The sequence below is a fragment of the Passer montanus genome, unplaced genomic scaffold (assembly GCF_014805655.1).
Source record: "Passer montanus isolate IOZ18808 unplaced genomic scaffold, ASM1480565v1 scaffold4, whole genome shotgun sequence".
NCBI classification, from domain to species: domain Eukaryota; kingdom Metazoa; phylum Chordata; class Aves; order Passeriformes; family Passeridae; genus Passer; species Passer montanus.
In genome coordinates this window covers 12,345,400-12,489,578 of record NW_024368818.1, presented here as the reverse complement: position 1 = coordinate 12,489,578, position 144,179 = coordinate 12,345,400, and the positions used below count along the sequence as shown (strand labels likewise).

General features: G+C 39.8%; 1 protein-coding gene across 2 annotated transcripts; it reads left to right on the top strand.

The window, feature by feature from the left end:
• The first annotated feature begins 99,154 nt into the window (after positions 1 to 99,154).
• MTNR1B (melatonin receptor 1B) lies at positions 99,155 to 121,528 on the top strand. Of its 2 annotated transcripts, none has more exons than XM_039718768.1 (2): positions 99,155 to 99,408; positions 120,519 to 121,528. In XM_039718768.1, the coding sequence occupies exons 1-2, from the start codon at positions 99,192 to 99,194 to the stop codon at positions 121,385 to 121,387; spliced, it is 1,086 nt and encodes a 361-aa protein (XP_039574702.1). In that variant the 5' UTR covers positions 99,155 to 99,191; the 3' UTR covers positions 121,388 to 121,528. The 2 variants fall into 2 exon arrangements, with proteins under 2 accessions (XP_039574702.1, XP_039574703.1); XM_039718769.1 differs by lacking the exon at positions 120,519 to 121,528 and adding an exon at positions 99,594 to 100,020 and having other exon boundaries at positions 99,157 to 99,408.
• The last annotated feature ends 22,651 nt before the right edge of the window (positions 121,529 to 144,179 follow it).

The following is a 144,179-nucleotide window of genomic DNA, read 5'->3' as shown; positions in this document are numbered from 1 at the left end:
TACAGAGCAGCTGAGTGCCTCCCTTTGGCACTCCGGATTTTTGAGAGTGCAATAGCTAAGTTAGGTACCACAGGTATTTAGATCTGGAAACAGCTCCTACTTCCCTTTTACACGTTTCTTATTAACAGAGGGGTCAAGGGGAGAAGAAAAGCATGTGTATTTCCTCCCTATCCACTCCTGAGGGAACAAGTCTGCTCTGTGTTTGTATGAATGCAAGTGTCTGCCAGCAAACCATAATGATGTTTAAGCTATTGCTGAATTTCAGATAAGTTTTTCCATGAAATGCAAAGCTAAACCTGAAATAAATGTTATATACAGACAGCAGTTCTTGATAAATAAGAACAAAATTAACTGCAATCTCACACCTTTGTCTTATATCTCATATATGAGTGCCAAGTGCTAAGTGTCTGTGGTCATTCAACAGAAAAAAAAAAATTTAAACCTGAGGATTTCTTTTATTAAAAAGTGCAGTATTATTTAGGAGGCCAGCTGTCTATAATCTCTCTTCAATTTTTTTCCTAAAAATGTGAATTCAGCACAAACTTCTGATTTCTTTGTTCTTTAGGATAAGAATATTTCTCTGTGAGGCCTCTAAAGTTCCACATTAAGAGCAATAAAAGGACTAAATAAAAGACAAGGGAAAAAAAAGAAATTTTAGACACTGAAACTACCAAATCCAGTCACTGTGCTATTGGTGATGGGTACAAGAAGGCCACTCCTCCGCATTCAAGTAGAGTCTGATTTCAAGCATCTGCTTTGACATTTAAGCAGATGAATCATTAAATGCAACAACTACCTGGAGGCAGGGATGCACTTCATTGTTTTTTTCTCATGGCAGTACACTATATTCTAAAATATAAGGATTCCTAAAGACTTTGCGTCAGTGGATCCTGCTTATTTAAAAACAAAACCAGAATGTTTCTTTTTCAAGTTGGTTTGTGAGAAGTTTATAAAATGAGACCCTTGAGTTACCTCACCATCCTTCTTTGATCAGAAACAGATTCACTTCAGCAATTGCTAATTTTTTTCCAAAGAATATGAACCCTAATTCCAAAATGTTTTACAGAGACAGCTGAAAAACTGAACTGAAGCTGACATTGTTAATATGTGCTTGTACTTCTGCAGTATTCATGAATGGGGAAGGGAAGGGAAGGAAGGGCAAATGTGCAGATATATGTCATTCAGAATTCAAACACAAGTGGCTTACAGCTGATTATTGACTCATATATGTAAAACTAAGAGTTTCACAGTATAGCAGGACATGCTCATGGCTGAACTGAACCACTTACATGATGTTTTGACTCCTCAAAGACTAATGCTGTTACTACCATCAGATAAAATTCTCATTTTTCTCTTAGGTGGTACTTGCGCATCCATCTCATCCCCATTTCTCTCTAAGCAAACTGCTAAGAAGAAACAAAAACTTTACTTTCAGGAAGCACTTAATGGAAGAATGTCGAATACACAGTGAAAGAAGACTCTCTCAACCTAATGTCATAAGCATATTGGGTGGGATGGCAAACAGGGAAGAAGGCAGAAAGGAGTGGGAAAGCATGGAGAGAAAAATAGCTATGCCAGTAAATCAATTTCTATTCTAGATTCAATAAAAATGATGATGACTTGCACCAACTTGAAATAACACTGGGAGTAAGGAGATAACTCCCCAACTACAAAGTTCTAGATGTAAGATTTGTTGCTCTGTTTCATTATGAGGCAAGAGGAAGAGGCAGAAACTTTCAAAGGTTCTTGGACAACATCAGCCAGGCAAAGGTTGAGTTGGACAGCAGGAGGGTACGATTACATACCCACAGCAGAATTAAATTAATTAATTTAATTAAATAACCTGGATTTAGCCTTGCCTCACAGAGGCTCAGGCAGAAGGCTAAGAGGGATGTCTTTTCTTGCAGCTATGGATCACCTGACCCTAATGCCTAAACTATGCTATGGGACAGCTATGTGTAGGACAAATAGAACACAAAAAAGATATCCAAGCACACTGAGAATTTTGGCTCCTCTACAACTGAACTGCTAAGAGACTGCCAAGACTTGTTTGAAAGATACTGTCTAAATATATTGTATCTTAAAAGGTATGAATGACTCAGAGGGGTTTCACCTGCTGCACAGAGTAACCCAACAAATGTGGAAAGCAGTCACTTTTACTAAATAAACTGAATCTGTGACCTGGAAAACATTAAGGCTAAATGCCCTCCACTAACTCAGGATGACTCCAGCAGGGAAAAAAAACAACAAAAAAACAACAAACCTCTTAGAGCCTGATGTTAGAGAAAAATACTGGTAATTCTAGATAAACCAAACAGCTTCTCACCACACACTTTGGCCAACAAGAAAGAGAGAATCAGCAAAACACTGGGATCCAAACCAAAGCAAACCACCACAGTGCAGAAAACCCTCCAGCAAAACTAATGGGGTCTCTGTTTGAGTAAATGGCGTTTCCAGGCTATTGCCCTGAGGGTGACAATAGCAGTTCATCACCTAGGCCTTCCCTGTCCACTGGAAAGCGCCCTGGAAGTAAATCCAAGATGGAATAAATGAAGATAATGCTGTAATTGACTTCAGCACCACACACATACTAATAAGAAGATGAAAAATTCCCATAGGATTTTGTTGATACCCTGACCTGCCATAGCTATCAAGTCTCAGAGAAAAAGAAAACTGTGCCTTATTTTCACAGTAAACTGCACAAACTGCAGCTCCAGTTTGTACACTGATAATCACCCTTGTGAGAATGAGAGGTTACTGGAAGGTATCTAAGGGGCCATTGCAGGGAAAGGAGAAAAATGTTTCAGGAACCTAAGTGTCTTTATATGTGCCATTTTCAGAATAACAATCTCAGGTTTCTTGGAATGAATTTGTGCATTTTCCTTGGAAATGGACACTTAGTTATCACTACTTAGTCATGACCAGATCATGGCCAGTGAAATGGTATATCTGCATTGGGCAGTTACAACTGCTAAAGGTCTGTTAAATACATGGTGGAAAGAAAAAATAAATGTACTACAATGCACTTCTGAACAGAGAAATTTCTCTCCAGAGGCATCCATAACAGACAGGCAGTTTGTTCAAGATAGAACCCTACGTTCAAGTGCATAACCCATGGGGTGCTTGGGTTATGCAAGACAAGAAGATACAGACATACATAGATTAATGCTGTTTGTGATAGACGAGGAAAGGATCTCCCTGAATATCAGTTTAGGCCCTCTGCCAGGATGACATAACTGAAGAAAAAACAAGCATTTTTTTAACTCCTGCATTAAATTCTTATTATTACAGTAAATGACATTTGTCTTTCCTGTTTCTTGGGGGAACATGAAATAATGAGGAATACATTCCCTGCATACGGAAACGGAAAATTATATCACTTTTAACATATTGCCTGTGGTCTGTCCTGACAGCTTGGACTTTATGCTGTGGATGCAATTTTCATACAATGAATAGTCAAATCCTCATTCATATCACAACACAAAGCTGGTTTTATATGTTGCCCAAATGCATTTCTCATTGCAAAAGCAAAAGAGAAACATAGGCATGGAGGACCACCAAGAATGCACAGGCTGAGAGGTCCTAAGCAGGATATGGATGGATCACAGCCACTTAGTGATCCATCTCAGCCAGCAGAAGAAACTAATCCAAGGTGAAGAGCCAAATGCTAAATACTTCTGTTTGTGCTGCCTGTGCTGCCTGTCCTGTGTAAGGACTACAGATCTTTGCTACAGCCTCATGGCATGGCCTATGCATGAAGGACTAGGAAAGAGCAGTCTGTCAACTGCACAGGGACCATGATACTCCTTGATAAAGGAATCCTCAACAGGAAAGAGTAGATAAGCTGATCACTTGGGCCAAGAGAGAGGCCCTGTGGGTCCCTCACAGTAGAAACTTCTTCCTTGTTATTAATTTTTTATGGAAAAAGGCTGTGGTACTTCACTACTTGTGCAGGGCTTCCGTGAATGGCTCCAAGTCAGGCTTCCCAATATGCTGTTTTGAGCAGACCTCTGAAAGCATTACATTTAGGGACAATCTCTGGGCACAAGGAATAAATCCTAGACTTTGTCTTTTCTTTTTTTCTTTTTCCACGTGGGCTTGAGGAGTGGAAAACTGCAGTTAATGTTTAATGTAAAGTCTTAGAAGCCTGTCTTTTTAGATAGACTTCTAGTCCAGTTCATCAGGGAAGTAAGAATTTTATCTTCTAATAGTATGTCTGCCATGGACAGTGCATGGTTTATAGAAGTGCCTTAAGCAATACTGTTGTCAGCAGCTCACAGACTTGTTAGAGCATCAGTTCCTTATCAAATTCTACTTTCCAACAGGAGCCCCTTCTTATGTCATTAAATTAACACTTTAATCTTCTGGTGAAGGCTTTCTTTTGATATAAAAATATATGAAAAAATAGAGGGAAAACCTTCCCCTGGAACATTTCATGAATGGATTCACCATGATTTTCCTAATTCCCTTGTTATAGATATTTTGATCAAATACTCAAATAATATTAAAGGGTTAGCTATAGTTATAAGTAGAAAACTGTGATATAAGTTGTAGAAATATCCGGAGTGCTGTGTAACCACAGAAATCCCACCAAGAAGTTACAGGACCCTTATGTTTCAGACAAGAAACTGTGGAGATGCTCATGTTCACCAGTTATGCTGCTTGGAAACCCAATCCTTTCCTTCCCATCTTGCTTTTAATATCAAGGATTCCAATCAGTAGACCTCGATAGAAATAGCCAATGATTGTTTTAGGATATTGATGAACTTATTTACCATTAGAACCAATCAGTATAAAGATTAAATTTAAGAGTGGGCATAATATGTATAGTACGTTTAAGAACTTATGTAACAATGTTTTAGCAGAAAAAGCATATAAAGGTTTTGTTTGATGAGTGGGACACATTTCAGAGGAGTTATGCCCCCTGTTCCAAATACCCTCGAAAAAGATGTGTCTGCTTATTCACATCAAATTGGTGTTGGATAAGTTTCTTTCATCCCATTTGGTAGCACCCTAGCTAAAGCTCTTTGAAGAGCCAAAATGAGGAAAAAAGGCTGGTAAAGAGGCAGGGCATATGACTAAGGGGATAGAAGTAAAAGTTGATATTGCAGCTGGGATCCTTATCTCCATTTCCCTGTACATTCCTTCTTTTCCCAGGCCTTACTTGTTCTCTTTTCCTTGTGTCTAACACTCTACTTTCTTTACTGGCCTATACTTTTAAACGTGGATTCTGTTGGCCGTCAGTTCTCCTTTGGTGTTCATGACAAAACTGTGGCTGAGACATGAAGGTGTCCCATCAGTGTTGACTCCTGCTAAAAGGGTAGTTGGTGGCCCACCCTGGGGCTCATACAGTCTGTAGCCCATTCCATGGCAAGGGCTTCCCAAAAGCCCTTCTAATATCTAGTCCATTGCATGGCCTGCCTTCTGTGCTCTCTGCTGGAGAGGATGGATGGCATCTGCAAACCAGGTTTCTCTCTCTGTGCTTGATTGTCTCCACCAAGAGCAGTATTTACCAAAATGCTTGCAAGTTTGATGATTTTATCAGCAATGCTCAGCATTCAGCAGCTGCTGCTGTTTCCAGTGCCTAAAAGAAAGCCAATCCAAAGCCTGAGAACCTGCCAGCAGTATCTGCAGGCCATGAACCTGTGACAAAAGAAAGCTGGGGTGTGATGCCTCCTCCTGTACAGACTGCCAGCACCATGGAAGCACTGGGGCTTGGCAATGGGAACAATGTAGACATGGAGGTGTGTTTACCCATAGGGGCTGGGGAGGGGGGCGCTGTTTGTTTTTAATACATATCTACATTGGCGTGCTCTGTCTGAAAAGAATTATCAAGCACATCTGTCAAATCCATGAGTTCCCCTTCTTTTATGTACACATGGATAGAAAGAAACCAGACGTAGCACAGAGTAAAAATACCATATGTGTCACCCTGTGTCCCTCTGGGAAGCACAGCGCTCAGATCTCTTTATCAAAGGTCAAGTCACCTCCTGATCATGTACAAAAACCCGCTCACCTGGAGGAAAAGAGCCAAATGCACACAGCTGTGCTGAATATCATGTGCATGGTTAAAGGAGCTGGGAAAGGCATCTCAGCTGCTGCAAGGGCTTATCAGCTGCTGGGCTTGCCCCCCTCACACACTACACAGGTGTGGGGTGCTGCACTTCCAGGCTGGCTGGGCAGGGAGGGACTACTGGAGGGAGGAAATTGCATTGAACCAAGAGAAGGCAAATGTGGGGATGAGTCATAACAAGTCATGGTTTAAGGATATTTGAATTCAAAATACATCAAACCAGGAAAAAAAAGCCTTTCTACTAATTGCCTTGGTGAATCAGGTTGTGGTTTTTACCTTGGCTACAGTAAGGACTAACAATCAGTTTTCTATCAGGTATCAGCTCCCATTTCTCACTGCAGTCCCATTCTGTCTGTGCTTGCTATAGCAGAGTTGGGTCCTCAAACCATTTTTCTCTTTAACCACCAGCTCCATTTCTTTCTGAACGCTGGGAGTCACGCACAGGTCTCTTCACAGGTTTCTGGGACACAGTTTCAAAAGTTCTGCATTTTTAGGGGTTTACTAAAGTACAGTTCTCCCAAGCCAGAGGACAACTGGGTCTCCTGGTGATGGCACATGAACCTGTATAGAGACCTGCTGGATGCATCACAGGACTGGAACAAACTTCCAGGCAGTATGAGAAGCAGACAGTGGTAGGGAGGGAATGAAGGGATAATAATATGCCTATGACTCCTGCATGCCTAAGAAGGGAAAATGGAGAGAGGCAATATGCTTCCTGGGGATCACAGCCTCTAGAGTACTTCAGTCTCACCTAAGTGCAAAGCTCTGTTGAATCACTGCAGCTTTAGCAAATTAATGTCTCTGCAGCTGAAGGCAGGATGAAAACAGTCCATTATATAAAGGGCTGCCAATTATGGTTCTTTTATTCACACAGAGGAGTAATGGGCTGGTACCTGTGTGCCTAGAGCAGTATTTCTGATCATAATGTCCACATATCTCTGTTTAGATCCCTTCCTAACCCTAAGTACCCCTCTGACTTCTACCACCCTTGCTAGAATGAACAATGTAATAGAGTGTGACCTCTGTGGTAAATGCAAGGAAAGATGAGGAGAAATGTGCTAGACCTGTAAGATGAGGTTAACAGCAGTTTGGAAGCATGGAAAACAGGCTTATCTCCTATGATGCATAATGTCTGGTGGCACATTTTATTTTAGCATAAGTCTACATTAGTATTCCTATTTTATTTTATCACTAACACACAGGGACTAGTGCAGGTATCTTTATTCCTGGCAAGCAGTATATTGCTATGTAAACTACTCCATTATTCTTAACTGTGCAACTTCCAGAATAATATTTTCAATTCATATTTATTGTAAGTAAGAGTATAAAAATTTGGACATGCATAACGATGTGGGTACAAAGAGCTTTTAAAGGTGAGATCTTTCATTTCAATGTTCTGTGTAATACACCTGAAATATTATGACATGTTTAATAACATGCACAAGAAAACAGAACCATTCTCTTAGTGTTAATGACCCTTTTTACATAAAATAGAAAGTGTCTTAAAAAAACAGAACTATAAAAAGACATTAATATTTTCTAATGTTCTTGAATAACAATCTAATAAAATTAATATAACTTTCTATTAGTGGGGCCATTTTCATTCTCAGGCTAAAAAGCAATGAGCCATGTAGGATCTGCAGTGTATGGAACACGGATATACCTTGAACAAAGAGGCTAAATTATTTAAAATATTATAGGGGTTGAAATGTGTATTCCTACTAATTTCAAATCTACTCTCACTCATGGTGAAGTTTTCTGAGCATCTCAATTCCTGTTCCGTCACTGTTGAACCAGCAGTGCTATAAAGAATGAGGAGGCACTGTGGTATGATTTGGTTTGGGATTAAAAAAAAAAAAGACAAGATAAAAAATGCCAAAAAAACCCCCAAACACTTTTACTGGCCACTCTGAAGATATGAAAAACACTTTGGAGCTCTACTGTAAGACTGTAACACATACTTCAAAAGGGGATGATATTGCTGCCCAGACCACTAGAAATTTCAAAGCAGAAATGGCCAAGATCATACAGTGGCTAAAACGAGAGGTGAGGCTGTGCAAGGACTACAAAGGGATAGTCACCATCATATGTGTGAGCTAAGGACAAGCCACATGATGCACCTGATGCAGCAGCTCAGTTTTAGTGAAAGCTTTGCTTTTCTCTCTAACCCTCTTACTGTGTCTCCACCCTATATTCAATCTTCAGATGAGAGTTTTACAGTGTATCCTGCTACACCTAGCAGTTAACTCAGAATAATATATGCTATGAAGGCAAAGGACAGCATCTATTTCATGCTTGAATAGTTACTCCCAAGCAAACATCTTTAAGCAGATAGTTTTTTCCAGAATCGTTATGCCAGAATAGCTACTCCCATGTGACTGCTTAGCCTGGAGCAGTTGTGAATGCACTGCACTTGCACTGATTCACTTTCAGGTAGTTTACCCAAACTGGAATAACTGCTCTGGATTGAATCTCACACTGGAGACAAAGATACACAGGTACAAGTGTCCTTTGATGAACCCCTTTGTAAAAAACACCTTGGTTTCAAAGCAAGTCCAAATATTTAATGAACATTTCAGTCATTGAAAAGACAGGTTTGGTATGAAAGCCTTTCCATTTAAAATGCACTAGGTCTCCCTCAGACACTCCCAAGGCATCCATGTTTTATCCAACACAAAACTTACTTACCGTTTACAATTTAAATATCTTTATCTGAAAACTGTTGGGTTTTATACCCTGAAAAATATGTACAGCAGGTAGGTACCTCCATTGGTGTATTAGAACAAGTAAATGACCCCATAGTCTCAAATTTTGCATTTCTGTTCTCCTTCCTTTCCAGTGAATTATCTTTTATTATCAGGGTTCTGCTTCAAGACCCTACTGAGAGTAAACTTATTTGGACATGATGCTGTGCAGACATACAATAACAATTTTATCATAAACTTCAATGATTTTACATCTTTGCTCTCTTTGCTTTCCTTTTGGAACTGAGCCAAAATGTCCAGATGCTGCTTCCTAAAGACACTGATGGGGAAGTTAGGCTAGCCAGGTCCTTCTCTGGTTAGCATCACTCCATTCTCTCTACCATCTGAGATGGTTAATGTTAAAGAAAATACATAGTACTTTGTTCATGAAAGCAAATATAAATTGCCAGAAAAATTATTGGATTTTTCTCAATAACTGCACTTCCAGTGAGGCCAAACTTTTTTTCTTGTAGAAGATCTAGATAATGTTAGTCTGTCTAAGCATCCAATTTCAATGTTGTTGGGTTTGGTTTTCTTCAGGAAAAACTAATTATTTCTTTAGAGGTTAAATTTTAATTAAATTAAATATTAATAAAATTTTAAATTAGGATTAAAATGTGGGCAAAACCCCCAAGATTATTAAGACTGAAACCAAAATATCTTCATAATTTCTCCCCCCAAAGAAAATGTCATATCTTGAACTATCATTCAAATTTAAAGCTAGTTATTGTTTGCTATATGCTGAGACATTTTTGAGACAGAAACAGCAGCTTCTTAACACTTAGATTATCCCTTCTGTAGAGAATAGATTTATAGACAGTCATATCAAGCAGCAAAGAGATGTCTCCTTACTCTGAGGCTTTTTAGAGAAATAATCCCTAAATAGTTACAAGAAAGGCTCTTGGGAAAGAATAAACTCTTTTCAGGGAACCCCTGAAAATTTTTAGTCAGGTCTCATGTGAACCTTCTTGACTTCCATGCTTGAATGCAATATTAGTAAAAACACAATTTCCTCCTTTAAAATTGCCCTTAATTAAGACCCGACTATAGCCTTAATTATTTTATGAGACAGTTTCTCCTTTTGAATAACAAACTAAAAATGTGAATATCTAATGCTATGTCCAACTTGCACACAACTGTTTCCTGCCCAGAGGGCCTTTTGGGAATGGTCCACAACTTGCTGTGTCTGCCAGGCCCTGCCTGGCCATTGCAGGGCAGAGTGGTTGTTGGGACTGATCCAAACCACAGGCTGGATGGACAGGTTATTTAGATGTATTAAAAATGGGCTGGACTGCCAGAATCAGAGGGCAGTAATCAGTGGCTCAGTGCTCAGTGGGCTACCAGTAATGGATGGAATATGTCAGGGGTTGATTATCTTCATCAGTTACCCAGGCAATGAGGCAGAACAAAGCCTCAGCAAATTTGTGCATTAAGTTAAATTGGAGGCACTTGATATGCAAAGCAGTAGAGATTTAATTCAAGGGGACCTTGGTAAATTCAGGGATGGGACCAATAGAAATTTCAAGAAGTTAAGCAAGAAATAAAATGTGCTCCATCTGGGGCAGAGTAACTCCACTGTTACAAACATTAATACACGTTGGAAACAGACTGCCTCACTGTTGAAAAGGACCCAAGAGTTATGATGGACACAAGGTTCAATATCAACCTAGAGTGTGCTCTCCTCACAATAAGACAAGCTGCAGAGCAGAGTTATACATGGAGGAGCAAGGTCAACAGGAAAAAGGCAAGTTGCCTCATCTCCTTGGCCCTGGTGAAACCACACCTTGCAAAATTCACTCTGGTTTTGGGTCTTCCAGACCAAGTGGGTTGTGAAGAAAGCAGAAAGAGTCCAAAGGATGGCTATACAGATGGCCAGTACTTAAAATTCCAACATGGAGATATTAAGGGATCTGAGATTGTTTGGTACTGTGAAGAGGAGGTTGAACAGAGACCTAACTGCAGTCTGTAGGACTTAGTGGAGAGATAGAAACTTCTTTGAGTAAGAGAATATATAAAAAATAAAAACAGTCACACACCAGGATATGGGAGGTTCAGGTGGGACATTAATTTTTATCAGCACTGGAACAGGTTGTCCAAGAAGTCTGAAAATTATTCATTTTAAGATTTTCAAGTCAGCTAGTAAAGCCACACTGCTTGAATGCTGGTGATCTTGAAGGAGAAGGTTGGAGAAACACCTGCAGAGATCCCTCTAACCAACACCTCTAACCAGCATTAGTCCTGGTTCTTACACAGACTTGCCTAGGGCTTTTGTACAACTTTATGTGAATTTTACTGTGGGGCTGCTGTTGTCTCCAGCTGCCTTTTCAACCTTTCTCCTGGTACTTGCTCAACAACCCAGCCCAGACCCCTGATTCCCCTGCTGCCCCACAGCCATGGCATGAGAACTGAGAACTGAGGCACACAGCCAGTGCCACCCACTCCAATGGGGAAAAAGGTGTTAGAAACCCTCAAAGAATGCAGTAAATCCTGACACCACCACAGCTGTTTGGTAGGCCAGCTTTGCCTGGCAGTCTGGGTGCAGACCCATTTGCAAACAGCTTTTTCAAGCCTTTCACAATGAAGCAGTAGAGCTGATATCCATCCTTCCCACTTGTACACTTCAAAATGCATGGTAAATGAAGGAGACCTCTGTAGAAAGATAGTGTCTGTCTGTATATCTGGAAGTAATAGTCACAAAAATATCTTTGCTGAAAGGATCAGCAGATGATAGGACAATTCTAGTTTTGTACCCAGCACATTCAAATTCATGCAGTACTGGGGACAGTCAGTCACAGAGAAGATAATTGCAAGATTCTTGCTTGGGGTAGAAAAAGAACCATTTTTCCTCAAAAACATGACAAATTACAAAATGGCTGATTCTGCTTTTTATGTGGTAATTCATTATCCCCTGTTACCAGAAACAGATTTATCAATTCATCGATGTAAGGAAAACTCATCTTTTCCAATGATACACAATAAATCCTTGCCTGTCAGCTTTACCCAGAAAAATGCAAAGCACTCTGTAAGAAGCAGCCCCACTATGCCCTCCCAAACACAAAAGCTGTTTTTCTGAAGTGCAAATCTAACCTTCCTAGGAAAAACGACAGTAATTTGGTTGTGATGTTCATCTCATTAACAGAAATGGTATCCCTTGTCTCCATTGTTAGTAAATGTATATTCACACAGAAAATGGCCTGATTAACCCATCACTATTTTTGATATAATATACTATTTTTTTCTCTCAATGGATAAAACCAAGTTTAATGTAATGATTCCCTTAAAATATCTTTGTGTGGGACAGTAAGCTGATAATAGAGAAGACAGGGTGATCAAAACCTTCTGGGCTTCAGTGCTTCTAAAGAACAAACACTGTCATTGAGACCTTCAGTGAGGTTTATCAGACGTCATGTGCTTATCCTTGAGCCAACCACCCTCCCTCAATGTACAAACAGGCAGAGAGGAATGGACAAGTCAAGGAAAAAATTCACTGTGTCCCAGTGCAGACACATAAAATAAGTGAATTTGTTGAATTACAAAAGATTTTCTTCCTCTCCATTTCACAGAAGGGGACCCAATGGGCCAGCTCAGTTGTGGATGTTTGCACTGCAGACACCTCAGGTTAGGTGAGACTATCCCTAATCCTGATGTGGGCTGTTCTCCCCTTAAATAGAATGTCATCTGTTTGCAGAAAGAATTTCAAAGAGTTATGCACCACTGTAAGATCTGAAGTTTACTTCTTTGTTCTAGCAGATACAGTTCTCTCTGCACAACATGCCATGGATTGCAGCCCCAGCTGCCTATTTGTGAGAGCTGCATTTGACCTCAAAGTAGTATCTATGGACTGGAAGCACCTGTACCTTGACCAGCTCTCACAATGATTTTTGATTCTCTAAGTTGACTGGAAATGCTCTTTATGTACATCCCCTTGAAGTCTTTAACTTCAAGGGGATGTACATATAACTGCTTCTCAGAGGCATGGTGACTCTCCTCTAAATAAATTCTCTTTTTTTCCTCATGCAAATATACTCAACTTGTACTTTTAAAATCTTTTCTCAGGATATGTGGTTTTGTTTTTCCTTTTCACAGTCTCTAGGATCTTGCTGATCTTGCAGTCCACTATGCACTATTCTATTTTCCCACTGAACAGTTATTTTTTGCAGCCTGACAAACTCTGATTGCTTTTGCTTAACTTAAAAAAAGGAACTGTAGCATTTCTGCTTCTCCTTTGAGTCCCTGATATCCCATCTGGACTCAGACTGTGCAAACCATCCAAAACTGCATATTCAGCTCTGCAGTTTCAAATATGTTATAAATGATGCAGCAGTCTCTTCCTTTCTTCCAGCTTCTCCTATCAAGTTGATGCCTTTCAAATGCATCATTCTTTTTAGAGCATAGTACTTTTCAGTTGTCTGTGACTGTCTAGCTGCCACACTCTTCTTCATTTAAATATAGCTATTAAACCTAGTGTGTCCAATCGATTAATATTAAAATAAAAATAGCTGCCTTTGATGTGTCTTCCTTTCCAGAAGGTCCATTTTCATTCATGAATACACAAAATCCTTGCCATTGATGTTTCCAGCTGACAGGAATTCTGGAGTGTTTGAGGTGCCTTGGGGTTTCTACCTTCTACTCCAGTTTCTCAAGTCTTCTCTTCCACTTTTCTTTTTCCACTTCCACTACTGCCATGTAGAGTGGCTAATGTGATGACTAACAGAAACCTTGACTCAGAGTGTGCATCTGTGACAAGGCTTCCATGTAACAGAAGATAACAGAAGAAAAATTTTGAGAAAGAGCTTGAAAGAAAAGAAGAAGAAAGGATTTTCATGCTATTTCTTTGTCAGATTGCTCATCAATTAATACTAATAAGCCACAGTTCACAAGCAAGATGAAGCAAACCTCCTAAATGCCCAGTCAGCTCTACAATCCAGAAATTTCCATATCTCTATTACAAAGGCAGAATTTCTTTCTTTCAGGTACTTTCTACCTATTTTCTAAGAGAAAAAAAAAAAAAAAAAAGAGATGTTTGGCAATTATTGCTACTGGATAAGAGTCAGGATATGCTGGGAAATAGAAAGAATTACTTTTAAATACAATAAAGGAAAAGCCTGGAAGAAACGTGTTATGTAAATTTGACTCTCCAGCCAAGAAATTTATCTTTTTCCTGTTTGCTATAATTCAGCAATTTGTTTCTGGAAAAAAGAAATAACAGAACACTCAAAAAAAACCAATTAAAAATAAAACCAAATAACCAAACCAAACCAAAACCACTCAAACCACCCCGCTCCCCAAACAAATAAACAAATACATCAAAATTGTTACTGATATGAGGGCAGAGGGGAAAAGGAAGAATTCATCCTAATGTCATGGAAAAGTGAATGGCTCTGTGGGGCCTAGTTGACAGCTTGGTTTAAACCACAAAAATTATATAATAAGTACAAGGCTGTATTAATTGCATGGATGTGGTTCAATTTTTGTGTATCGAAGACAACCATCCGGATTGCTGAATTTGAGACGAGCTCTCACCTTCCAAATCTTTCACCTGGGGATGCAGTAACTGGCCCAATAAAGGAACCTGCCTGACCTCCTTCTGTGCCGTGGAAATTGTCAGTAAGATGCATTGGCTTGGGGATTAAATCAGCCTGGGTGGTCTTGGCTGACTCAGAAACAAAGCTGATATTTCCAGGAAGGGAATAAAAGAACATTTAGAACTAAGAAGCTTTCTGATCTGGGAAAGAGTTCACAGACATACATTGAAGGTCTTTGGTGCATCAATATCCTTAATCACAGAATTATAGAATATGCTGATTTACAAGGGACCCATTGGGATCATCAGGTCCAGCTCCCTTAGAACCTTTATAATTTCTTTATAACCTGTTAAATTAGCTGCTGATACAAAAATGTCTCCACTGCTCAATCTTACAAGTAAAATAGTGATTTTCTTTAATTTATTTAAAGAGTAGCAGTGGTAACAGTATGAAGTCGTGGTCAATATTTTCTTTTAGGGTGTAGCACTCTGCATTCCTCAAATTAACCTGATGAATTTTTAATTTCTGGAGTCTGAAAACTTTTAATTTCTAATAGGCTAGAACAAAATTCACTGAAATTATTATCACAACAAAGAGACAAAACAATTTCAATGCAAGAGAATAATTCTTATTCAAGAATTGTGTTAACAAAGTAATTTTTAAATGAATGAACACTTTGTTACTTGAAATATTGTAATAGGTATAGTGTTTTCTTCTCCAAGTGTCGCCTAATTGTCCATGAGGATTTGTCCAGACCTGGTACATCTGTGGCAGCTAGCTCTCCCTGCAGCTGTGTTGTCTGGGGCCAGTTGCTTTCCAAACGGATGTGTTGTCACTCTCAGGGAACAAGGTACCCTGTCCTGCACATAGCATGATGGGAGCAGGGCCTTGCTGTTACCAGGCAAGTTTTTGTACCACATCATTGTACCACAGCTTTACTGCCTCAGGTGTTCACCACCTTAGTATCTCTGCAATGCATTCCAGGTCCTAGTGAGGACATGTCCATAGAGAACTTGTCACTACTGTTTATCTCCAGGCAGTGGACTTGAAGGCATGCGGTAAGGTGCCCCCATGACAGACCACAAACCAGTGCTAAGGCATCCAGCAGATGTCCAAGATGATTCAATCCCATCCCTCAAATAAAGCACTAAGGCTCCTCCCTTGTCTCCTCCAAATCATGGACTCACTCTTGTGACTGAGCACAATGTCAGTTTGCTCACTGGAGCGTACTGTCACCCACCTGGCTTGCCAAGATAGCAGAAGAATATCCACCATTTTTACTGAGTGATTAAAAGCTTAAACAACAACAGAAAAGGCTGGCAGAAGATAAGAGAAAAAATGTGCTCCAAGGAGGGAGAACTGGGACTCTTCCTTTTTGGCAGCAATCAGCTGTTATATTTGGTGCAAACAGCTCTGTTCAAAACTCATCCATGAGGATGAAGCAGCTGTAGATGAAAAGAGAGGATAACAATAAACAGGTATAGTTTATAAAACTGTAAGGGAAGTCTCCAACAACAGACTCACAATCCAGACATGTAGGTTTGTTTCCAATAGGGATACAGATCTGAAATGCAATGCTCTAGCAGTCCAGGCCCCTGTTCTTCCAGCAGGTGCAGTCAGACTCACAACCTGTATCATCAGTGCTCCAAAGGAGTGGTTACAAAGCTTTCAGATGTTTGGGGTAAAAGGAATAGAGGCAGATTTTGTGTCAACTTGTGCAGTATGGCATGTAGAGTAGACTTCAAATATGTTTGGGATCAGGAAAGCAAGAGATAAGCTATTTCATAAACATATTCATTTTTATGCAAAAAACAGAGCATAGAAAAAAGGACCTTTGCTGATGGCAATGCTATTGCTGAGACATGAAGAAGAGTGAAAGGTAAAGACTGGAAAAGCATTAGGCCTTTGACCCACACTTTTTCAAAAATGTTACATTTTTTGTGACTTTGCACACATTTTGACAACACCTGAAATAAGCTTTCTTAAGAGTACAATGCAGTACATGTAAAGGGTATGTCTTGATGGGAAAAGGGTTTCTGTGCTGTGCAGGATGCTCAGCACAGTCATGTCTATCCAGAACGTCTCTCACACATTATATGGGTCATGCTTTGCATAGCTGGACCCCTTGGGCTTTCTGAGCAAGGTAGATGTGGCAGAGATGCTCTTCTGAGACTTGTATTAAGGAGGGACTAAAATAATTGGAGATTTTAAAAGGAATTTGAAGGTGTGGGGGAAGCATGGGAGAAGGTGTAAAGCTGAAGACATTCATCATTAGGTTCACATTTCAGATTTCACTGACTTTCAACTTCTATTGATTCTTGGTTCCCTTTCAGCAGCTCCACCTTATTAGGAAGGTAAATTACTGACAAGAACTGAAGAAATTGCTATCACGTACTGCCACAGAAATACTGTGTGATTAGCACAAAGTGAGTCATATGTTTTTCACAGTGTGGGAGAAACCATACCTGCTTGAAAATAATCCCTTCTCATTCCATATAATCCTTTCAGTAGTACACTCTAACACATAAAAGCAGGGTCACAGTGCTCCCGGAAAACTCACATATTTTAGTTGCCTCCTAAAAACACCAACTCCTGGTACTTTTATTCCTTAGTACAGTGCTGGAAGGAGCTGCTTTCTGCAGTGTACCTAACAGAGTCACCACTGACAAAGGAAGAATTACAGATACATTGAACAATTATACCTAAGATATTGTAGGTCAGTTGACTAGAGCTCTATGACATTCATTACATGGTGCATTAAAATAAAAAAAAAAAAGTGTAAATGAAATGCTTACAGCCTCAGGTCATAAAATGTTGTACAAATCTCGTATGGGAGATCTTTTCCAAAAGTGTGGGCTTAGTAAATTCCTTCATCAAACGGATATCCTGCAAAATGAAGCTAGCAGGTTCTGAAAGGCTGTCTGGCATTGTGGATGTCAGTCCACAATTCTTGCATTAGTATTTTGATAGTCTTCCTTTTTCAGCCTGCTGACTATAAAAAATAATGCTTAGTCCTACCTGTTTATAAGTTTTCTTTGACAAAGAAAGAATTACTTAAGTTTTAATTCATTCTTTAATTCAGTTTAAACCTAAAATGTCCTAAAACAACATGGAAAGAATTCTTTAAAAGTTCCATTATGTCATCACCACAAGCTGTGATGATAGAATCCCTACCCTAGATTGGGTACCAGTGCAATATAAATTAACCATAATGACAATGATTGTAAGATGGCTTGAAATGGGTGGCAAAGGGAACAGACACTTGAAACTTCACCTCAGCATTAGACTGTAACATTTAAAAGCTAATGAGCTAAAAAGGAATGAATGAGAAAATTAATAATGCACTGCAGAGTAAAGCATTCAAGAGAAACTTCTCCTCCCGTCCATACCAGGGCTAATTAATGTGATCTATCGTAATAAAAACAACCCTAAGCACTACTTCTTCATTTTTAACAACCTGTATTACAAGTTAGTGCATAAATGCTCTTTGTAAAAGTACAGAATTTGAGTAGCTATGAATCATGACACTTAAAATGACATGTTCAATTGTGAAATAAAATTCAAGGACACTGCTTTTTCAAGTGGTTTGTTGTGTTCATATTGCTATTAAGGAGTCCAGGTGGTTTTTCTATCAAATAACTGCTTTTTTTTTTTTTCTTTTATTGGTACATGTGTTGTATGCTCCCAAAAGACTACAGAAGTTGGAACAATTTTTGCACTAATTAATAGTCCATGCAATCTTACTGAAGTCAAAGGATTTTCCCAGGATGCAACCACTAGCAGTTTCGGCCTTCTGCATTAAAATCCTAGCAGCAGGCAAGAAATTGCTATAATGATCACCATGGAATACAAATTGAGCAACTCCCCTCAAAGGGAACTTTGTCACACTAACAATAAGGAGATGACTTTCAAGTTGACATAAACTTGCAAGACAACTAAAAGGAGTGATGAATTAATGAGTCACACATAACCACTCCCACATTTATAGGCACTGTCCTTTCCTCAGAGGATAAGTAATGCCTCACTGTCTTTTTATTCTGCATGCAGAGAATCATAAAGTCATAGAATCATTTAGGTTGGAAAAGACCTTTAAGATCACTGAATCCTATCATATAGCACTGACAAGTCTACCACTAAACCATGTCCATAAGTATCACATCTACATGTCTTTTAAATACCTCCAAGAATGGTGATTCAACCACTTCCTGAGGCAAGTGCTTTTATCAGCCTCTTCATAAATGCAGATTGTTATGTCCTCCTAGTCTTTCCCATCTTTGCATTGGAATCAAAGAGTTGTAGAATTGTGAAATGGTTTGGGTTAAAAGTAGCCTTAAATATCTCCTAGTTCCACCCATCCTGCCATGGGCAGGGGTATCTGTCACTAGGGCAGGTTGCTTAAAGCCCATCCAACTTCATTGTGAACACTTCCAGTGATGTGGCATTCACAGCTCATGAAAAACTGTTCCAGTGTCACTTCACCCGCATTGTAAAAGCATTTCTTTCTTATGTCCAATCTAACTCCACCCCATTTCAATTTAAAAATGTTGCCCCTTGTCCTGTCACAGCATGCCATGGTGAAAAGCCTCCATCTTTCTCGTAGGTCAACTTTTTGTACTGAAAAGCCACAGTGTATATATGCAAGCACACAGTCTCTGAATGCTTCCTAGGGAATGTTCTGAAAAAGAAGAAAATTGATTAAGAAGTAAATGAAATTCTTTGCCAGCATTCCTCCTTGGGGAAGAACCAGCATTGACAGTTATTTTTAACTTTAGACTTCCTATAATAGAGACTAAAACACCGGGGAAAAAATGAACAGGGACGTGGTAAATTAGCAACTAATATTTTATTTTTTGGGTTTTTTTTCCTTAGTTTGGTGATGTCTCAAGTAAAATAGTACAGGCATACTGCACATGGTTAGTTCTGTACGGGATTTTTTCTGTACATGCAGTTACCATAGGTAAAAATATTTTGAAAATGAGCTGAAAGAAATGTCAATCTGAATGGGGGCTGTGCTACTGCTAGTGACTGGGGAGTATTAATTATGAGGCAATGCCAGATATTGTCATTAACAGCAGTTGTTCCTATGTCAATACGTCTGGCGAACTTCGCACATCTTGACAATATTCATGAATCTCAGGTGACTTTTCAAGGCATGGAACTCACAATTACAGAACTTTATGATTATTATTTTATACTTGCATTAGTTAGAAATTTGGACTGTTAATAAAACTGCAAGTATAACCATTTATTTGGACCTTCTGTTACAGATGCACTTAAATTTTGTGGCTTTATGTACATTTAATTTTTGTACATATAATTTAATGTACATAATTTAATTTATGTACATATAATTTTTGTTATATTTGTATAAGATTTTAAATATGTACATTGGGTGTAACTGTCCCTCTACCCTCCTTCTGGGGCTAGTGGGATAAAGAAAATTGGGGAAATTTTCATCCTGTTGGAGAAGATAGAGGATCCTCTTCAGTTCCACAACTGGAGTGCTGGGGTGAAGGGTTACAGGAAGGATAGGCAGGACAGGCGAGGACAGGCGAGGTAGGAGGGGTGACACTACGTGTAAGGGAGAGGTTTGATTGGCACACTCCTTACAGTTAGTGGTGATGTGGTTGAGTTTCTGGGTAAGGATTAGAGAAAGTGATGGTAGGAGACTGTAATTGACCACAGTGATGACAAAACAGTTGGGTTTAAAATGTTCAGTGAGATAAGAATAAAGGACAGCAAAGTGGCTACCCTGGCCTTCAAAGGAGCAAGCTTTGAGTTATTCAGGGAGACATTTAGCTAAGCATTTTCACTTTTCAAGGCTGGTCAGTCTGTAAGAAACATCTTTTACAAGCTCAGGAGCAGGCAATTCCAGGGTGTCCTAAGTCAAGTAAGCATTGCAGAAGACCTGCCTGGGGTGGGGGGCAGTCCTGCAGACTGGGATCTGGGGGTGCTGGCTGGCAGCAGCTCAGCGTGAGCCAGCAGTGAGCCCTGGCAGCCAAGGGGGCACATCCCATCCTGGGGTCTGTCAGACACAGCATCACCAGCCAGCCAGAACTGTCCTGCTGCATTCAGCAGGGGTGTTCTCTTACCTTGAGAGCTGTGTGCAGTGCTGAGCTGACAGCTCAGGAAGATGTGAAGGTCCTTAAACACACCCAGAGGATGGCAGCAACTACAAGGGGCTGCTAAGAACCTTGGGCTTGTCTAGTCTAGAGGAAAAGAGGCCAAGGGGGAACTTGATTGCTGTCTACAGCTTCTGGAAAAGGGGAAGTGGAGAGAGAGGTGCTTATCTTATCTCTTTCCCCTGGTATCCAGTGATTAGATGCATAGGAATGGTTCAAAACTGCACCAGGGGAGATTTAGGCTGGACATGAGGAAGCATTTCTTTATTAGAGAAATACACTGGAACAGCCTTTCTAGAGAGGTGGTCCATTCCCCAAGCCTGTCAGTGATTAAGAACCATTTGGACATAGTTCTTCAACTGAATAAGTCAGGCACAGGGACTAGAAGATTGTTGTAAGTCCCCTCAACCAAAATTGTCTATTCTATTCTATTCTATTCTATTCTATTCTATTCTATTCTATTCTATTCTATTCTATTCTATTCTATTCTGTTGTATTCCAATTAAATGTTCATTGACAGTTTTGTTTCTCTTTAGGTCTGCAGCAGTGCCTGCACAGTACAATGGTAACCTGTGAAAGTAGCATGTCAGATCAGCATAAGACAAGAGAGGGCTTATCTGTTAGCTGTGTGCTAGGGATTGAATGGATTACTGCACCAAAGGAGAGGGCCTGTGGACAAGATAAATAGTGATGGCTCTGCCCAGGTTTCCTGTGCTCAGTGTTTATGCAGACAAGCTGGAGACAGAAGCAAGGGTAGACATAACTGTAGGGGTGTAAGGCAAAATACTCAGTTATACACTGAGCCCTGCAGTGATACACAGGCCACTGCATTTCACCCAGCTATGCACAGACAAGCCTTGTGCTAAACTAAAGGAAACCTTCCAGACTGACTTCTAGACCAAAAAGGAAGATATCAGGGAACAGAGGTCCCAATCATTCCCTTGCTGGTTTGTTCCTTTCGTCAATTGCTTCCAATAGAAAAAAAAATCTGCCTAATTTCTTATTTGCAAATGGTTGCTTCTATCTTCTGGTATTGATTTTTATTCCTTTCTCTCTAATTCTTTAAATTTCAGTATTCCTCTGTGTCAAGACCAAGTAATGGTCTTGTAGGCTGAAGTAATTTGTAAGGTTTTGTTCTAACAAAGTAAAAACACTAAGCTCATTAATTTGGTCCCAGAGAAGAACTTCCTTCAGCCCTCCAATATTTTTGTGGCTCTCTATTGATCATCTACAGATATTTTTAAGCACTCCTGTAAGGATGCTTTACTCCAGCACTGTGTTTATTAAATATCCCAAATGCACAATAGAAAGAGCAGTCTGATTATGTTTACCAATTATTGCCCTGATTACAGAATCAGCAATACTAGTTCTTTTTACCATCACATCTGTTTGCTTAACACAGTCTGGGAATTGCTTTCACAGCCACTGCTGCTTAGGAGTTACTTTGCCATTCTTTGTATTCTCTATATGCTGTTACCACTTTGCACTAGTCCTTACACGTGTACCTTTGTTGCTGGCTGTATTAAAACACAGCTTGGATGGACTAAGAATACCAAGCAGCCCTGATCAGTCATTCTGTCTGCACACTGCTGTTTGTTGTGGTGACTGTATTGGTCTGTAGTTTGATCTGCAATAAATTGAGAGACTGAATGAAGCAATTTAATGGCTTGAACTTCTAATTGGCTTATACTTGATAGAATCAGTCATTCGCTTTGAGGTGTGATTCATGTGATATTTAACAGTTTTACACAGAGTATGGGATACCCTCCTCTCTAATTCTGAACTGTAATCTGCCTTCCTGTTTGGGTCCATATCAAGGACCGTCATAAAATAAATCTTGGGGCATTTTGCAAGTCCTTCCTGGAGGGGTCCCCCATTCTTTGCTGCCAAGAGGCATGAAGTGGGTAGACAGCTTCCTCTCAGACTGCCTTGAAGCAATGTGGATGCTGGACACCTGGCTCCATGCTCCATGCTCCACACATACTTCATTTTAGAGGCTTTGTGGCTTCACAGTAGCAGCACAGAAGTGGATAAGTGAGTGAAATGTTCTCCAGTAGTTTTAAGTGTGTTGACTCTGAAATGACAGCACATATGTAACCTCACTTACCAAAGGTTTCATCTATTCAGTTCATGTTCTGCAGTATAGTACTGACTTCTAACAGAAACGCCAAAGCAAGTTAAGAAGTTACCAAGTAAGATATGTCACTATCTTTAGCAGTATAATGGAAATCTAGTTTAGAATGGAAATATCCTTGATATTTCCTTCCATACATGTAACCTTCAATCAGTTTTACATTATATCATCTAATAACAGGACTTTGCCATTGCTAGGGGTTCATTACTGCTAGCACTCTTATATTTCACACCTTTCATGTCTTTAGTTTTATGCATAGTTTACATTTTACATGGTTCTTTTTTCCTATTTTCACACTTTTATTTTGCATCATTCATGTCCACTGGCTGACCCTTTTCCTCTGCTGAAGAAGGAACTTGAGCCCAACACTGTGGGATTTTAGTATCCTGATTGCTTAACGGCTCCTGTCTGCTGCACGTGGCAGCACTGTGCAAGAGTAATGTTGACAATTTTTTGTACACAACCACTAAGGCATATTCAGTATGGTGCCCACCACTGAAGAGCATCACACTGCCTAAGCCACCAAGCTGTCATTTTCTATGCCTCATCTTACAGTGTAACTCTAATCTAATACTCTTCTTCCATTTCGTCTGCTTTCTCATGGCCACGCTGTTCTGATAATTTTCCTTAGAATGAAAACTATGTGCCCCACAAAACAGAAAATATGTGTCTTACAGTTGGGACCATCTCTGTCTTTATAAGTTCAGAATAATCGTGTCATTGTTGCAGGTATCCAGGTAGCTTTCATTTAGAAATTTAGCTTTCATTTCAGAAATTATTTCATTTTCTAAATTCAGCATGGTCCTGTAAATCTACAAGGTGAATTTAAGAAAGTCATAACATTTTTTACTTAAAAGAAAAATATCAAGGCAAGTTACTTCTAATTATCTTGCATTGATACTGAGGAAAGTCAGTGCATATATCAATTTTCCCAGCCACTCATGCACCGCCAACTCTTAAGGTATTCTTTAACAATGAGTGAAGAAACCAATGAAGAATTTATGATTTTCAGTCGCTGAAAGTGGCTTTTTTGCACTTCATGGCCATTCATTGCAATGAGGCTTAAACTAATATTTTACCATATTTTTCCCTATCTACAATATTTTAAATGTGTTAAAAAGAATAGAAGTTTATACATGCTCCAAGTTGTTTCATTTTCCTTGGAAATGGGTGGTTGGAGCTCTGCAGAGCATGCTAGGCAACTTCTAACTTCTCTGTTAGGACCTGGAGGCTGCACCCAGCAGCAGTGCTTCTGCACAACTGGACCTGCTATCCAGCCGAGGTACAGCAAATAGAGAGAACTTTGGGAAAATGGATTCCTAAAGGTCTCTGGAGAATGTGGTTTAAACAGAAGGGAGCTTTAGTGGAGCAGATTTGACAAAAAGGAATAAGTCATTAATGCTTTGACTGATTGATTGATTGAGGCATTGAAGCCTTTACAAGCCAGATGTTGGTGAGAGGGACCGGTGTGAACAGGCCTGAATGTGTCATTGCACACCAGATGAGACCAAAAGAAGAGGACTCAGCATCCAATTGACCCCATTTAAAAGGAAGAAAAGTGGGATCTGTGTTACCACACGAACTGGGAGTCAATGCCTAAATAGCAGCTGAGAATGTGTAATGAATGTGTAAATGGAAGGGAGTCCCTGTCTATGAGAGTCAACTGAATCCTGCTATTACTAATAGGCAGAAGATTGTAGTGCCTGGAGTTTCAGCTTTCTTTCCATTTGTACAGCAGTAGCTGGCCTCCACAGGCTCAGCTTGAGGCTTTCAGTCTAGGCTATTTTGTGGATAACAGTTTCTGATTCTCCTCCTCCCTTTTTCTCTCCTTCTTTTATTCATTGTGCTTCAAGTCAAAGCTTGAGGCAGCAGATGGATTTAACAGCATGGGATCAGCAAATTCCTATTATGATGAACTGAGAGAGTGAAAAACCCTAACTTAGCTCTATTCATGCAAAGGGGAATAATTGCTTGTGAGTCAGTGGAGCTAGGATTTCATTCTGTGCATCCAGACTCCTCCTGAGTACTTGAAAGTGGAAGCTCTGGGAGTGTTTGGCACTTTTAAGGGTATTCTTACAGAGAGAGATTATAGAGGATATTAATGAAGTAAAATATTATCAAGAGAGTAATATTTACTTTCCTTGAAAAATCATCTTAACAAGCTGGGTATGATTATACTTATAAAGCTACTTAAATTATAGTAGAGCAAGTTCTGTTTCTGATGCATCTTGACATCCCTAAGGACTATTGGGAATACTTTCTGGTCATTAGGATAAGCCTGCTCTCTTGGACAGCATCCTACACATTAACATGTAGGTGTTGAAAGCAAACAGTAGGTGGCCTCAGAACATTATCATTGCTCTTCCCTGGAACAGCAGCAAAGCGAGGGCACAGCCCCGCTGATCCTGAGCAGCTTGGTACATACAGCTCCTTGCCTAATTGCAAGAAACATGCTGAGATGTGTCCTGCAGCCCAGCGCTGAGGCTTTCTCCTGGAACAAGGCCACGTGTTAAACCCGAATGCAAACTCCTGAGGTCTACCTTTACTTTGCTGTTTTAAACCCATTTTGACCAGTCATGTCTCAGAAGTTATAGGAAAACCAAGTGTTGAACAGAGAAAATGAAGAGATAAGCAATTCTCATTATTTGATGTGGCATACTGGATATATTACCTACCTATGGTAGTGAAGAAGGACTGGAAAATCCACTTGCTGCTTTACTATGAAATATTTTCTACTCATATGCCTTGCATTTCAAATATCCAGTGAATGGCTACGTCTGGTGGTCTGGGAGATGAGGGCTCATTAGCCACCATGGGCTACTTCATTATTTGTCTTGTCTTATTGAGGGAAGTTCTGCAGGCATAAAGAATTCAGCTGAAACCTGTGGGCTTCAGTGTCATGAGAGTCAGTTTTCAGCCTTGGTCAAGGTTTGGTCCATTCAAGTACAATTTGTATCATCAGTATCTAATCCTGGCTCTGAATGCTTGTGCTTCAGAAGAATCCCTGATCTCAGAATCCAGACCCAATACATAGTGGAAGTCCATTTGCAATAACCTAACCTGTTCCATCAGTCCCCTTCCAGACTGCCAGACTGTATCAAGATCAGGGAGAAGGAGAGTCTCTTACTGCATCTACTGTTCAATTTTTTCCATTGTTAACATCTCAGAAAATAAAAGAGAAGCCTTGTGCACTACAATGGTAGACATACTTCCTCTCAACCCAGGCTGCTAGGGCAGAGGTATGTTTTCCATCCCACTTCCTCATGTGTTCTCCATGTTCATACAGATAAAACCACAGGTTACCTTGGGGAGTGCACCCTTTGTCTTGAATGGGGGGGGGCACCTGCTTTTAATAGCAGAGACCCTGGTCTGTACTGGTGGAACATGGAAAATTTCCTCTTTAATTGCCTCTCTAAGTTTCTTGTGGTCCTCTTTCATTTCCTCTTTTAAATTCTGGAAATTTTTGATCAGTCTTTCCAGGGAAGAGATGTAGGCCCTTAACAGGGCAGAGAGTTTCTTTATACATCCAGAGTGTGTCAACCAAAGTTTCCACTTTTTGTTCTCCCTCCTTCAATGACATCACTCCCAATAAGTAGGCTTATGAACCTGGCACATTCCATATGAATTTCTGTCTCATGTTTTCTGTGCCCTGAATGCCACTCCCAATAAGTAGGCTTATGAACCTGGCACATTCCATATGAATTTCTCATGTTTTCTGTGCCCTGAATGTTATCTGGATTATTAGGGAATTGTTAGTTATCAGAAAAGATTATCTCTGGCACAGCTAATTCTCTAAGGTACCAGATACCTTGTGCCATGTTGTTCCAACCTTTGTAGTGCACTAAAAGCTCATCTTTGCATGGGTATCTTTCCCTCACACTTGACAAGAGCTGTCTGCAGAGGTTGAAAGTTTCTGGTCTTCTCCTGATTCGCTGGTCAATACCAGCATCCTGGGAGAGGGATCCCAGTTGTCTGGCTTCATTATCATCTGGTGCCACACCATTGGCCATGATATCCCAGCACTGGAGAAGCCAGGAAAATAGGGGCTGCCCCAGGGACAGGGTGATTATCTCTGGTCCTGTTTCTTCCACTGGTTTTGAAGATCCTGCTTCCACTTATCACTCCCTGCAAGAATTGGTTTGGTCTTGGATTTCTTCCTCTTAACAGGAGCGAATGCTGCTGGCATGGGTTGTCACTCTGGTTCAGCTGCAGTGTCAGTGGCCATGGTGCTTGCTGGTCTGCTTTCCTTCCCCTCCCCTGAAGGTGCTGTACAGTAGCAAACAGTGTGTGGTAGGCAGTAGCCAGGGCTCAGCACAGCTTCATGTCTGTCTGGAACTGCCACAGAAGTTTTCTTTAAAATATTCTGCGATTTTATCAGGGTCCTGTATTTGCTCAGGGGTGAACTTCCAAATCATTGGAGAAGAATACTCCTTCAAAAGCTGGCCCATTTTCTCTCACCTTTCATGCTGCTCAGGACTATCTACCCCTGGGACAGGTCTCTGAACAGCTTCCCTAGAAATGTCTGCCCTATCTCTAAAGACAGTATAGACCATACAGAGAGACATTGCAGATTTAGCAGAAAGGTTATGCTGTCCTCAACATTCAAAGGGAATTCAAAATTCTCAAAATCTGTTGTAGCAGACCTGAAGGAGGATTAAGAGGATGAAGGGCTGGGTAAAGTCATCCTCTCCTGTTCTCCCCACCAGCTGGGTACTATTGTTAATGAACTGCCAAAGGTAGCAGCCAGGGCCAGGACAGCCAAACAATACTGAATTCACACCCCAAATGACCCTCATTGTTCTTCATGTTACCATGTCATAAACTGAGGTGACACAGTACGTCACCAAAGCAATCATAATCCCTCTTCCCACCTTGACAAGTATTATCAGGAGGAGCACATACAGGAACATATACTGGGCTTGGTACCACATCCACACAAACAGATCTAGCACTGTAACCGGGGGGCTCTGTACCCAATACACAAATGCTTCAATCAAAATGTTATTTCAACTTCTCCCTTGAGCCCTACATTGTCCACCAATTAAATGTGCTGGGTTTAGCCCCAGCAGGGGAATTGAACTCCAAATAAGCCACTCCCCTTCCCCTACCACCTTCAGTAAGGAAGGGACAATAAATGAGGGATTATGAGTTGAAATTAAAAATTACTAAAAGAGCAATTACAACTGCAGCATTAATAGCAAAATTACATAACAGAGAAAATGTTTAATGAAGAAGAGGGTATTCACCACTGGGAACAAATAAAAAGTACTTCCTGAATATATTTATGTCTCTGCCAGAGAGAAAAAATCCTGCAGAAAACACACTGGCAAGTCCAGCCTTTGTAGACTCCAAACTAAAAACGTCTGTGGGAATGCTACCACGGGTGTAATGAAACTTTTCCTGACGGATAATTGCTTTATTTTGCGTTCTACATCCATCAGCAGAGCTGCCTCTGAACACCTCATCCATTAGACAAGGTTGAACCAGCATATCGAGGGTTGGCTGACTCTCCCTGCAAAGCCAGGCTCCCAGGAGGGCAGACAGTGTTAGACTGGCCTGTCTGTCCTCAGATACCCCACTGCCCACAGTGTTTCTTGTGATGGGGTCCACCCTTCTCAAAGAGGGGTCTGTTCAGCCTGACCCCTTCCTTTCACAGCTCCTGTGGCTTTCTGCAGGCCTTTACCACCTCTTCTGTATGGTAGCTATCAGATCAAATTATAGCAGCATGGTACACACTGAGTTAGCTCTCAAAGTAACAGCAGCGAGCATGAGATTAGTTATGATTTGACCTGTCTGGAGAGTGAATTAATTAACAGTTTATTGAGGCTGTCTTTCACTCAGATCCCATGTGGAGCAAAGGATGGGCCTGGACAGTTTTGTGCTGCTGTGACAATTGCAGCAATCTGCATTTGGCTCATCAGAAAACAAGATTTGACCTGTCTGAATTTCAGTAAGGCTGGCATTTAGTTGAAAAAAAGAAATCCTCCTGAAATAACCCAGATCTTGTCCTTGCATTTAAGTTCATCTGCTGCTGTTTGCACTTCAGTGCATGGGAATCCCCACTGTCATCAGGACTGGTTAGCCAGCAGTGTGAGGCAGAGGGATAGGATATACAATTTTCCCCCACCATGAAATTATCATTCATGTGTGAGATAAGAACATCCTTCATTTATTCATTAATATGATTTCAAAAGAACCCTGCAATTTCACTTGCCTTGCAGCTGATGCTGACCTAACAATATGAAATGCTGTTTAGTGAGCCATCAGTCCCTACAATTTCAGTCAAAATTTGATTATGTTTTTGTGTTTATTGGACTAGATTTATACTAAATATACTTGCTTAAGGCAACTGACTTAGCTGGTACTATCTCAGTTCAAACTGTTGAGGGTTCTACTCTTGGTTGAGTGGTCACATCACATTTGGATGGGCTGAAAATGTCTTTTAATTTGCAAGAAAAGCTCAGAAAGCACGAAAGTACAGAATCTCAGTTAAAAGTACATCCTGATTCTTCTAAAAATGTGATAATATTTTTCTCCTCATCCCAATAATTTTACTTTTTGAGTATTAGTCATCTTCAGCAGCTTTGGAGCAGAGTAGAGCTGGGTCGAGTAACCTTCATATGGCCTTTCCCTAAAGAGCTGCAATGTTCAGGATATGTAAATCAATACACAAAATCCTGTGCTTTGCTTATATACTCTTGTCTGACTACATCTGCATCACAGAACACATCTGCCTTGCTATATAAAACTGAGGAAGCATCTTGCTGAAAGAGTATCTTGCCATGAAGCCAGGGAGAAAGGCTACACGGCCCTAGGCCCTTGGTCTCTTCCAAGCTCAATGGGATGAGTCCCTTGAAGACCCAAACCCATCATTCTTGCTAAGTTCACCTGGGGCTTTTTCCTTGCTTGTTCAGCTCCATAGTAGATGTGAGGCTGTGGGTCTCAGCCCAGCAGGGAGATGTTTCCGCAGGGGGAAGCCCAGGGTTTGTGTTGCACACCCTGAGAAGGGAGTCTGGGGCACAGCTGGAGCTCTGCAGGGCAGAGGGCAGCAAAGCTGAAGCAGACGTGCTCAGCTGGTCAAACAGGAGGCAGTCAGGCTCCTGTGCTGCTCCTGTGCAGCTCCTGTGCAGCACGCAGCACCAGCCCAAGCTGCAAGCACTCTGGCAATGCAGCACTGGTCCTCTGACTTGGAACACTTTGGCAAGGGAAGCATAACCATTTTTCAGTCTTCTTCCTGCCTTACTGAAACTTGGGAAGTTTCAGTAATGACATGGCAACCAACACTGTGATTCATTTGACCTGACTTCTATTATATAAATACAAGGCTTTGGTCTAAATCAGCATCTCTCTGCACTCAACAGCACATCCAATCCTGAAATTACTTCTGAGCTGAATCTCACTTATAAATGTGGCTCATAAAGAAACAAGGAATGTTTGGGTAAGGATTTAGTCTGTTTGTTGACAAATCTTCAGTAAAACATTGAAGTTCAGTGTCTTTCAGAAAGCAATAATAAACTACCTGTCTCTTAAATGGAGTTCTACAAGACTGCAAACCTTTTTGAGATCCATAGCTAAGAGGTGCTGCTGTAATCAGAAGGTAAAGTAACTGCTTATAACTGTGACATGCTGCCATGATCATTAATGAGAACAAAAATAATATTTATCAGAGGACAAAAAAAAAAAAGGCACAGAGCTTAAACTTGTAAATAAATCTATAATATTATAAATTTTCCCACTTCTCCACTCCAAGTTAAAAGACAGGGTCTGGGTCATGATAAATGTGCTACCTCATTCAGACAATTATAATGCACCAAAGGAATTCAAACACAAAATGTTTTTGGAAAAGACACATAGTAAAGCCTTGAGGGAAGATATGATTTAAGGAAAACCTTGCAGCAGGAGGGAGAGAATAAATGAAACACAGAAGTGGGAGGCTGATGGGAGAAAATGCATAAGAATGGGATAAATTTTGTTTTCAGTTGCACTAGTATAAATGATTTTTACCCCAGTAGTACTTGCCTTTGGAAGGCCTAGATTTTTTTATTGCTTTTCTCTTAAAGACCAAGGACCAACCAGAGCTAGGAAAGGAAAACCATTTAGTGTGGTCAGTATTCTGATGTGGGCTTACAGAATTTTTTGCAAGAAGGATGGATATGTTAATTTTCTCCCTGTGGGAGAGGATATAGATTTTTTTTTTTTCTGAGCAATGGAGTAGCTTCATGTAGTATACAGATTTGAATTAACAAGAAGGGGAAGGAATCAGTTTGATTTTTTATCTTTAGTGGGGTAGCTGACCTGAAAATTATTCTGCCCTTAGACTTCATGCATATGCCTCTACCCTGCAGGTAGAAATATGGCAAGTCCAAAAGGCTAATAAGTAAGTTCTTGGAAAGCAAGCACATAAAGAGATAGTAAAAGGACAACACAGGGATTTATCACCAATACCTTTAAACCACTGACTGCACAGGCCAGGCTCACATTCTCTCTTGAGATGCAGGATTAAGTCAGATGGACAACAGCACAAGGTAGAACATGTTCTTACCCTCTGCACCTTACAGACCACACTGTCAAGGCTGAGCTCTCCTGCATTCTTAATCTAAGTTTGCAGTCACAGGATCTTGGCACACATGTGGGACACCACCTAGATTGCCAGGCATTGGAAGGAAGCTGGTGGAACGGGGAGAGCAGTGCTCTCACACCCTGACAGAGAGGCATAGGCATCGCCTGCAGAACAAGGAGACCAGCAGGAACTTCACTGGATCAATGGAAGATTTAACAAACAGAAATAATTTTTTGCCAAAAGGGAAATACTGGAACGGCATTCAGAGAAGAGTAGGGGGTGCAGACAGAGCAGAACAAAATGCCAGTTGACTGAAAGTTTCTCTGTTGTCTCATCCAATGTTTAATACCCTTTTCAAAGTGTGACACATACCAGCCAAAGTGTGGGAGGTAGTTCTGTATCACTGGCCTAGGTTTCCTCCCACACAAAGCAAATGCTGTTGCTTCGGCCTGTGCTCAGCTTTCACTGTGAGGATACACAGAGTCAGATCTTCACAATTGGGAAGATGTATTTGTAATTCAAGAATGCTCTTATGCACACATTTGAAATGAGCAAGTATAACAATCTGTGCCACCCCTCACTCCTGAAATCTGTTGTTCCCCAAAAAAAGCATATATCCTTATTAACAGAGGCCTCATAAATGTTGGTGGACCCTCTCCCAAACTGCATTTCATTGCAATGCCACTACTTATGGTCAGAAATCTACCTGCCCTGACTTCTTTGACAGAAGCCAATTGATCAAGAAAAACAAGCCAAAAGATATTCTTCCTGGCCTTTCAGGAATATGCAGGTATGCCATAGGTACCGTGACAGAGCTACCAGCCCCATGAACACATTGTGAACACAGTGCAGCTGGGACTAGCTACAGCCACTCAAGTCTAGATGTGAATATCTGGACTGCCTTCCTAGTGGCTGATCTCTACCTTCTACTCTACTCTTGATTGTACTGATTAGTGTTGGGATACATATACCCTGACACTTGCAGACTCATTTGAGCCTCCAACCACCTCTTTAGAAGATATGAATTTCCTATAGGCTCTTTATCATGGTAACCAGCCCTATGCAGGTGTCTTTCCTATGAAATTCCAATGACATTACACACTATGTTGAGGAAAATCATCTATAGCAGTGTTTTGAATATCTACCCTATAGCTAGTTTTCAGTGTCTAAAGCTCAAATGAATGTCACTAGGAGACAGAAAGTGGATTTTTCACTACGAGATAAGTCTAACACTGTGATTAAGCCTCCTCTGGACAGCTAAAATACAGTCTTTCAGAAAAAAGAGTTTTTTTTCATTGTGGACAAAGCCTTTTAGTCTAAAAAAAATTGCTATGACATGATGAGAATTTGCTACAAATAACCATGGAATTAGCCACATATATCCATAGGCAGCAGCTCTGTGGAGCCTTTATATGGTAGGATTTTGAAGGAAAGGCTTCCAGATATTCACGGAATCACAGAATAGCTGAGACTGGAAGAGATCTCTGGAGATCATCTGCTCAACCCCCACACTACAGCGGGACTAACTACAGCTAGTTAGTCACTCATATACAGTGAGCTTCTGAATAATTCCAGGGATGGGGATTCCACAACCTAACTGGGCAATCTGTCAGTGCTCAGTTACCGTCACAGTGAAAAAACTGTTTCCTGATATTCAGAGGGAACCTTCTGTGTTTCAGTTTGTGCCAATTGCCCCTGATCAGTGGACAGCACTGAAAAGACCCTGTTTCTGCTCTCCTTTCACCTTCCTTTAAGGTATCCCTTGAGCTGTCTTCAAGCTTGACAGTTCTAGCTCTCCCAAACTTTCCTTATATGTGAGGTGCCTCAGCCCCTTAATCATCCTTGTGGCCCCTTGTTCAACTTTCTCCAGTGTGCCCATGACTCTCTAGTACTGAGGGGCTCAGAACTGGACACGACGTTCAACTTTCTCCAGTGTGCCCATGACTCTAGTACTGAGGGGTTCAGAACTGGACACGATACTGCAGGTGGGGCTGAGTACAGGAGACCGACAGGCTGGCAATACTTGGCCTAATGCAGCCCAGGATTCTATCTGCCTTCTTTGCAGCAATGACATATTGCTGGCTCATGCTCAACTTGGTGTCCCCAAAGAACCCCAAGGTTCTTTTCTGCCAAGATGCTTTCCAGAATATACTGGACATGGAGTTTTCCCCAGGTGCAGGAGTTCACACTTAGTGAGGATAAACTTTAAGTTCATGAGGGAATAGAATATCAAAGGTAGAAGAAACATAAGTTGACAAGTATTGATTAAGTACTCCAGAAATTTAGAAACCATTGGCTAGGTAGTTGGTGTTAAAAAGAGCTTGGGGTGCTGGCATGCAGGGACAATGGTAGCTTTGCTTGGGCTAGTCAGATGTACACTTTTCTAAGGAAATAGTCACATGAGTATTGGATGGTGTTTGTCTTTGCCCTGGAGTTTGATGCAGTTTGCCCATGAAGCCTAAGAAGTGGGAGTGTGAACAGGAGTTCAGAAATTATCACGGGCACAGAGTTACCCTCCTAAGTGGTGAGAGGCAAGGGCAGTCCCCAAAGTGAACTCACTGGCTAAGTCTACTTATAGTGATTTAAACAATGGGTAGGAATATGATGGGACCCTGGACCTTTGGACTGTCAAAGGCCAAGACCAATGAGCATTCTCTTAATCAATAACCAATCTGAGTGCTACTGGCTTCAGCAAGAGCTCAGGATCCTCCCACATTTTTTGAATGACAGACAATGATTGTGCCCATCAGTCTTCATCCCAGAAAACAGTCCTGGGAACATCAGAGATGGGGAATATCAGGTACACATAGCAGCTGAAAATCCTCAGGTTTTGTACATGGCAGCTGTCCACTGTGTTCTGCCTCCCAAGCTGAATTCTCAGCTGGCCCCTTCCCAATCTAATGATATATTCCATCCTTTGCCTAGTGCCTATCCAAATGCTAAAGCCCCAACAGCCACAATAACCTAACATGAAAGGTCTGAGAAAACGTCTCTTCTTGCTGGTGTCTCTTTCTTTCAGCACAGATTGCTAGCTAACTCAAAGTCAGAATGAATTAGTAGCAGAGTTTGTTTGCAGGCTGTCTTTTTGCTCTGCCACAGTTAGTATGAAAGCTAAATATCTGGAAATTGGGAACTTTGGTGCAACAGAATTGAGTGGAAGTTGTATGTCTTTCTTTGAGGTGATATGAGGGAACATATGTGAAAGAGGTCTGTTAAACAGCAGATGAATACTTAACCAACACCACTTCAGACACATATTTTCAAGCAGGCAAATCTTACTGGTTTTGTCAGGCCCTTGTTGAACTCCCAGGGCTCTCTGAAAAAAAAAAAAAAGAAAAAAGAAAAGAAAAAACCCAACAAAACAAACAAAAAACCCAAACAAAGCAAACAAAAAGCCCAACCAGAGCTGATAATTCCATTAATCATTGTTTTGTTTTCTCCTAGTAAATGTAAAAGGCAGTCCATTCATCCTGGGATTTTAGAGGTTAAATATTCAGATCCTGAAGGAGTTCTATCATTTTTCTCCACCAGATCTCAAATTCCAAGTTTCTTCCTTAATCCTCAGGAAAAACCTACATACTAGAATATGCTTGGTAGCAATTCATTTCTCTTCTCATTAGTCCCCATTGTTATTAGCATCACTTCATCTGCCATATGTTTCGCATTTAAGCCTTCCTTTAGAGACTCCTAAATCTTGCCTGGGAAGTATGAAAATAATTACGAATTCAATAAAATTTGAAGTGTAACTTATTATTGATATAATTTCCATGTTTGCCATCTTGACAGATTGGTGTAGTAGAATTTCAGTATTACTGTTTCCTATTCAAAATAACGTTAGCTCCCCTTGAGGAAAAAATTAATGAAACTAAGACATTTTAAATCTTCAAAATGTGAGATTCTTTTTGTCACAGGATGTCATGTGCATGAAGATTCAGAGCTATTCTGCTGAGTCACTCTCACAGCTGCACCGTGTTGATTCTATTAGTTCCAATACAGAAAAACAAAGTAGCACATTTCTGAGGCAGGGTATATGGGAGTCAAGACACAGAAAGGAATTTCCTATCATGGTCATGCTTAGTTAGAAGATACTTGTGGTGTGTAAGTTTGAAATAAAAGTGTCACGTTTAACTGTGCCCATGCAGCATTCATATAAGATTTTCATGTGTAGGAACGTTCTAAGCTCGAGCAATGTGAGGTGTACATGCCCCTTCAAGGCCATGGCATAATGCTCTAGCTGTGCCCTCCATGTGTGCTCCGAAGGACAAGGCAAGCCCTGGTCATATCACGGAGATTGATCGTGGACCACACACATACGGAAGGAATGAATGGCAATCCCTGATCCTGGTCTTTACAGCACACACAAAAGCCAAAGCTCCAATGCTATTTTAGCTGGTCAAAGTTGAAGAGGTATTTAGAGAGATTTCAAACAGCACATTTTGTTGTGAGACCATCAACTAAATTATAGGCACAGACTCAAAGCACAGACTTGCTGGAAGTTCTTAATGAATGAATTTTTAAGAGTATTTATACTAAAGCACTACTTTTTTTTTAATTTTCTTTTTTTATTATTATTTTTATTAGGACTGCTGATATTTATTCCAAAATGTCAGAGGTGAACACATAGAACTGCTTGTGTTTGAACTTATGTTTGACATAATTTTAAGAATCTAAAAGTCGGAAGATAATCCAAAAATGTTGAAAGCTGCAACAGTGCAACAAGGTAGATATTGAAATAAGGTAAAACAGTGAAATAAGGTAGATAAAATACACAATCGGTTAGGTCTTTCATGTGTATGCCATGTAAGGAAGCTAAACTGTGGTGGATTGGCCATGGCTAACAGCTTAACTCTCCCCCCAGCTGCTTGCTCACTTCCCACCTCCCTAGGAAAGAAGTGGAAAGGGGTAAAAAAAACCAGAAGATCAGGAATAAAAAAGCATGTGGATCAAGATAAAGACAGAAGGATTGCTTACTAATTACTGCTATGAACTAAACACATTCAGTTTGGGGAAAATTAAATTGATTCACCCGAGGAGGAGGTGCTGCAGAATCTGTTCCCTCTGCTCTCTCAGCCAAGACTCCTCTTAGAGAAAAATCCAATGGAGCAGCTAAGAAAAAATATGAGATTCAGACAGAATCACTGAGTGATGAAATAGTTGGGGTTGGAAAGGACCTTTAAAGATCATATAGTCAAAACTACCTACAAGGAGCAGAAACATCTTCAACTAGATCAAGTTGCTCAAAACTCCATCCAGCCTGACCTTGAATGTTTCCAGGGACAGGGCATCTCTGAGCAGTCTGTTCCAGTGTTTCATCATCCTTATTGTAAGAGGATTGTTCTTTATATCTAGTCTAAGTCTCCTGTTAGTTAGGTCATGCTTCAGTGAAATATGTTTTGGTTTATTTGTCTTTCATTGTTGCTATAGGACACAAAATAAAATTACATGCACTCTGGAACTTCTAAGGTAAAAAGAAAGGAAGTTTATTTTCTGACTCTAACATTTATAGACTTTCAAAAGTGACAGTGGATTGGAGGATGAAAGTGCTACTTCTCCAATGACACTGGACAAGACAACAGTCCATTAAATTACTTTTCTTCCAGAAAACAATGTAAAACAATAATTATTTACATAAAAATGCGTGAGAAAATTTGTTACAAGAATGTAAGCATCAGAAAGCTTAGAAGAACTTAGAAGAACAGGGCGACATTTATAACTGTGCTTCTGTTTTCCCATCAATTGGTCAGCTTCACCTTTGCAGGAACACAGCTTCTGCCCTAACCTTACCTATGCTTTGAAGCATATGCTTGAAACTTCCTACCATGTCCACAGTCTCTGTTTTCATTGGTCTCCTCACCCGAGGCACTGCTGATTCACCCTTAGTGTCTGCTTGTCAACATGCGTTCAAGCTCTGAAGGGCACTGCACTGAACTGTGAGAGTAATTCTGGGTAGCAGTGACATCAGCTGTCAGGTAAATGAAGAAAAATATGCCACAAATCATGGTGTTCAGTGCTCTGCAACAGCAGGAGTTGGGGTGGAAAAGGCAGTGATACCTGCACTGTCCAGTCTCAGCATAGAAAACATTATCTTATAAAGAAATTTTACCAGTCTGAGATGGTGAAAATTGATGTAGACTCAATTCAGTCTCCTTTTTATAGATCTATTTTACCAGACTCATTTATTTTCCAACATCAGTTTTATCTACACTGCATATATGTGGAGCTTGTTCAACAGCATGGTCAGAAAATCTGGATAGTGGGGTCACCTGTCTGCTTCATCTTTAAGTTTTGGGATACATACATGTCTGGACATGGTTCTCTTCACTCAAGCCAGGAGTGATACATCCATTAGAAAGTTATTGTTTCTTGAACCAGCATGAATGATAGCAGCTTTTCCACAGACACCCATCACATCTCCTGAGGTTGCCATATGGTGGAGTTCCTGCCAAGTTTATTCCTATCCACACTCTAGTAACAACCCCTTTTTATATCTCTATTGGTCTTTTAAGCCTTCACACTCTTCAGGAAAGCAGACGTTGGGGTGCCACTGCAGTGAAGTATCATTATGATTCTTCCCCTGCACAGTTCATTCTCCCTTCCCTTCGGGATTATTTGATGACACATTTCCTTGTTCAAAACTATGGAAGCCAAAAAGAACATATGGTCCATAGTTTATAATAAACTCCTGGCAGCCTGCCTCTACGGATGTTTTAGCACATTGTGGGGACTTGATAGCTCGCAACGTTTCCTTCTCAGACAGATTCATTTCCTGGTAGTTAGTGTTGGCTGTGTTGACAGCTGCAAGTTTGTGTTGGGACAAAGAGACATTTACATGTAATGAATAGCAGTAAAATGCCTATGTGCTAGAGCTTGAGAGGTATAAGGGTTTGCTCTAAGAACTGCTCCACTGGCCTTCTTGAGACAGCAAATTAAGAGCTTTTTCTTATTGTAAAATGCAAATTGATTTCCCCTTTCCATAAGATCATTGATAAGCCTTTATTCTTAAATGCAGTAGAACCCTTCATATAAGTCTGTCTTCAGGATAAAGGATTTCCAGTTTCTGAACTTGTCTAAAGAAATCTAGTACAGATTTTTCTCCAAGGTTATAGATAATATGAAGTATCTTCTCTAGTCATTTTTTCTTGTCTCTGAGTCACAAATTACTGCCCCATACATTGGGCTGATGCAACTGCATGTTGATTTTCCTCTGGGGTAAACTGGGGCAGTTACACAGGGGTTGCATTGAATGTTGGGGTAGCTGAACTGTGCCATATGTATGACAGGATCTGCTTTATGTGAGATTGCAACCACATCATATTCATCCACAGAAAACATAATTCATAGATATTCTTGTCCTTTCATACGTCCTCAAATCAGTATTTTCCTTTTGCCTTTACAGTGTTCCTACCTCTACCAAGACTTAAATTATAGTTAAGTCATTTCCCCCATCAAAAAGATGAAGAGCTAGACTGGAGACAAGATTAGTTGCCTAAAGAGAAGTGAACTAGAATCACAGAATCATAGAATGGTTTGTACTGGAAGGTAGCATTGAAGGTCATCCTGTCCAAATCCACTACCATGGCTAACAACATCTTCCAATACAGCAGGTTGCTCTAAGCACCATCCAACCTGGATTTGAAAATTTCTAGGGATGGGGCATCCACAACTTCTGTGGACAACCTGTGCCAGTATCTCACTACCCTCATAAAAAGAATTCTCATGCCCAATATATATTTATCCTCCTTGAGGTTAAAAGCTCCTTGTCCTGCCCCTTACATATCCTTGTGAAAAGTCTCTCTTGCTCTTTCTTGTAGACTCCCTTCTCTTCTCCAGACTGAGCAATCCCAGACTGAACAATCCCAACTATTTCTGTCTGTTTCCACACGAGAGGTGCTCCACTTCTCAAATAATTTTTGTGGCTCCTTTCTGGACCTGCTCTAACAGGCCCACATCCTGTTAGAGGATAGGCCCATGTCTTTCTTGTGCTGGGGGTCCAGAACTGGACACGGCACCCAGGTGGGGTCTCACAAGAGCAAAGCAGAGGGACAGAATCCCCTCCCTCGATTGCTGGTCACAACTCTTTTTATGCAGTCCAGTAGACATTGGCTTTCTGGGCTGCAAGTACACATTGATGACTCATATTTTATTTTCACCTTACTAATAAGTTGCAAATGGGATATCAGAGCTACAGCATATCTGTACCAACACAGCAAATATAGCATAAGCCTTACATAAGACCCATGCTCTTCTAATTGAGCAAGTGGAAGACAAGCAAAATAGCCCGTTGTGACATAATAAGTCCCTGAACAGCTATTCAGGCAATAGAATGACAGCCATGTGAAATGTACCTCCCAAGATTACTTTGGTATTCGCCTTGCAAATTCCTGTTCAGGGACAGAAGCTTTTCTTTTTGCTGTTCTTATATACCCAGCCACATAATATGGATACAAAATAAAGTCAAGACTTTTTTTTTGTTTTGTTTTTTATTTATCCTAGGAAAATACCCCACCTTAGTATCTACAATAGGACTGTGTTCTTACAGCAACCCAGTTGCTCACTCTGGCAAAGTCTCAGTTGAAGGAACAAGACTAGAGTACAGAAGAAAGCCTATTCTATTTATTGCACCTGGCTCAGGTGGTTCCCACCCTCAACCCCTCCCCACTCATTCGTTCCCATTTCTGGCAAATTATCTCGGTTTTGGAAAACACCTTTTTTAGAATTTATGATCAGGATTATTTAACACTTCCAAGTGGAGGCAATTTTATCACCATGTAAATGCACAGAAAGGAGTGAATTGTCATCTCTGGTGATGGAGAGGGAGAGACAAAGGACAGGCAGTTCATTCCTTGGCTGAGGAATGCTGAGGGCAGGAGCCAGTAACCAGCTCTGAGCACTATCCTTGGAGAGATGCTTCATCTGGGTCATGTGCTGGATGCCTATACTTCATTTATTGACGTAAATTAGCTTGGAGCAGTTTGGACTTTTGTTGCCTATTATCCACAGATGCTAAGCATAGTCTGAGGGAAACACAGACAATATCTATTACCTGACCTTTACCTTTTAAGATTTGTCTTCCTAACCCAGCCTAGAGCAGGTTCTCTAAACTTATTCAGGATTTATTGTCCTCTAAAAATAGATTTCTTTCCATCTTACAGCTACTTCCTAAAAGTGAATTCTACACCTAATTTGGTATCTAACATGTATGTTTTCCAAGAAGTATATATCCATATTTCAAACACTTGATGTTGATTGAATTGATTCAAAACATCAAGTATTTTTGAAAAATTAACCTAATGGAAATATTATTTTTATTTTCTGCTTATTTCCCTTATTCCAACACTCTTATATGGTCTCAGTTCATTTTGTTCTCCGGGAAAAAGTGACTTGGGCCTAGACAACAGCAACTTCCTCTGAAAATCAGCATGTAATTTCTTCAGGACTCAAGCTAGGATGTGGGAAATCCAATTTACCCATAAAGGGGCAAAGAATGGAAGAGAATGCCCTTGAGGAATCCTGCAGGCAGAAAGCCAGTAAAAAACCCATTAAAATCCCATCAAAGTGATTTGATGACATAGTGACAAAATTATATCTCATCTTTAACATCTCATTATCTAGAGGATCCCATAACTCCTCTCATGCAAAAGGCCACGAGGTGCTGCTGGTGCTGCTTGCTCTGATGCAGTCAGCACTGCCAGTGCCAACATTCTCCTGATCCTGATACCTGCTGGAGTAAAGTGGCAGGGCTGACAAGGGGCTGGAGCAGCTGCTCTCATGCAGGTACAATGTGCTGTGAGTTTATTAAGGCAGCCTGCAGCCTGCTGCACTCTGTGTCCCAGGCTATGACTATACCCAGACACTGTTAACTGGCTCCTGGCAGCACTGATCCTGCTGTTCTGCATTGCTGGGTGAGGCAGAAGTCTGGCCATGAGGACCGAGGTAGAAGCATCCATCATTTAAATTGTGTCTCATGGGTTATAAGGTGGATGCTTAGATGCTAATGGGTGTTTATTAAACTTTTCTCCTCACTGCTGTTTTTTATCCTTCTGCTTCCAACAGAAGGATGCTGAGGACATCCAGTGTGACAGATAATTGCTGAAGAATTCAAGGTATTTATAAAATTTTTCTAAATTTTCAGACTGAGCATAAAGCATTCAGGTATATTTTGAAAAGACATTTTGGGGGGATGGCTGGGTATAGAAATGGCACAAATTACTTGCCAAGGAGCAGGGAATTCCGGACAGAGAAAAAGACACAATCTGAGAGTGGTAACATACTGTGATTACAATAACTGGTGGCGAGGTCCTCTCTAACCCTCCTGAAAAATCAATGTGTGTCAGTCTTGGGAGCACTGGCCTGTTTAGCCACTCCTAGGAAAGGAGAGAATCAAAGGATTTTTTGGGTTAGGAGGGACCATTAAAAGTCATCTGGTCCAAACTCCCTGCCAAGGTCAGAGGCACCTTTCACTAGACAGTCTCATCCAATCTGACCTTGAATTATTCCAGGGATGGGGCATCTGCCACCTCTCTGAGAAACCTTCCAGTGTTTCGCCACCCACATTTTTTCCTTGTATTTTGTTTAAATCTACCCTGTTTCAGATTAAAACCATTACCTCTTGTCCTATCCCCCTGTTTAAAAGTCTGTCCCCATCTTTCCTATAGGCCCTTCTTAGGTACTGGAATGCTGTCAAAAGGTATCCCTGGAGCCTTCTCTTCCCCAGGCTGAACAATGCTGACTCTTCCAGCCTTTTTCCACAGGAGAGATGGGCCAGCTCTCTCATGACCTTTGTGACACTCATCTGGACCTTCTGTAACAGATCCAAGTCTTTCCTGTGCTGAGAACTCCAGAGCTGGATGCATTATGTGTCATTCCTTAGGACAGGCACCTATTCAGTGTGTGTTAGTACATAGCACCTTGCTGTCTGTGGGGTGGGGGTCTATTCAGTCCTCTGTGGGAATAAATTAATATTTTTTTTCCTAGAACAGGGACCTTTGTTACCTTCCTTAGAAATCAACATGTTTATTTGATATGGGGTCTATTTACCCCACATTTGCACATAGGGCCTTTCTATCTGTGGAGTATGACAGTTCAGAATGATCTAAACACTAAGCTCTTCCAAAAATTTTGTCAAAGAACTTTGGTAGTGCCTCAAAACATTTCTCCATCATTTCCATTTTAAATTAATTCTATTTTGTTGTAGAGTAAAGTAATCAGATTTTATCTGATGAATTGGAAATAGGATTCTGATAAGCTAATGAGTGAGGGAGCAAAGGGAGTGATTTAGGACGAAGCTCTCCTGGGATGACCTGGCATGGACTAAGGACAGCATGCCTTTGTACAGACTGGAGAACAGAAACACTCATACACTGACACATTAGTTATGCAAGCAGCAACCAGCTCTTATGACAAAAAAAAAGGCCTAAACAGTGGGTGATTCTGCAGCAGAGGAGGGCACACCACTGAGGTGATTTGTCTGCAAACACGCCTGTGCGATCGCAGGGACAGAAATCAATGTGGTTGCATGGCTACCAGCCTTTGGCACAGCCTTCCAAAGAGGTCAGTCACACAACCAGAGCAGTTACATCACGTGTATTGAATAACATTTGGACAATTCAGAATCAAAGGAGCTGCTCACTCAAAAAATGCCAGTCTTAATTTCTGAGTGCCTCCTTTGCATGTGTCCTCACAGCTGTGCACCTGAATTAAGTATGCAACTGCATAATTACATATTTCTTATTATGGTCCATTACTGAGTATCTCTTGAACGTGTTCTGTATAAGTTGAAAGGAAAAAATGCTTAAATGTGAAGGTTTGGAGGGAGAGGCGGAGAGAACTTTTTAGGGCCTTGTTGCAAGATTGTGGTGGGTTGACCCAAGCTAGCAGGTAAGCTCCAGCCTTGGGAGTTCCCTCCCAAGAGGGATGGGAAAGTCAGCAAAGAAAATGTTACAGATTGAGATAAAGACAGTTTAGTAAGTAAAAGGCAAGGCAGAACATGCAAGCAAAGCAAAACAAAGCATTAATTTTCTACTTCCCATCGGCAGGCGAATGTTCAGCCATTTCTAGAAGGCAGAGCTTCATTGCATGCAATGATTATTTGGGAAAACAAATGTCAGATATCCCACTTTCTTTGTCTTTCTCTGAGATTTCATGGCTGAGCATGTCAACATAGGGTTGGAACATCCCTTTGGCTGGCTTGAGTCAGCTGTCCTGGTTTTGTCTTCTCCAAACTTCTTGTCCACTGCCATCCTACTGGGGAAGGGAGAGTAGGAAAAAGAAAAGGCTTTGACATGGAAAAACGCTTTTCAGCAATAGCTAAAGTGTGTTATCATCAATCATTTGGTCACAGATCCAAAACTGTGTTCTCAACGCTGCTACGAAAATTAACTTCATCTCAAGCAGACCCAGTACAAAAGTTCCTTTTTCTTCCTTCTAACACAGTTGGTAGCACAGCTAATGCTATAAAACACTGCTGATAGGTGCCTTACACAAATTCTACCAAAGCCTTCTCCCATATCTGCTCACGCTGATGCCTTTGCAGCCAGGAGTCTGCATTTTTATCCCCAGAAGCTGCAGGAGCAGAGAGACCAAGAGTGTATCTTTACTGACAAGTAGCTGGACGAGGACCTGCCTCTCAGTTCCTAAATTTGTTTTCAAAATATTTTGGTTACTTTACCATCCTGTTTACCCAAACTCAGTTAATCAAAAGTCTTAATTAAATAAGGATTAGTTTTACCCTCAGGACTTGACAGTACTATTTCCTGGATCCAGAAAAGCAGAAGTCAATATCCCTTGGACAGCTTCCCAGCACAGCGCTTGGAGAGAGCTGCACTGCAGCTTGCTGAAAGCCAGTTATGCTCCAAGATCCCACACATCCCACACATAATGAGGATAGCAGAGCTGGCTTTACAACTTTGGTTTCTTGTCAAGTGTTTAATTCAGCAAACTTCCAGTTTCCTCCTTAGGTTACTTAAAGGTATATCTCAAAATGCTTTTCCAGATTTCGTGCATTTTAATGCACTTGAGTTCCAAAGACTGTGTTTATCTGAATGCTTTCTTGCCTTCCTGTATATCTCACCTGAAAAGGGAGCAGCACATGCAGTATCTTCAGTTAAGGCATCTTTCACTATTTGCACTTTTAAAGCACAGAACAGCTTCCAATACTGAATTTCCAGTAACATGTTGTGACTGGGAAGGTCCTTGCTCTCAATTTGCTTCAATATACAGGAAATAAGATGATTCAGCAGTAGCTTCTGCTGGGAAAATTCATTTGAAGTGACATCCTTTCAGTTACAGCACTCCTCTTCTGTGGGATATCGTTAACAAAGCTGTCCTGCAGATGGATAGCCAGGATTGTTTTGCAGATTTTTTTCATAGTCAGGATGTCCAATTTGTATCTAATTTTATGTATGATGTAAACCCTACATTTATAACGGCATAATTCTCAGTTCAAGCTCCCACAATATCTGCTGTTGCCACAATGTGATGGGGCTAGTGTAATAAGCACTTTCCCTGGGGCTTGAGTCATTCATTTATTGAATACATAAAGTAAATATTAACATAGCCAAAAGTTTTAACTAGAATTAAAAATAGAAAAATATTAAAGTAATAACCAACTGAATTTCAGAGTTGTCCTGATTTTTTTAAACAAAAGCCTATAGTGCATGATTTTGAAAGCAAATTACTTATATTACAGTTTTACTCTTATTGTCAGACATTCTCTACATTACCTTCTGTGTGCATAATTGCTGGTTTTTACCTAAAACAATCACGATGAAGTGAGTACCATACATAAATCACATTTGAAAATTTCAGATCAGTGTGTTTGCTTCTCACTGTTATGGGTCTTCTTTTCTTGTCTTCTTTGCATGAAGAACTCCATTTGTGTTAGGCAAGGTTAGAATTTTGTCATGGTAGATGATAGCTGAAATTTTCAGAAATTTTGCCAAATAAGCACACACTGAGAAATGTTAAATTCAAATGTTTTGGAAACAAAGTTTTGAAGCCTATGAAGCAAATCTCAGTCTGCCAAATAAATTTAGCTGTTACACATATGCTACATAGGTTACAGAAAAAGTATTTTAAAGCTTTACAGATATTTTTCTTGCTTAAAATATTCAGAATTTCTGCCCTTTCAGACATGTAGCTAGATGCCTCAGTTTTCAATTAACCCAAGAAATTAAGCTTAGAAAGGATGCATAAACCCTCTTCAAAAGTGGTGTTTCTATATTGAAAATATGACTTTCAAGGACGATAGCCTGATATTTTCAGCTTCTAACAAATATAATATGCCCCCTTCAGCAACTCAGGGTCTCTGATTCAGCATGCAGAACACTCTCCAGCCTTACAGGACGATGAGGCTTCAGACCTTGAAACTGGTACACTGGAAACACGTTACTGGCCCAAAAATGAGTGTTAATCAACTTGCAGCAAAGCTGATCAAAAGAATAATTCACAGTAGGGAGAATTCATTTATCCACAAGGACAAAGAGAACACCTTTTTCTAATAGGAAGAGTTTTTAAAAGGTTGTTTTTTATTCTGCCCAGAAGACTGGAATATCAGAAAAGAAATGGATTAGCAAACAAACATGACTGGAATCAAAGGGAATGTAATTTTCCGATTTGATGTGTGACTGCTAATTTTTCTTGGAAAGTTTCATGCTATTGTAGCACTTTAGAGAGTTCCTCTGCTTTTGTCTTCTGATTCTAGGATAGTTCCTTGTGGAACTTCATCAAAGAAAGAAAGTAACACAAGCATTTAATGAACAATTACCAAGAAAAAAGGAGCAAGAAACTGCTATGTATTAAATGCACTGTTGGCAGCATTACAATGCATAAAAAATACAGGAGAAAAGTATCATAAGGGCTTATAGAACACACAAGTACAGACATTATCTCACAGATATTTCAATGTAATGAGCATTTGTTGTCTTAGACAACTTTCTACAGAAGCAGTGAAAAAAATCATGCAGAGCAAACTCTTAAACCTTGTCGATAATTATTACTCAAACCAAAATCTGGCCCCACTATTAAATGGGTATATCTTAGGAGGGGGTTTCCAGCTGCATGTTATTTTCAAAAGACAGGAACAATCTGAAACTGGATACCACAAATAGCAACAATGCAAAAAAGTTAAAGGTGTGTCATTTTTCAAAGAGTGACTATTCAGATTGTTCTATTTCATTGGCTTCATCAGAAGAAGGTGAAAGGAGGATAAGTGGTATTACATTTTAAAAGAGCACTTTTAAGTAAAGTCTCTCTGTCTGATATTTCTAAAGAAACAAGTGGCATTTCTTTCAGTGAGAACTGCTTGCCCATAACTTGCCAGATACATTCCTTCAAGAAAATAACAATGTTAACATTAATGTTTTACCTTTCTTCATGTGGCACCCACTCAAGACTTGCCTCTGGCTCCAAAAATTATCAGCAAAGTGAGCATTAGGTTGAATTTGAGCAACAGCAACTAATGGCTGCTATCATCACACCTGATAGCTCTGCTGTAACAGTGGAGTACAACTCTGTGGCCTGTAATGGTCTGACAGGTTTGGGGATTTTTTACAAAAGTATTTATAACTGATATGGTTTCTGTTCCTGGGGATCACCCAAATGCCTGCCATAAAAATACATGCCTGGGGTGAAACTGGGAAATGTACATAAGAATATGTTTTTATTCATTTGTGCTGGTGACCTCACCTAATAGGATTTATAGCTGTGCTGAAGGAATTGTTGGCAGGGAAAGAATAAGCATGGGCAGAGACTGTAAAGTACATCGTGATCTTACACTTTGTGAAGAGGATTATCCCTTAACAGGGAATCTTTTAGGCCAGTGTAGAGTTTCCTGTGCAGCTCTGATGAAAGGAAGATTTTGCAGGAAAATATGCATGAAATGAGTAATCTCAGTTCCATCCACTGCACGCTGAAAAGCTCTGAGGGGAGCTATTGCATCTAGCATGTTTCTGCCAGGCTTAGTTCATCGTCCTTTCCTCTGGCAAGTCTTTGTTCTGGGGGACAGCAGCTTTTTCGTAGGGCAAAAGCACTAGGGATGCACTGGCACGTTGCCCAGAGAAGTTGTGGGTGCCCATCCCTGGAAGTTTTCAAGACCATGTTGGGCAGGGCTCTGAGCAACCTGATCTAGTGGAAGGTGTCCCTGCCCAGAGCAGGGGAGTTGGAATGACAGGATCTTTGAGGTCTCTTCCAACCCACACTGCTCTAAATTGCTGATACTATGATCCTTTTAGTGTTTGCTTTTGGGCATGATCATCTTGCATGAATAGAGAAGCATAAGCAGATCCAATGTACCTGAGTGATGGGATTAATATCTGTCACATAACTTTTCTTTATTGTTTTGATTTTACAGCTTTTCAAACTACAAAAAACCATGGAGGTAAGACAACTGGGTGACATCTAATTAAAGCATCCCAAAATCTTGAGAATGGATGAAAATCTTTACATTTAAAAACAATCTATTAATTTTTTTTATTCAATTTCTTACTTTTGAAAATAATTGGGTTGTGTATGAGGGTCTTTTGTTTTTTTCTCGCTTTTTTCACCTATAAGACTGCTGATGAAGAAACTAAGATTCTAAGGCATTCATCTGACTCCAAGGTCTAGGATTTTACATAAAAGAGCAGAACCCATGAGTGTCAATAGAAGGTTGAGCATAATCAGCTGGTGTATCTGTGTTCAAGTAACTTGAATGCCACAGTGTAGATGGATAAGAGGGTACCTAAAAAGTAAGTTGTGTTGCAGTTTAATCTGATCTCTTTGAATTGGGTTTGTACCATGCTGGTAGTTGAAATGAGCTGCTTTGGCTAAGCTGACAGATGTAAGCTGGTTAGGGTGAGGTCAATGTTTCATTTATTGCACTCCATCCATACCAGTGTGAATATGGCAGCAGCAGAGACATTTAGTCCTTGGTTTAGTTTGCTGCTGTTGCAGACATTTGTTGCACAGAAACTCATTCACAAACAGAACAAGCTTCTAGATTTATATCAGCTGTGAGTTCATCTCTGAAACACTGAGGACTGAAGTGTCAAATCTCACTCAAGTGAGATTCTTAGCAGTGGAAGAGGATAATTTGGAAACGGGTCCAAATTGGAAGAGAACACAGCAAATGCTATCTAATCTTGGAAAATTTATTGCTCAGAAATTCCAGGACTCATGCCTGATTGACTATGAAAGTCCATAGAATTTGTGTGTGGTTTCACTACTCCCAGGGACCTATCAAACATCCTGGATGCATGGGAAAGATGGAGGAGGAATAATCAAAGTAATAAAAAATGCATTGCTTAAACAACAGTGAAAAGTGTACACTCTCAATTACATTATTTCTAGAGGGAAAAGAATTTCCTTCTCTTTTCTTCAGTGCAAAATTTTGTAACTTTTTTCCTTTATAAAACTACTATCCTCTAAACTCCTTTCTCTCCACATGTCAGAGCAATTTATAATAATAATAATTTGAAAAATCTAATTTCATTTATTGCATCCCATAGATATTCCCATGTACTGAAAATTTTGCTCTGTGATGCTGGGTTTAAAATTTGTATTTATTTGAAATGCACTGCAATTCTAAATATTAAATGTGACAAACTGCTGGAGTACCAGGGAATCTGTATAAGCAAGTTACAGGTGAACCAGAACATCACATGGCCTCTCCCATTGCCTCATGCTTTCCTCTTAAAGCCAGCAGTGTTGTAGTCCCACAGAGGTATTAAAGGATATATAGGAAGTGGTGACAGAGCAGGTAGATGTATACAGAATCTCTAAATATTAATAGTAGTGACTAAACGGGATATCCAGGGCCTCATCCAAGCTTCAAGTGACACAGAGAACTGCTTTTCCGATGGCAGGAAGGAAGTCCAACCCCTGGAAAGATGGTAGGGAGGCTTTTTGCCTGGAGAGTACTGTGGGATGCTGATGGGCAGCAGCTCCAGCTGGGACAGAGATCACAGCTGTTTGGGGAGAGGGGGAATAAGGTTTAGGATAGTAATACAGGGTCCCTGCTTGAAAGGTGAGGCAGGTAAAGCAGACAGTGATGCAGTTCAGGTTGGAGGGGAGGAGAAGTGGTCAGGACATGAGATGGTACTCGGGCACACTGGTGTTTTAAGGGAGGCACAAGGAGATGAACGCTGTCTGTAAGGCTCTGTGTGCTCATCCCAATTCATCTCTGAGGAGAGGGGATGTGCCAGGATCCTCCTTAGGCTGCTACTGAGAACACTTTCCACTCACCACAAATGACTGACAGCTGCTCCTGCTTTTGGGGGGAGCATGGTTTTCACTGACAGTTTTGTTTACCTTCCTGAAGAACTGAAACTTCTATGGTTTTACAATGTCATATTGGCATAAAGTTTTGCCCCCTTCCTTTTCCTTCCTTCCTTCCTGTGTAGCATTTATAGATTATGCAAGTTTGATTTAAAGACATGAAATGAAGGAAAAGCTGTCATGTGTGGATTCTATCTGGACTAACAGATTAGATTAGATTAGATTAGATTAGATTAGATTAGATTAGATTAGATTAGAATTATAAGATTCTGAGTACACTAAAATTAAATTCTTGGACAGCACATATTGATAAAAGATGTGCTTCCTCTTTACTCATAAACAAGATTTTGGGTGCTCATAGTGGCAACAAGTAGAAAAAACTACAAATGATTGTGGGTTTGATCCCTGTATGGGCCCTTCAGTTAAGAGTTGGACTCTATCATCCTTGTGGGTCACTTCAAACTAGGAAAATAGGAAAATTCTGTGATTTTATGAAATCCCTGATCTTACCTTTACTTCTATCCTTGCAAACCAACTGGTTTTTCTCTGTATTCTGAAGCCAATTAGGATATAAATAACCCAATTTTTTCTTTTTTCTTCACTACCACTAGCTTCAAGGTTAGCTTCATCCCAGCCTTGAGGAATCAAAGTGAGGAAGGAGACTGGAAATAATGACCTGAGATCCCCAGTAAACTGGGCTAATGGAAATGAACATGCTGAGATGTCCATCATCCTGTCCCTGACAATGGCCAGCACAGAGTGAGTTGGGGCAGTGAGCGCTACCAAGACACTGACAAAGGATTTACCATCTTGTACATGATGAAGAATAGTCCTGCCTGTGGACATTTTTCAAACCCTTTACAGTTTCTTTCACTGTCATGCTGGTCAGAAAATACTCAGTGACTCACTGAATTCTGAAGTACACCATTTTGCAGAAGAGAAGATAAAGAAACCAAGCATTTAATCTCAATTACAAGAAAGAGAGAGAGAAAGAAAGAAAGGAAAGAAAGAAAAAAGAAAGAAAGGAAAGAAAGGAAGAAAGGAAGAGAAAGAAAGAAAGAAAGAAAGAAAGAAAGAAAGAAAGAAAGAAAGAAAGAAAGAAAGAAAGAAAGAAAGAAAGAAGAAAGAGAAAGAAAGAAAGAAAGAAAAGATTAAGTGATGGAAATATTTGTGTCACTAACCATTCTTGGACAATAATGTGCAGAGGCTGCTTAGGGTGATCACAGTCATTACTGCTTTGGTACCCTAATAAAATTACTTAGCATTAATTTTTATTCTGCAATTACAAAGTACAGGCTTGTACTCATAATCCATCAATGTTGAACTTACTTTTCACTGAAATTCATTAGAAATAGACTTTTTAAAATTCCTGTGAGCATTATCAGTATTTACTTTCTTCATCATTCTTTTCTGAGAAGTGGTTAAACAGCTCAAAACACATGGCCAACAAAAATTTTAATGAGTTGTGTCAGATTTTAGGGTGAGCACAGAATTCCTCTTTCTAAGTATTTATTCTGAAAACTATGTACATACTGCAAATTACTCTTGTACTTTTTGATTCTTTCAAGGTGAAAAATAAATGTAGATTTACACACTGCATTAAAGGTGTATTACTTTTTCCTCTTTTCTTCTTTAGTCATACTGAAGTTTGACTTCAGACAAAGTCAGGGTGAAAACTTGTCTTAGAATTTGCTGGACAGCCATTATCTTAACATATATTTAACATCAATAAAAAAGTGCAAAGACATTTATTTGTTGGACATTTTAATTATAGTCGAATCCATGTAGACATATTTGTTTATATGTATGAAAAAAATCAAATTCCTCTCAGGTTTGGAAAGAGCTTTGGTATTGTAGTGGACCATAAGCTGCCTCAATGAAAATGCTGAAGATGCAATGATCAGAGTTGTTTGAGAAGAGGCATCTTGTAAAAGAGTAGATTTTCAGACCACTCTGAGTAGAACAAGCAACTGGGTGGAATTAGATTAAAATAAATGTGTACTTCAAAGTAATGACAGACTTTCCTGGATACCTTATTCCATTAGAGAAACTGCTATTAAGCAGGGAGACTTACTAAATATTGCAGTGCTTATTAAACTTGTCAGCCCACACAAGCCTTCTTATCTCATACAGTCATCTGACATTTTAAATACCCCTTGGACTACCTACTCTCATGTTCTCCTGAACCTCACTGATTTGTTTGGAGGGAATATTTAGTGTTTGATTAGTAGATGTATTAAAAAGTGGAACAGCGCTTTTATTGCCCTATGGGAAGGATGACTGTAATCAACTTGAGATTTAAAATTCTTCCAAAGAGAGTATTAAGACATCAGATATTCAAATTACAAATTTTGTGTGTCTATCACTGTGGAGAGACAGCTTATGTTATGAAGCAGGCCATAAAATAAGGTTTCTTAAAAGACTGTAAAATCTGTGTGTAATTAGAAATTTGTAAAATTAACTAGAGGAAATCGTAAATTTTAACCAAGAGCCAAGTTTTTACCCCAAGAAGGAGCAGTCAGTCAGGGGTAGTCAGCTTCATATTAGAGGAGCTACTTTAGCAAAAGACTTCATCTATCACAAATTTGTCTTCTCGCCCTCTTGATATAGTTATAAAAATCAACAAAATCCAGAATACTTTGGCCAAGGAATTATGTAATTTTGATATGTACCATATATGGAGTGGTATAGTTACATTATATTCATGTGTACCATAATGGAATAGTTCCATGTGCTCTGTTCAAGATCTTGAAGATCTGTTCAAGGTCCGTTCAAGATCTTATCAAGTGGGAAAATCCTCAAGCCTTTCTCATACTCCTCACTGGTGTCAGCACAGCATCTCACAGGCCTGCAGGGTTGTTTGGAGACCTGAGGAAACTTTTTAAGGGGCCTGAGAACTAACCAGCAATTCCCATTTCCCAAGGGAGAAGCTCTGAAAAGCTGTGGCAGGCTAATTATCACTTCAAGCTGGGTTGAGTAAACCTAGTAAATCCTGAGAAAGGGTTTTATGGTTAGAGCAGTCTTTCCACGCTGGTAAGAATAAATAGCCTCTGTGTGTTCGGACAATGCAAATAGGTCAAGAAATGGTTGGGATGCAGTGGCTGAAGATTTGTGTTTGCAGACTAGGTGGAAAGGAGAGGGGATGGGATGGAAGAAGTGCAGAGGGGAGGGGACAGGGCAAGCAGCTCATGTGCATGTGAGCATAAGATTCTCCATGCTCCCTACCATGTGTTCTATCGTTGAGCCTGTGGACCACACTCCATCATTCTCCCTCCTCCACTCTCATCAGAATTCACAGCTCTTGATCAAAACCATCCTGTCTTCTTTTCATCCTGCAGCTGAAACTTATAATTTCTCCTGCTGACTCACTAGTATCACCAACCCTCCAATGTCCTGTTCCATGCTCCTTCCCATCCTGTTAGATCATCCTGACTCTTAGCAGAATTAGACCACCTAAACTGCACAGACGGTGATGTACAGATGGGAAGGTACAGCAAGCCCCAAGGCTGATAAACTCTCCAGCACATACGGCTGCTCACTTTCCTTGCATTGCAGTTCCCTTCTGCTGAACTAAAAGCCATACTCCCTACTCTCTTTCCTGCCCTGCCCCTATGTTTGCACTGTCTTACTGGTCTGATGCCTTTATTCTAGCTCCTGTGGTCCTCTTCTCACCTCCCACTGATGCTGGTGCAATAATTTTTCATGATCTTTGGCACATTCTCAGCCACTTACATTGCTCCCCATACTTATCTCAAGCATTTTTCATCTTCCCTTACCATCTTTCATCACACAATTTTTAATTGGTGAGTATCTTTAGCCCTGGGCTACATATGCATGCAAGATCCATGTGTTCAGTTTTTACCAGTTATCTGTTAGTCTGATCAGGATATCTCCCAGTCTTCACCACCTCATCTATGTCAGGTTGCAGAAACCTTGTGGCAGGCTTCAGTCTTTCATCATTTCTTTAATGGGCTGCAGGCAACTCTTTCATTACCCAGCTATTTATCAGTCACAGTCTCAAGCTTTCTATTACTTTAGCTGCACAGTCATAATAAACAACCTTCTTGATTTCACTGCCTGCATGACATTGTTAGTTTTCAACTAAGCCACTGAGATACTCCTAGAAGCAGATCTGTTTCCTTCTCCTCATTCAAACTTATAAGTCACTCCAGTCTCACTGAATCTAATTGTCTTCACTTTCTCAAACATAATTTTCAGATGTTACCACATCACTTTTAGCATGTGTATTGCTTTTTGAGTTGCAGCAACTGAGGCATATGATAAATATGCACAGATAAACCAAAGCATTGCCTCTTTTATTCTCCATTCTCTATCTATCTGTCTATCTATCTATGTTGCAACAAATAACATATATGCATCTTCATTATTTCAGTCTGATTTTTTATCTTTCTGATCTATCTACATCCTCCTTTTGGGCTAAACAGTATTTAATATCAGCCCTAAGAAATGAACTTTAATAATACCCAATGACATTAGTAAGGTATTTTAAAAACTAGAGGAGGTTGCAGTAGCACTGGAGATTTTCTGTCTTAAACCATGGTCTTCTTGTGAAACACAGTGGCTAGTCACTGCACAAACATCCCAAAAATCCCTAGTAACTACCTGCCTCCTCAAAATAGCACCAAATGATGGGATTTATCTTCTCTAATTTTACTCTAAACTTGCTTACTATTTTTCTAAAAGCCAAGGTCCAAAGTAAGGTAGTAAAAGAGAAACCAGCATCTCTAGAGGAAAGTTCATCCTATTCTGAATGTCTAAATAACGATGAATCAGCTGTAAGGTAAGATACCAGTCACTCTCCTTACCAAAGGATAATAGATTACTAGAGGACAGTCCTGAATGACACACTCAAGACCAAGATGGGTAAACTTAAATGGATGAACAGTGTCGCAAGAGTCTGGGCATCTGACATCCTGAGTGCAACAGGGCACAAGCAATCCAAGAGATTTCTGGAATATGCTGATGATAGCTTCCTTCTCCAATTAATACAGGAACCAACAAGGAGGAGTGTCATGTTGAACCTTGTTCCCTGATGCTATGTTGAACATTGTTCTCGCCAACAAGGAGGGGCTGGTAGGCAATGTGAAGCCCAAGGGCAGCCTTGGCTGTAGGGTCTGTGAAATGGTGGACTTCAAGATCCTTAGGGCAGTGAGAAGTGCACACAGCCAGCTCATTGCCTTGGCCTTCAGAAGAGCAGATTTATGCATCTTGGGGGTCAAAGCCCTCAAGAGAAGTGGGGCCCAAGAAATATTCAAGATTCCTCTAAGGTCAGGAATGATGCATCCCAATAAAGAGGAAATCAGGCAAAGATGCCAGAAGATCTGTGTGTATGAAAAAAGGGGATCCTAGAAAAACTCATATCTAAAAGGAAAGCCCACAGAAGATGGATGGAAGGAAGGACAGGTAGCCTGGGAAGAATTGTCCCGGAGATTGTCTGAGCATTTAGGGATCAGATTAGGAAAGCTAAAACACTGAGAGAATTAAATCTGGCCAGTGACAGCAAGAGCAACAAGAAAAGCTTCTACAGATTCATGAGAGATAGAAGGAAGGCTGGGGAAAATGTGTTCCCTCTCCAAATGGAAACAAGAGACTTGGTTATTGAGGATATGGAAATGGCTAAGGAACTCAATGAATTCTTTGCCTCAGTCTTCACCAGCAAGGGTTCCAGCCACAGCTCAAGTCATAGAAAACAAAGTCAGGACTGGGAAAAGCCATACACTATGGGAGGTCAGGTTTGAGAACATCTATGGCACCTGAAGGGACATGAGTTCTTGGGACCTGAGGAGACGCATCCACAGGTCCTGAGGGAACTGGTGGAGGAAGTGGCTAAGCCACTGTCTATCATGTTTGAAAAGCTCTGGCACTATCATGAAGTTCACAGTAGCTGGATAAGGGGAAACACAGCTTCCATTTTTCAATTGACAGGCAAATCAATCTCACCCTGATGCCCACTAAGATTAGGAGCAGATCCTCCTGGAAACTATGCTTAGGGACATGGAAAATAAAGAAGCAATATGGCTTTATGAAGGGGAAATTACAAAGGGGAAATTACGTCTGACAAATCTGGGGGCCTTCAATGATGAGGTTACAGCATTGGGATTTTACAGTGCCCCACATGACATCCTTGTCTCTAAACTGAAGAGACATGGATTTGACAGGTGGGCCACTTGGTGTATTAAGGAATTGGTCACAATCAAAAATTTTGTGGTCAATGACTTGATGTCCACAAGGACAGACAAGTGACAAGAGGCATTCTTCAGGGTTTTGTGCTGAGACCGGTGCTGTTTAATGTCTTTGTCACCAACATGGAAGGTGGACTGAGGGTCCCCTCAGCAACTTTGAAGATGACACCAAGCTGTGTGGTGCGCTTGACGTGCTGGAAGGAAGGGATGCTGTCTAGAGGGATCTGGACAGGCTTGAGAGATGGGACTGTGCAAACCTCATTAAGTTCAACAAGTACAAGGTTCTGCATATGGGTCAGAACAATCCCAAGCACAAATACAGGCTGAGCAGAGTATGGACTAAGAGCAGCCCTAAGGACCAGGACCTGGGGATGTTGGCTGAAGAACAGCTCATCACAGGAAAAGACCTCTAACATCATCAAGTCCAACTATCAACCTAAACACCACAATCATGTTCACCACTAAACCATGTCCTCAACTGACATGGCAACATGTTCCCATATCTATGTATGCTTGCATCCCAGACAACCAAATGTATCCTGGTCTGCATCAAAAGCAGTGTGGGCAGCAGGCAAGAGAGGTCATTCTGCTCCTCTGCTCTGCTCTGCTCTGGTTAGACCCCTCCCTAGAGTTCTTTGTCCAGCTCTGAAGACCTTCAGTTCAGGAAAGATATGGACCTGTTGGAATGACACCAAGAAGAAGGTCATGAAAATGATCAGGAGGCTGGAGCATCTCTTCTATGGAGACAGGCTGAGAGTGTTTGGGATTTTTAAGCCTGGAGAAGGCTCTGAGACCTTATAGGACCTTCCAGCAACTGAAGGTGGGCTACTGGAGAGCTGGGGAAGAAGCTTTTAGAGGGACATGTAGTGATAGGTCAAAGGGAATGACTTTAAAATGAAAAGTTTTTGATCAGATATAAGGAAGAAATTATTTACTGTGAGGGTGGTAGCCACTGGCACAGGTTGCCCAGAGGAGCTGTGGATGCTGTGTCCCTGACAGTGTCTAAGACCAGCTTGCATGGGACTTGGAGCAACGTGGTATGTTGGAAGGCATCCATGTCCATGGCAGGGGGGCGTTGTAACTAGATGACCTTTGAGGTCTCTTCCAACCTAAACCATTCTGTGATTCTATGAATAAAGATTTTATTTCAAAGTCATTTTCTCTTTGTTTGCTCCCTGACTGTAAAGACTAGCATTCTTTGTAGCTGTGGTACTCCACAATACAAGGGCAACCCTGCACTACAGAACAGTGAAGTTTGGCTTTGGTTGTTTCACAATCAAATTCACAGTGACTCCTCTAGCTAACAATAAAAACACCTGCCACCCACTTCAGGAATAACACTTGACCAGCTTTATATTCCCTAACAAGCAAGGGTCTTCTGATATTTACAGAGTTTATTATTTTGTTTGTTACAGAGTTTATTTGTCAACATAGAAGAAAAATGTTACTTTACAGTACATTCATCTAAATAATATTTAGTTCCAGCTGGTTTAGTCCACTTTTTTTTATGTTCTGTTAAAGAAGGTTAAGCAAGAGGAGCAGAACTTTATTTTGACCTTAGGGTGTAGTGTTATAAAATATTATATAAAAGATAGATAGGGACTTGTCAGAGTCAATTACAAAGTCGCATTGAAGTTAGAAAGCTCAGCTGAGCTGATAGCCAGCCCACACAGTAGTGAGTCATTTTTGCCCCATCACACACAAAAGCACGCAAGTAAGGCATGTCAGTAGTGCGTCATACACACCTCACCAATGGCTGCAGCTCCACTTGTGGACAAAATGGAGTTACTCACTGCACTCAGCTTCTTCTGAGACTCCAATAGCCCATGCTCAGGATGTTACAGTGACATTTCACAAACACAAAGAAGTTACTTTTCTGCTCAGCAAACTCAGTTCTGTATAAATGCACCAGCCAGAGAAAAAAAAGAAAAAAATAATGTGCTTCTGATTGAAATGCCTCTGCTTAAAACCATTTCTTATATATTTAATATCTAGAGTAGTAAAATAAGATTATATTTAATGAGTGTGAAGAGTGCAGAGGGACCTCAGAGATCTGGTGTAAGCCCACACAATACATGATTGCCAGTGTGTTTATCAACAAAAAGGACAAAGCAGTGTCTTGGTCAAAAAGAAAGGCTTGATTCAATTGCCCACACAGAGACATCTAATGTCATTTAGGGTGTGCCATGGTGCCTGGTACAGACACCCAAGGCTGTCACAGAACCTAGAAAAGGCTCACAACTGTCGGTTAGGCAGCCTTTACAGCATCTCAAGTGCCACAATTTGATGTTTAGGGAGTCAAAATGATTCCTTGTGCAGTGAAGCCTTCTTCTACAAATAAGCACATCACTTTGCAGTGATTTTATTTCCAACATCCAAATGACATGCCCAATCTACTTCTGTTAGCCCTGACCCTTCTGGCCCCAGGTAGGACTCTTGACCAGCTGAGACACTGTGGGGGACCTGACACGTGCACAGAATTGACCTGTAGGGCACATATGCCTCTGGCAAAGAATCTGAATGTCAAAGATGGTCTCAGACTACCCTAGACACCCATGTTAAAATAACTGAATTGTTTTTAGTGTCTAAGTTTCTATTTTAACCAATGGATGAACTACTACTACTAATATTACTATTAATTAGTGAATGAATAGTGCAGTGAATGCAAGGTACTGAGCACTTTAGAGATGCCTGTTGTTGGGTGATTTTCACTGTTCTCTGATCTTTGATTGCTGTGGGAGCTCAGACTCTTGCCTCATCTCCAAACACCTACACAAAAATCTCTGCCTCTGGATGTGCATCCTACTGAATTTCTCTATTTCATTTCCCCAAATAAAAAATGAAGATGGTAATAGGTGTCCTTGATTGGTGCCACTGTGGGGAACATTCATTACACATTAGAAGCAGAGCTGTCATGGTACTGTGAGTGCAGCACCATGAGCAACTGAAGAACACAACTGATTTAGGCAGCTTGCATTCAGTAATTTCACTGTTCAAGAGCTCTCTGAGCTTTTATAGGATGAGGCACCTGCAAATATCTGTAACACACAGAAGTCACCAGAATCACTTTCTTGGGCTTGGATGGGGATGGACCTGGCAGTCCACCAAGCTACCCAGTCTTCCAACTCCAGTTTCCAATTTCCTGCAAATGTCAGGCCCTTGGACAGCTAAATTGAGGAAGTATGCACAGTTACATACAACCCTACCCTAACTTAGGATATCACCATGACTTGTGGTCAGCTGGATAATGCTTCTCATGTAACCACAGCATGCAGCTTGAGAAAAATTTCTCAGATCATAGATGTGAAATATAATACTTTTTTTATTCTTCATTTAGAACATGTGATGAATAAAAAATTCAATATGATTCTTCGCTGAAACATTCTCTACTATCATGATGTCGTGGTTCAGGTTCTTAAATTAAAGGGGGAAACAGAACATAAATTTGATATAATGGCGAAATTAAGCACTTTCCTTCCTAATTGCACTTCTATCAACTTTTGCTGAAAGACTCTTGCTATTTCCTCCTATTATTAAAATAACATAACAATTTTGTTACCCTAGTTCTCAGGAAATCTTCTGATTTTTTTTAGTTACTTTTTTTCACTGGGTATGACAACAAAGAGAAAGAGAGAAAAATTACTACAGAAAGAATTGTACAGCCTGAAAATTGCTTTTTCATTCAATGGGGACAAAAATTTTCATGTTCACAGATTCATATAATAGTTTTAGTTGGAAGAGACCTTAAAGACCATTAAGTTTCCAATTTCCATGTCACGGACAAGTACACCTTCCCCTGTATCAGGTTGCTCAAAGCCCCATCCAACCTGACCTTGAACACTTTCAGGAATGGAACCTCCACAACTTCTCTGGGCAACCTGTTCCAGGGCTGCAACACTCTCACTGTAATTCTTTTTCTTTTAACTTGTCTAAACATATGCTCTTTCAATTTGAGGCCATTCTACCTTGCCCTATCACTACATGACCTCCAGGCCCCTTTTAGGTACTGGAATGTTCTATAAGGTCTTCCTGGAGCATTCTCTTATCCAGGCTGAACAATTCCAGCTCTCTCAGTTTGTCTTCATCGCAGAGGTACTCCAGCCACCTGACCATCTTCATGACCCTCCTCTGGACTCACTCCAACAGGTCCATATCTTTCCTGGACTGATGGCTCCAGAGCTGGACCTGTTACTCCAGGTGAGGTCTTACCTGGAGAGGGGATTAAAAGGGCAGAATCCCCTCCCTTAAACTGCAAGGTTCACAGTATAAGGCTGAGCATGTCATAAATGCATACACAAACAAAGATGTGTTTATGTACTATCTAGTCAGGCTGCAGTCTCCTATAACGTTGTGCAGACTGCACATTATTTTCAGATTTATTTTGAAGAGAGACTGCTGGCTTGCCATAGTGATGCTGCAGCCACAAGTTTAAACTGGGACAGGGTCCTCTTAGGAAGGAAGAAGAGAACACAGTCCGGTATAGAATGATCTGGTGCAGGAATAGGAGGTCTGGAAGCTTTTCTTACCTCCTTTATAATTAAAAGCAGGGAGTTTTGCAGTCTGTGGTCAGCAAAAACCGCAGAGACCATAGATATGACCCAATACTGTGTGTATAGAAGAGGAATGCTGACTGAGTGCTTAAAGCATTCAAATAAGCTTAAACTTCTTAGAGATATTGTATAATCCTGATAACTAATTTCTAATACTGATTAAGAGTTATAGGGCCCTGATTCTGGACCTGACCCTGTACAACATCTAGGAGCCAGTTTAGCACAAGTCTTACCCAGTTAGAGACGCTCACATCTCAGTTGGCATTAGAGAGGTGTTCCCAGGTGTTTCCACAGAAGCATTCGTGTGACCCATCTTGCAGACATCAAACCAGAGTAAGATGAATCATGACTATAGAGGGGAATCAGGGTGACTAACTCAGATGTGAATACCTGAAATGCAAACACTTGGAGGTGGTCAGATGTGTCCTGCCTTGACAGACCAGGAGCATTTGCAAGATAACCACAGGACTAGAAAACAGCCAGGAGGGAGTACAACAAATATTTCAATGCAATTAGTCATCCTGATAGCTACTAGTGTAATAAAAAATTGGTCAACCTTTAATTGTCTCCATCCTTCTTTAGAGGGATGTGATTTACTAGGCTTTCCCCTTTTCTCATGCTTTTTCTTGTCATGTTATATCAGTCTGGTCAGAATTTCACATAGATCTCAGGGGCCTTAAGCCTCCATATCAAGTTTTGGGCAATATAAAAATAAATCTGAGCATTTAGTCTCATAGAAGTCTAGATGAGGACTCCAGTGACTTCAGATATCATGAGAAGAGAAATAGAATTTAAAAAAACCAAAAACAACAAACCAACAAAAACAGCAACAAAACCCAAAACAACAGCAACAAACAAAACAAAGAAAAAAACACAACCCATCCACAAAAACAACAGAACCAAAACCAAACCAAAACAAAAAAAAAACCCCATAACAAAATACACCTTAAAAAAAACCAAAACAAAACTAAACTAAACTAAACTAAATCAAACAAAAAGAAAACCACACCAGGCAATCAAGTTTTGGGCAATATAAAAATAAATCTGAGCATTTAGTCTCATAGAAGTCTAGATGAGGACTCCAGTGACTTCAGATATCATGAGAAGGGAAATAGAATTTAAAAAAACCAAAAACAACAAACCAACAAAAACAGCAACAAAACCCAAAACAACAGCAACAAACAAAACAAAGAAAAAAACACAACTCATCCACAAAAACAACAGAGCCAAAACCAAACCAAAATAAAAAAAAACCCACAACAAAACACACCTAAAAAAAACCCAAAACAAAACTAAACTAAACTAAATCAAACAAAAAGAAAACCACACCAGGGAAAACCAGGGAAATAGTAGGCAAGTGTAGTATAATTTTGGTAACAGCAATCTTAAATCCTACCAGGACTAACATTTTTTGATGGCTAGTACCAAGTCATACAAGCATACAAAGTTTTTCAGAAGCTTTTTTCTAAAGTAATGGTTAAATGCATTAAGCAATTCAGGAAAAATAAAAGTTGAAAAAGTTGTTGCTTTATTTTCTTCATTATTTTCTACTTGTGCAGAAAATCTGTATATCACTTAAGAACTCGTCATGTTCAAAATGCACAAGAAGTTCATAAGGATGTTTCTAATGCTCTTTTCTTTACAGTGACTCAACTAGATCTTCATGGGTTTTTTTGCTCATTAATGATAAAGCCAACATGACAATCAGCAAAGCTGTCAAATGCTCACTTTGGTCCTTGTGGCTTTATCACCAGGATGTGATAAATGTTAATTGCAACAACATTCTATAAAATTAATCACCCAGAGTTATTTCCTGTTATTTCCTGAGCTTATCGTTCATGTGAGTCTCCTGCATTTCAGGTAGTGATTTGAAGAAAAAGGAGATAGCCACTGATGCTTGATTTGTGGCCTTCCCTTTGCATGGTGGTATTGTGTGAAAGACTGTTAGAGAATACAAAATGTGTCATGTTCAAATGGGAAATTTCAGATAGACTCAATGAGCTCAGTAAAGTCACACTGAGAAAGATCATTAGCAGAATTGCTCTTTGAAGCCAAAAGATTTTGCAGGGAGTTTGGTCAAGTTGACAGCATCAACCATGTTCTCAATACTTACCAAAGAAATTTCTAAATTATGTCCTGTATGTGAGATACTTCAGACCACACTTTGGCTGCATGCATACTTTTAGACAAGTGGTAAATGTTCATCATCACTTTTTTTACTTTCTTGGCATATCTGTGTTACATTAGCATATCAACAGAGCCATAAAATCTGCTTCATTGTCCAGATATTCATCAGCATGTTCCCTTTTGAAAATGCTGTAATGCTAGTGAAACACAGCAAATCAAGCTGGTGCAGAAAGCTACAAGCACATTTGTGTGCCAGCTTTGATGATCTGCCTCTTCCAGGTTTCAGTGGGTTTTCATCTATACTGACATTGTCTCTTTGTAGTATGCAATTGTTAATAAAGTCTGGGAGATTATTTGTGTTTTTGCATCAGCTGGCCACGTCCTGTGGCTCCATGGCTGCCAAGAAGAAACAAAGCCCACAGACAGTTATGTCCCACACTCTCTGACCTCTCAAAGGACACAGATGAGTCATAAGCTCATGATGCCTTTCTTCCGAACTGCCTGTTGTTGTAGCAATTGCATGGTAGATTTTAGATATTTTCCATCAGAATCAATATATACTGGCACTCATTTCTCTGAAACCTTTATTTCTGACAAGATAATCACTGTTTTTAGCTACTCTTCTGGAACATGTAATAGTTTTACTAGTACTTTACAGGCATCTCAGACTTCAGGAGAACTAGCTATTTTGATCATAGAAAGGCCAAACATGACTAAAATCCTCTTTAGTACTGGAGTTAATACGAGCACATTGATAAGCTGTTATCTATTGGTTTAGAAACATACACTATACTTTTCCACATATCTCTGCTCCAGCTCCCCTGGGCCTTATGAGAATCCTACACTTTCTTGGAGAAGATACTTATAAACTGCCTCTGTTCCATAAAGGTTTTCACTCTAGTGGGGAAATCTTAGTCCACATGTTGCATTCCCATTGTAAAAAGGCAGGGGTATTAAGATGCAGAAAAAAACTCCAGCAATGTTTTACAACTAATTCATTAGGAAAAAAAAAATAGAGGAATGATAGACAGTCTGGTGTCACTAGAAAATAATTTAGAAGTATGGACAGAGATAATATCCAAAGTGAAAATACCTGGATATCTTCTTTTCAGTTAATCAGACAATGCTTAGCTCTCAGACGTTTCTGACATATATCTGTATGGCTTTTGTCCCTTTCCAAAGTTTCACAAGCCCAGTTGTAGGTCACTGGTATTTCTTCTTAGCTCCCAGAGAAAAGTCCAGGGAGTTCACCACCTTATTTGGGGATTCAGCACTTAGGATATATTGGATTGCCAAGTCCTAAAATGCAGTGTTGAGATGGGCTAAATAGAATGTGTTAACATTAAATTGACAGAGATCATAGGAAAGGTCTGTAACAACCTGTAACTATGCTGTTTTAACCAGGCAAGATTTAATGTGGCACCACTTAAGCTATTGTAAATTTAATTACCCAAATAGAGAGTTAAAAGGTAACACAGAACAAACCAGTATATCCTCACCCCACTTCTGTTCAGAACACCAAGTAATGTAACAGATATGCCAGAATTTTGAAATTAAACATAAAAACTTTGTATTGTATTATGTTAAAATAATTATTAAATTAATACTAATTATGTTTTTACTGTTTTATTTATAACTTTTTATTTATTTTTCTTTTTACTACAAAATTACTATGCTGAAAAACTAGAACATGGAGAAACACAAATCCTGTTTCAGTTCTTGCTGTTCTTCACAAATTTTACTCTATGCTCATCAGCATAATTTCTTAGTTCTTTCCCACCCAAGGCAATTCCAAGAGCTGAGGTATGCAGAGTTTACTGTTTTGGAGTGTGTTGTGCAGCGCTGTGTGTTGCTGAATGCTTTGTTGGAGAATGTCTGGCCACAGAAATACCCCTTTGGTGACAGGAGAAAAGGCAGCAGTGTTTCCAAAAGCCATTTGCTCTGACTGGAGATCACTCCACAGCCTGGAGGACTCCCCAAAGAGCCCTACACCTTGGTGCATGGGCATCCCCCATGGCAAAGCACGGAAGGTGACCACTGAGCAGGCACCCACACCTGCACTCCTCCAGTATCTGGGCTGCGTGGTTCTTGTTCTCCCACAGCCACTTCCTCCAGTCCAGGAGGTCTTCCCTGTGCCCTCTCAGTGCTGACCACAGCCTGTACTCCTCTCCCCAGAAAGGTTTCACTTAAAGGGCATCTGGAGGTGTCAAAAGACTCTTGATGCTATCTTGTGCAAGGCATTCCCACCAGCTGTAGGGGAACAAATAAATTAAAACACAAAATCTTCAACATAAATCTGCACTAAATATGATCATTCGTGCTCTTATATGACAGAGGATACAGTCATTATTGTGGTGGAGATATGATATATACCTGTCCCTGGAATTTATTAGCAGAAGGTAATGTAATGTAATGTAATGTAAAGTAATTTAAAAATTAATATAATATCATATTACATTATATGGTATAATATGTTATAATATCTGATATGATATGATATCATCCAACACCATAAAATCACATAGAATTCAATGTAATATCATATAATATAATATCATATCATAAGACATAATATAGCATTACATGGTAAAATATAATATGGAATAATATGATATAATATCATAAGATATGATATAATATGATATATCATAAGTTATATTATGATATTATATCATATCATACCATAATGTATCATAACACATCATAACATATGATACACCACATTATATAATATAATATTGTATGATATGATAAAATACCATACGATATTATATAACATCATATAATATCATATCATATAATATCATATCATATCATCTTGTATAATTTCATATAATAAGATATCATACCATATGATAAAATATCATATCATATCATGTTACATGATATCATATAAGACCATATGATATGATGTGATATATAATTATATGATATAATATTCTATAATATGATATCATATGATATAATATAATAACATATGAGAACATATAATGTCATATGATATAATACAGTATATTCTCATATGATATACTATAATATCATATTATAGTATATGATATGTGATAATATTATATAATATGTAAGATGATGATATGATATGATATGATATGATATGATATGATAGAATTATATAGACATATATAACATATAATTAAATATATGATATTTTATTATATGGTATAACATAATATGATATCATACCATATGATATGATGTCAATATTATTATATGATATATTATGACATAATCTGATACCACATGATATAATATGATGTGGGAACATATAAAGTTATATGATATGATAGAATATGATATAATATAATACCATATTATATAATGTGATAAGGTATAATATGTAATATAATATCATATGATAACATAGAATTGAATATATGATATGATATGGTATAACAACATAACAAAACACCATATCATATAATAGAATATCATATCATGTCATATCATAGGATGTAATGTAGCATAATATTCTATGAAATGATATAATATCATATGATAAAATATAATATCAAATGATCTGTTGTGATATCACATTACATTATATAGTATCATATAATATAATACCATATGATATTATATAATATAATCTCATATGATAAAATCTCACATGATATGACGGAATCGATGATTGATATGATATGATATGATATGATATGATAATGTGATGTGATGTGATGTGATATGATATATAATATCATATAATATGATACAATAGATATATGTATATATATAATAAGACATGTTAGAATACATGGTATAATACGATATATAATGTGATCTATTATGATATCATATGATATAATACAATATATATTATGTTATGTTAGGTTATTTTACATTATGTTACGTTATATTATGTTATGTTATATTATATATATTTTAATATGATATAATGTAATGTAATATGATATGATATTGTATTATATGGGATGATATAATATCATATTATATGATATCACAGAATATTTTATAATATTATATACAATATATGATATGATATAATAACATATAGCTAGCATATCATACAATATGTTTAAATATAATACAATATCATATGATATAATACAATATGATATAATATACATTATAAAATTATAAAATGTAATATGGTATACAACATGTTATTATATCATATCATAGCATATATTATCGCATATGATATATAATATGATATCATATTATATAATTTCATATTATGCAATATCCTGGGATATGATACAATATCATACAATATATTATACCATCTGATATCATATTATATGATATCATAACATATTATATCATACAGTACATCATGATAAAATATGGTATGATATGATGATATGATATGATATGATATGATATAGTATCATGTAATATAATATCTCATGGTATAATATCACATTATAATAATGTAATATAATGTAATGTAATGTAATATAATGTAATATAATGTAATGTAATACAATATAACATAACATAACATAACAAACATAACATAACATAAGATAACATAACATAACATATAACATAACATATATTAAACACCTGTGCATCCAATCTTTGGAGTTCTGATTTTCAAGGTATATTTTTATGGGCTGAGGAATTATCCCACATATTGCTCTAAAGATTTAGGTTTTAGAATTAATTTCATTGTGGAATACAGAATGGAAAAACCCGGGAACATTTTATTTGGAAAGACAAGGTATTGCTGTGCCTTAGGTCTTCCTGGTGTAAGCATTTTCCTGTTTACATGGCAAGGAGTCATGTACTTACAGTCTGCCTTCACCCAAGCCTGTCTGCACTGTTTAATAATGGATTTTTGTGCTGCTCTAAAATACATTATATGCTGATACCACAGGCTGCACATAAGAGTATTCCTGATCTCCTGATCTTCCAGCCTGAGTTATCCCGTGATCCTGTGATTGCATAAGGACTTTGACTGTCATCAAGCAGAAACTGCCTGTGGTAAGATGAACTTCAGATGCAACCTTGGATAAATATAGAGGACAGTCACTGGAGAAGTGCAGCTGTCTCTGTGTATGAACACTCCAGTTTAGCTGCATTGGCTCATGGCACTTGTGTGTTCACACAGGCAAATGATTCTGTCTGCTGCTGTCCTTTTTACAGTTTCGAATACAAGCAGCTGGGAAAGCCCGTATTTAGTCATCTGTCTGCTTGTCTCCTTCCAGGAACTCCACAGAATGCCCATATGTTACCCTGTCAAAAATGGCACTGCTGTTATCCACTCAGAGCACAGAAACAGTAAGGGGAATGTTCAGAGAGCCCAATGCTGAAAAAGATCTTCAAATAACACAAGTTCGAATCTGTGCTATCACTCTTTATTTATTTATAACAAAATCATATGACATTTAGATGAGCTAGAATCTATAAACATTATTTTTACACTTTTAGGCCAACAATGCTTACAAGTAAAGAGCATATAAACTGCAATAAGCCCAGCTGTGATTGTTGGGGCCTTTTAGTGGTGCCTATCACTAAGTGAAAGAGGACCAGATGCAGATTTGTGTCAGCATCATTATAACCATGGAAGAACAACGAAACCAACTGAAGATGTCTCTGGATCAGAGAGGATTTTGCGGGTGTTGGCGTTTTGTTTTTTGGGGACTTTGATGTTGTTGTTGTTGGGGATTTTTAATGGTGTCTTTAATCTTCTTGACACCAGCTGGAAAAGCAATACATCAGATTCAAGCAATCCTGAAGATGGCTGCAGGATTCCATGTCTCTGGAAGAGGTGACAAATACCTGGATCTGCTTTTCACTATCAAAGAAGAACTGGTGACAATCTTGGCTGTAGTGCCAATGAAATAGTGGCCTTCAAGGGCTTGAGAGGACTGAGAAAAACGAGGAGCAGAGCACATAGCAAGGATTTATGGTCAGCAGACCTCAGGCTGCTCAGGAAAGTTGGAGGTGGGCTTCCATGGAAGACAGCACTGAGGAGAAAAGTAGTTCAGGGTAGGTGTCAGGTCTCTAAACAGAGAGATAGATAAAGTGATCCCACTCTATCATAGGGCCAAAATGTTCAGCAGATCATAGAATCACAGAACCCTAGAATGTCCTGGGTTGGAAGGAACTTTAAAGATCATCTCATTCCAACTCCCCTACCTTGGATAGGGACACATTCCACTAAATCAGGTTGCTCAGAGCCACATCAAACCTGGTCTTGAGCACTTTCAGGGGTAGGATATCTAGAGCTTCTTGGAGCATCCTGGAATTGCGACTCAGCACCCACACAGTAAAGAACTTCCTTGTAATTATAATCCAAATTTGCTCTCTTGCAGTTAAAAGCTATTCCCCCTTGTCGTGACATTAAATGCCCTTGTGAAAAAGTCTCTACCCATCTTTCTTGTAGGCTTCCTTCAGGAAGCCACAGTCAGGCCACAGTTAGGTCACCCCAAAGCCTTCTCTTCTCTGGGATGAACAGTCCCAATTCTTTCAGCCTATCATCGCTGGAGAGGTGCTCCACCCCTCTGATGCCTTGGAGTGGTTATCTAGAACAAAGGCTAGACAAGATTAGGACAATAAAAGAAGGTATTTGTTAAAGGCCTTCAACAGGTACGCCTTAGGCAGTCAAAAGCCTCCAAGAGGGACTATACCCAAAATGGATGATGGTCACAAGTTTTTCAGGCAGATATAAGTTTGATCCATTTACATGTCAGGGGTTAATCTCCAATTACAGCTTCAGGTAATGAAGTCATACACCCCCAGTTTTCTCCCCCCAATTCATTTTTGTTATATATTTTGGGGCCTGAGGCAGTAGGGTGTAGTTGAATTTCAGGCTTAGAGGGATTGTTTGTCTGACCAAAATGTGAAGACAGTAACTAACACTCTATGGGGAGTTATGAGTTATACTCTAATGCAGTACATGATTTGAAAAATATAAAAGGAAAAATCCTAAGGCATCACCTCTAATCAACTTGGTGCCCTTCCTCTGAACTTGCTCTAACAGGTCGATGTCCTTCCTTGCACTGGGGACCCAGAACTCGATGCAGTATCCTGGTGGGATCTCATGAGAGCAGAGTAGATGAAGCACTTGGCCTGTGAGGAGACACTGAGGAAGCTAGACTTGTTCAGAATATAGAAAAACCAGCTTCAGAGGGACCTTATGGCAGCCTTCCAGTTCCTGTGGGTGGGATTTCAAGAAGATAGAGCTAAGCTCTTGACAGTTGTATGTGGCCTGAAGGCACGTAACAATGGACACAAACTGTAAAAAGAAAGGTTCTACTAGGATATAAGAACTTTTTCAACATCTAGACAGGCAGGTACTGGAGAAGCTGGTCCATAAAGGCTGTGGAATTTGAATCCTTGAAAGTTTTTCACGGTCCAGCTGGAAAAAACCCAGAGTAACTGAAATAACTTGGTGTGACATCCTAGGTGACCCTTCTTATAGGCAAGGGCTAGACTAGTGATGTCTGCTTCCCTCTCAGCCACAATGATTTTGTGATTCATCTGCTGCTGTCATGTTTTTATGCAATCTACAAAAATTTCAGTGTGTGTCAAACTCAGGGAGCTATGAGGTACAATTCTCTGGGATCATCCAATTGTAATATGAAAGGCAAGAGTTACTGAGATAGATATACCACAGCAAACCACACTATTGAAGAAGGAAAATACAGAGATTATTATAATTACATTAGAGGTCTAAAATATTGAAATTCAGCAGAGATTCATACCAAGTGGATCTGCAGAGCACAAGGATGACAAGGGATTGAGAACGACATAAGCTTATCTGAGAAAAAAAAAAAAAAAAAAAAGGAAAAAAATTGTTTCACTTAGAATATAATATAAAAGTAATTTTTTTTTCAGTTTCCTACAAATATGTTTGAAATGCAAAAACAAAGGACAGCATAGGTCTAGTAAGACTTAATATTATTTGCAGATCACATAGCAGAGAAAGCTGAAGTATTCAGTAGTTTCTTAAATTTTTGTTTGGAAAGAAAAAGCTTGCTAACAGTCCATGTGAATTTCAACAAGATAAGAATTGGCTAGAATGCAGAAAGGACACATTAAATAATGAATTTGAGTTGGCAAGGCCTGGTGAATTTCACACTAGAAATTATACAGAGCCTGTCTTCCCTCATCCCATTTTCCCTAAAAATGAAGAGGAACAAACCCAGTACTTATGTCATTAAAAGGAAAAGGACATGCACATGAATAGAAGACCCACCATTTAGAAATAATTTTTGAAACATCTGACTGCTGTCAGAGCTGCACTTGTGTAAGTTGACAGTGTCTAACTTTGATGGAAGTATAGAAGAATTAGCCATCCAGTATTACTCATAACTTGAGGCTTGATTAAAAGTAACCTATGGGAAAAGAATTCTTATAGAATTCAGGGTTTTTATAAACAAGGCCAATTCCTTTCATATTTAATTTGAAAGACAGCTTATGAAAAAGATGTTCATTTGTCAATTATGAAAGATTAGTAATACAATTTTCTGTAGATCTGCAGATTCAAAAAGAGGCAACAGATAAACTTGAATTTAATGAGCTGTTAGGAAACATCTGTGCCTTAGTGCACCTCAAGTGTAGAAAAGTTCTGCACCAGATACATTTTTTTTCCAAAGCTCAGCTCAACCTCTATTTTAAACTTTAGCAATAATAACTTGCTAATATTCTCTTATGGGGCCTAAGAACATATCACTCTGTGTGCATGATTCAACATAGAACATTTCTATGAGTTACATTCATTTAATGATCTCATAACTAATTAAATGCTGGCACTGAGATGCATCTGCAGCTCCCCTTAATAGAGTCCAGAGCACACAACACCTGGTTACCTTTTGGTGCCTAATTATGATAGTGATGTCAGTGAGTGATTGCCCAAGTCCATTCACATGTTCAGTTTCCTCAACAAATTCATTACTTAAATGAAAGATTTTCACACAATTTAGCATAGAATTGAGACCTAGAATGGAAAAGGGCTTCAATAGAGACATTTTATTTCAGTTTCACCTTAATTTCATTTCAGAATTGATCTTTCCAAGTCCAAGAGTTAAGTCCTTGCTCCAGCTCCTACAAAAAAAATCAGTAGACATATATTATTATTTAATTTCTCTTTATTCAAGTTGTCTAGAACTGAGTCACGTGTACTGTAATTCTAAGCAGTGCAAACCAAAACCACCAGCCCTATATAAGTCAATTAAGCTGCAACAATTTATGCCAGCAAAGGAGGTAGAATTCCTTTCTAGATAATATAATTAAACAAGAGGGATCATCTCATAGCTCTTGAGTCTTATTATGAGTTCACAGCAGGTCCTGCTGTTTTGAATTCTAAGTGCTAAATACCTTTAAAACCTCTGCAACAGTGTGGATTTTGAAGATGCCAAAGAGTCTAAGAAAGCAGTCTCCTGGCCCCATGGAGAGAGGAGCTCACACTGGAGCAGGTTTGCTGCTAGAACTTGTGACCTCACTGGGGACCTTGGAGCAGCTTGCTCCTGAAGGACTGCATTCCACTGGGGACCCAAACTGCAGCAGCTCATGAGGAGCTGCAGCCCATGGGAAGGACTCACATTAGTGATGGCTGTCTCCCATAGGAGGGACCACACGCTGGAAAAGAGGATGAGTGCTGAGTCCTTCCCCTGAGGAGGAAGGAGCAGCAGAGGCAATGTGTGATGAACTGACTGCAATCATATTCCCCATCCCCCAGCACCACTGTCAGGAAAAGGTAGAGAAATTAGGAGAGAAGGTGAGACCAGGAAGGAGGGAGGGGTGAGGGGAAAATTATTTTATGATTTGGTTTTATTCCTCATTATCCTGCTCTGATTTGATTGGCAATAAATTAAACTAATTTTCCCACTTCAGGTCTGTATTGTCTATGCCAATAACGTGTGAGTTCTCTCTCCTTGCCCTTATCTCAGCTCAGGAACCTTCCACTCTATTTTCTCTCCCCTACCCAGTTGAGGAGGGCAGTGATGGAATGGCTTTGGTGGGCACCTGGTGTCCAGCCAGGGCCAATCCACCATATTTGGGTGAAAGCTGTTACAGGCTGACTTTTACTCTTAGACAGTTCAGTGCATCTCTGCACACAAAGTAAGCTTCCTTTATAGTATTTGGGCTGCCATGGCTAATGTTTTTTGTATAAAAGTGAAGCTCCAGTGCTGTTGCAGATACCTCATGGTATCCAAGGCACTTGTGTGGAATTTGCTAGTGCAACACAGAATCTGTGTAAAAGCAGTGCTCTTCTGGACTTGTAGCTGGTACCAAGCCAGCATACCTTAGATACTCAAAGGCAGTGAACTGTCTTCCAAAAACTGAGCTGAAGTGCTAGTCAATGCTGCCAGTAGAGCTTCCTGAATGACCAACCTTTTCATGCCTGCTTTAAGATGAAGTGCATCGTTCTATCCCTTGACTTTAATGAACAGTACTCATCTGCCCAGGCAGGTGTTTCTAGCATTATTTGAGGTGGTGTAAGGTTGCTACTTGGAGATGCTACTCCAGAAGGGCACAGGTTTGGTGTATGAGCATTGTCACATCTGCCAGCCCCTAGCAGAGGTTTTGGGCCAAGGATGCCTTATCATAACACTGATGTACTGAACTTCAGTCAGCTGAAAGCTATAACTATAGCCTAGATACACAACTAACACATAGACATTCACATGACCACACCCCAGTTTAAAGAAACTAATTTCAAACTGAATCCTTCAGAGTTTTGTCTCAACTCTGGTGCATACTTCACCAAGCTTCATGTACTCAGGTGTCGCAGATGAGATCAGAAAATTTCAAGAAACTGTGGGATGACCTGAAACAGTCAATGATGCTTCAAACTAGAGAAAGCAACAAGTATCTGTGTGGGGGACACAATGAAATTAAACTAGTACTCATTACACAGTATAATGAGAAGCAGTGACACTCACTGTAATGAGCAGTGGTGACTGCAGTGTATGATCACACTCTCACTGACAGTCTGAGAAATAGAACATGAAATACATGAACCCAGAGACCTAGTGATCTTGAGTCGTGTCTTGCTCATCATTAACACCTATATGAGTCATTAGAACATGGTGAAGACATTACATAAACTTTTATTCAGTATCTGCTGCAAACTGTATTGTTTAGCTGTTGTTCTGACCATAAAACTCATTTCTATCAGAAGCTATGAAAAGAAAAATAAAAAAGAAAAATGAGAGTGAGAAATATTTCTGTTTGTTGAGGGTAAATTGCCAGTCAGACATCCTTTTCCCTGTGATACGTATCTGTCAGCTTGGTTAATTAGCAAGTCATCACAGAAAATAACTTTTCACCTTCCATACAGCTTCAGTTATAACTATAATTTGACAGGATGGACTTCAGTTTAGTCATATTTATGATAAACCAGGCTATGTTGTGCATGAGATTTTTCTCTTCATCATTTGAAGGCATAAATGTTACTGGGGCTCTAGCTCCAAAATCCTATGGACCATGGTGAAAATGATTACTGATTTGTGTAAGGTATACATTGACAAACTCCTTCTGCTCTGGTGAATCATCCTGGACATATTGCATTTTTTTCTGGGTAGTTGGTCTACTAAAGGATATTTGCAGCATGGCAGAGAAATACTGTGGACCAAAGGGATGTTGTGGGATCTAGGATCTTGTGTGTTTAACACAAATTACATGGTTGACCTCGGTTACAAAAGACAGGATTTTGATTTGATTTGATTTGATTTGATTTGATGACCCCAGTTCTGTGTCTCTGTAAAACAGTATAGCCCAGGTAATTGTATTGATCAGCATTTGAGCACTGGTCATAATCTTTTTTAAAACTTCCTTTCTAGTCTACAACATACATCAGCAAAAACCCCAATAGCCCCTGGAAAGACTTGAGAAAAATAAACAACCCTTGTGTGAGCAGGGTCTTGTGCCTGAGTGTAAGAGCACATGCTCAGTCTGCCTAAGACACTCTAAGTTTGAGACTGTGGCTGTGGTCTCTGAAATGGGCAAGAGCTGAACTGTGCAGAGCTGTGTTGCTGTTCTCTTTTAAGGGAAAAGAGAGATGTGGAGACTGTATTTGTCACATGCTGCATTGTAAGGCAGATATGTTTTATCTCTAGAAAGATACAAAGTAGTACGAAAAAGCCTCCTTGGTGGTGGTTGTTGTGGAGGACTGGAGGACTGCAGCTGGACCATTGAGCTGAGCTAGCAAAAGTAGATGCATCTTTTTCCCACACAGTGGTTATTTGCTTTCCCCTTCAGCCTGGCCAAATGCTGCCTTTCTCACCTTTTCTGTTTCATGTCTGCCTTATCTAACTTGAATTTAGTATTTGTAGCCCAACAGGTCTTACAAATTAGCAATAGTGTCTGGGCACTCTCTGAGCCAAACTCACCTTGTCTAACTTTAGAGATACTGAGAATACGCTTCCTTTCAAGAGAGAAACAAGTTTTGCAAGTGTGGATGTCAATTTAGGCAAAATGTTCTTTACTCTTCATTCTGCTCTATTAGAGACTCTTTATTCTGGGTTTTCTATCTAGTACCTGTACAAACAATTTCAAAGCAGCATATCTTCAAGGCCTATCATTAAATTTAGGAATTTCTGCTATGTAATTATTATTAGAAAGCTAACCTACTCCCCTTATCTGTTTCTTTAAAGGTCTGTGTTGTACAATTCTTGCACCTGGCTAGAACAAGGATTTCGGTATGAAGGAGGCCATCAAGGATCTAATGCAACTTTACTGTAGATGTCTTTGGTGAAGGCACTCTTGAGATGTGATTTACTTGAGCTTTATTAAATATCTATTTCTGGAGAAAACCACCACTGCAATTTCATCACAAATACGATCTCACCTGCTTCATTAATTTACAATTACTGGGATTGTGAACAAGTAGTTCAATAGTGGCTGAAAATGTCACAGTCAGATGAATCAGGCCTAAGTTTCTCTGGCACCTTGTTTTCAATGCAGAGGACACTCACTTGCTATGCTAAAGAATAAACTCTGAAAATATCGATAAATATAATTACACATTTCTCTTAAGCTTTATCCTGGTTTCATTATATTGATCCGTCCTACCCTCAAGTAAAGGGTCAACAAAAAACTATATAAATTAATAAATAAAAATGGTGATATTTTTTATTTTGGAGTTTCACAGTGAGATTGCATCTTGCATACCTGTTTCCTCTAGAATTTTAATTTCTAACAAGAAGAACTATGTTTCACATCTTAAACTACCCCAAATGCTGTCAGTGTTCAACAGACCCTGACAGCCTTTACAAGACATTGGGACAGCACAGTGATGATACAGCAAACTGATCTGCTTCTCTCAGCTCTTTAACATCAGCATAATTACAATGAACAAGAAACCTTCTTCAAATATTCATAAATACTACACATCACCTTGCAGATATTCTGGAAGAGCAGCCACTTGAGGCATCAGAGAATTAGCATGACAGAGAGCTGAATTAACACAAATGCCTTCTGACTTACTCCCTATGTTTATGCACAGCCTGCCACCAGTTACCTGCATTTGGGTTACAGCAGATGGAAAAGAATGTCATGAAACTGAAGAATCATTCCGTTCCTCAGCTTAGCTGTGAGTCCAGAAACTAATTGTTAGGAAAGAGATTGCTCATGCTGACCTTAGATTTACTGGTCATCTTTTCTGTTTGCATGGGTCTTCAAGTATTTTGATGTTGATAGATAGGCTTTGGGACATGCAGACATGCCGGCCTGTTGAAAACGCCCCTCAGCTTTTCTCATCCTATTAATTAAGAAATAATCTGTGAACTTTTTTCCTTTGAAGAAATGTGTCAATACAACTCTTATAAGAGCAAAAGGAAGAAGAAAAAGCACTTTGTTTGAAATACATTATTTCCTCTAGCAGCATAAATTATTTCATTAATTCACTGATAAAATTATTTGGTTCATGAAGGCACTATGTTCTGCAATGTATGAAGATAAATGGCAAAATACTTTTCTTTAAATGAGTAACTCGGATGTTTAATTACTTTTCTTAATGAAAAGAGATGTTAAATGACACACTCATTCCCTGTTCTTTACAATAGTTGTTAATGCAGTCTATTTATCAAAGAAAATGTATTCATATGCATAAACATGTGGATATTTATAGACACAAAAACCAGTCAATTTTGAAGGAAATTTCCTTTTAAACATATAGGCAAGATTCCATAAACTTTGCCAGTTCTTCAAGCAGTACCTCAATACATTCTGTACATGAGATCTGCATACCTGACTCACAGGGATGTCAGTCTTCCTCAGGCAAATCAGTGTTTGAGCTGATTGGTATTTATTATTTATCAGATGTACTTATACATTGTATTTTGCACTTCTGAAGACTCTTCAGGCAGAGAGCTGCTCCCCATTGAGCATCAGAGGTGTTTTTCTAATACAATTATCCATCCTTATGGAATATTTCACAATACTGTAAACTTCATGTCTTAATTATCTTCTCCAACACCTGCTGTTCTGTTAGTACCAAACCCAGTTAAGTTGGGTATATAGAGAGCCTGTTTCTTCCTCCCTTGCTCCTAGATCCCTTCTTTCCCCCATAAACCCAGGCATCTTTTGTCACATAAACCCCCTTGGCAGTAACATTTCATCCTTAGTGGCTTTCATAGGCAGGCATAGGTGTCATGCAAATAGCCAATTGAACAAAATGAGAACATAATTATAATGTAGAAAAAAGCACTAGTAATGTTAATATATTTTTATTTTATGTAGAAAGGGATAAGCCATCTTGCAGTCTGCATTTTCATTTGCTGTCCATTCACTGTTCAATATAAATTCTGTTCAATTTCAGGCTTCATGTTTCACACAGCTTGTCATTCCTTATTCAGTCACTCTCTTCAACATCAGCATTGCCAGGCATATGAATAAGTAATTGCACATTTTACAGACATGTCTGTGGGAGGGCATGAATGAGTTATGACCTTCTTTGATTTACAGCCAAGAGCCTCCAAAAATTCTGATTTTAGAGTACAAATTTGCCTTTTTGTAGGACCTAGCTCTCTGGCAGCAAACCTTCAGCCTACAGTCTGAGCTTGGTTTACCCCCCTTAATCTAGATTTTTCATTATCTCTGCACAGAAAGCTGTCTCCAAGCCCCAAACAAATTTTTTTCTTAAAATAATAACCCATTTTTCTTTACTGTAATAAATCAGATTACTTCTCTCTGTCTCCTCCAATCATAGCGCATGTGGGGAACAATTGCTCATTGCCTATTTTATAGCAACTTGTTACAAACAGTATTCTGTCTTTATACTTTGTCTCATGTTTTCTTTTTCTGGATTAAAGATATCCAATTTCTTTATATCTTCCTCTTAAGTCATGTTATCAAATTGTTTAATTATTCTTGGAAAGAGTTCTGAGAGTAATCAGAATTTGTCTACATTTTGTTTAAACACTATGCTCAAACTGTATGCAGCATTTTAGTAAGGCTTAGCTTAGTTAAATGCTTAGTACATGGGGAAAAAAAACAATTTTATCTTATAATTTCCTCTTCTATTAATGCACAATACAATTTTGTGGAAAAATACATTGCACTGTGCCTCAATTTCTTTGACATGATAACTTGTTGGATTGGCTTCTGATTTATCGCACTCCTAAATCCTTTTTCTGTTTCTCTTCAGCTGGGTTACTCATCATTTTTAGGTTTGTGCATTTGATTTCCTCTTCCTAACAGTGATTCTCCATGATTACCTGTATTGAATTTAATTTTGTTGATTTTAAATTTTGCTCTCTGCAGTCTGCTGGGATCCCTTCACTTACAGAAACCCTTGCAGGCAATTTTTAATGGTTAAGTTCTTTAATGACTTTAGAGTGAATTTCAGTAGGTCTGAACAAATTGAATCCATCTAACTTACCTAAATGCCTTTAATGTCTCTCTGCTGTATCTGGCTCTGCACCTCTATATTGTCATTAAAATCAATTTAAGTACTTGGTGATGGCTGACATTGCCTTTTTTCCATTGGCTCAAATGAATCACTGCATACCTCCATCACTTCTACCAGTATCACTCATATACACCTCTCAATGTTCCCTCTTTTTTCACTGCAACCGTGGTGAAAATACGCAATAAAGGTAGCAAGCAAACAGATTATCCTTCCCTTTCAAAATGAAATCTAGCTCTGTTATGACAATGAGACACGAGCAAGCTGAAACGCATTTCTTGGCTCTAGTCTGCTTAAAACATAAGCAAGGTCAGACAAGAAGATGTATCATAATGGCACTTTCTTACTGAACAAAGTTATTCCCCCATTGAGATGAAAGGATACTAACTGGGCAAAATATCTTCTTCTTCTAACTAAGCTGCATTAGCTGTGGTGTACCAAGGAAGAGAGAGACACATTCAGCTCTTCTTCACTGGAAACAAAATTCTAATGAAACCTTTTTTTTTTTTTTAATGGAAGTAATTAAACAATTAGAAGACAATCTCACATTTTTTATTTTTTTTTCAGATTTTGAGTTTGTTGCTGGTGATCAGATGCATCATTTGAAATCTGTAAAACATAGAAGTATGAAGCAGCATACAACTATATATATGTACAGGCTCTTATGGCCATTGCTGTCCTGATTCTGCAATTAACTAATCATGGGTGTATTTTTGTATTTGAAAAATTTACATTACTGGGAAAGTAGCTGTGGCTAGAGCAACAAATCAGAGTACTATCTCCAAGATAGTACTTAGTGTAGAAGATAAATATATGAGAGCCTCATGGACTCACAAAATACTTCAGGTTGAAAGGGACCTCAGGAGGACCTCCAGCCCACCTCCTGCTCACAGAAGGATCAGACTGAGTTATTCAGATCTTTATCTGACTGACTCTTGAAAACTTTAAACAAACCACATGCTTGGACTCCACAACATCTCTAGACAGTCTGTTCCAGTGCTCAGTCATCATCACAGAGAAAAGTGTTTCCTGGTGTTCAGAAGGAACCTCCTGTGTTTATATTTTGTGTCCATTGCCTCTGGTCCTGGCACTGGGCACTACTGAAAAGAGCCTGACTGCATCCTCCAAGGCATCATCTCCCTTCAGCTATATATTGATATTGATGAGATCCCTGTAAACCTTCTCTTCTTCTGAAGAGATGCTCATCCCTTCCTCATCCCTTGATTGAACTGGCTCCAGTGTGTCCATGTCTCTCCTGTACTGAGCAGCCCAGCACTCAACACAGCACTCCAGACCCAGATCTGGAGCAGCACTGAGGGAAAGGATCACCTTCCTCTGCCTCAATACATTCCCTAAGGCAGCCCAGGATGCAGCAGGCTGTTTTTGCAGCAAGTGCCCATTGCTGGCCCACATTCAGTCTGGTGTTCAAACTTTCTGCATAGTTTCTTCTTGACTGGGGACCCCCCCATATATACTGGTGCCTGGAGTTGTTCCTTTTCAGGTTCAGGACTTTGCACTTCTTTTTTTTGAACTTCATGAGGTTCCTGTCAGTCTGTTTCTCCAGACCATCCAGATGCCTCTGGGTGGCAGCACAACCCTCTGGCATATCAGCCACTCCTGCCAGTTTCATGTCATCAGCAAAATGTTAAGGGTCTGTCCTAGCATCCAGTTAATTAATAAAATTGTTGAATAAAACTGGACCAGTGTTGACCCCTCGGGTGCATTTTTAATTATTGGCCTTCAACTAGATCTCCTACCATGATCGTAATCCTCTGAATTCAGCTGTTCAGCCAGTTTTCAATCTACTGTGTTTATCTGCTGATCTGTCCCCTTCCTGTGAGAATGTTACAGAAGAGTATTTATTGAAAGCTTTCTTCAACAGAGCCACAGTTTTGCACCTACTCGTGATGTTTCTCCTCCAGTGACTTCTCCCATCATGTAAGACACTATCAGGTTAACAGTCACTGCTCCTGAGGTTTTCTTGTGGATGGCCAGGGTGTTCAGTTGTTCACTGTAATCTTCTGTTCGTGGAACAGCATTACATTTGAACTCTTCCTTGACTTTACTATGTAAGGTTTACTATGTAAACTTCTTTGGTTTCAGATGAGTCACTCCTGTGACAAGCCTATGCACGTTACAGACTCTCTGCAAGAAGTCTCTGGCTCTTTGCCTCATATTTTCTTGGCTGCACTTGTGTCAAGCCATCCAGTCTTTCTGCAGTCATGTTGAACTTTTGCCAGATGCAGGATTTGGAAGTGGAGACTTTCATAACCTCATGCCTTTGCATCCAGTGGCCTAGAAGTTGTATTGCAAGTGAGGTGTAAAAACTGCATGTTGGCAAAGGAATGAGTGACAACAAACACCCTTGCAGGAAGAGAAACTGGAAGGAGATTAGAGAGGATAAATACACTGACATGATCACAAATTGAGCTGGTATTAGCAGTGTAGAAGACACCAAGTTCCAGATGAAGAACTGAGTGTTTCAGTGATCAAAATATGTCAAATGGTGAAAAATGGAACTCTGGGAACCAATTATCTAATCAGAATTTTGTCTGAAAGCTGAGAAATCATCTACTGGAAGCAAATAAAAGAGATGAAACTGATTATTCTTCAGGATAAGCATAAGCCACCAAAGTGAAAAGGGTATCAGTCCAGGAGTTTCCCATATGGAGCACGAAACATGGTGTAAGACATGACTCACCCAGAATGCTGTATACACTCACTATTTATGTCTAAATACGAATTTGAATTTGAAAAGGTGTAATGAAAAGCTAGGATAGTGGAGGAAATATGAGGACTCTTAAAAGTGGGTGTTTTGTGTGACATGAGGTATTAAAATATGACTACACTGATATAAAAATGAGATTATTTTTGTCTGACTTTGGGTTTTTTCCTACTTCCATTTTCACTATTATCAAATTTTCAGTATTATTATTAAAAATTAGCATTTTTAATTTTCCAAAAATCTCTGGAAAATTCCATTGAAAGAAATAAAGCTCTGAGAAGTAATCTTAACTGTTTCTCTAAAGAGATAAAAGGTTAGGCAGTAAGGAAAGGGACACATATATGCTAGGATAAAAATTACTAACATTTTTTTGCATATTCAAATATTTTTATTATATGGAGTGACTGTCTAGTTTCTCCTACTCAATGGTGGCTGTTTGACTTTTTGTAAGAATGGAAGTAACTTTTAGGGAAGTACTTGAATGAAAAGAAATGTGCATACTGGTAGGTGAGCTCAAAAAAGCATTCCCAGGGCAGTAGAGGTAGAACTTTCCAAACAGCTCTGCTATGCAACTAGAAAAAGCAAAACTTAACAACAGAGGAAATGAAATATACAGAAGTGACAAAATGATGCAAAGTCCTGAAGGTGTAAGAAAACATGATGCAAAATATTGAAGGTGCAAGAAGAATGACAAACTTCACATAATAAAAGGGAAGAAAGATAAACACGATTTCACAGATAACAAGGCAGTGCTATTTTAAAAGTTAAAATATGACATGTGTAACTACAAACAACCACAGATCTCACCCTTAGATATCACCCTTGCTGTCTATTCCTCCTCTCATTTTATCAGCACTGAAGATTCAGTAATTAAAATCCCATCATTTCCTCACTGACTGATGAGGACAATGGGACTCCAGCTCAGTCACTCAGCACTGAAGAGCCCATGCAGTATAAGTTGCTGGCTTGTTGCCAGATGAAAACAAAACTGGCCCCAAAAAAATCCTATGGTGGGTGTTACAAGGAACATTCCTAAAGTCAACTTTTTGGTCTTGCTGCAGTCTTGAATTATTTTCATGTAATTCCCTGTTGGCTACTTTTTCTGACACCTCTCATCACTCTTACTTTCTTGTGTAAATTACACCGATTTATTAGACTCCAATTTTCTGGCATGTAAAAAAGCTCACTAGCTTCAACAGCACCGCTGAACTTAATTCTGCCTGACAAGAAAAAGTCACAGGCACATTGCGTGTGGTGGAGACAGGAAAAATAAACGCCCAGAGCAGCATGATATATCACGTGGTGATAAAGCAGAGTTAACAGCTGCTTGAACCCTTGCAATGAAAGCATAGCTATGGCCTATCAATCTTCAGAAGACCTTGGGAGCACTTTTATGTTCACAATCAGCAGTCCTACTGAGGGGAAATTTTTATCTATTTGGTTTCACACAGTTTTTGGAAAACCTTGAAGCTGCATTGTGTACACTAAGGAAGCCTGCAAAACCCCATTAAATGGTAGAGGTTTTGGACTGCTGTATGCTGCAATGTTGGGAGCAGATCAGAATAACAGAACTCAGAGCTCAGAGCACAGGGAGTTATTTGCCTGTTCACAGAGAGAATTTAACACAGTAAGCCCTACAATACCCCTGTTATCTTTTTATTGTATGCTGAAAAAATTAAAGCTGGAGAAGAGTCTACAAGCGGTAACAAACTCCCACTCTGTAGTATCCTTTAAAAACAGTTTTCTTAAATTAAAAAAAAGCCTTTCAAGATCCATCCTAATAGCCATTTTGTGGAAAGGAAGATATGCTTCTGAAGAAACAGGAATTCAAATTTTATTCTTCCGACTCAGCTGCTGTCTAAACTCTGCAGCTAATATACAGGAAGTGTACTCCCTATGCACCTACCACATGTAGGGGCATCAGATTGTGAAAATGGTTGTGATTAAATACATGAATTGCATTAATTCTGCCATGAAAATACTGATCTCTTGCCTAACGGTAATAAGTTTTTTGGGATTTTTTAAATCTTTTTGGCTTATTAAAGCATATATGAAAGAGGAAGCCAGGATACGTAATTTGGACATCCTGTCTCTGCTCTGAAGGATTAAGATCACAAGAAAGGGGACCATTTACTTATTGTCAAGGTATTCAGTCACAGTCAAGCTAAACCATATTCAAACATAAATACATCTTTACTGGATTAGAACTGGTGCTAAGTGAAGTATTAAAAGAAATCTGCAAGGTGATAGAAGTTCTGCATTTTCTCTTTCAGTTATTACTTAGCTCCCAACTTTAAAAACTATGGGATTTTTTAACTGCAAATCCTGTTTATTCAATGGGGCTTTTGGAAATCAAAGTGAGGTTTGTCCTGGCTAATCACAGTCTGAAATAATTTCAGAAATGCCTTTATGGGGAGACAGGGGGCTGTCAGAGCAATTTTAGACATAGTGAAAAGAACACAGCATGGTAATGATAATTTCAAAGAGTTTTCTTTATTAACAGTGCTGATAATTGTAAAGTCAAGAGCCCCATTGACTATCAGAGAGGAAATCTAGTTTGCAGGACTAAAAATTAGATTTTTGTTTGTGAACTCAGTAGATCTGCTGCTGAGTCACTGAGACATAGAAATATGGCACCTCTTTGGTTTTTTCTCATAGTCATTTTTTCAGCCCGTGCATTGTAAGCACTTAATGGATTTGATATAATGGCACTTGGAAAGGGAACATAGATTTCCGTGTTGCAATCTGTATATATCCTACCATTATGTTACCAAAGTAAGTTTTGCTTCTAGAGCAGTCAGAAAGTAACACATGAAAGCAATTATAGCATGCAACAAGACAGGTGAGACTATTATTAGCATGGTCAAAATCAAAGCTAAAACATTCTTAGTGATGGTTCAAACCCATTAGGGGTAATAAGATCTTGTTTAATAATTAATAGCACAGTAACCAGTTTCACTAAAATCTGTCTGCAATAGTCTGTGAAACTGATGAAGGAATTAACATACCTTCAGCCATTCATGAAAACTTATAGATTTTATACGTTGATACTCCCTTGAGTACTGATCAAACAATAAAAAAAATCACTTTTTCATATTGGTTGCGCCACTGAAGTCTCACAACACCTCTTCAGATTTGTATTGCACTAAAATACAACTTAATGTAAAATTAACCTTCCTTTGCTGATTCTGAACATGCTGCATAAATATTAATGTGTGAAAGCACCCTATTTATAACCAATCACTTACACTCCCAAAACCTGTGGGTCTCTCCCACAGCCTACATCCCTTCTGACAGCCCACAGCTGACCACACTGACAGGAAAGAAGCAGGTCAGCAACCGGCTGAAGACAAAAACAGCGCTTGGCTCATATTTACATCCCTTCTCTGACATCAAACTCTAGGTCCTCTTTGCAGAGCTTCTGCCTCTCAGCCTGTTTCTGTTGGAATGTATTTTTCAAGGCAAAAAGGGACTGAAAAGGCATCAGTGGAAAAGAGAAGTGTTTGCCAGTCCTGGCTGTGAGACTATGTTCAGGCAGGGCCGAACATCTGCCCGAAGCTGCTGCACAACTCAGTTGTTGCACACGCAGCTAGGTTTGAGAGCATCCCTGTAATGCTGTTGGACTGGAACAGGATGAGCCTCGTTGTGAGGATGCCACTTCCCAGGACACTTGGTGGCAACTGCTCAGGCACACTCAAATGACCCTGGTCTGAGAAACCATTTTAGAATAACAGGCTTAAATTTGGAAGAATATGCCAAAGAAGTGTCAGATTCAGCAGATGGGAATGTGGCTGTGAAAAGCACACATTTCTTTACCATGTAAACTCAAATGGCCAAGTAAATCTCCTGGAATGTTCAGTGAGAGGTTGTGGAATGAGAGAAAACCAGAAGACAGTACCAGAACTGCAGGTTTTTATTCTGGAATCAGAGAAGCTACTGATCGCCACTTTTCTTCTGCCAGGACTGACCTTAATGGATGAGAGAAACACACAGCATGCCTGCAAGCACAGTTTCAAAGTCAGAACAGGTTTGCTACAGCTTTTTGGGACACCTGAAACACAAGGATGAAGAGAGACATAGTGATCCAGACAAATCCAGGGTAGGGACTGATATTAATAACTGTGCTGAGAAAACTGGAGAGGAACCCACCACAGCTGCGTTACTATTCACCACACTGTGCATCATTCCAAAACCAGCTCTGACAGACATGTAGAGGAAACCAACAGCTCTTTTAAGCAACAATGATGTAGTAAATGGGAAGGGATGGAGATGCAAATTGCTATCACAAGGAACTGAAATTCCTAGCAAATTAAACCAGCTAGAAAAACGACAGTGCTCTTAACAGGCATATCTTTGTGAAATTATGGGTTAAATGGGGGAAAAAAAACATTAGGGTAGCAGCAGGGGAACCCAGCTAGAGCAGCAGCAAGCACTGAATCAGACTGGGAACCACTTTTTGGCTGAATTAACACAGAGGTTCCAATAAGCAAGGAAAATTTTGAGAGAAGAACAAAAGGCTCAACGAGATAATAAACACAGGAATGAGTCAGGGCTTTAACATTTGCTAACGATGACCTGCAGCAATTGGGCTTAAGAAAGAGGGATAAGAGCAAAGCATTGTCTAAATAGGAGAGCCAAATATGATGCAAATCCTAGAAGCAGAAAATAACAAAAGAAAAGGCAGCATCAGCTCCGAGACTCCTCCAACACTCATTCTGAATAGTATTGGAAGAAAAAGAGAACCACATACAAAAGAATATCTAACTGCTAGAGTAGCTAAAATGTTTTAAACTACAGAACCAGACAAGCAAATGCAATACAATTAGAATGAAAATGAGCCATTCAAATTCACAGAGAGTATTGTTAAATTCAGTGAGGCATGTGAGGAGGTGCATGAAAGAAACCTGGGGAGGTGGGGGGGGGACGGTCCATTGTCTACAAAATCAACAGAAAAAACAAAAAGGACAAACACCAACGAAATGCTACATAGCACATGTAATTAATTAACAGCTGAAAGGATGGTGGATTAGGTGTGACGCTTCAACGGGTGGAAGAGAGAGAGAGAGGTATTAGCTATTTCATTGAACTTGGAGAGATCTGTCTCTTGAATACTGAAGTTAACATTGTAATGTCTGATTTTGAGTGACATGTGAAAACCAGCATTTTTTTCAGAGTACAGATAAGGAAATGAAAAAAACAAAACAAAACAAAATGTGCCCAAAAAAACTAACAAACAAAAGGAAAGGAAAGGCTGTAAAAGCCTATGCATATATAAGAACTGCTAATTTAAGATAAAACAAAACCTATCCGTTATAAATAATACATAAGTAATTGATAATAAAAATTAATTTAGTACATATAAACAATAGTATAGCCATCTTAGGTGATGAATTGCATGAAAGAAAAAAGCAAACATGCAGTTACTGAGAGTTAATCAGGCCTTTAAGATCACTAGAAAATCCTATGAAGAGAGATACTTAAACTGGAGTAACTCGGATAACTATTAATAACAACCCTTAAGCTGGAGTAACTCGGATAACTATTAATAACAATCTTTAAGCTGGAGTAACTTGGATAACTATTAATAACAATCCTTTCTGCTTTATCTGCCAGAGGTAGAACAGAAAAGGAAACTATTCAAACACTACAAGTATATTTAATTATAAGTTGCTTGACTCCATTTCACTTGATTTTCATTTCATTTTATTATCATATCTGAAACAGGATAGATATAATATTTTTATAGACCATTTGCCTTGTCTGGTGTTTCACTGATGAAGGATATATCTTATTCTATTAATATGAATATGATTAATAAATCACCAACTTATAAAAGTGTGTATGTAATATGAAATTGCACATGGATATGATTTTGTCTGTTTATAGGACTTACTATTCTGAGGGTTGAAAAGCAAAGGTGAATCAGTCAGATACACAAATGTAAGAGCTGTATTTTAAAAGACTGCATGTTTATGTAGTGCTACAGCCAAGACTTTTAAAACAACTGTGAATAAAATCATGGACTTGGGGCAGAACAAAAGGTGGAATTTTCTGGGTAGTCTCAACAGAAGGAGGACAGTAAACATCAGGGCAAGGCAGGCATTACACTTTGGAAAACAACAGCTTTCTGTTCCAAAAGTGGTCAAGAGTGACTGTGGAACTGTCCCATCCATATCTAATCAATCTGTAATTGCTGATGCAGGCTACAATTGTCTTGTGTGGTTTTGCCCAAACTACCATAAAATAATTTATAATATGTATGTATGCAAATATTTAATGCAAAGTCTATGGAAGGATATTATTTCTTACTACATACATTTTAAAATAACACTTATGAATGAAATTATTGCAAATATGTGTTATAATAGGCCAGTAAATTTTTAGGGTGAATTTTAATCGATTGCAAGAAATGCTAAGAGTATTTAGAAGGCAAGCTGAGTTGGACTTGATGGCTGAAGAATGATCAGGGTGATTTTGGTGACTGTGCAAATTGTGTGGACTACAGGAATTCAAAGTTTAGCAGGCTGATACGTAACCAGTACTAGAAGATATCAATGGGCTGCCCTTGGACTTTTACAAGTTCTCACATCACAAAACCAATAGGAAAAGGTGAAAGCCTTGAAGAAGATCCATTGTCCTGTCCTGATTCTGACCTCAAGTGCAATGATTTAGAGTCTCGGTATAGAAAACTATTAGTGGGAACTTTGTCCCAGTAAAATGTTTGCTTTATATAAATGTGAATTTCAGAAAGGCTTTGCTGACACAAACATAAATTTTAGAGGCGCATCCTTTATTTCAGTTGATATTTTTCCCCAAACAACTAAAGTTCTTAACAATTCTGCTTTATACTTGCTATCTGACATGTGGTAGCAGTACCAGGAGTACAAGTAGTCAGAACTAGCAAAGTGCAGATTAAGCCTTATAGGTGCTATTACTCAAATGCCAAAACCTCATCACAACACAGAAGTATCGGTGTATTCCTGCAGGCATTACAAATGTCAGTATTTCTGCAGGAGTTACAAAACCAGGAGACTCCTACAACACAGGAGTGTTTGGCTGATTTTTCCTTTCTTTTGAAGCCTTTCCAGTCTCTTGTCCAGGAAGACAAGATTTTATATCAGTGAATAAGAGCATATCTTAGACCTAGGAGTGTTGGTGGATGGCAGGCTGGATATGAGCTGGCAACACAGCCAGTCATATCCTGGGCTGTATCACAGCAGCATGGGCAGCAGGGTGAGGGAGGGGATTCTGCTCCTCCCTTCTGCCTTCATGAGACCCCACCTGGAGTGCTGTGTCCAGCTCTGGGGCCCCAACACAAGAAGGACATGTAGGAGAGCAGCCATGAAGATGATTGACCAGGAGCACATCTGTTATGAAGACAGGCTAAGAGAGAGAGAAATTGTTTAGCCAGAAGAAGAGAAGGCTCCAGGGAGACCTTACTGTGGTCTTTCAATACTTAAAGTGGTCCTACATAGAAGATGGGGACAGACATTTCAATCCCAAGCCATGAACTCCTGACAGTTGGATAACAAAAGACATGGGGAGCTGTGACCAGACACTTAGAAGCACACCAGGATCTGAAGGATCTGGAGGAAGACCTGAGACTTGGACTGTGAGGGTATAACAGCCCCAGGGGTTTCTTTGTTCAGAGTCCCTCCTCGAAGGCACCAGCTTTGGTTGTTCCTGTATTGCTGCACCATGAGTAAATTGTTTTATAGGATAAAGCAATTTATGGGACTCTGGTTTGGAAAACCTAGGGTCAGCTCTGGGGTTGAAATCTGCAGTAAGGAAATCTGGTCTGCCTGTGTGTGAGTGTGGGGTGTGTCTGGAGCCAAGCAGGGTCCTGTTGGATCACTGAAGCTGCCTGCAGTGAAGGGGCTTTGGTTCCAGCCTCTGGTGTTGAGAATGTGACTGCCAGAGAGTCTCATGAATGGCCAGATTGGGAAGTTTATCACCATCCAACCCAAATTGTTCTATGGTCTTCTCCTTCTAAGGCATGCTCCTTAACCTTTCCAATTAGTGTTTCTTTTCATTGCTCAGTTATGTTTCAGTGACACAGTTTTAGTTAGGACTGCACAAAGCAGTATAAATGCTGCCATTCCTACTAGACCCATTAGACTATCCTCCTTCAGCTTCATCTACTTGGTCCCATGGTCTCTGGAAAAATGCAGCCTCCACAATCATAAAGGCAAGACTGAAACAGGGAACTTGTGTAACAGTGCGAGCCATCGCCATCATGTTTCAAACACTGGGGAAAAGACAGGAAAATGTTTGTAATTTCAAGGGTCTCTGAGGAAGTCTTTAAAAGAACTCTCTAAAATTATGCTAGTGTGGAATAAGAAAAAAAAAATTTAAAAGAAAGATTGGAAAGTTTTTAATAAAGGAAATTCCTGTAAAATTATGAAAGCTTCTTCAAACATTGGGACACAAATTTGGGAATGAAGAAACTCTACTATAAATATAGAGGCTGAAGGACTGTGATGCCAAGAAATGGTAATCATACCTATTAAAAAACTGACTGAAAGAAAAGGTCCAGTTTGTCCCAAAGGGCGACCAAAAAAGAAAAGTTTAAAATTACTATGCAGAAAGACATACACATATATGGATCTAAGACTGAAGATCACAGACGTGGTTAGGCAGTCACTTGGGAGAGAAGGATCTGGATCTGCTATTCTCTTCTACCTCCTTTTCCCAGAAGATGCAGTAAGTAATCTCCAAACTCACCAACCCTTCTGCTACAGACCCTCAAGAAGATACCCAAACACCACCATGCCCCCTGCTGCTGACATATCCTATGGAACTGAGCTGCTTGGACACAAATTTTTTGCTAATGTCATGTTGTCTCCCAAGTTACAGGGCAATCCTGTCCGTAACTTTTATTCTCCTTTACGATGTATGAGCTTTTGTCAAGTTCTAATGTTGACTAAAATGGGGGAATCTCATCTGGGGGAATCCTCCCAAAACTGCTGAGATTTTTCTCTCTCCACCCTGTGACTACTGCGAATATCACCTTAGCAGAGTGGCTGAATGTATTTCATCCCCTCCATACTGCTCACACTGACCTGACTTTCCATGGGTCAGTCAAAAGGTGCTTCCCAAAGTCCTCTGTCCTGAGAGTGACTGGGCTGGGTTTATGACTGGATATGAGAAAAAAAGGCCCCTAAGTTCTCATTTCCCTTAAATCATGTGAACACCCTTACAAAAAACAAAGGCATTTTCCTTCACTTAGTCTGGAGAGGACAAAAATCAATCCAGTGCAAGTCAAAAGCAGGACATAGCAGGTGGAGCTGGTCACTTAGGACAATCTGTCTGGCTAAGCTGGTAGAGGGCCCAGCCTGCTCAAGAAGCCTAGGCTAGACTTTCAGAAATGAAAAGGGAACAAGGCAGTAAGACAAGATAACATGAGGTACAGACAGATTCCTGGGGAGAGTAAAAGGGATCATCAGCAAGGCAGAAATAAAATACAGGATGGATTGATAGTAAAACAGGAAAAGGATGGTGAGATTGGGAAGACACAGGAGCAGGGGAAAGGGTGAAACGAAACTTCCATGGTTTTGAAAGGAGAATTAGGCTTTGTTAGTGAAGGAGACTGCACATCAGGAAAGTGAGATCCTGGGATCTCAAAGAAGCTCCCAAAGGGGATACAATACTGTCTGAGAAAGCAGACAGGAATGAAGGAATGAGGGGGTAGAAAAACAGATTAAAGTATGAACAAGGTGTGATACACCCAAAGGGAGAAGATGTGGAGGAACTTGATAGGATAAAGCAGAAGGAAATATATATGGGAGAATCAGCTTGAAAGGTTCAAATCCTAAAAACACAGCTTTTCCATGCCCTAAAAGGAAACTCAGATTCCTGAGCTTCTTTTTTCTTCTGCTGAAATCAAGTGGCCATGAAAGTCAATAGTTTCAGACTAACGTAATGCTGATGAAATAAAGAGAATGACAACAAATTGTGATGTCATCAGTTTGAAGAAAGCTGTAGAGAAGATTTAAATACATAAGCTTCACTATCAACGACAGCCCACAGGAAGGTAAATAATTCTGAATGACAGAGTATTCCATTTTTGGGGACTTTTTTTCCAAAAAAATCTATGACATGATAAGAAAAAGAATTCCAGGAAATTGCAGCTTAAGGTTGCCAAGTCATGTGTCAGACAAATAGTAAAATCAATGTTGGTACAATCCAAATTCAACACTTTTTTTGTCATCCTATGTCACAGTTGTGGACGACCACTTACTATCTCTAATGGACAGATGTGTTCCATAAGTGGATAAAGTTTTGCCCACACCAGCAGGTGGGGAAATGATTATTAGGTTTCTCCTGACAAAAGAATGGCGTATTGTCAATTTCCATATCTCATTGGTGTACTGGTAGGTTTTTTAATGTGGCCTCTCTGAAATTTTGACTCGCAAATACTATGCATTCTACTGTTCTTCATGTCCTACTTTAGAGACCTTCACTTTAAAAATTGTTTTGGTTTTTCTTCTGTGAAAGCTTAAAAGTATGATAGTTTGAATTGACTAACCCCTTATGACACAGTGCATTTTTCAACTATCCTGTTTTCAGTGATGTACTAATATTAAAAAGTAGAAAAAGAGGCTATTTTTGTTGTCTTCCTTTCCAAATTTTCATCCACGACCCATACCACTTCTCTATAACTCATGCAGCCCTCATCTACTGCCAGCCAAGTTTCACTTCATAAAGCAGACACACTCACTACCCTTATGTTAGTTTTAAATATAATGCCACCACAGCATGTTCCAAATTGCTTCCTGAAGTCTTCCTTTGTTGTTCTGCTTTCAGCCATATCCCACATGCCAGCCATACCAACCCTGACAGTATTTACTTTCTTATTGTTTGAGGTAATAATCATACTGAGTTAAAAAACAATTCTGAGCTACTTCCACAAACATACCTCCAGGCATTTTGTACAGTTAATGAATTCCAGTCAATGCAGAATAATTAACATTTACTAAAAATATAGCTTTGTCCTAAATGATTTTGTCCTTTGTGCTAGGAGAGAGACAGAAGAAAAGCATGATTATTACTGCACACAGATGAAAAAGTAGTTGGAGATTCTTTTGAACTTGACACAATACTATTCTAAACTAGATGTATATTTTCAACATTAAGAAGAAGACTCTAGAGTAGTGAATGATCTAATACACATAAAACCACCTCAATAACTTTAATAGATGAAACTCACCTGGAATGAAGGCCATCACAAGAGCACTGCACCTCTTAAAACCTAATACAATAATGTTTCCCTCTTAAACACTGCTAGAGTAACTGAAGTGATGTTTAGCCTTTACGTTGTTTGCCAGTGAAGACAGACACATAGCATTGCCCCTAAATAGCAGCTATACCTCGAGTGGTAGATTATTCAGTAGGTCAGCAGGCAAAGCAATGAATCCAGGCAGTAAGTTTCAATTTACACCATGATCTACTGTTCTGTCTCCCAGCCCTGAGAGACATGATCCATCTTACACTGCAACTGAATGGCACCACTAAATCCACTACTGCTGACTCGCTGGTGGTCCTGTTAATTATCAAAGGGCCACACTCCTGCTGCACTGGGTTTTCATGGCCACATTTTGGTAGCAGGAGGCTACAGGGGTGGCTTCTGTGAGAAGCTGCTGTAAGCTTCCTCCATATCCAGCAGAGCAAATGCCAGCCAACTCCAAGACAGGTGTGCCACTGGCCAAGGCTTGGCCAGTTAGAAATTATGATCATGCCTCTATGATAATATATTTAAGAAGAAAAAAAAAAGTTATTGTACAGATGTAATTGTGGCCAGAGAAGAGTGGGGCAAGAATATGTAAGAGGAACAGCGCTGCAGACATCAAGGTCAGAGCAGAAGGAGGAGAGGTGGTGCTCCAGCCACCAGAGAGGAGATTCCCCTGCAGTCCAAGCTGCAGGCCATGGTGGGGCAGCTGTGCCCCTGCAGCCCATGGGAGTCCAAGAGGATGGAGAGATCCGCCTGCAGCCCGTGGAGGAGCTGGACCCCACACTGGAGCAGGTGGATGCCTGAGACAAGGCTGTGGACCCATGGAAGACCCATGGTGGAGCAGGCTCTTGGCCTGCAGACCCGTGGAGAGAGGAGCTCATGCTGGAGAAGGTTTCCTGGCAGGACTTGTACCTTGTTGGGGACCAACACTGGAGCAACCTGTCCTTGAAGGACTGCATCTGTGGAAGAGTGACCCACATTGCAACAGTTTGTGGAGAACTGTTGCCTGTCTGGTGGACTCACAGTGGAGAGGTTCATGGAGAACTGTCTCCTTTGGAAGACACGCCATGCTGAGGCAGGATAAGGACTCCTCTCCCTGAGCAGAGACAAGAACAATGTGTGATGAAGTGACCATAGCCCCCATTCCCTGTCTCCCTGAGATGCTGGGGTGCAGCAAGTAGAGCTAGGAAGGAGGGAGGGGTAGGAGGAAGGTGTTTTATTTTTACTTCTTATTATTCTACTCTGATTTTGTTGGCAATAAATTCAGATGATATCCCAAATTTGAGTCTGTCTTTCCTGTGATGGTAACTGGTGAGTGATCTCTCTTGCTTCTTACCTCATCTCATGAACCCTTCATTATATTTTCTCTACCCTGTCCAGCTGTGGAGAGAAGTGATAGAAAAGCTTTGGTGGGTGTCTGGCATCCAGCCAGGGTCAACCTACTACCTATGAATCACAGGTAAGAGTGGGAAAACAAATTCAGCTCAGGATGTAATTTGGTTGGCGTGGTGGTCGTTATCAGAAAATTATATATTCTAATCAAGCAGCCACCAAGTCTGACTCATATTTTATTTCCAGGGGTCCATCATGTTCCAGCTCCAGTCTCAGTTCTTATTTCCCTGGCACAGAAGAACATATGTGAGAGGAACAACAAGTAGATACAGCCCTTGGTAGTCTTGATGGAAGTGTGCTGTTACAGAACCACTGTAACCTAAACTTCCCACGAAAATTTGGCTTAAGATAATCAGGCCTTCTATTAACATATCTGGTCTATTCTTAACCCCTCCCTATACCTTTAAACTTTTGCTAAATTGTGTTGGACTTGAGTCCTGGCCTCAAGCTCTGAGGTTATTATACTTTCAGACATTTTCTGAAAATCAAAAGCTGGGTAGAGGAGTCAGGCTTCCACTCCTTTGGGGAAAGGCCAGTTGTAACTGCATTTTGTGTATATTGTATCAGCCACCTGACTGATCTCATGTGATACCTGCACACCATGAGAAAACTCAAGACAGCACAGTTCATATTGTCTTGGGGACAACACTGGCGGAAACTGTTGGTGAAGAATGAAACATGACCTTTATCTTTATTTAAAAAGTTGTATTTAAGTTTTGAACTCATTTGATTCACCAAACCAAATTATTCCTTGGCTCCAAATTTCAGCTCATGCATGGTCAGCCCTGTGAAGCAGACCATCCGTTACTGCTGGTGTTGGCAGAGAGCTGCAGGCTTGTTTTTATGCAGCTTAGACCATTCGTGACAGCTTTGCATTAACTTAAAAAAGTACAATAAGCTGCATAGCAAAATTGCAAAATTAAATTTATTTCAAAACATTAACAAAATCACTCTCAATACCCTTCCAAGAAGTACACAACAGACTTTCCTTAGCCTCATTTTAATGCAACAAAAGAGACAAAGAAACAAAATTAGTTAGTTAGTCCCAGTCCCATGATAGATTCATGGGACAGTCACCACCAGGACTTCAGAGCCTCCTGATTGCCAGTGCACCTCTCCCTCCCCAGCACATCTAGGCCTTCTGGCTGTGACAAAACTAGCAGCTGCTTGCAAAAAACAAGCTGAAGGACAGAGATAACAGCACCTGAATGCTACATAAACATCAGGATTGTGGTAGCTCTCTCTAATAATATAAACCAATTATGTTCTTCTGGCTCTGGTTTCCATCTTAAAAAGGATTAGTCATAGGGTTATGCAGAATAAGGGAATTAGCCTTTCACCTCTGAAAAATGTAAGTTCAAATATTAGTTGAGGTCATGAATGAAAATCAGTTTCTTCCACTCCAGCTTGTGGTTATATATTAGTAAAGCACAACACAAATTGGCAGAACAGTCCCAGGAGAGGAACAGCAACAGCAGCTTGTGCTATACACAGAGTGTGTGTGTACATATACTGTATACAAAGTACATATATACATAGAAACACTTATGCTAAAGAGCGGGGAAGGTGGAATAAGAGAGCATGTTTAGAGATAGGATGGCTTTGAAATGTTTTGAAATCCGACACTGATTCCTAATCAAGAGATCTGACGTGTAGCTTTAGTCCTGCGACAACCCTTGGAATAATCTTCCCCAAGCAATCTTCCCCTTTAATCACCTCACACTGCAATACCTAGTCTAAGCTAGTTCTCAAAGCTCCTCTTCAGTTTCAGCAGAAAGACATGCACAAGGTTATCTATTCCACCTACTTCCCACACCCATCCAATGATTACAGGACAATGAATGTTTACAATTCTTGGGTAGCTGATCTCAATTTCTCTCTCTCTCTCTTAGGCTGAGATGTACTCAACCTAAATCCCTTCCCACACCACATCTCTGTTTTGTCCAATCTATTGATTAAAGATTCAAAAATGGGTGACTCCTTTCACTGAAAATTCACAGCAAAATTATCCTCTTATGTGCCATAGAAATTCAGTTTGACTAAAACATCAATAAATTATTGAGACTGGGATGGCAGATCTCATTTTACGGGCAATTTCCAGCAGGTAAAAAGGGGTTGGAAAATTATGGACAACAAAATAACCTTCTTCTAACTACGGCTTTGATTTCTACATTAAAAGTATTAACATTGCATGGAAAAGATGAAACTCAGAGCAGAAAATGTTAATAAATGAATCTTCTGTTCCTACAGAAAAGAAAGACCCTTCTTGATCAGAGGGAGAAGATACCCCCTTTTTGTACAGGCTCATGACAACAGTGGACAAGAACACAGACTTTCATTTAAACAGTGGGCTCAAGTTGACTTAAAATTATAGACCTACATGAAAAAAACCCAAATTGTATAGAAATGAAAGAGGTATAAAAGGTATAAGACTCCAGTCCCTGCCATGGTGTGCACAGTGAGAACATTCAACTCAAACTGAGATAGTTAAAAGTAGGAACACTATTTAGAAACTGCATTTTAGCTCTAAGTATCCCTTGGTTATGTAGAAATGTGTGCTGAAATAACAAACATAGAGGAGACATAATTTCTTCTTCAGTGGAATACATGAAATTCAAGAAATTTTGCCAAAGGGATCCTCTGTCCTGAAATTTCATTTGTGCTTATGAAAAGTTTTGACTTCTGTGACCAGTTACAGATTCAGAAACTCAAATGGAAAAATCAAAGACAAAAAAGTGCTTGAATGTATCTCCAGGAAGCAGTCATTTGTCTTCAGAATGAACAGGAAAAAAAAAATTAAAAAGACAAACAAGAGAGTTTAGCCTCAGGCAGCAGAGCAATGCATGGAATATTTGATTGCTCCACCATTCAGGCAATTCCTTGTCTTATCCTGCAAAATAAACAGAGCTTGCCTTTAGAAAACTTTAGATTGATTTCAAAAAGAGACACAAGACTTGGTTAATTTTCCTAGACATAGAAGAAAATTTTCCTAAAATTAAAAATATAAATTCACAATCCAGCTGGGAAGGATATATCCTTTGAGATGGAGAGCTTTCTGCAACGAGTTATTTCATAGCAACTGCAACAATCAATAGGCTTAAATATCTATTTCACTTTCAAAGAGAATTTGGTTAATTGGAAATAAGGCTACTAAAAAGCTGAGTAAGATCATCCACAGATTGTTTAATGCATCTTAATCAATCATTTTACAAAGCAAATAAGATTAATGGTTATAATTTATCCTTCGACAGACAACACTAAATAATTATTCCAGTCTGTGTTACTGATACTAATGAAGAGAGTGGAAATTCAGAGCAGATAAAGGACATGCAGGTTGCTGAGGCAGGAAAGGTACCAGTTTTATTCCTACCTGCTTGTTTTTCTGCTATCAAATGCCAGTGCAACCACAAAAGTCAGACTCTTGTTCCAAAGCCAGAACGCTCACTCTGTTTCACATTTTGTGGCAGGCTCATACTTCAGGCCAAGCTCAGGCCATAGCTTTCTAATTTTTCTCTAAATCACTTGGTACACTTTTGGGAGTTATTAAATGAAGTGAGCAATGATACATAACAATTGTGTGTGACAGGGAGAAATACATTGTTCCTCTTGTGGGGACAAACTGCAAACCTGGATAATGCCAGGAGCAAAGCCTACCTTGAAAAGCCACATTTATGCTCAGGGGCAGTTTAAGCTTTTGACAAACAGTTAAAGATAAATCCTGTAGTAATGACAGACAAGAAAATGGTACAGTTCTCCTGGAAGCACTTACACAGATTCTGGAGAGATGCCCAGAAAGAGCCTCAGGCATGAAAATAAATGCTAATATGTGTAAGTTTCCCATAACAAGTCCATAAGTCTAGAGTAGTACATAGATAATGGGCAGTGAGAATAACATCTTTCTGAAAGGGGAAATTGGAACAGAGGCAGATAAAGGGGAACACTGAAACTCAAAAGTTATTCTTAAACTACTCTTACAGATCATTGTTCATTAGTGAAAAATCCTCCTTTGCACTGATGAATACAGAAAATAGGCATTTCCTTGGATCAGCTACCTTTTCAACTTCTGGAGAAAGAAAAAGGAAAACCAAGTGAACTCTCACTTCTATCAAGAATGAGCCTGTCCTGTCAAGTTGCAGTTATTACTTTCGTATGTCAGAACTGCAAAATAACTATTTAGGAGTGATAATTGTCAGAAGAAGGTTGTTCTTTGGTCCAAACCATGAAGCCCTGATAACTCCAGCTGTAGTTTGGAAAGGACCATGGTGCCTTGCCTACATTAAACAGAAAGTATCTGTAGAAGGGTTGTTTTCTTTTTTTTAATCAGTGTAAATAAGACTGGCACAAAAATCTACATGCATGATTCTATGTTCACTCCAACCAGGACTACTTCGGTTTATCTAAAATTGAGTAGGATTTTAAACTGAACAATAAACTATTTCAAAAAAAAAGCCCACAAAGTAGTCTTTAGCATTTTGATTACACCAGTGCACGTTAAGCCTCAAAGAAGCAATGAGCCACAGTAAGTTATTTACCGTTGGAAAACACAGAAACTTGTCCTCTTTATTATTGAAAAGCTGAGGGGCACACCTTCCTGTGAAAGCAGGACAGCGACGCAGTGTGACCTGGATGGCCTGAAAACAATGAGAAGTAGGGCACAAACCCCTGCCGAGTTACGTCTGCCGAGAGCAGCCCTAATTGCCGGTCCCCGCGGTGCGAGCGCGGTGTCACAGTGCCAGCGGCACGTGGCGGCCGTGCCACCCGCAGCCCGGCACGGCGACAGGCGGCCCGTGCCCTCCTCTGCCCACGCCTCTCGCTTATTTGTCTATCGCAAATGAGCATATGGTAGCTGTCACTCTGAGGGGCCCAAAGGAAACGAGACTAATTGCAGAGTGAAGCCCGTCGGTGCCCTTCTGTCTGCCCTGCAGCTTGGAAGGAAAATCCCGCGGAACGCGCCCGGCTCCCGAAGCCGACATGGGCGCGGGCTGGTCCCGTCCGAGGCGCTCGCAGCTATCGCCCCACGGGCGCTGCCCTCAGTGACCGCTGTGCTCAAACGCGAGGCACAAGGCCACGGCCAAGGCAGCGTACGACCCCTCAGATCTGCTGCCAGGCCGACGGGAGGAGTGTGCCAGGAACACTCGTCTGGGCGCACCGTGTGCCTGGCGGCCAGAGCCGGGGGGAGCGCTGGCCTTGCGCTGCCGGGAACACCGCGGTCCGAGCCGCGGGGCAGGGAAAAAACAACCAAAACAACTCCCTGGAACCAAAACATAAACAACCCCCCAACAAGCGCTCTCCCGGCGGCTGAGCCCTGGGGCCGGTGCAGTGCTTTGGGACAGGGTTTCTCCGCCGCCCCCTCCTGTCCCCGCGGCTCTCCGGCCGCGCAAGCTGTCACCGGGGATGGCCGAGCGCGGCTGCCACCGCTACCCGCGGATGCTGTCCGCGCCCCGGCAGTCCCCGCCGCTCCCGCTCCGCTCCGCTCCGCTCCGCTCCCGCCGCCTCCTCCCTCCCTCCCTCCCTCGGCAGGCGGGGCTGGCCCGCCCCCGGGCTTCCCCCACCGCCCGGCAAGGGGAGGGGGCTCTGGCACCGCCCCATCCCCGCCCCTCCCGGTGGAGCAGCGCCCGGCGCGCCCCTTAAAGCCGTTCCCGGCCGCCCGCGCGGTCAGTCCGCGGGGCCGCCGCCGGTCACCGCGGGGAGGCGCCGGGACGGGGTGGCCGCGATGCTGGAGAACGGCTCCCTGAGGAACTGCTGTGACCCGGGCGGGCGCGGCCGCCTCGGCTTGGCGGAGCGGGAGGCGGCGGCGGCGGGCGCCCCGCGGCCCGCCTGGGTGGTGCCGGTGCTGTCCAGCGTGCTGATCTTCACCACCGTGGTGGACATCCTGGGCAACCTGCTGGTCATCCTCTCCGTCTTCAAGAACCGCAAGCTTCGGAACTCAGGTAAGGGCTGGACCCCCCGCACCCTGCCCCGGCGGTGGCAGGGAGCGGCGAGCGCCCGAGTCCCGCCGCTATCCTTGTCCTGGCTTCCACCTGTCCTGAGGAGTCCGCCCGCTTGTCGAGTCCGTGCGGGCCGCCGGCTGAAGGCGGGGGACCAGGGTCCCCATCCATTGGTTCTTGCCCTGTAGTGTGTGCAGGGACCCCCAGGCGCTCCGTCACCCTCCCCAGCGCGCCGCCTCTGCGCTCCCCTCGGGCTCCGTCCTGCCCTCCGTCCGGGATCGCAGGTCGTTCCGTGGCTCCTGATGAGGCATTATGTGGTCTCTATGGAGCTCCCGAAGAGGGGAATCGGTGCCATCCGGCGGCAAAAAGCGTGCCCAAAGCCGTCGGAAGAGTGAAGGAGGAGCTTTTAAAACTTGCTCAAGAGTCCCCCACGGTGCTGTGCATGCGTGGGGAGGCGGCTCAGCCCGCTCTCTGGACCCCTCATCAGAGTTCACGGTAGTCTTCACGAAATCGCCTTCTCGTCTCCTCATCGCGTATCCTTCAACCAGAACGCAACCAATAAAGTGCGGTGTTGTCTTTGAGTCGTGTCTACAGTTTCTCCTTGTGTGTGCTAGAATGTTGCTCTGCGTTTTTTACTTGCTAAACATACCGGCTTTATCTCCTCATCTCTGCCGGGCTGGTTACAACATGTTTCAAACTACAAAACTCTGTAGTTTGTCACCAGCTTCTCTGATTTGCCTCCTGGCCCTGATTCGCGCACGTCCCGCTGCGTGCGGATCCCAGAGCTCCTCTGGCTCCCCCCGTCCATGGAGCCGATTATTCCCTGACGCGCAGGGCTGGGCACTCGGCTGGATGCTGGGTGTCGGTGCAGTATAAAGTGCCGCCCCCGAAATTGTGGTGTATGTGCTATAGTTCTTATTGTACTTACTTAGCTGTTCCCGGAACTCCTCATTCCTCCGAGACTCGAGTTCTCTCCTTTTCCATGCGCACGCAGGTCGGGGTAACGAAACTTTGCTGGGAGCTGGCGGGAGTCCGAAGCGCTACGCTCCCCTCACTGGGAGCCGGAGGGTTCTGCCATCGATCCTCTGTGTCAGCGCGTGCTCCCTTGCCACCGGGAAGGAGGGAGGGCGGCTGGCTTGTTTCTCCTGGGGGTGGTGGGGGTGCTGGTTTGGGGTTTTTGTAACCAGTGTCGCTTCCCCAGCGCTGTCGTGTCTCACGTGCGGTGACTAGAGCTCCGGCTAACGGGGAGCCGCGCTCGCTCGCCCTTGCTTTAAGCTAAATGGTGCTTAGGGGCAAAAGCAGTTTATGGAGGGATCGCTCTGGCGCTCCCCAGTCTAGCTGCAGGCGGGAGATGCCGGCAGGTCCCGTGTACACGGGGCTGAGGGATCACACCCCCCGAGCAGCACCGAGCCTGAGAACGTCTGGAAGGGTGGTTTGGCTGAGCGGAGGAAGACATGGCGAGGCCGCTGCTAGTCCGTGCGCTTGTGCTTGGGCTCTCCGTCCCAGGGGACCGAGCCGAGAGAAGCAGAGCCGGGGCCGCTAGTGCCGGCACGTCCCGAGCCGGAGCCCTGCGTGCCCCGAGCGGGACCGCGACCGCCGAGCAGCGCCGGGCTCTGCCCCGGGCGAGCGGGGCCGGGCAGGGAGTGCCGCGGGACCCGCCGTGACTCACCGGCGCTCTCCCGGCCCCCTCGGCGCCGGGGGAAGGCGGGTTCCCGAGGGATTCGCGCCTGGACTCCGGGGGGCGGAAGCGCCCAGGGAACAGGGGCTGTTCCCCCATCGCTGGAGGGGGCGGCCGGCCCGAGGCATCAGATCCCGTCCGGGGGGAGGAAGAGAGGGAGTCTCTTCTAAAACAGTCCCTTCACCCAGACAACAGCAAAGGGAAGTTTGTGGTGCCTGGAAGAGTAACTTTCAAGATACTGATCAAAGTACTCTGTGGCACCCTGGGACTGCTGGGGGAAAAAAACCCAGAAGCAAACAAACAAAAAAAACCCCAAAAAAATCAAAACACACCCCCCCCACACACGCCACAAAACAAAAACAACCCCCCCCCCCCAAACGTAGTCGTCTTACCTAGTTCAAATACCTGCTAATTGATCTCCTTCTAGGATAATCCTTAACGTGATGTCGTTGACCCTGTCCCAAAGATCTCTTTAGCTTTGATAAGTACAATGGAAAACAGCAGGGAATTCTGTCTGCATAATCTTTATAAGGTTAAATACCTTTTAAATTGCCAGTTCTTAGTTTTACATCAGGCAGACATGACTCTTGGAGGTGAAACTGAAAGGGCATAGTTTGGTAAATGTCTACAGAAATCTTTTCAGGAAAAATTTCTTAGGGAGGAAGCAGAGTGGAAGAGGACTGGAAAGTGATGTGGGTGGAGTGATAGAGGGGATGGGAAAGTGGCAAAGAGCTAAGATAGTACTTGGGAGCCCTTAGCCTCTGACAAAGAAAGATGGAAAAGCAGGTGGACTTGCAGGTTTCTATTCTGAGCAAACAAGAAACAACGTGTTTGTACCTGCAAGGGGAGTGAATGCAGAAAAAAGTGAAATGGTGAGGAAACACGGCATGAAAGGAGTTAGACCTTGTCAGAGAAGGAAAAGATGAAGTTAGGGGAATGGTTATGACAGGAAGACATCTAGATGATCGAAGGAAAAGGAAGAGCTATACATCATGAGCACTCAGTTCCCTTTGAAGAAGTTAGTGAGAGATTTTTCTTGGATGAGAGTTTGGGACTTCAAATAAGTCACAAGTGTATAAGGAATAAATTAACCAGCTCTGTCTGCTTCTGTGGCACAAGAAGTAATCATACCTTCAGAAAGCAATACAGGTCTTTAGCAATTTTTCCAGGATTTATCAACACTATTCTGTTCTAGATTTCACAGAGAGATCTGATAACTGGAAACAGTGTAGTTATGCATCACTGTCCTAAAAATTAAAGCATGACCAAAAGTAAATCTATTCTAATGCTGTTATATAATGGGAAGTGCAAGAATGGAGTGAAATAAAATTACCTATTAGCCATTGGGTTTGTACCCTATTATGTTCAGCGGGAGAGAAATAAAGAATAGATAGGACTGGTGTTTCTGGACCTTGCTCATTCACTCCTTAAACATGGGAATTTTGCCAGCCTTACAACAGAATGATTGTTTCAGATCACAGAAGCCTCTTTCAGATCACAGAAGCCTCTTTCCCACATTTAAATTTGGTTTTGGGGAAAATCTGTGAAGACTCTTCCAAGTAATGCATAGCATAATTGGTATGAATCAACATGCTTGTCTTACATAACTGCACCCAGTCTTTCTGTGAGAGGCTGAGCAACTTCTGATCTCTGAAAGTGATTTAATTTACAGAAATTAATGCTTTTATCATTTCTAATTTGGGAAGAGAGCAATTTCGTCTAACACACTGCAAAATTAAATAAAACTTTGTATGTGGAAATAATAAAATTAAATCAGCTTGCCTTTCTACTTGAAATGTCAAATGTGTTCTGAATTTTCAAAAACAATTATTGATTTTGTATGGCTTCAATTAAACATGCCCAGTTGATGGCAGCTTTTACATTGCTCAACTTTTGAAGTGTTAAAGTTTACATGAGCTCAACAACCACTGCTGGATGATCAAGTACCCGAAGGTGCATCAAGTAAATCAAAGCCACTAGATGCTTTTAAGAACTTTAAAGATACTTTTGTATAGCCGTAGCTATAAACGTAGCATTATAGGCTGGGGTAAGAACCTGGTAGGAAGCACTCTAGAAGGTGGGAACCAGCAAGGCATCTCCCAGAGGACAGAGATAAAGCAAACCATTTATACTTCATTGGCTCTAAAGCCAGCATGGAATCAGTGAGAAGTGAGAATTAGGCACATTAACTCAATATAATTTCAAATAGTAATGAGGACTTGGGACCCTTTGACTTTTGGCAGAATATTAATATTAACTTTGGTGCGTTGCCAAAGAATGCATTAGTGGAAAGTGGTATTTTTAGTGCATTTTGTCAGCCCTCCTCACCCTCTCCACTATTTTCCTTTCTATATATATCAGCTAACACAGCACAGTGAGACTCTGATTTCCATTTGAATAGCAAGGTGCTATTGCAACACAAATTAAATAAAATTTCATGTTTCTTTTACCTGTAAGAGCATGGGTGTATTTGCATGTTTAGTTCTGTCTAACATGTATGTAGCTCTAGAAATGGACAACGCTTCTCATTTCATGTTTCTTTTACCTGTAAGAGCATGGGTGTATTTGCATGTTTAGTTTTGTCTAACATGTGGCTCTAGAGATGGACAATGCTTCTTATATGTATATTTGTACAAAATAAACAATCCTGCATGTAGAATTATAATGTTGATACTTATCAATCTACTAAATAAACTTGTTCAGCAATATATAAGCAAGTCTTGTAGTATTTTTTCATGCTCTTCCCCTTTCCATAGCCTTCACTCCACATCTCTGTGATACAGCTGAAGGTAAGTTATTCCCATTGTTAAATGCCATTTTCAGTTATTCTTCATCTCTTTGGCCACACACAGTTCTCTTTCCCTCCTTTATTTCTCTGCTATTATTTTTCCTGTCCACTGGAAAACAGGACACTTGTTTCCTGTGATGGAATCCATCTCTTACAAAATGACAGTGGAGAAATCTGTTTCTGAAAACACTTGGAAAAATTGTCCAATACCAGCAGTGATGATACTGACAAGAACATATTTTGATGAGCAGATCATGAGATCCCATCTGATGGTTTCGGCTTTTGAACTCCTTACTCTTTCAACCCTGGATCCACAGAATTCTTAGCTTCAGGACTGGGTGTGTTTGGCTTTCATATTCTCTCTCACATTCAGCTTAAAGGTGCTTAATGCTAAGAAATTGATGGGAACATAGCTTCAGCATTCACAAAAGTTCATTGAACCCAACATTTAGAATAATGGTCTTCTATCTCTTATTGTGATTCAAACTCATTTTTACTTTATTGTAACTTTGTGATTATTAGTTGCTTACTTAGAGTGAATATCTTTATTTGTAGAATTACAATTGTCATTTAATTTGAGTGGATTGTTTTTCGACCTGTTGAGAACTTTTCTGCAATATTAATGGGCAGTAAACAAATGTTTACCCCTCAACCTTTTTTTTTTCCATAGTAGACAATACTTTTAGTTTCCTCTAAGTAGCTGCATTCTTAGTTTTCCTGGGTTTTTGAGGTCTTTCCAAACTAAATTAATCTGTCTTAAACTGACCTGTTCACAGTAATGCAGATGAAGTACCACGATACTCTCTTTTCTTAAATGTTAAATCTTACTCTATTTTCTTAAATATTAACATTCTATTCTTCTCTGTCCTTTCCTGGATGGACAAAATGGACCTGGCATGCCTTGAAGACATATTTTCCTTTTATGTGGTAGCATAATATGGGTGACTGTTCTTGGTGCAGTCACTTGCTGATGCAGCTCTTCTATTTCTTTTTTTACAAAATTATTCCTTCATTTTCTGACCTCATATCTCATGTTATTATACTCTATCCACTTTCTGGTCTTTTAGTCCTCAAGCAAAAAAAGAACTTGACTTGTCCATGTATCAGTAGGCTCTCAACTTTGTATTATCACAAAAATTCATTAATTCTTTTTGTGGTTTGTGACGTAATACTTCTGAAACAGACAAAATTAGTTCAATGTAGGTTATCTCCCTCCGGTCCAACAATTTTCTTTCATCATTGTCCAGGCAGTGGTAGCAACAGACTGTAAGTGGTACCCTGGTGATTCCAAGGCTAGATCTGTTTAGAGCAACCTCCAGATCCAGAAAGTCCAAGTCCAGCTTTTATTAAATAAAGATGATCAGATTAGTTGGTACAGCCACTTTTTATAAGCTCACATTGATTTTATTCCGTTTGTCTATACATGCATCTTTAATTTTCCTATCCCTCCGAGTTTGTCTCTCCAGTCTTGGCTACAACTGAGATTAAGAACCCAAATATTTCTCAATTCATTCTTCCTTTTCAACAATTTCCAACCTTGAAAAAAGGTGACATGTTAGCACATACTCTATGGTGGACAAATTAATCTTCCAGAGGTGGCAACACTAGTTTACTGTTCTTATTACTCCCTAATTGCTTTTCTGACTTACTGCAAGCACCATTCATGTAAAAAGGAACAGCATTTGTGCAGCACCATAGCAAAGCAGGAGGAAATGGGTAGTAAAGTGTGAGAGCACCACAGCTGCAAGTGAGTCATGGCAACACTGCTCTTTGGGATGCATGTGGGAGCCAAGCTCTGAGAGAAATCAAATCACTCAAGCCTGAGAGAAATCTGCACTTCCCTACTGGCAGTGAGGACTAGAGAACATTTCAGCCCCTTTTTACAGGTCCCACATGTAGCTCTCAATACTTTCGGAACACAACACTATCTCTAAGATAACAGATGTTAAAAAGTTCCTACCATCAATTTTATTCAATCTTTCTGATATTTTGCTTTATTGTAGTTATGCTAATTCCTCATCTGTCAGCCTGCCTTGGCCCCATTTTTGTCCTTATTAAGAGGTCTAGCAAAATCTTTCTTCAAACCAGAAGCCATTTTAACTCAATTTTCAGGGTACCCCTCCCCCAGTAACTTGTCTTTCCTTTTCTCCTTTTTACTGTGCTGAAAGTGCCTTTTAGTAATTTTAGAAGTCTTTGCAAAGTCAAAGAAGTTCAGGGGATTTGTCAGTTTCCCTTTTATCCATTTTTGCTCTCTCTAGCAATTTTCTTTGGTGAACATATCTTTTACTTCTAGCCTCACTTATTGCCCCCAGTATCCTTACTGAGATAACTTCTCCATCTAGATCTGGAACTTTTTCTTATGTTTTTCCCTCTTTTGGATGCAAGTTACAGAGAATATTTTTGTACCTTTAATATGAAAAAATGCCAACCTTCCTCCACATTCAAGTCCCTAAGCTCCTCAGTACAGATGATTTCACTTTGCTAATTAGCTTCTTTTATTTATCAAAATGTGCAAGCCCCCTTCTTAGTTATGTCTGCTTTGTTTATTCTTTTATTTAATTTAACCAAAATAATCTCATATGCTTTCAATACAACCTTATTTTCTATGGCAGGCTCTTCAGGGATGTCTTTGTTCTTTATGAAAACAAAGGCTGGGGTATACTGGCAAATAGACTCTGAACTGAAGAAATCTGCTGGGTGTATGTCCAGAACTCAGCTGCCATTTCTGTCCTTATTTTCCCCTTTACATATGAGGACCTGCATTGTCCTGATGTTAAATTGGCTCCATTAGTGTTTTCCTACTAAATTGAAGGCATTCTAATCCGTGAGGACCTGCATTGTTCTGATGTTAAATTGGCTCCATTAGTGTTTTCCTACTAGAAGGCATTCTAATCCAGTTTCAGGTTTCTGCATTCTTCACTGCACATTGTCTTTACAGCTCTTCACCAATGTAATTTTGGCTTTTACCAGGATATCCCCTGTCTCTCAATCTCTCTCTCTCTTCATTCTCCTTCTTTTATGAAGACAGTAAACCTTTTGGTTGATATTTCTCTTCTCTGATCACATTCTAACAGAATCATCATTCTAACAGAATTGTTTCCATGAAGTTTTATTTTTATTTCTCACTGGTTTTGGATCCCCTATTTTATTTCACGGGTTCCTGGCACCCTTTAACTGACTCTACTGCTTTTTATATTACCACTCCAGTTGAACTCCACAACGACTGAGCTCCTGTTTTCTATATTTTTTGCCACCACCTTCCTGAAGCCAAAATTCCCTTGCCCTGATGTTAAATGAAGAAACTATATGGTTTCTTCTCAAGCTCTCTTCCCATCTCTCAACTTCAAGTTCTTTTTACTCATTCTGCCAGCTTGGATTGCAAGCTGGTATCCCATATGCTTAGGTGAAGTCTGTCCATGAAGATATGAAACCTCTTCCCAGAAAATACCTCCAAATGATCAATACTCCAAAGCTTTCTATATAACTTCTAGAACTATTCAGTCATGTGCTCGTGACTCATCTCGTAATTCTAATTATGCTTCTATTCTCTTCTTGGAGAGGAAACAGAATAAGTTCATCACCAGTTCCATTCTCTTTTCTGTGAAACTTGGTTCAAACAGTAACCAAATGAGAAAATGTGGCTTCAAAGTTACTTGTAAAATAATAACTCTCAACTTTGTTAACCTGCAAATAATTCCAAAAGTAGAAAAGCAAAGTGAAAAGCCAGTATTATTAATTTGCAAAGTAAGAAAATTTCTTTAACAAAGGATGTGAATCTTGCAGATAAATTTAGAAAAAAGTGAAAAGTGGAAACCTAAGATTGTTCTAGAAGAGAAAAAATCTGAAGGATACGGAATTTTAAATTATTTCAGAAATAGAAAGTTTGTAAGGTAATTATGATCCTAGAGGGATTGAAAGATGTATTTAGGAATACAGAAACATCATAAAGTAGAAAAATAACTTCTCCATCAATCTGCACCACAGGGAATGCTGTTTAGGGTAAAATTGTAACTTATTGCAGGTTGTTCTGCAGCCATAGGGTATTTTGTATCTTCCTTTGAAGCAATACATTACTGCCAAGTTATCATTGTTCTGAATTATCATTTACTTTTATACTGTATGGTAAAGTATTCCATTTACTGATAAGCAAAAAGAAAGTTTATTGGCAAGATCAGCTCCAAGATACTTTTATTTTAGCATGTAATATTAAGTCCTATTCCACTTAATAAGTGGAGCTATTGGTATGCTTATCTTTAGAGGAAATAGAATGATAAGGATTTATTTGAGCTGCAGAAGTATGTTTTCCTGAACTTGTAAAGAGGAATATAAGGGTGTATTTCTGTCATGTATTTCATTTGGCACAAGTCCATTCTACCCATGTTTCAAGGGAAGGAAAACCAAAGGATGCTGTTAGTGTGATGCTTTTCCTGCAATACTGTGTTCAGGCTCCCCTTAAGGCCTACTCTAACACAGTCACATAGCTTTTGCTTTTTTTTGGTGGTTTTTTTTTTTTTTTTCAGCTCAGAGTATGAATAAGTTTCTTTCATCTCCTTGATATAACCAATGCAAACGTACTCTCAGATACAGGAAATTAGAAGGAGCTCTTAGCAGCTGTATTATGGCAGTTCCAATGTGTCTTAGGAGCACTCCCTTTCCTGCCAGCTCTCCCCTGGACTCTGGACTGACATTCCTTTTGCAAGACTCTCTGACTGCATGAGGAATGACCTCTCTGCAGTAAAGCTCTATTCTTGGATGGAGCAGCAGAAGCAATTCAAGGATTCATGGTGCTCTTTGGCGCAATCAGCCAGAGCTAAGAGACCAAACCTCCCCACAATGCTAGGACAACTAATTTTCAAAGACTATTTTTTTCATCTATTCTTAGCAGATATATATTCACCAGATTACTTTAATCATTGTGTTGAGGATGTTATAGGAGACTACTCTTATTCCATCAAATCAGTGACAACCTGTTCTCTGCCTCTAGGAGTAAATTCTACTCCTACTCCAATTCAGATCTATTATGAGTACCACTACCTTCAGATATGCTTCAGATTTTATCTTCTTAGAAGTTATCCTTTATAAGTGCATATTGGTGCCTTGCCATAAACTGGAAAGTACATTGCCTTGTCCCAAAGAATACATATGAAAACAGCCATGTTATCCTGAGCTGCTAAAACCATTTTTTCACTTGCAGAAAGGAATGCTAATGTTATCGCAATTTTCATCTTCCTAAAAATTAATCCGAGAAGTTGTTCTGCTTTTTTAACTTTCCACCTTGATATGGGCATAAAACAGATTTCCTGACAGCAAAATCTTACAGAAACATGTCTAAATCACTGTGGGTGCAACACTGTGGTGTGTCCTCCTTAACAACAGTAGCTGCTTTAGAATCTTCTGTTTTACTTTTGATCTCCATACTGATAAGGACTGAGCTATATCAAAGTCAGCATTTTCCTGACATTTCAGCTGCATATGGAACAGCTACATCTTGACATAAAAACAAATTAAAACACCTTAAACATGTTAATCAAATGACTAGAATCCTGATAGTTGGGATCCTCTTTTTAATTATTTATTAATTGTAGAGGTATTTGATTATACTCTTTAAAAAATGCTGCTTAAATTATGTCTGCAGAAAAAACATAACCCTTCTGACAGACTTCCTATTTTATTCAGCTGTGTTGTATGGACTTGGATCAGTTTCAATGTTTAAACACTTTATGAAGATTATAATAATTTATATGATAGTTCCATTGATATTGTTGGTTTTTTGCTATAGAACAACATCTGCTTACCTGTTGGTTTATATTGCCATATTTGCTCAACGTAGGCAATAACTGCTGTCAGAAGATAGCACATGCAGCTCCTGGAATTAACAGTCTGACTAACAAGAAAAATATCTACTTGCTATCTCAGCCCTTATAAATATAGTTATGTTAACTAATTGTAAGTTCAGAACTAGCAGCAAATCGTAAAATATATCACTGCAAAGAAGACAGGAGCCAATAAGTGGCATCCTCAGGTCTCTATGATTTGCTCCAATGCTGCCCAAAATTCCCAGTGTCCTCTCATTCTAAAGCCAGTTCCATTTTTCTAAATAATTCAAGTATACACAGCATTTCATTTGAGTGCAAATAGGGAAAAGAACCTTTTGTGAGAAGGCTGTCACCTATGAATATATGTAATAATAATCAATCTAGCTATTTTTATGTCCTAGTAAAAATAACCTACTTTTTGAATATTATCCACACAGTTTAATGAAAAAAGTGTCTATTCAAGGTGCCCATTCAGTGCATAGATCCTGTATATGGTGAAATTTATTGGAGTTGTGATCTTTAGGACTTTTAAAATGTGTTCTTAGAAGTAGTCAACTCTAATCAGATTTTCTACTGACAAATAAAAGACTGTTATATTAAAACATGCTGCTTTTCTTCAAGAAAAGTAAAGACGTGCAAATGGCATAGTCACCATGTGCCAGCTGGGAGTTGTCCATCCCTCCTTTCTGTAAACTGTCACTTAAGGTTCTTAAGAGTCTTAAAAGACTAAACATTCCAACCAGCTTCCTTGAAATCAGTTGTTACTCACTGGAATGTACAGGATGTAATTTTTGGATTGTTAGAGAAGAAAAAAAAAGATTAATAAGGAACTGGTATCTTTGTATGCCTTTGTCTTGTTATGTTAGTGGTCATGAAAGAAAGAATATTTAAAATTCAAACTTCCCTGCCTCAAGTCAGATAGTACACCATTATACTCCAGGTGTTTTACTGGCATAAAATATAGTGTCATAAAGTGAGTGTTGTGCTGTGAAAATTGAAAGCACTCCTACTCAAGGACAAGAAGTCTCCCTGAGATATTTTTTAAGCAACTGCAAAAGTACTTGTTATTAGAGTCACAGGTGAGGTTAGAGCCCATGGACAAAAGATTGCTTTCTGAATCAGTTTTCATGTTAAGCAAGACTTTTATTCTTCCATTTGCAGTCATTACAAGCAAAATGTGTAAAATATTAATCAGATGTTAAGGCAGCCTTTGTAGAAGGATGGTGTAACCATACTGATTTGCCTAGAAAAAATTACCTACTGGTGAGTTGAAAGAGTTTATAAGATTTTACCTATGATTATGGTGCTGGGTATGAAACCTCAACTACTAAATCCAGAGTCCAATTGCAGCACTGGACATCTGCTGTTTCAAAGTAGAAGAAAAGTTAACTAATTTGCGGTCCTGTAATTATGCCTTTGGTTGGATAATCTAAAAACAATGCAATCTTCTTTAGTCCCTCTTATGAAACACCTGGCATGCCAGGACCATAAAAACTGTAAAACTTGCTGTACAGCCCGCTTCCTGGTTAAAGATGAAGCCAGAATATCTGCTCTGCTTATGGAGAGCAAACACTGCAGTGAAGTAGGTGACCTTCAAACACCCTCAAACATTCTCATATAGTATATATATATATACACATTACATGAAAATGTGTGCATTAAAGAATAAATATAGTGATTTCCATTTGAGCTCGGCTTAGTAAAAACTGTAATGTTTTGCTCCAGTTTGCAAGTGTGTTCATGGAGTAAAAGAGTGTGACTCAGTAGGTTAGGCAGACAGAAGTCACCCACAGCTCACTTTCTGGGTCACAGGCCACCAGGTCACCCACTGGGGTGAACTGGCTAGAGCTGCCACAAGGAGCTGCTCTGAAGGGCTGGTTGCAGTCAGTTCACAGAGCTCAAAGGTCATCAGAGTAGCATGTGGAACAGGATTCTGCAGCCAGGGTAAGCCGAACCTAGTAGGTGAGTATCTAGATAAGGAGGAGCATTCTAGCCTTGTTAAAGCCAGTGGGAATTGCTTTCTGAAAATGGCCAGGGTAAGCCGAACCTAGTAGGTGAGTATCTAGATAAGGAGGAGCATTCTAGCCTTGTGGGAATTGCTTTCTGAAAATTATTTTGCTAGGAGCTGGTGCCTCCTACCTCTTTCTGTGCAGCCTCTACCAGACTCCGCGGTCCACCCCCATAGAGTTCTGTACCTTTACTGCTCTGTAGATTTACTGGTCTGGAAATATTTCTTGGTCCAGGTTCTCTGTTTGGCTCAGTCTATTTTGTTCACTCGAAGATTATTCAAAAAATCCTGCTGTCACAAAGAATCCGAAGGCAGAAGTATAAGAAAAACAAAGCCCCATCTATTCTAATCTGCACTGGGGCCTCTTTTTCTGACCAAGCAAGTCTAGCTCATTGTTAATGACCATGTCTTGTGTCTGCATGCATGTTAACAGGTATGATCTTAAGTGCCCTCTGATATTTAGTAGATCAAGTAGATCCCTCATCTGTCACAAAATAGAGCATCTGGCCTCTATTCCCTAGTGAAAACAGTAAATATGCAGTACACTGATTCCTTACTGGAGCACGTCACCCTGGGAGGTTGTTGAGTCTCTGTGGCTGCAGACAGTGAAAGGCTGACTGGACATGGCCCTGAACAACCCACTATAATTTATCCCTCTTTGAATGGGAGGGCTGGACTAGATGAACTCCAGAGACCAATTCCAACTTTCATGATACTGTGGTTATATTGGTTGCATGCCTATCACTCCTCATTTACCTGTCTCAGCAATATCATTACTTGCAGGCCCAGCCACAGTAGATTTGTTGTCTTGTCATTTGTCAAGGCTTCTACTGGCTCTCAGAAAAGACCTTGATTCAGCAAATGATCATTACACACTTTGTCTGTATTGAGTTGGAGCACAAAGCAGCTAATACTTCAGAGGAGAATACACAATCATCTTCTGTAAAAGCATATTATTTATTCATCTGTTCACATGCTGTTTACAAACCTATGAGTATCATTATAAGATGAATCATGTCACTGTACTTTGCTTTAAGACTTTATTTCCAAAAGAAGCAGATGGCAGAGACTGACAACAGCTTCTGAAGACATTCATCTCCCTATACATGTACAGTAATGAGGCCTTCCAAAAGCTCAGAGCAGAAAGGGTAAGACTTTTCCTTACTGAAAGATTATAATGGCCATTTTTGTCAAGTATCACCTATTTTCTTCCACGGTGAAACAGGAAACAAGAGAAGAAAAGAAGATTATAAGGAAGGGACTCCATAGGTTGTTTAGAAGCATTGGCAACTTGTCAACATAAGTGTTTTCCAATTAGAAGGTCCCGTGTACTCTATTTACTGCAGTCTATCAGATCCTATTTTATAAAAATCCAGGATCCTCCACCGTGTCTGGGAGTCGAACACAGAACACTGAAAAGTACATAGGAGGAATAATGGGCTTCAATTTGGTTTCTTTTAGCAGATGGAACCTGCTGTTGACATGTTGACATGTACATGCTTTGCACATATTTGTCTCTGTAGCTGTCACAGGCTGCAAGTCCTCCACCTGCAGCCCTATGGAGCAGTTGAGAAAAGCACTGAGCAAATTGCCACTTGCATGATCTGAAAGTGGAGATCCAAACATCTACACTGGTCAAAAAGTTCTGTACTGTTGAAATTAGTCTGCGGGGCTAAACTACAAGATGCACCTTATCATGGCTAGTCAAATCTCTTGGCAAATTGGTCCTGATTGTGTCCCACAGTCTCCAATAGTCCCCAATTTTATTCACTTCATATACCAGCCTGATAGGCTTAGTATCTTCAGGAATATCTTAAGCCTTATATTTTAAAATAGAACTATTTAATGTCTGAGATTTGTTGGTTTGTTTGGTTTTTTTTAAAATTCAACTAATCTGCTAGCAAATATTAAAATAGAACAAAACACAAACCAAACAGCTTAACAAAACAAAACATGGTTTTAGTTTGAACAAAATTATTTTCACTTTTCAATTTCCTGTCTTTTTTTATAAAAGAAGGTGAAAGTTAAGTTATTCTGAGGACTTGAGCAATGTTTTGTTGCAGTAATAAAGGAAAAAAACCAACATAATTTCCTTTGACACAAATACAGTTTAGATACAATAGCAAAGATGAATGTCATAATAAAGGTGATGGAATTAACTATTGTTTCACACAATATAAATTAAAATCTGTCAGGGCATAATGAAGTTTTTTTCCAGAGTTTTTAGAAGTGAAATATTCTTCCTTTGTTTGGTTCCACACTTCAGTCTTTTATAGTTGATCTCAAGTTTTGGGGTAGGGCTTTTGTTTGTTTCTTTAGCAAAGCAACACACTATAAAATGCTACATATTTCACTTTTTTTTTTTTTTTTGACATGCAATATAATGTTGAGACACTGAAAAAAAGTTATTAAAAATTATAGGTCACCCAGCTCTTTATAGGTTCTAACTAGATTGCACCTGTTGTATTTTACAGCCTTTCATATTAGCCCCTTTGTCAGCAGTAAATGAGTTTTCATACTTGCAGTTGTACAAGTAGGTTTCCTATTCTTTCTTGGTTGAAGCAATCAACAGCTGTGACCACTTCAAAAGAAGAAAATTAAGATGATATGTACTGGCAGATACAGAAAACAGGACTTATTTCATGAACCAATGAAAAGCCAGTCTAGTTTTGTTGTTATGTAGTGGTTGTGCTCAGCAACCGGAGGTTCTGAGGCTAGGCTGCCACTGGTGCCATGGCACTAAGCCTCAGAGTGAATGTCTTGGCTTCGCTCCCCGTGTGACATCTGAACTGAAAAAGGGGAGATTTTAAGCTAAAGAGGGTAGACTTAGATTAGATATTAGTAAGAAATTCTTTACTGTGATGGTGGTGAGACACTGGCACAGGTTGACCGGAGAAAACGTGGATGCCCAAACCCTGGATGTGTTCAAGGCCAGGCTGGGTAGAGCACTGAGCAATCTGATCCAGTGGAAGGTGTCCTTGCCCATGGCAGGGGGGTTGGAACAAGATGATAGTTAAGGTCCCTTCCAGCTCAAACCATTCTAAGATTCTACAAGTCTGTGATTCTCTCAGCAGCAACATGGGCCTTTTCCATCCTAGACTACCCTCAAGGCAAGAGCCTGACTTCACTGTTAGAACATAGATATAAGGGATCTTCTCCCCTGAGCCTGCTGCAAAATGCAGCTCAGTTTCAGATGGCTGGACACACAGAACAAGGCATAGCTAGACTCATACTCTGTCTTTAGCAGTAAATGGAAGCAGGCACTGAGGAGAAAGAGAACAGAGCAAGCCTGCACAATGTTTCTGTATTATTCCTGACTTCACTGTTAGAACATGGATATAAGGGATCTTCTCCCCTGAGCCTGCTGCAAAATGCAGCTCAGTTTCAGATGGCTGGACACACAGAACAAGGCATAGCTAGACTCATGATCTGTCTTTAGCAGTAGATGGAAGCAGGCACTGAGGAGAAAAAGAGAACAGAGCAAACCTGCACGATGCTTCTGTATTATTACAACTTGTGATTCCTTCCATCTCAGAGGAGTTCCTAAATCTAGTATGGTATGTCTGTTAAGTAAACTTCAAATGTAGTACTTCAAATAAGTACTCTTACAAGTACTTTTCCAGTCTTCCCTTGAACACAAGCAACATTTTTTCATCTGCAAAATCTGTTAAGGATTTACTACCTAGTGCAGCAACCACTCCCTTTTGTTTGCTTTTAATACAACTGGCCTTATTTAATAGCTCTATCTCTTCTATGTGCTCCATCCCTCAGCATCAATATGCCACTAGGATGCTGTTTGGGAGAAGAAAGTTGGACCAGTGCTGCTACTTTTCCCAGAGGATGCCTAACAGAGGTGGTATTATCTAACAGAGAAAAGTAAGAACAAGAGCAAGGTTCATGGACCTGGAGTGTTCTTCCTAATCAATGTCTTGGAAAGTTCCTGCACCTATCTCAGTTTCCCTGCTGTTAAATCATGAGAAGGATTTTTAAACTATTTTTGGATGAGCATACTGATAAAGAGCACTCTACAATACAAGTGGTAACCTGTGTATTCTGATTCTAGGCTGAAATTCTTGAACATAACCTAGAAAGAGACAAGCACGCTAACCCCAGAAGAGCAGCAGGGCTGGTGAGTGGGGCACTCTCTGGGGACTACGGGAGACATAAACTCTTTTTCAAAGAAGTGTTCTTCTGTCATGGAAGTGTCCTAACCACTAAGCAACAGTGAAATTTCTAGTAGTAGACCTGTCTTGCCTCTTCTGCTTCCCCTTTTCTCTATGAAAATACCCAGTAGTGGAAAAGTTCCTGCAATCTCAAAAAGTATCAGAAGCCCAGAAAAGCATTTATCACCCCGTACATGTAGGATGTGATTAACGATCGGTGTTCTGCTTTGGAAGAGCCAGCCCCGGGCGTGTTCCCCCTGCCCTGCTGGGTGATGCGATGTCTCTGCCGTGGTGGGCTCCCGCACTAGGTGGCAACAGAGAGTCACCACCGTCCCCACCAGCACCAGGGGAAGCCACAGGCGAGCAAACTGCACTCAGGGATTACAAACCTCAGGCCTTTTTACCTAGCTTTTAGTCGCACAGCGCTTTTGCACCTGTAGTCTGTTGGCAAACTCAAGGCAGCGAACTCGCAGCAAGGACTAGTGCTCGCTCCCATGTTTAACCAGAGGGAGAAGAAAAGTGAGCATGCAGAAGAAGCGGAGATTTGGTTTTGGGTTATATTCATGCCTAGTTGTCAAGCATGCCAAAATCAAGATCTCAAAAACAACAGCGCAGCTTAGATACCTCCTTTCAGTAAATCTGTGTCTGTGTTGACAACTGAGAGATCTGCCTAATAAGCCTAAAATTCACTCCTGCAAATGTAGCTCCCAGCACTAACTCATAGCTGCAGATGTAGAGCCAAGAATACAGTTCTGGTCCAGTCCAGGAGTCTGCAAGTCACTTAGCCACAATCTCCAAGTCCTTTTTACGTGCTAAGCATTTGTTCTTGTGAGTCCGGCATTCTTCCTCAGGCCAGTCCTGTTTAATATCTTTATCAGTGATCTGGACAAGGGGATTGAGTGTCCCTTCAGTCTATTTGCAGACAACACCAAATTGCATGGGAGTGTTGATATGCTGGAGGGCAGGAAGGCTCTAAAATAGATTGCTCTAGTGGAAATCTATTGCCTGTCCCTTTCCCTTGTATCAAAGTCTGCAGTATACCTCACTAATATCTGAAATAATGAAACATAACTACAAAAGAGCATATCACTGCCTTTAAACTGTCACATTCAAAGAAAACAAACACCCATCTGGCATTTGTTTGGAGCATTATGTTACACCTTCTGTTAGCAACACGCTGTTGAACATTATACCAAATTAACATGTCTCAGTAAATCAAAGCTTTCCCTAGGTCTTGGCTTGTACTGTCACAGGGAATTCAAATGTCAGTGTGTGAAAGACTTAATTCTCTGCTCCACCTGCTGCCGATGCCATAGATTGAAGAGGGTGATGTCTGTATGTAATGTATAAAAACTTGTTAAACAAATATGTAACAACCAAAACACTACCTAAAAAAATCCCCAAACAACACCATGATATATAATTAAGCATTTTAACCAGTTTAAAACCAAAAAGAGAAGAAAAACCTTTAAAAAATAGTTGCTCATTGCAATTGCTTCTGGTTTTAGTAGAGAGATTAAAAGTCATTTGTCTTCTCAGAAGGCAGATGCTTAGCCCTTAAAAGTTTTGGTCTTATCAAAAAGTTTGTTCTGTAAGTAAATTCCTACAACATCCAGTCATATTAAGATTACAAGAGGATGCGACAGTTCTCTTTCTCCTGTTAGTTGTAGTAAGTAAATCAATATGTAGGAAAGCTTCATGAAATACCCATCTAGTTCTGTTGCACCCAAAGTCAATATCAGAACTTATTTTCGTTTTTATGCATGGAACTATCAATGTTTAGAACAGCACAGATGTGCATATTTTTTAATGCCTGGCAAGACATTTGGCTTTCAGTAGCTACTGCTTGTAATTAAGGTGTATTTCCACTCCAATGAAAAAATGAATATACCTCTCTGTCTTATGAAACTGAAATCTACAAACAAAGTTCATCAAGTAAATTCCAGAAGCAATGATAATTATTCCAGCTAGATGAAAATTCTGTGCTTTCTGTTTTGGTAGAAGCAGCAAAAAGTTGCCTCTTTAGTTATATTATGAATGTAATTTAAGCCACCCTAAAAGCCCTGGGTCAGGTGTGTCAAGGAACATTTACTTTCTCCAAGCACATAGAAAATGTCTATGACCTTTGATTTCTCAAAATGTCAATTATTTATGTTTTTTGAATTAGAAAAGTTTCTCTCTACTCCTGTAGATTATTCATTGCAGTAATAAACATTAAACTTAATTCTGTAGTCATCCACAAAGACAGAAAAATACCATTGGACTTTACTTTGCAGTGCACAGTGGGAACATTCAACCCTGTAAAAAGCCATAGAAGTGACAAATCACCTGAGGCCTTTATAGATATTGGACCATTTTTCTTCTGAGTTGTAAACTAGTAAATTAAGTTTTTGACAAGTTTCTTGCTCACTCTATTTATTCATTGCACCTGGAATTTTCAAGAAGTCCTAAATTTCTCTCAAAACTTTGAAAATATCTTGCTAAATGTACTTTACGGTTTATTTCCAAATGTGATTGAAAGAGCTCAATGCCCACTCTATTTCAACTGAACAATTACATTTTGGGTAGAAGCTGATGCTGGAAGGCCTTAGAGTTTAGATTAATCTTAGTGAACACACTAGACTAAATTATCTCTTTCTCCAAAAGGCACTCCAAAACAGAAAAAAAGAGTATATTTTCTTTCCTTTTTTTCTTCTTTCCTTTCTTCTCACTTCCATCTCTGATTTCTCTATCTTCTAATGTCTGATACAGTGATGAAAAAACATAAAAGAAATCTTTGTTGCCATGATGTAAATACATTCTGATAAAGATGCCCCTGTTCTTTTGTTAGTTTTTGGTTTTGTTCTGTTTGCCACATGGCTACAAGAGGCCTTCACAGTCATCTCATCCTTCCTGCACAAAGGGATCAGCTTTATCTAGGCCAGTACTGACAAACACTTGTTTTCTATTTTCTTAAAATCTTCAGTGGCAGACTCAAAGCAAGGTGCTCCCACACTTCCTTCTTCTTGCCATTAAATTTTTGTTCTCTTTGTCTGCTTTGAAACTTCCTTGTTGTGACTGAAGCTTGCTTGGATTCATGACAATCATAAGAAAGAGTCATATCCTTCCTGCTTTGCTTGTTTGAAGTTATCACGGCCCACTCAATCGTCTCCCTAAATTGTTCAATCTTTCCTCACAAATCATCCAGCTGCAGCTATGGAACGACTTGGGTAGCTTTTAAAAATATATAAAACAGGCTACTAAATATATAACAAGGAGCTATCTCAAATAAGTTGCGCACCACTCTTGAGATGGGCTATGTTTCTGAGGGCACAGATGGATCATCCTGCTTTCCCTTAAGTTTACTTGCTGTGCAAGTTCTGATGAGCATGGTGGTCCCCTAAAGTGTATGGGAGAAAGACAGCTCCCTATTCTTTAATTCAGGAAGCTGCACATGTAAAGCAGGTGGAGAAAAGAGAGTAGATGTGAAATTCTTTCGGTTTTGATGAGCATATTTATACATGGTTGTTGCTTTTACAACTTCCAGTTAATGCCATTCTTAATATGACATGGAGAACTTGTTATTTGAGGACTAGTAAGCTCAGAATTTGTAGAATGGAGTACCTAACTGCTCTTTTCAAAAAATGATTATGTTCCATGCACTATTTTTAAAATTGCTTGGATTTTTCCATATCAGTTCATGCTGTGAAGGACTTCCAGGAATGAAAAAAAGAGTAGGAAAGCCATATACAACACCATACAAACCATTTACATTCTAAATGCCAAGAATGCAAAGTTGGTACCTCTGTCTTCTAGAGTGGAGTTCCTAAAGAACATTTTTCAGGAATATAGTTTACTATCTCTCTATTTTATAAAAATACCCTTAGATAAAATGTCAGAAATTTCAAACTGATGCAAAGGGCATTGGTTAAAGAGACGATAAGGCTCAGCCATATCACCTATATTTCCTGAATATCATCAGCATAACACATGAATACTTCCTCTTGCATGCATGGAACTTTTCTTTGTGTAATTAAATATGTCTTTCTGCAGAGGATGGTGAAGACAATTCACTTTTCCTTAGACAATCCAGTGAGAAAATAACTGCAGTATGGGTAGGCCATTCATGCAGAAAATATCTATTCTGCAAATATTGTGCTGCAATTTAGAGTATAGATAAAACAACACATCCTTCCAATACTTATAGACCTAGTCTTTGTATATCCTTCTCTTTTGTGCTTGTGAAGCCCGTCAGCGTTCCAGTGATAGGTTAGAATGCATAATATCTTTTTAGACTTAATATCTATAGACATAATATCTATTTAGACTTTTTTTCTTTTTCATTTTATCAATCTAGCTGTGGAATTAGCTACAATTAAACAAATCAACATGTGCTTATGCTGCTCACAGATGGCTATGTTTAGCCATAAACAGAGATAAAAGGAGCAAGGGGGGTATAATCCAGTCACCAACAGATTTGAAACATCCTATTGCTGCAGATATTTCTGTGGTGTTCCAAGTTACATTGTAAAATCATTTTCCTGTTGGTCCTATATACCAGCTGCTTGCTGACATCACAAATAATTTAACATTGCAGACATCCAAAATAGTGTAACACTTTTCTTCTTCACAGCTGTGCTTGCTTTCAGACTTATGCTTCTGTATTTTTCTTTCCTTCCAGGTAACGCATTTGTGGTGAGCCTAGCTTTGGCTGATCTGGTGGTGGCCTTGTATCCATACCCACTGGTGCTCTTAGCTATTTTCCACAATGGATGGACACTGGGTGAAACACACTGTAAAGCGAGTGGCTTTGTGATGGGACTAAGTGTAATAGGCTCTATTTTCAACATCACTGCAATTGCAATAAACAGATATTGCTACATATGTCATAGTTTTGCCTATGACAAAGTGTACAGCTGTTGGAATACAATGTTGTACGTCTCCTTAGTCTGGATATTAACAGTAATTGCAACTGTGCCAAATTTTTTTGTTGGCTCTTTGAAGTATGATCCACGCATCTATTCCTGCACCTTTGTCCAAACTGCAAGCTCCTACTATACAATAGCTGTTGTGGTCATTCACTTCATCGTCCCTATCACCATTGTCAGCTTCTGCTACCTTCGAATTTGGGTTTTAGTACTTCAAGTACGAAGACGAGTCAAGTCAGAAACAAAGCCAAGATTGAAGCCAAGTGACTTCAGAAACTTTCTTACCATGTTTGTTGTTTTTGTGATTTTTGCCTTTTGTTGGGCACCTCTAAACTTCATTGGACTGGCTGTAGCCATTGATCCTACGGAAATGGCACCAAAAGTTCCTGAATGGCTATTCATTATAAGCTACTTAATGGCCTATTTCAACAGCTGCCTTAATGCAATAATATATGGTCTTCTTAATCAGAATTTTCGGAATGAATATAAACGAATTTTAATGTCACTGTGGATGCCAAGGCTTTTCTTCCAGGACACATCCAAAGGAGGAACTGATGCCCAGAAGAGCAAGCCTTCTCCTGCTTTAAACAACAATAACCAAATGAAAACTGAAACCTTGTAAATGTGTAATAGTCAATGCAAGAGTTTGTCATGCAGAAAACCAAGATCATAATTGTAATGTTCTGGTCATTCCTGCTTAATTCTGGGGAGTGTCCACATGGATCACACTTTATGACTGGAATACTGTTTTCATAGTAAAGCACATTGCTCTGGATTAGTGATTTATACAAGATATTGATTGAAAACGTGTTTCAGAATTAAAGCAGCAGGTGGGTGCAAGCTGTTTTAGTTCTGAGAGCTGAATCCTGCTTCCAGACATATGAATGAGGTATTTTTTTACTTCAGCGGGAGTTTTGCATTCTTTATACAAGATCAGGATTCATTTCTTTGAAGATGTAGTGAGTCTATGTGTTCAGCAGCTCATCAAAGCTCTGGAGTGGTATTTTCCTCCCTTCTGTGTCTGAACAGAGGGTGAGACAGACACTCTATTTTTCACACATAAGCCAAACATTGCATTTCTGTGACAGTAATGGTGTCTTTCAATCCAATTTATAAACTGGAGAGAAGAATATTTGTGTATAAGCAAATATTAACATTAGAGACTTTCCTCACAGGTTCTTCATACTTACATACATTGAGAATGGGAATACGCTGTGTCTACTCGCTTCATCTTTCATGGTTAATTTTATGGTAGATAATGTAATTGGTTTATTTATCACAGATTTACCCTACACAATATTCTTCCTTTGGAAAAGATTGAATTTTTATTGAACTTCATTTATTTACCAAAATATCTATATAAAATGTCATTTGATGCACTTTAGCACACCTTACACATTTGCGACAGACTGGAAATTATAGCATATGACCTGTGATCATCTGGAGTGGCAACTGGACACTAGACAGGATATCCTAGATCATCTCAAATGATGCTAGACCACAAGAAGAAGCCCTTTTGACTATAATGGTAGCTGATATACTTGACTCACATGTCTACATCTAATCTTGAACAAAACCCACTGCAGGGTGTCTAACCTAAGACAACCTTCAAGGTTCCTTGCAGTGGAGATATGTTTCCTTCCATCTGTGATGATAAACACACATCCAAGGATAAGATTAATTGCTTTGTGGAGGTGCTGGCCTCCTTTCACTGACTTTAAAAGCAGCTTTGATTAATAGTTCAAACACCTAATACTGGATAGCTAGAGAAGGCTTTATCTTGCTTAATTTGGGATGAACCCAGTGTAGATGTTTGCACACAATCCCTTTTCTAAATACTCACAGTAGTTCTTAGTGTCCTAGGAAATTATTCCTTTTATTTTGAAACAGATATCTTTATTGATCAGGGGAGCTGATCAGCAGAACTCAGTAACTGCACCTTCACTGACTCTAAAAAGGATCAGGTAGATCACACACACACATTTCAGGCAAGGACAGATCATCTTAATTCCATAAATATTTTAGCTATGCTTCATATTTATAGTTAATAAAAATAAAATATTATTTTCCACTTTATTTTTAATCTCAGCTCAAATTCCAACTAGATTTCTGCTTTTTCAGGTAACAAATTTTAACAGTAACTGTGCAGATCAGATTACAGTTTGGGTTATATACTCCAGAGCATCACAGTAATTTACACAATGTGGCTGTACTATCTCTAACCAGACTAGGGATCTGTGCACAAGCACATAGTCAATGAGCTTATTTTATCATTAGGCTTGAAATGCACATTACTATTAGAATTTCTTAGCCCTGTTGTTCAGGGTAGAGGAGCTAGGTTTCTGGTAAATCTATGTCAGATATTGAAATGGGACAATGAGGAATTCAGGTTGTTATTACATTCCAGTTTGGGTTTCCTGACCTGGCTACTATGAAAAATATTTCTGCAGTAATATTAATTTGTCCAGAAAATATATTCCTTCTGAAGCCATAAAGATGTATTAAGCATCACCCTTATATTGTTAGAGTGATAGAAAAATATCAAAGAACCACAGTATTTTAAATGTTCTATTAGCTTGCCAAAAGCCTATGTAAAGTACAGCAAAGTAACAAATGTGATTATTATTTTAGCTGCTTTCATGTTCTTCATATGATTTCTGATAATCTCAGAAATCCAGCACCCTCAGACTCATACAGTGATGGCTGACAAGAAGCTGAAAACTTTGTGCATAGGGGTAATGAAGAGATGGGACAAATATAACCTTGTGGCAGAAAATAAAAACATTGTGGCTAAAAGTAGCAAGCATTAATAAGTAGCCTTTACCTGAAACATAATTTTGTAAGTCTGAAACTATTTTGATACGTATTGTCTTTTTCCATGACGTCCACATCAAGATATGGAACCCAAAATCAATATACATATATATCTACATGTTAAATTTCCCTCAGAGTAAATAAGCAGTTTCAAAGGTCTCTGAAACTTGTAAGAAAGAATATAAAATTTGATTCCTGATAGTCCTGCTTTTTCTGACTTCTCTGAGTAGTCAAAATTGTGACTTGAAAGTCAGAATTGGTTGTCTGACTTATTGGTGAACTATTATTAGAAATAAGTTGATAGACCTTGGTTTATCTCTCACTGGAATGAGTCAGAATAGAGTCCAAAAAGAATTGGTTTAGCTCCATAAAATAAATTTAAATGTTGGAACCATTTCTTTGGCCACAAAAATGAGCTGCTATCACTCTCAATACTTATGAGGAGCAGACTTGAAATTTGTATAAGGTAATTTTACAAATTTTATCTGCTCTTTAAAAATTAAATATCACTCTCAGAATCCTTGTTCTGATATGTTCCCAACTACCCTAAATGAAGCTCACACAAGTAATTGAATAGAATCACTGAGTCATGGAATGGCCTGGGTTGGAAGAGACTAGAAAGATAATTTTGTTTCAGCCACTCTGACCTGGTCAAGGGCACCTTCCATTAGACCAGGGAGCTCAATGCCCCATCCAGCCTGGCCTTGAACACTTCCAGAGATGGAGCATCCACAACTTCTCCAGGCAGCCCATGCCAGTGTTTCATCACTGTCACAGAGAGAAGTGTTCCAAAATCGGATCTTTCGTCACAAGTGATGGAAAATTTTTGGAACAGTGCTAAATTGATAGGTGTGGATTTTACCACCTTTTATCTGAAAGGAGCCCTGCTCTGCATGGTAGTTGCAAAGACAACTTTGCTATTATTGTGCCAGGTACTGCTACTTGTTGAGTCTTGATGTATGGAAAATAACTCATGCCTGTTAAAATAAGTTTTATACCAGGTATTACTACAAAGTGTTGCACTTGAGTGGACCTGGAAAGCAATCAAATCCATAAAATTTAAATTTTCATGTAAGTCAATCAAATGCATGAAAAAATCTGTACAGATGACTAAATGCGGCTCTCAATGGTGAAAAGTCTTTGTGTAGAAATGTATATTTCTACCTACATCAGAAGCCTTAAATTAGTTTCCTCCCTTTACTTACTTTAATTCAAAATCCAATTCCCCAAAGTTAAGTTTGAAGGAAAACTCTATAAATGCACTATCAAGAGAGTTGATATGGTTATAGCATGATTTGAAAGTATAGTCAGGAAGAACATATCAGCTCTGAAGAGATTTATGCATCTTGGAGGAAATTATTACTTTTGTTATATAAAAGTATTTACACCAGCATATCTGATATAGGCACTTTAAGAAAAAAGAGGAAAAAAGTCAGGTAGACCCTGTGTCCTGCACAAGGTAACTAGTGAAGGAAAAACTAGGGCCTCAGGGAAAAAGTCTGTTTCCAGAAAATGTGGAGTGTTTTCAAACTTTTAGTGTTACCTTGATTAAAAAGTGTTGTATTTTCTGTTAATTAAAAGAAGTAAATGTATTCTAGAATTGTTCTTACAGTAGATTTCAGATTAGAAAAATGCTTACTCCCACATAGATGGGTGAAGACCAATTGTAAATTCTGTTGCAGTAAAGAGAGAAGTGGAGGTTTGGTAAAGTCTAAATGAGACTGAAACAATGCATTAGTCTTATCCTGCCTCTCTGTGCTAGTGAAAATATCACTCTCAAAGAAGAATTAAAACTAAAGTCACAGTCCTGTTAATGTTGACTTTAATGAGATTTCTCACTAAATTATTGACTGACTGGAATAATTCTGCCTGGCTCATTCTTAGGAGCAGAAACGCTTTTCTGTCTCTCCACTTCTTCCTTTAAGAACATACCTGGATAAAAATTATAGCTTTCATTTCCCCATTGTATTTTAATGAATTGAACCAGTCTGGGAATTTGCCAATGAATAAATATATATGGAAGATTGTATATATTTCTTAATATGTATATAAAACAGTTTTGGTCATCAGAACAATTTGTTGCACTTAAAGATGTTTACAGATTTAATGGAAAATGAGGAAAACAATTTATTTTCAGTGCATCTATTGAAATGTTGCTAGTTTAACTGGATCTTGCACATCATTATTGTCTATAATAATAAATCAATATTTTACCTCACATTACAATGAGCATGCAGTGACACCACTATGAATGTCAGCTGCAGGGCAGACAGCTGATTCCTCTTTGTTGTTTTGTTAGTAACACCTTCATCTGACTAATGAGATTATTTTCTCAGTCTATATTTATAAATACTTTTGTGGCATGAAATTACTCCAGTTTAAGGATATGAAGGAGCTGTGAAAAATTGGGTACTCCTAATTTAACTGGAGTTGGAGGTTGAACCTGGAGGTGACGCACTCTGTGACCCCCTGGACCCGGTCACAGAGATGGAACTGTAGAGACTCTTGTGTTCAGCCCTGGGGGTTTTACTCCTTGTGGATAGCTGGGAAGGTCCTATGGAATGTTGCTGTGATTCACTCACAGAACAAGTTAATCTCATGGCATTGTGCAGGTAAAATTTCAAACAGTTCAGTGGCTGAAGAATGAAGCCTCAAAACTGCTGTATAAGGGGAGAATTCCTCTTTGGGAGAACAAAGTAGAGCTGGCCACAATAACAGCATTTAAAAAAAAAATTTCATGTCTGAAATACATAGCTACTAATTTTACTCTTCTGTAAACCTGCTGAGGTTCCCTCTACCTACAGTCATGTGATAAAATCAACTAAATGCATGTGAACTGATAGCACAGACCTCATAAGTGAGGTCTGTTGATGCCAGATGTGTTTTATTTACAAACTAATGAACAGTGAGGTTTTGTTCAAGAAAGAAGGGAAAAAAAGGAGGGGAAAAGCCTGTGAAAGCAATTCATGTGACTATAGTTTTTAATTGCTTGTGGCAAATAACCAGTTTGCCTGTATTTACCGAAAGTGCAATCATTACATCTTTGGAACAAAAATCCAAGACTTTGCAAAAACTTAATTATAAAGTCCTGCTTCAAGACAAAAGATACTCTACTCTAGCAACATGCACTTCCCAATTCCTAATTTTTAGAAGTCTCCATAGGACACTGAAGATACACAGAGTATGTTGTGAAGACAAAATGTGGAATATTGCACAATTGCAAATTTAAATGCTTTTACTTTGCCCACAAAACAGAGCCTGCCTGACTACTCAGGAAACACACCTCAAAACTATTAAGGGACTTTAAAATAAAGACTACCTCTGGTTTGAAATGTTCATATCTCTGTGGCAATCAGTATATGAGCAGGTAAAAAATTTTCCCTCACAATCTCAAGAATACTGCCAGAATTCCAGAATCATGTGTTAGGCTGGAAGGGATCTCCAGAATTCAAATTGTCATTATGCCTTGGTCAATATCTAAACTGATCAAGTTGTTCAGGTCCATGCCCACTCAATTTTGTACAAGTCCAAGGATGGAGATTACACAACATTTCTGGATATCCTGCATCAGTATTTGATCATCCTCGTAGGATTTTTTTTTCCACCTAATATCTATTTGGAATCTCCCCACCTTGCAACTTGCTCCCATTGCCTCCCATCCTACCACTGAGTGCCCTCAAGAAGACTCTAGCTCTATCATTCTCTGATCGGCTAATTGTGGCCAGCAGCACGGTCTGCCCTTCAGCTTCTCCTCTCCAAGCTGAACAAATCCAGCTTTCTCAGCCTTTTCTCATATGGCCTATGCTCCATGTCCTTTATCAGCTTTGTGGTTTCCGCTGGGCCCAGTGCACTATGTCAATGCCAATCTTGTACTTTAGAGTCCAAAAGAGGACACACTGTCCTAGATGTGGTCTTAAAATCACTAAGCAATATGGATCACTTGGATCTCATTGATCACTTCCCTTGCGCTGCGGGTGACCCTTTTCCTAATGTGGCCCCCTGTTGCAAACACACGCTGCTGGCTTATGGTGAGCTTCTTGCTCTCAAAGAGCCCCACATCCCTTTCTCCAGAGCTGCTTCCAAGATGGGTGAGCCCCAGCCTGTAGTGTTACATGGTGCTATTTCATCCTACATGCAGTATCTTGATCTTATGTAGCTCCATGATGTTCCTTGTAACACATAACTTGTCCAGTGCCCTCTAAGTGCCCTCCAGGACATTGACTGCTTTCTCGAGCTTTTTGTTGTCTACAAACTTACTAAGGATGCACTCTGTCCCATCACCTGGGTGGTTTCTGAAGACTTTAAGTGGGATTGGTTCTGTTATTGACCACTGAGGGACCCCATTAGTTACTGAACTTTGCACCACTAATCACAGCTCTTCAGGTCCCCACCCACCATTTTGTCTGCTTATACAGCCCTTATCTTCCAAATTCAATGATAGGAGACTATGGGAGATTGTGTCAAAGACCTCATTAAAATCAATGTGCACAACATCCACATGCTTTCTCTTGGCCACAGCACCCATCACTTCTTTGCAGAAGGCAGTGAGGATGGTCAGGTATGATTTCCACTTCCTAAACTGGGAAAAATAGGTAAAGCCTGGAAAAGAGAAGGCTTCAGGATGACTTCAGTGTGGCCTTCCTGTATGTTGAGGGAACTTAACAGAAAATATGGGGCAAGACTGTTTACAAGGGCAAGTAGTGACAACACAAGGGGAATGGGTTCAGATTGAAAGAGACTAGGTTTAGATTAGATTTTAGGGGAAAAAAATCTTTGCTGTGAGAGGCACTGGAACAGGTTGCCCAGAAAACCTGTGGATGTCCCATGTCTGAAGGTGTTCAAGGCCAGGTTGGACAGGACTTTGAGCAACCTGATCCAGTGAAAGGTGTCCCAGTGGGGTAAAACTAGATGATCTTTAGGGTCCCTTCTGACCCAGGACACTCTATAGTTCTATGATTCTATGATAAACCTGTGCTGGCTGCTTTTAATCTCCTTCTCATCTATTTTTGAGTTTTGAAATTAATTATGAATCTACCATAATGAATCATAGTCTATAATCATCTTCCTAGAGACTGAGGTGAGACTGACCAGTCTGCAGTCCATTGAATCCACCTTCTTACTCTTCTTAAAAATTATGTGACATCTGCCTTTTCCAGTTCTGAGGAGCATCCATAGTTGCCATGACATCTCACAAATGGTGCAGTGGGGCATCACAATGTCATTAGCAAGCTTAGATGCATCCCATCCAGTTCTGTGGACTCATGTATGCACAAGAGGCTTAAATTCTTCCCCTGCAGGCTTCTTCCCCTGCTGTGGGTACTATGGGTTTGCTCCTATGGATCTTGCTAGAAGGCTCAGGGACCTGGGACCCCAGAGGACAAAGCTTCCAGTGATAAAACAGATAAAAACTGCAATGAGTGCATCAGTCTTTTCCTTGTAGCTTCTCATTAAGTTCCCTGCCCCACAGATAAGTGGGCACCCAGCATTCTTACCCTCCTTTAACATCCACGTGTTCATAGATCCTGTCCTAATTGCCCTTCACCGTGGTCACTCCAGGTCTTTATGTGCTGTGTGAAGGTGATCACTGCACAAATTCCATTTCAATCTCTGTGCTCCAGAGCCTGAAGAAGCCTTTCCGTTTTCCATTCCAGTTGCAGCAGCCTGAGATAGTGGCTGGGAGAAGGAGGTGCTGTTTTGTGTGACTTGAGGTGAGCTGGCAGCAGCTAATCTTGATGATCCAGACTGAATGCACAGTCCAGGGTGACAGACACTGTGCTAGAAAGTCATTTAACATTCCTCAGAAATGACATTTTGATCAAATGCTAGAGCAAGTTGAGAAGGACATATTTTGTGAAGGATTCAATCAATCAATCAATCAATCAATCAAAAAAAAGAACAGGCTTTGTGATTTTTTTTCCCTCTTATATTCCAGTAGCAATCTAGGGACTTCTAAAGGACATTTTTGACATGGAAAATGTTATTATCACATTCTGCTCACTTTCACTACTATTCTGTTCTTTTTCACTACTCTCAAGCAGAATTTTACTTAAAGTCCATTTCATCAGTCTAGTTCAAGGAGTTGTCTCTCTTAGTGTTACAGCATCCTTGTCAAAAGTTGTTTAGCCAGAGTAAATACTGCAAACCTGTTTTCTGTTTCCTTTATAATTCACTTTGTTTAAAAGGCAATGATTCAGAAAGGCAATGAAGCAGAAATATCTAAAAGACATGTATGTCATATATATAACTTTTGAAATTTAACTTTGATTTTTCACGCTTTAATGAATTCACCAATCCCACGTGCCTTAATTTATGAATTGTAATCCATAAAGTCAAGAGCTAGTGATCCAAATGCTTCCCAAATAGTAAACCCTAATTCAGTATTTAATCAACTGCAGCCTTTTTGTCATGCTTCAATTACTATGTCACTGGAAATTAATGCAAATTTTATATTAATAGAACTAGGTTCCTGCAAGGGTTAATTAGTTTTAGTCTAAACACTTTACACAATAGCACTGCAAGAAATTGGAATTTCAAACAAGATTACATCATTAAACATAGTACAACAAAGATTTTTCCCTTTGCCCTGAAGTAGCACTGTTTTTAAATTGGGTGTCACTGCAACACCATGAAAGCAGTTCTGCTGCTAAATTTCAAGGAGATATTCACTATTTTAAAGTAATTTATACAATTAGCAGATACAAACTATCAAAAAAGCTACTTCAGGGATTGATCTGGATACTCTTGGGTTGGACATCAAAAAATGAATACAAAGGCCCTAACAGCCTATTCTGGTATAGATCATAAACTGATGGGCCTTCAAGTCACCTCTGATAAAGTGCTTTCTGTATATAGAGTTTGTGTGGAGAACAATTAATAATTAGAACTGAAAAAAATCCTCAAACAACATGATCATGTCCTGCATACAGCAACCACCTCTCAAATGGATTACACACAAGGAACTAGGTGGCCTCAAATATCAATTTTTTTGGGGGAAAAGCATACAGATTCTAGACTCTTATGAAAAATGGTGTTGTGTGAAAGAATTTGATGTCCTACTGATGCATTTAGTTCTGTGCCCCACTCCTGTGCCACCTCAGAGGGCTTTGTTACAACAAGGCTATTATCCCATGTCCTTTGTGTGCTGATAGATTCTCCCTTACGTGCTCATTTTCTTGGGACTAGGAAGGAATTTTACAGTAAATTTGAATGTGGCTCTCTCAACTACATATAATTATTTTAAAAAAAGGTATCAGAAACAGTGAGGTCTTCTTCACAGTTTGTTAATGAATGGTATCTGAAGTTGCAGGAATCATCAAAGAATATGCATGCAAATCATGATCCATTCTGCCTGTCCTTATTTCAGTATGCAGCAACTGGGACAATGTGCAGACACCATGGCTTTTTTAGTTGATCTTCTTGAATAATATGTCTTTGTTACTCAAATTCATTGCAAAAAACCTGTCTCTAATGAGAAGGGATTTTTAAACATAGCATACTTTTTATTCATGGAATGAATATGAATAAGAAGCATGAAAGGCATCTGGACAGTCATAAAATTCAATCCATGGCATGAGAGCCTCCTAGATTTCACAGACCATGCATGTGATTACTTGCCTACACTGAACACTCTCCAGAGCAGTAGAAATTCCTGTAGCATAACATGTCCTGACTGGATTCCTGAAAATGAAACACAGGTAAGCATATTTTCTACCTCTGCTTTTTTCCCTTGATGCAACAGATTCACTGACACTACAAATCATACTGCTTTTAAAAACAGAGATTCAACTAAAAAGCCAGACTATACTGGTTATGAAGATGAATTTGTTGCGTGCTGCTGTTATGCAAATGGTCCAAAAAAGGAAGTGTTTCTGCTCCTCAGATTAAAGATCTCTGGAAAGGACCTCAGTTCCCAACACATATGCAAATACAGGCACTGATGAACCTCTCACACCCTCCTCTGGGACACAGGCAGATGTCTGCAAAACCAGGTTTTCTGGAAATGGTTCAGTAGGCTCAGGATTCCTTGGTGACTCTATCAGCAGCATTTCCTCCCCTCCTGCTCTAATGCTGCCACTAGCACTTGTATCATAAGACTAGATGCTAAATAAAATTAATTATCATGAGACTAGTGATAAAACCTCAGGGGTTAGACACAATCAGAATAAAATGGGAGTGTTTTGGAATGAGATATTTAAGGTCACTATCTCTTCACAGATTATTCTATGATTCTATATTGTTTCTCTTTTTTTTTTTTCCTACATGATATTTCTTGTAATTTGAACTGGATGCCTTATAGTTGAATGCTCCAGAGCTAAAACATGCAGTATTTTTCATGGATCTATGGAAGACTCAAAGTAGAGAAGTTTGGTCTGATGTCTTGCAAGTATTAATATTCCAAGTTTAGAACACACCACCTCATGACCTCAAGGTAAGGACAAGAAGCCAGCACTTCTGTCAGCTTTCAGTTCTGGCTGCCTGCATTTGCTGCACTGAGGTCCTGGGCTTTGTTCCCACCCAAACCCTAGGGCACTCCATAGCCTCAGCATTTATGGGCCATGCTGAAGAAGCTGAAGAGAGGACGTTGGCTCCACCATGTGTGGTTCCTAATTCCTTATGATTCCAAGGAACCTGAATCCTTTTGGAATCTGTGCTCCTTACCAGTTCTGTACTGCCCATACGTATGGGTGAAGGAAGACCCAGCCTGTCCAGCTGCTGGGAAACTTTGGTATGGTGGCAGCATATTTTTAAAAATAAGTAAAAAATATCAGCTACAGATTTGTGTGAACATGTAATTCCATACATACACATACAAATTCCCTGGAGTTGTTATGCCATAAAAGACTGCACAAGCAGGATGAGATTAAGCTGTTATTTATTAAGTTGCAAACCCACTGTGAGCCTTTAGGAGGGATATATTTAAGAAATCAAGACATACCAATCTTCAGTGTGTTCCAGGAAGTGGGAGAATTTACTTGAAATTTCCCACTCCATCCTATAATCCTATTTTCTTAAATTTATCATAAAATGGTCACTTAAATTGGCAGAAATGGGAAACAGGGGTAAACAGTTCTGTGATGCAAATGACATTTTAAACTATTTTATCTCTCATCAGAAGTACATGGAAAAAAGTTTATTTTATTCTTCCCCAAATATCCCTGCCTATTTATATTTTAAACCCCATTGTATGTATTTAAAATACGTTCCTCTAATTTTAAAGGCCTTTTTTTTGTATTTGGAGACTCATTATTTCATTAGGATTTCTGTATTGTAAAAGGTGTGTGTGCTTTTGGAGGGTAAGCAGCAAGCAGAATCTTTCATTAGGCCACAAGTAATTAACACATTCCTATTTTCTAAGTGGGTCACAGCTCACTTGTCTGTTGCATTTAAGCAGTGTCTTCATAGTTTTAATTGGATAAATTGTAACAAAAAGTATTTTAAAATTAAGAAAATTTATTTTTGAGAATCTCTTAGAAGAAAACAGTTGGCAAGCAGGTTTTTTAACACCTCATATTTTAGGTCTGGTTTCTTTTGCCTTTAGGCATACTGCTAGACTTCTTTATCTACAGCGTGAAGCACTAGGAAAGGAAAAAGCAGGCACCCGAGTGCTCTTTAGGAAAACTTGGTAAAATATTGCTTGTAACATCCATATTTCTCCTCTGCTATATGGGATGTGACAGCAATACGGGCTGAATCATTTTGTATGGCTCTTCAGAGACTGGAGCTGATGGAAAGATACTGGCTCTCTCTTCATGTAGAGAAAAATGCTTCAGATTTTACTGAGGCTTCCCTGGTCACCCAAGTGTTAAATTAGCTGATTTTGAAAGGATGAGTAAACTAAGCCTAAGAAACCTTTTTTTTTTTCTTTTTTCTTTTTTTTTTTTCTCCCAGATGCTCTCATTCCAGGCAACATTGCACAGCTTCCTATGGAGTCTCTGTAATTCTTCTCATAGCCCTTTTCATTTATGTTTACTGGATTGGCACTGGCTGCAAGATTTAATTTAGGATTTTCAAAAGCCCATGATTTCTTCTTTGAAGATGCAAAGTGCCCTTTGTAAAAAATTCACGTCCTCAGCTTTGAACTTCAGCAGCAGCCCATTATTTTAACACTTCATTTAAATGTTAATGTGCTATTTTCTAGACTCCAAACTGCTAAACTGCTGCATGATTTCCAGACTCCACAATGAAGGTTTTCATGTTGGAATGACATTTCCTCTGGATTACACAGATACAAGTCTCCATAATAAGAGAGAGAACAGAGGAAGGCAAGGCTTCTGCAGAAGAAAACATACCTTAGTTGTTAACTGAATAGCTTCATTGAGACAGAGGACAGTCATTCTCAGGCTGCATGGCATTTAGAGACACTTGGAAAAGACCATTTAAATTTCCCATTCAGCCACAAAACAAGATAGAAGCATCATGCAGTAGCCATCTATCAGTACAACTGATGCATTTATGCATGACATACATACATGTACATTCCCAGTGAGGTTCAAACTGCCAATGAAAATAGGGATGCTGCCTTTTGGTGTAGGAGGGGCTCTTCACATTACAAATTCAATTTTTCATCATAGGTGGCCACTATATGGCATGTGATCTGCAACAAGTTTATATTTTAAGTAAATAAGAGGGAAGTAAAAACATCCTGAGATTTCATATCTTGGTGAAAGGAGAAGGAATTCTCTTGCCCAGAGTGAAATCAAGCAAAAATCTCCAAGAGAGTAAAGAAAACATTAAAGAAAACCCCAAACCAAAAACAAACAAACAAAAAAATACAATGCCAATTCTGTCCATTATTTGCTATTGCCTTCTATCAGTGCAACTACAAAATTTCCACCCTCTTTTCCTGGAGAAGGAAGAAACAAGCAAGAGAAGTATAGAATATCTAAATGTACTCTGCATTTTCCCCTGTATTCAGGGATCAACTAAAAGGGCACAATTGCTACATCCTACACATTCTCCATCTAACTGTCTGGGTTCTGGGACATCCAGGAACACAATATGGGTTTCGATTTACCTGACTCCTCTGCATAAAACTGTCATGTCAACGTCTTTTTGCTAGTGGATTACGCTACATATCAGGCATATTAAGCCACCTAGCACTCACACATGGGTGTGCAGGGTCCTAAAATTTCCTGGGGCCACCTCCTTGTTGCCACCTCCTGGGGCCACATTTTTAAGCTGCATGAGTTTCTGGACTCAGGTCTTCAAGATGCAGAGAGTAGATTCACTAATTTTAGCTTAATTTCGGTTCCCCTAGAGTCCTTCATTTAAACAGGCATCCAGTGTATTGGATATGGAATATCAGGTTCAGTTTTCCTCCACATATGAGTAGAAATTTCAGGCAAACAGATAAATATAGAATCATGTTCCTATAAATCCATAACATACAAACAGTAGCGGGATCATATCCGATATCTGAGGCTATGTTTTAAGGCATGTATACCAAGGACCTGTGGGAAATGTGCAGATTTCAAGAAACTCTAGGGCATTTCACACAATTAAAAATGCCTTTGCATAGCCTGGTCAGTTGGACCTCTTGTGTCTGGTCAGACAATTTTCTTTCAGCACCATGTGGGTTCTATGAGTGGATCTGTCACAGACGAGAGCTTAGACACTTGGCTCATAAATGGTAATTTTCATTTTTTTGTCTTAATTTATGATTTATACCTATTTCTAGTGACTTCGGCTGATGTCAGATCTGATCCCACGGCAGTGTAAGCACCATACCTAGCCCTGAAAACAAGGAGTTAAAGATAAGCAAATTTTCTGGTCAGCAAGAAGGACTTGTGGACAGGCAGCAACGCTCTTCCAAGAGCTCTTTCTGTCTTTTTATCAAAACCTAAAACAAAACCAAGACAAAAACTCCTCAAAAGAGTAGGTTTTGCACAGGAATAATAGAGAGGTGTAGCCAATACAAGCAGAATCACAGAATCCTCTGCAACGTAATTAAATGTTTTCTGACATAGTCTGCAGTTCTAATTGAGGTCTGCTGGGGTAAAAGGGCTTTGAGAAATTACTATTTACTCAGTAATTTAGAAAGGTCCTTTTTATTTACAGCCATTTGGGTTTATTGAGTAACTACATAGAATATTTATAGTATCTGCAGTCTGTTCACTATTCGTTTGGAAACAAATAGAGCACATCCACAGTTGGTAAGTTAAAACCCTGTATTATGTCATCACGATGGAGGCAAGAGCCTTTTACACAGCATTTAGAGACACCCCCACGAAGATCTGAATCATACTGTGTGTGGAGCTGTGGGCAGCTCTCCCTGTTGCCTCTCCCTCCTGACTCAGAGGGGCTGCTCTACCACAGAATAAGGAGGATTTTCTGTGGGGAATCTAGCGAGGAATCTGGAATTCAGGAAGCTGAATCAGGTAGGCATCAGAGGGGCTGCTCTACCACAGAATAAGGAGGATTTTCTGTGGGGAATCTAGCCAGGAATCAAGCTGAATCAGGTAGGCGTTTGACATGTAAAAATCAAGGAAAATACTTAGGATATTAAAGCTTTGCAACATTAATAATGAAATACTGGCTTTCATTAATTAGCAAAATTAATGTATCTGCAATATCATTAAGGAAAAACTGACACAAAGAGTGAAAACTCATTTGCACTGCTGTGTTGCAGTGGTTCCTGGAGATTTGGAAGTCAAAATGTAATTCACGGGCCACATCAGAGTTAGTTTTGAGTGTGGTCTCCACATGCCTCAAAACTAAGGATCTGTTTGACATGATTTTCAACTTTTCCCATAATCCCAAAACAACCCTTTTCTTGCAAAAACCAGCTCAGATAATGAGTGCTTTGTCAGATTTATTTTACACAAACATCTTTAATGCAAACACCTAGCAGTCCAGGTACTACATTTAATAAGAGAATGGCTTAAAGCAATTAAAGACATTAATTAAATTAATTTACAATAATAATTGTCTAATATAATTTAAAACATGCCAGTGGGTTTTCTTTTTCCTACTATAGAATCTCAAACTGCTAAAACATTTTCCAACAAAATTATGGACTTGACTCAGCTAAGTGAGAACTGACTTGCTTTTTTGGACCATTTAGAAGTGTTTAGTATCTGGTGGTGTAGGGACCTCTAGTTGAAAACTCACATCCAAAAGAAACAATTCCCAAGGTTGAGAAACACAACACAGGCTAAAAGCTTAATAAATTCAACTTCATTGTCAGTGGTGGGCAGAGCTGATCTGTGGAGGACTTGACATATAATTTAATACAATGTCAGCTCTTTGAAGAAGAAAAAAGAATGGTTCCCAAAATAACTAAGGGAAATATCTCCACTCTTACCAAGAAGGGAACTATGTTAAAGTTGGGCGTGAGGCTTTTATCATTCATCTTCTCCCTTTCAACTCCCTGTTAGGCTAGATTAAATCCTGACAACCACTCATTCCTGACTTCTCAGTATTTATAGCTCAAAGTTATTTTGAAACCTTACTGTGCACTCAGTAGTAGGCTCTTTTAGACAAAGGTCTAGATTCATGACTTGTATTCAAAATACCACCAGATTGGTGTCACATATCCTACCTTTGGTTACGGCTGACTCAGATGAAAATTTTTCTGTCCCTATCCTATGCCCAAGGCTGGTCATTGCTCCTCACATCCAATGGCACAACTGTCCATGTAATTGCTCCTTGGCAGAACTAATTCAATACAACTAAGACTAAAAGAGATCTACTACCTAAGGGAAGGTAGGTCATGCCTAATTAATTAGATTAGACATAAGTTCCACAAGCACTTCTGCTGGAAAATAAAGGTTCAGACTCAGCATCAGTAGCTCAATGAAGAATGATTCCAGCAAATCTCTACAAAGCTCTGGACACACACAGGTAACTATGTGGTATGAAATTACACAGAACAATCTGCTTTTAGTCTCCTTCTTCAGGGGTAAGAACTTGAAAAAGGATAATTGGAGTTTGGATTCTTAGCAAGAAGAAGGCACCTCCAGGTGCCTTCGAGGCAAACTGGATTGCTTCGGGTTTGTGGCAACTCGTCCTCCAACCAGGTACTTCTCCTTGATGATAGAAAGTGTAAAAGCAGGTAAATATAATTATATGCTGTTGGAACATCTTTGCAGTTTCCAAATGTCTTGGACTCAGGGTAAAGGTACAAGTGAAAATTCCATTTCATTTAAAGAATTTGAGGAAAAGGAATAAGTTTTTAATGCAAGAAAAACTAATAGTAAAGCCCAAGCCATGGGTCCTCCTATTTTTCTATTGGTTTTCAGTCAAAAAACTTTTGGTATAGCAATAAAATACAGCAAACTTCAATATATCACTGAAACTCTTGGAAATTCTCTCTAATGCTTCAGTTTCTGGACTTTTCTAATGACCAATTTACTCCATAATGCCTCTGATGCAACAAAATCCTTGTTTGGTGGAGCACCACTTGTGTACTTCTGTTCTGGCTCATTTAGATGCTAAATATTAAATATCAGTCAGACTTTCAAACTATCTTAGAGGATAAAAAGTCTCATTTCCTCTAGAGGTGCTCTCACTAAGGAACTAACAGATCACTCTCATTGAAGCAAATTAGGTCACCTCAGCTTCTCACTTGCAGTTACTCACCAGTGAAAAAGGTGTGGGCTGAGATCTTCCATCTACATTGAATATTTTTCTTTTTCACTGTCCACTTTGTTATGGGAGAGATTGGGCTATAAATCATGATTGTTATGATTTGGTCAGACCAGAGTGTACATAAAGCTTCCAGAACATTGTAAAACAAATCTTGGCTCACAAATGAGCACACCGGATACAAAGGAGGTTTTTGGACAAAAGGATGCAATCAAGTGATGTACTTTCAGACTCAACTCTTAGTGATGCAATTGAAAAGAAAGGAGTCACAGCTCTTGTTTCCCTCTCTGGCACCAAGTTAAAGAGAGAGTTCAGGTCTTGAACCAGGTTGTAAGAGTCAGTGTATAGTTAGTTGATTAGAAGGGTGAGACACCAGGTTGCAAAGCTGCAAGATGTCACAGCTCTGAACTTCCCAGCCCGGGGGAATTGGCACATACAGGTAATCAAGGGCAGCAATCAAATCACAGCTGAAATGCAAAGAGTAGATTTATTTCATTACCTCACTGACACTTTATTCTGTGATGGAACTAAAATGTTCCAGTCCCCGAGGAATTAAGGTTGGGACTCTGTCAGCCCAGTTCAGCAAGGTTCAGGTTGCAGAGACAGTCTATACGCTATGAATGAGAACTCAAAGTTTTACCAGGAAGAAAGCTAAAATGAAAAACCTTTGCATTCTGCTTAGTCCTCCCTGTGCAAGTGTTAATATCTTCATTAGTCATAACATGTCACTTGATCTTACTTCCGTTCAAAAACAATTGCTTAATTTCCTTATCACAGGCAGCAAGGGATGAGGCTGGCAGAGACAGCTTTTTGTGTAAGACTGGGTAGCACATACTGTGAGTAAAGATAGTTCTTGATTACTTTGACCTTTCATCATTATAACTTTGCTTAATATTGTAATTAGAATATTAGAATGTGCTTCATTTAGCCAAGAATGTGATAAAAAGCAATTCTTTCTGGGGTATTTTTATACACCAGAGATGATTAAGAATTCAGTCAGTGTGTGATTTTCCATTTTCTTTCCCATATCCCCTTTTTAACTTCAACTCATGAGAACTATTAAGTTAGACCAAACCTTAATTATTGCATCCTTTTGCTTGACAGATTGAACTATATCACTAGAATCATTTAGCCTAACACCCTGGAATCATAATTTGGAACGAATAAACCATTAAGAGTGAAAAAAGGTGTGAAGGAAGGGGATGAATCAGGGCATGAAAAAAGGGCTCCATTGGTGGAGTAAGGAGACAAAACCAGTACCATAAGGAGTGTGAGATATGCAAAGATAAATTTAGGAGTATCTTGGCCACGTGTCTAAAAAGTTTTAAAATCACCCTTCTGGAATAATCTTTTAACCAGTGCTTGAGATTTGCTTTTCAGTACACTCAGCAGGGTCAGGATTTGCCTGAATGTTCAGAAATTCTCTTGAGTTCCTACCCAATATATTATATTGCATCATGCATACAAAAAAGCTAAAGTCTGGAATGTACTGTTAACTGCTTGCCACAATCCATCTTTTCTAAACATATACTTCCACAAAGTTTTTGGGGTATTTGAAAATGTGAATTGGAGACTTTCTTCTGTTCCTTTGTTACACCATTTTTCCCCTAAACAATGAAAGTTTTTTTACTTTGCAGGCAGCAAGTTTTGTGTTTTGCTGGAAACAGTGTTGATAACACATAGTTATTTTAGTTACTGCTCACAAGAGCTTACGCAGATTTAAAGTGTTTTCTGCTTCTCACCCCACCCCACCAGCAACAAGGGTGGAAGTGCACAAGGAGTTGGGTGAGGACACAGCTGATCCCAGCTGAGAGGGATATTCCAGACCATGTGGCATTATACACAGTATATAAAGCTGGGTGAAGGAAAAGGAAGGGGAAGGCATTTGGAGTGGTGGTGTTTGTCTTCCCAAGTCAATGTTGTGTATGATAGAGCTCTGCTGTCCTGGAGACGGCTGAAAACCTGCCTGCCCATAGGAATTGGTGAATTAATTCCTCAATTTGCTTTGCTTGTGTGTGTGGCTTTTGCTTCACCTATTAGACTCTCTTTATATCCACTCAGAAGTTTTCTCACTTTTGCTCTTCCAATTCTCTCCCACATCTCAGTGTGAGGAGAGTGAGTGAGAGGATGTGTGGGGCTTAGGTGCCACTCGGGGTTCAACCACAAGACACTTGTAAAGAGAGGAAAACTCTTATGCCACCGTCTGAGTTAGTTGTACATATTTTCCAAATCCAAGTCAGACAGGGTCATGCTGGCTTCAGAAATCCTGTGGAGTTGAATAGACACAAGACTGTGTTCTAAGAAACTCCTGCAGGTCCTTGAACTGTGAGTGATGTCTCATAAGTAGCTCAGGATTTATTGAAGATCAAGCCATTTAGTAAGAAATTAGATGCCACAATGAAGGCAGACACCAGATCCTACAGTGACGACAACTGTGAGGTCTTGGGGTGCTCACAATCTGCCATGTAGGGTGAGCAATACTTGAAGACTGCAAGAGGAGAATGCTGACCCACGCAGGGGTCCCTGAGCTCTTCCAGCACACAGCTGCCATGCAGAGGCCACGGGACAGCCCTGGAGGAGGAGGGTCAGTGGGAGCCATGCTCTTACAGAAATGGATATTGCCTGTGTTGGGGGAGCATAAGCCTGATCCAAGGAGCATTAGTGGGAGCTAAGCCAATTTCCATTTATTTGAAATGAAGGTGAGTGTCAGTTTACTTTGGAATTAGGTGTGTGTATATATATACCTATAGTACATAGCAGTACTCTGCAATGTGATTATATAAGGCAATGCTCCCAAGCCTTTAGGATTTTGATCATGCCTCAATTTTCCTCAGTAGCTAAATCCAAACTCCCCTCTAGTCTTCTTGGTTCCTTTATTTAGTTTCTTCATTTGTTTGTTCAGACTTACTGAAATATAATAAAAATGCCTTGCTGGTGCTCTATGATTTTGACGGTACATTGAAAATAAAACCTAACCAAAATCTTACCTGAAAAGTTACTATGTAACCTTGTTTTGAAGGACTCCACCTTCATATGTTATCCCCAGGGTAAGCAGCATGTGCTCTGCATTCCATGCCATGAAAGCACCAGTCTGGTGAGCTGTAACACAGCCCTTGCATTATTTCACATACATTGAATAACAAAGGAAGATATAGAAAATCATGATTGTGCCTTAGGCCGCAGGGAATCAGATGTAAGAACACATGTAAGAAAGACATTAAATCATTAGAGAGTGTCCAAAAGAGGGCAACAAAGAAGGTGAAGTGTCTTGAGGGGAAGCCACAGAAGCCAAGAAGCGGATGAGGTCACTTGGTCTTATTCAGCTTGGAGAAGACTGACAGGAGACCTCATTGCAGTTTACAATTTCTTTGTGAGGGGAAGAGGAGGGGCAGGCACTGATCTCTTCCCTTTGGTGATGAGTGACAGGACCCAAGATAATGGCCTGAAGTTGTGTCAGGGGAGGTTTGGGTTGGATATCAGGAAAAGGTTCTTCACCCAGAGGATGTTTGGCATTGAACAGGCTCCCCAGGGCAGTGGTCACAGCCCCAAACCTGACAGAGTTCAAGAAGCATTCGGACAATGCTCTCAGGCACATGGTGTGACTGTTGGGGATGCCTTGGGCAGGGCCAGAAGTTGAACTTGATTATCCTTTTGGGTACCTTCTAACTCAGCTTATTCTGTGACTTTCCCACTATCATGAAATTTATGTTATGGTTGATTGGCTTTTTCTCACAAAGTCTCATCCACACTCTTCGTTTAGTGACCCACTTGTTCTGTATGCATTTTTTTCCTTTCATCCCTACCCAGAGATTTGCAGCATGACTCACTTCCTACTACATTGGAGACCTCAGATCGAGCCTACATATTTGATATGCATGGAACACTTCCTTCCTTTTGTCCATGAACACATTATATCCTTTAAATTAATACCTTTAATCAATATGCCAATTATGTGAATTTTTTCCCCAAGTCTATTCTGTAAATTAAATCACATTCTGAACCTCTGCATGAATAATTTTAGGTTTACAGATGTATTCTCCATGTTTTTTATCATATACAGAAACCTAAGATGTTTGGCATGCTATTCTATAATCCCCTTTGATACTCCTAAATTCTGTAAAAGAAAATATCTCTTCTAGTTTCTTGGCCTTTGTCCAAGTCAGCAAGTCAGCTTGAGTCTATACTCATCTGTAGTGCACTATCCATTGCTACTCTTGGTCCTGGTTTAAAACCCTTCTCAACAAATTTACAAAATAATCTTCAAAGTTTCTCTTCCTTTTTCACGCATTCTAAACTCTACCATCAGTCAAAGAATGACTCATTAAATATCCTTGGATGAAGCAGTGAAAACCCTCCTGACAGCACCATCTGCTTAGCTATGGCTTTGTCAATTGGATACATTTTTATGTGGATGTGCTTTGTCCCCTCACTAGAGGAACAGATGGAAGTCCCCAGTCCTTCAATTTTCCTTCCACTATCTCACAGTCAGTTTGGATCAGCGTAGGAACACTAGCAGGGCTCAGGAGAAAAAGCAGAATTATGCCTTGACCAAGAGTCTGAATGTACCTCAGCAACTTTCAATAATATTTCACCTCCCAAATACTCTCCTCTACATCTCTAGGAGTCTCTGGGAGTCTGGGCAGAGCTTTTCCCCTACGATCCTCGCAATACAGACCTGCTGACTCTGACAGAGGCTTAGAAACTAGAAGAGATATTTTCTAGAAGAGAAATTTAGTCACTATAGAAATTGACTTATACAGTCACACTCTGCCCCTTCAGCAGCATGGGTTGCCCAAGTGAGCTCACTTTCAACCTGTCATGCAAGCTGTCCCTGAGTGTGCAATGGAACAGATGACATATAAATAGGTATTTTCTCCTCTTCTTTATTTTACTACCATATTATTTATGAAATGTCACAATTTTGAAAAACAAACATTTACCTAAAACTCAAATTAAGCAGGGTTTGAAAAATTCGGAAAGTTTTGAAAGATGAAAATGAAGCTAAAAACAAAGAAACAGAATCATAGAATGGTATTGGAAGGATCCTTAAAGATCATCTAGTTCCAACCTCCCTGTTGGGCAGAGAATATTCCACTAGATCAAATTGCTTAGAAAAAAGGAAAATCCAGTCTTTGCTAATTTTCTTCCTTCATATCCTTTTATAACTTACTTTATATATGTTATATTTTGACCTCGAACCTTCTTCCAGATCATACTTATTGAACAATATATTATAAAACTCAGGAGTACTAAATTCTAACATAACCCAATAACTACTTAATCAGCCAAATCTTTATCACTGTAATCTATTAAAATCAAGACTTCATTACAGCATTAGCTTTGCTTTTTACTTTATTCCTAGACAAAACCAATTCCAATTAACAACTCCAGCTCAATTTTCCCATGCAGTTAACATGCTCTGCTGCAGGAAGGTGCTACACTTTTGTGGGTAACATGACAATTTCAGTGGATTGTGACAAGAATTCAGTTACACCAAGAAGCCAGAGAGTTAATGAAAGGGATTTTTCAAAGTCAGCTTCTTTTCTGCCTTTATTTCTGTTAGTCAAAAAACCATCTCTGTAAGGTTAATGCATCAAGCGACACATATTGAGAGCACCAGACTGCCTGCAGTACAAAACCAAATCATCTTATTTCCATTATTTGAAAACTTTTATCTCTATGAATTAATCACAGGTAAAGGCATAATTTAAAGCTACATTATTCTTGCTGCTACAAAGCTCCCTATTTGCAATGTACTTTTTTTACTCCTCACTATAAATGGTAGAAGCCCACAGCAGCCTTGCCAATGTGTGGTTCCTGGCTACGCTGAGTTCTTGCCAAAGAGACAATTTAATTACTGACAACAGACCTGCAAATTAATGGTGGTCACTCAGGACATGACTATGGTTACAGAAGACGTTTTCTCTGGGATATTCCTATTAGCAAGGGAAGAACCAGCTGTTCAGAACCTGTCATATAAAACTTGTAGTTTTTTGGGGGTTTTTTGTGTAGCA

Bases quoted from the DNA above. Each gene is read 5' to 3' on its own strand.
- MTNR1B (XM_039718768.1), top strand. From the start codon at position 99,192: ATGCTGGAGAACGGCTCCCTGAGGAACTGCTGTGACCCGGGCGGGCGC. The intron at 99,409-120,518 runs GTAAGGGCTGGA...CTTTCCTTCCAG, and splicing joins CCGCAAGCTTCGGAACTCAG to GTAACGCATTTGTGGTGAGC.